Below are 144,179 nucleotides of genomic sequence, written 5' to 3'. Positions count from 1 at the left end.
ACAAACAAACAAACAAACAAAAAATACAAAGGTTAAATGGACACATGGAGATGGTGCAGTCTGATATTTATGTACGTGTCAGAATGTCATACCATTTCCCTGAACTTTTGCATGGAAGCATATTTTAGGGCTGTATCTACTACAGTCCATGACATGTACTACAATATTACATGACAGTAGTTTTTTCTGTTTAAAACAATGATAAACACGAACATGGCCTGCACCTACATTTTTATCTTAAATAACTGCATTTTCAGACAACAGTACTCACTTAAATAAACAAAGAGTGCAGTGCAGTATGTGCAGTATAGAGCCATCTGGTGCTGTTTGTCATCTCGTCTCATACTGGGGCTGATTCTCATCTCTACTGTCATCCTTGGTCATGTCCTTTTAGCTCTATCTCGCACTGTGAAATAAAATAAAACACAGATAAACTTATTAGACCCAGACAGCAGTACTATATACAAATTTAGTATCTTGAGGGAGGTTATCCTATAACTATTGCCAACATATTACTAAAATATAAAACAAATATATTACTATTATGCTGTACCTTGCTTTTCGTCAATATAAAGACATAGCTTCATCTCTCTCTGGTCTGCTCCCTTATCTCTGTTTGCATCTTGAGATTGTTTCTTTGGGCTCCTTCTGGATCTTTTTTATCATTTGGAGTCAAGGAGAATCTTGAATTGAAAAAAAACAACCCACAAATAAACCTTTCATTGATTCTGGGATAAATAATTGCATTTCCTCACAGGACAGTACTATACATTTCTGTGAACATAAAGTATCTTTGGAGCCATTTTACTTGTTCGAGTTACCCAGAGCTGTCCCTCATCTCTTCTCTCTTCATTACGTCCCCCATCTTTGTTTGCATACTTGGGTTCCTCTGGGGTCTTTTTTTGTCATTTGGGGTCTTGGAGTCACCCAAAGGAAGCACTGAAGAGCAACAACAAAAAGACAGATTCACTTGTCATTATCTGAGATAAATAACTATTTTCTCAGACAGCGGCACTCTACACTTATGTATTCTTCAATGTCCAATAAAAAGACTTTGCTTACCTCATCACTTCCTGGGTTGTTCATCATGTTTTCTCTTCTTGGCCTGCGTTCATTCATCTCTGCTTTCATCTGCAGAGTTTTCTTTTTCCAAGGGGCAACTTTTCTTCATCTCCTGCCTCATCAAGGTTCTGTTCCCTCATCTTCATTTGACTTGGGGGCTCTCTCTCATCTGTTTGGTCATCCTGGGGCTGTCCGCCATCTTATGTTTCCTACTGAGGCCTTTTCATCCAAAGACAGCACTGAAAAACAATCACAGAGAAAACAAACAACCAGAAAGAATCCTATGCAAAATTTATCTCCTCCTGTTCTAGGTCAACAGCATAAAAGTAAAAAAGTATAAATTCTCTAGCTGTCAAACTCAACTTTTCATATTCTATATTAAACACTGGCCAGTTCTGCCTCTCAGTGAAACAATCAGGTCAAATGCTGCCCTGAGAAGGTGACGCTCTTACATGTTGACTCCAGGTAGATTCCACCATGAGGAGGATTAATCTTACTTAATGCATTTGTACTTTTTGGCCTTTGTTTCTTCCTGGTAGTCAGGAGAGTTACAGGGAGGCCGTAATGCCACTGCTACTTCCATTAGTACTTTTTCTCTTTGTTTTCCCCAGGTTGTACCACTTCACTGGGTTCCTTGTCACTGTCACATCACATCACTTCACGTGTACATCACATCACTTCACGTCATGTCACATCACTTCACGTCACGTCACTTCACGTCACATCACTTCACATCACATCACTTCACGTCACATCACATCACTTCACGTCACGTCACGTCACTTCACGTCACATCACATCAAGTCACTTCATGTCACTTCACGTCACGTCACATCACATCACGTCACGTCACGTCATGTCACTTCACGGCACATCACTTCACATCACATCACGTCACGTCACATCACATCACGTCACGTCACGTCACGTCACGTCACGTCACTTCACTTCACATCACATCAAGTCACTTCATGTCACTTCATGTCACGTCACTTCACGTCACATCACTTCACGTCACATCACTTCACGTCACATCACATCACTTCACGTCATGTCACATCACTTCACGTCACTTCACGTCACATCACTTCACGTCACATCACTTCACGTCACATCACTTCACATCACATCACTTCACGTCACATCACATCACTTCACGTCATGTCACTTCACTTCACATCACATCACGTCACGTCACGTCACGTCACTTCACGTCACATCACATCAAGTCACTTCATGTCACTTCACGTCACGTCACATCACATCACATCACGTCACGTCACGTCATGTCACTTCACGGCACATCACTTCACATCACATCACTTCACGTCACATCACGTCACGTCACGTCACGTCACGTCACGTCACGTCACGTCACATCACATCACGTCACGTCACGTCACTTCACATCACATCACTTCACGTCACATCACATCACTTCACGTCATGTCACTTCACGTCACATCACATCACTTCACGTCACGTCACTTCACGTCACATCACATCAAGTCACTTCATGTCACATCACTTCACGTCACGTCACTTCACGTCACATCACTTCACTTAATGCATTTGTACTTTTTGGCCTTTGTTTCTTCCTGGTAGTCAGGAGAGTTACAGGGAGGCCGTAATGCCACTGCTACTTCCATTAGTACTTTTTCTCTTTGTTTTCCCCAGGTTGTACCACTTCACTGGGTTCCTTGTCACTGTCACATCACATCACTTCACGTCATGTCACATCACTTCACGTCATGTCACATCACTTCACGTCACGTCACTTCACGTCACATCACTTCACATCACATCACTTCACGTCACATCACATCACTTCAGGTCACATCACATCACTTCACGTCATGTCACTTCACGTCACATCACATCACTTCACTTCACGTCACATCACATCAAGTCACTTCATGTCACTTCACGTCACGTCACATCACTTCACTTCACGTCACGTCATGTCACTTCACGGCACATCACTTCATGTCACATCACATCACGTCACGTCACGTCACTTCACGGCACGTCACATCACTTCACGTCACTTTACTTCACATCACGTCACATCACATCAAATCACGTCACTTCACGTTACTTCACATTACATCACTTCACGTCACATCACATCAAGTCACCTCATGTCACTTCACAGCACTTCACGTCACAACACGTCACAACACGTAAAGTAAAAGAAACTCAAGTTCAAATTCATTTTTAAAATTAACGTTTAAAAGCTCGCTTTGCTGGAGGGGCACCCTCCGGTTGTCCAGCAGCTCTCTTGCGTCCTGTGTTGCCACGCTGCCTGTTTCTCTCCTTAAGAATGGCCTTCAGGTTCTTCACCCACTTTGGCTGGGGGCCAGTGCTGATCAGGCGGGTGCTGGTGCCTGCCGGACGTCTCACAGGGGGACAAGATTTACCAGGTTGACTGGGTGCCTCCGTCCTCAGGGGGGAGTTTGCTGTCGGCAGCTTTCTCAGGATGATCTTATTTGCATCATCAAGCACCACACAAGTCCAGAGTTCACCCTCTGGCACTGGAGGACGCTGGCTAGAGGAAGAGCTGGGGGAGAATCTAGGAGGGCTATGCATACTTGAGTAAAGTAAATGTTGTACAAAGTACAACACTTGAGTAAATGTCCTTTGTTATTCCACCAACGTTTCTGTGTTTCAAGACCGAGGAACAGGTAAAGATTGCTTTAAAACACAAATTCTATTAGTTTATATTTGTTTTATTGTATTTTATTCAAACTTTTCCCCAATCTTGAGAGGAACAAAAACTATATTGTCAAGTCAAATAATGTCTGTACTGATTTGTTGAAAATATTATAAGATTTAGATGGTTAGTCAAAAATGTTCTGCTGAAGAAAAAATCTCCTGTAAAGGAGCCGTATAAATATGCTTATATAGCCTTAAATCATGAAAGGTTATGGATTTTTATTTCTCTTTTGAGTTGGAGATTAACCTTGGTCTAAAATATAAGCGTGAAAAGGGCTGTGTGCTTATTTTTTGCAATAGGTTACTTTATTAAGCCTTTTTAAAAACTTTTTATTATTGGCATTCAAACCTGCTGTAAACCATGCATGGGGTCTGTAGTTAAATTTGGTCAAACGTCAGTCAAATGTGATTAATTTACCCAGATATTAACACACTGTATACTCGGGCTAGCAAAGCATCAGTGAATTTTAGGGATTCTGAACGTCTCGACGGTGAAATACACAGCAAAACAATATGGACTTTAAAAATAATAAATCTCACATCCTCCAAGCTGAAACAAGTTTGCTGCTTGTCAGTTGTTAGTCAGTCGATGTCAGAGTGAAAAAAGTCGTCGATAGAGGTCGTCTTTTTCAAGAAATCGTCGAGTGAAAACTTTGAAAATCACAGCGTGTACTCTTGGCTGTCTCTGAGTTTGTTTATGTTCGAATGATGATCAGCTGCAAATGTTCAATATATACACGTCATACTGTATGCACACGTCATCATATCGCTGTCCTAACCTCCATTTCACCACAATTAAAAATTGGCTTCAATCTTCATAATTAGTCTTTAGTAACAGGTGTTTATTGATGTGTCTGTATGTTCAGGTTTTATAGGCTGCTTGCAACGTACGACATATAACTTATATCAACTAAATTGAAAGTTAATTAACACTGTAACCGTCTCTTACCGCCGTTTTATCTACATTTCGGTATCTCTATCTATTTTGAGATAATATATTATTATCATTAATATTCAACTGATTAATGTCCTTAAAATAATTTTTCCACGTATTTTAGCCTTTTGATGCTATGTGCTGTTTATAGCTATTTTCTCTGAAATGGCTTCACAAAGGTATTTCAAAATGTCTATTTGCTCATAGGTGTCATGATGTGGTCACTCACCTGTAATCCTTATAGAGTGTTAATGGATGTACATTTGAAATGCAAAGAGACATTGGAAATTCCACAGAAATGTCAAATTTAGGACTTGGTGATCTATAGACATCTTAGAGAACAGTATCAGACTAGAGAGAATCACAGTTGATGTGTGGGCTCCAAACAGCTCGCACTAACAATTCGGAGGCACTCAGTGGCACATACATCTTGAGGAAATAAGAATTGAAAGAACAGCAAATATCCTCTCATTTTCATACTCAAAACATTTCTGTTTATGGTGATAACTGAATCCTAAACAAAAACTAAATGCCTCTTTATGCTGCAAGATAGCTAGTTTCATAAAAAAACAAAATACCCATATAATGCAATAGGATGTACGTGAAGTATTTAGAGAACACTCACTTTCAAAAATACAAATATCCTATCAAAATACCATGCTAACAACCACAATTAAGTTTATAAATGTTACAGATTTGTACAGTGAAGTACAAAGCTCACAGAAGTAAACTTAATGGAAGACCTATGGAAACCTACCATGTGCTGAGTTTATTTGCTCTCCAGGTGTGCTTTAAAGGGAACGCTGCATCTTTGTGTTTCTGTCTTTATATGTAGACATTAATGCATCAGTATTTTCAGTTTTCTCTATTTCCATCAGATGTGTAAAACAAAACACAACACCCACAAACACAAGGAATACAAATGCATGACTGGTTGACATCTTTCTTTTAATTCAATTCTTCTCGTTTCAACAGCGTCTTTGGTTTTCTAAATGCTTTGTTGCAACACTTATGACAACAGATGTCAAACTTTCTTGTTTTTCTCCCAAAATAAGCTACATTTAGCAAATACTCCCACTATATTCATTGCTAAGTGCATGACCTTTATTTCTAGCTTAAAGTCCACTTAGGTGCACATGTCAAATTATACACAAACTTCAGGTTTCTCATATTTTACATCAACAAATAAACAGGGGTAGGACAGGGACCAGTCTTACAAGAAACTGTTCATCCACAAACTGTACAATAACACAAAATCAACAATGTGTGGTTAGAAAACACAATTCAGAGGATGTCAATTTAGAATTAAAAATGTGGACTTACACGGGAATGTGAAGGGGAACACCGTAACATTTCTAAGTTCTTATGGCATCCCTGTAAGATACAAATATTGAATAGGCTGAAGTAGACAACAAGAATACCAGACAGATCTTTATACTTGTGTTGTGCTCTTCGAAACATGTTACGTCATTAAAACAAGGCATCTTGAGATCAGAGATTCAAATTAAGATTGGAAGATCAATGCAACAGGGAGATCAATGAAAAAAATGCACATTATAAACTTAACAAAAAACAGTTTAAAAAAAGAATAATTACAAAAATGTTTAACAAACAAACAAACAAAAACATATTCCTTGTCTGTATAGATTTTTTTTATGTGAAATGGGGAGTGAAAGAGGAGCTGACAATGATATGTTTTGTACATTTCATATGAGAGCATGTTTTTTTTTAGGTTCACTGTGTACACACAGTCCCACATTTTAATTATGAGACTGACATTTCATGTGCAGCATGTGCATGGTGCTTGTGTGTGCTGCACAGATACAGATAAACAGAGTGACACACGGAGGTTACCGAGTTCTGCGACGGACACACATGTTTGGCCTGCGTGTGGCCACAAAGCCGTGTTTGCAGTAGCACTTGAACGAGCCGGCGGTGTTCACACAGCGAGCGTTCTTGCATGGACTATTACGATGTCCCGGCTCTGCACACTCATCAATGTCTGAAAAAAAATAACACAAGCACTTATCAATGAGGGTAAAACAGGAAATAATAATGCTATAAGTAACTGACGAAATAAGGACAGTATTTTTGTAAAACTAGCAAGTACAAACCTATACAGCGGGTGGGTGAGTGGTCCAGTCTAAAGCCTGGGTTACATTCACACATGGTGCCCAGGTAGGAGCGGACACAGCGGCCATTCGCACAGCTGCATTCATCTGAATCCTCCTCTGAACTGTCACCTTTTACAGTCACATAGACAGGGGAAGAAAAGAGAAAATGTGGGACAGAAGGAGATAAGAAAGTGAGGGTTGGCTGGGAGTAAATAGATCTGTGTGTCTGCCAAATGATTGTATATTGACAAAGATGGGGTTTGGTTTTACCCGGGTTATAGTTAGCAAAAGCTGGCAGGAAATCCTGCTCCCCATCGGACTCAGTCTCCAGGTGCATTTCGCACAGACGAGTGAACATCTCTGAATACAAAGAAGAAACATCTTTATAGCTCAAAAGGAAGGACAAATGGCAGTCGGTAGTCATGGAGAACAGCTGGGTGTGCAGTTTGCTCACCCGAGTTTCTCGGTGGACAGGTGTTACACTCGGGTCCCCAGCCTCGACCGTAGTGACAGCAGCACTCTGAGTAGGTCACCACCATACCGTTCCTGGGCTCGCTGCAGATCAAGCCCTCGTCAACCTGCAGGAAGCACACATCCTTGTGGGCTGCAGTGCGATCTAGGTAAAAAAAAGGTGAAAAAACAGATGTGTAATGTTAACGACTGTTTAACACTTAACAGTAGAGGGGGATTTTTAAAAATGATTGAGTCAGTAACTGTTAAATTCACAGATTTTTTTGTATTTGCATTGTAGTGCAAGTACAGGAAGTCATATTCAGACCTCTGTGATTAATACAAGGTTTACACATACATTATGAAAGCCAGAAGAAAATGTCTGCACAGAAAAATAAGATACACATATACATGCACAAAAATACATAAGATATACACATATTAGGGAAGTCATTACATCATTTCACATTGCTTGTAACACCCACAATCTACTGTAGATGATGGAGTCACTCTCTTGTTGGAGTATGTCAATATTTTATATGTATTACATGTAGTAAGTCATCGAACCCACTTTCATAACTTATAAAAATAGTTATGGATTAGAGTAAAACAGTGAGTATAGTGTAAGTGCAGAAAGTGTATCATCCATCCTCTATACATGCTTATTCTTGTTCAGGGTATTGGGGGTTAAGATCCCAGCATGCATTTCATCCCTTCAGTTCTGGTCTATTTAGCCTACAATAGCAAGCCATAATACAGGATTTCTTTTATTTTTCAGCTTGCTATGTACTTACACACAGTATATTCATCCTGTAAGTAGCACACAGAGCAAAAGAAAACCCACTAACCAGATTGTTTATATATGTTTTGAGACTGGGTCATCAATTAATTAATTTACACGTTTAACTATATGAATCTACAGGCTGATGTGAAAGTTACCAACTCATATAAGAACCGATATAACACCTACAAACAAGAGCCAATATTAAGTTGCCATCATACTTTAAATCATTGCCTTATACAAGAGTACTGTTACTGTATACTGTAGTACATGTAGGTACTGTATGTGTATATCTGGCTATAAGTACTTAGCTGCTAATAACAATTATTATGGTGATTTAAAGTAAACTAAAATATGGGCCAGTTAACTTACCTTTCTACTGGTCTCTCATGCACTGTGCTTAGTAATAAAACATGCGCTCCCCACAGTGTTTTCTGGTTGAATAAAGAATAAAGGTGGCTGCATGTGTTGCACTGATGCTCAAGTTATTCTCACAGTTTTTGGGACAGAGCAAACCGCTTTGTTAATGCTTGATTGCTTGTGGATCAACATGCTTCACTTGTCTTCTTGATTTGTGAGTATGATAGCAGCACAGTGCTGAATGTCATTTTCTGTCTATCTTCTGGCTACAGTGCTGAATATCACCACTGACAAAAGTGTGTTATCTTACCAGCTTAGTGCTGTAGCATTAATTACAGAAATTAAAAAAATTTCTTTTCAAGAAATGGCTGTAAAAATGATCAGCAGAACATAACTGTGCTGTGGATTATATTGTATATCTCACTTGCCAAATTGTCACTAATGAGCTCAAGCCATTGTTTACTGAATGAGCAGTTTTCAAATACTGGGTGTATCCTTTCTCTACCAGCCCAAATCAGTCTCTCACACTGAACATACTCTGATTTGTGTGCACAAATATTGGATATGTATTTTAGTAACTATGCAAAGTGGTATCTCTCCAAGAAAGGGAAAGTGTCTCTATAAAATGGGGAACTGAACATAAAGTCAGTAGAGGCCACAAATTGGGCCTCATACTGGGAGGAATTACAAAGAGCAACATGAGTGGCAGATGTCGAGGTAAGCCAAAACTCATTTTAATCGGTCAGGCTCAGGCGAGCTGACGCTGATTTTACCCACCGTCATAGACGCACTGTTTTAGCGCTGCACTGAAGGTGAGGGGATGGTCGCAAAAACAGTGAAAGGAGCCGGGCGTGTTCTCACACCTCCCATTCTTACAGTACGAGGGATCCTGGCACTCATTCACATCTGCAAAGGGCACCACAGACACTGGTTACAGTATGAACATCTGCTTGGGGCCAGCTCTTCTTGACAAGTGGTGGACACAATAACAAAGAAACTTGTGCAATTTAATGCAATTTGGTACAATAGTCCCGCAATAAATACAACAGCAGTCATTGTAGGAATATTGTGCTGGTTTGGATTATAATGTACAGCAGTTACTGTTATTGTGTACACCCCCTGTATGTCCCATTTGCTTTCTGTTGACGTTTCTACCCTTAAAGTTGCATGCAAGTTATTTCCTTCACCTGTAATGCTAAAAATAAATTGAACTTCAGTCATGCATAGCACTGCAGTTGGTCTCTAGTTAACATGCAACCACACTGCACTATCTGCAATAACGCTGCAGGGTAAAACAGGAAGCTTAGTTGCAGGAACACATCAACTGAGGATTTTTTTTATCTGCCAAGAAGTTTGCAGGCAGTTTGCAGAGACAATGAATGATGCCATGTCGGCCAATGTGTGCTGTGATGTGGAACACAGCATGTATGTTATATGGTTTGGACATTGAGCAGACTTGAGCTTTTTTTGTTGTTTGGCCTGTATTGTTGTTGTGGCTTCAATATGCTGCAGTGAATGGAGAATGATTGCACAGATTAACCAACATTCTCATCCTCCTCAACCTCACAGTTTCTTTTGACACCATCAAACACACCATTCGTCTCTCCTGCCTCAAGTCCTCCCTCAACATCACCGATACTGCCCTCTCCTGGCCAAAGTCTTATCTCACAGAAAGAAAACAGTAAAACAGCATGAACAACTGCACCTCCTCCACCGCTCCTCTGTCCCAAAGTGTCCCTCAAAGTTCAGTGCTCGGTCCTCTCTTGTTCATCCTCTACATGCTCCCCCTTGTCACTGCAACTCATTTCACCCTAACCAACCGCCTCAGTGAAATTCAATCATGGGTGCAAGCCAGCTTTCTTAAATTAAACTGCAGTACATTTGACATGGTCATCATTGGTCCCAAATCCCTCATCAAAACCACTCACAACTTCTGCCTCACCAGATTACTCCACTCTGTCTCTCTCCCCACACATCCACAACCTTGGAGTCATTTTCGACAGTAACTCTTCTGAACAGCACGCTAATTTCATTACCAATGCTGCCTTTTTCCACCCAAAAAACATAGCTCATCTCCGTCCATCAATCCTTTTCTGCTGCTGAGACTTTGATTAATGGTTTCATCACATCCAGACTCGACTACTGCAACAGCATTCTTTACACGGTACACCGTTCAAAGTCCCAAATAAACACCAGCACAGCAGCACTCTACTGCTCGCCTGATAACTCACTCCTGTTATTTTGTCCTGAAGAACCTCCACTGGCTCCCTGTTACTTCTTTTAACTCACAAAGCTCTCCATGACCAGGCCCCACTCATACCTCACCAACCTTTTCCACCGTTCTTCTGGCGCCAACCTCTTTGTCTCCATCATCTAGGACCAAGCACCAAACCTGGGGTGACAGGGCTTTCTCCATATCTCCCTCTGGAACTCTATCGCCAAACACATCTGTGACTGCGCCAATGTGTGTGTGTTCAAGAAGTTACTCTAAACTAACCTTTTTAGAACTGCTTTTAATGTGATTAATGTCCTTTGCTACCTTGTGCTTTTTGTGTTTTTTTAGGGTCTTTTTAACTCATTGTGTAAAGATTCTTGGAGTATCTTGAAGAGTTCTCTATAAATCAAATGTATTATTATTATTATAAACAAAATATTTCCTCAAATTAACAGATTAATGGCATGTATTCAAGTTAGCTTTAAGCTCATGAGTGTTTATCCACCTATCCAATTTCTAGTCATTTATCCATGTCAGGGTTGTAGTTTACCTTGCAAGGCAGCTGGATTTGCGATATCACAACATCATGACGAGATCATGCAAGAATATGTCTTGTCAGGCTTCAAGTTATGCACTTGTGTCTGAACCACCAGTGGTTTGGACCAATCAGTGTCCTATGAGGATTCTTGCATGATCTTGTGAATCTAGCTGCATTGCAGGGTAAGAGATGGTTCAGCCAATCACCTGCCAAGTATTTTTTGAAAATGCCTCCTTTTCCAAACAGTTTCCAAGGACCACGTCTCAGATGGTTCTGTGTAAACCATCTGGTGCATCAGGTTAGGTTGTAGTGGCAACAGGGAGAATGGAGCCATCCATCCATCCATCCAGAACCACAGTCTCAAACTTGGAATAACAGATTTTCCAACTATACACACTGGCAAGTTGGTCATAGCATGGCCATTAACCTTCATAGCCTCTTAATATCCCGCCTCACTGCATTTGTTTCTACTAGTACTGCAGCTGCAGCCTTCCTTTCTTTAAACAGGGTGCAATTTAACTTCATGTCTCCAACGTCTGCCCACAATGAGGAAAAAGTTTGTTCCAGGTTTAAGACAGACTTCTACACCAGATGTTGTCAGCAAACCCTGACCCCATGATTGGGTCAACCTGGGCTGTCTGGTATTCAATGTGGCTCAATACCACATGGTGATCAGTTGACAGCCCGGACTGCTAATCATCCTTACAACCACAACATTGGCTTTAGGTTTTATGAAACAACTACAACAACAACTATAACAAAAACTACTCCTTTTTTACAAAATGGTGTAACCAAATGGCCAACAACACCTCACCACATGGGTTCAGAATGGTACATCTTTCCTCCATATCACACCTGTCAAGGTACCCCAGTATGTGACTGCCAACAACAGTATAAAAGTTTGCACTTATGTAGGCATGCATACATGAATATGTAAAAACTACAGTCAGTTTTCCCCTCTGCAGCATGTAGTGGCATTGAGGCGACTGTCTCATCCACCAGAAGAAACCAAGCTGTGCAGCAGCCATCTCCACTCTCATCCTGTACAATTGGTAAGGAGAGCGACCAGCCCTATCAATAAATGTAACTACAGAGCCAATGTTTTGTGCAGATGTTATATGTCATTGGTGACTTTCAACTCCATGTACCACTCTGTTGTAACAAAGTGAACAAAGAGTTAAACAAAGTGACCACTTCAAAAATCCAGGAGTCATTTGTAGATGTGAATATAGACATCTCCTTGAGAAATTAATTTTTTTTTTTTCAGTGTTTGCAACTGATGCACCAGCAACACAGGCAGCAATTACAGTAAAAAACAGTTACAAAGGAAACTACTATTAGCAGAATATGCAAGATTGAAGTTGGGGGTACGAATGGGATATTTAAATGCTATTATTTCATTTCAGTATTTCTACATGTTTATTAAAGCTACAATCTAATTGTGTAACTATTTTTACTATCACATGTGCAAAAAATACACGGGTACATTTGGATATGTATTTTATATCTATATTTGCCTGTTGACTATCCATAACCAAGATTCCTTAAAAGGCATGTTAACAATTTGTTTACTTTAGACAGCACAAAATCTTAGAGGAAAAAGTAGGAAATGCAGTACTCATAAGATTATGTTACTGCAATGCACAGACAATTATGCTCACCAGCCAATCAGATCCAGAAAACATGAGCACAGTGAGAAATGTGTGGATTAGCTTAAGATGACTCTAAAATATCATCCAACCATCACTGGGTGTAAAAATACATGGAGTACTTCTAAGGTTGTTCCTCTGTAACGTAGGCATACACCCTTAGTAATGTCAATTACAGACTCAAAGTGATACTGTAAGATCACAAAAACCCTCAACTACTTAAAAAGTGATTAAAAAACATGATTTGTTTGTAATATACAAACTGATTCAGCATGCTCACATATTTTTTCTAAATTTTCAATGATGATTACAGAACATTATGAACATAATGTTTGATATGTCTGCTCAATATAACAATGTCAATGCTTCATGCCTGTCTAATTAAGGTGGTCAATACCTTGAAAGTCTGATGCCTATTCTTGTCTTGGTTTGGAGCGATGACTCCTACAAAAAGGTTAGTAGATTCCTTCACCCTCTTTGTGCAACTTGGCACTGAAACCAGATTTGTCTCCCATATACTGACACCCACAAGTGCAGAAAGCCAATATCGTTGTTTCTTTTTTTAGATTTTTTTTTCCCAGAGTAAACTGCTGTTGTCCACCACTGCCTTGTTGCTCTTCATAATCTTCTCACTGCAGAAGATCTGTACTCACCAGCCTGCTCCTCAGGAGTCACACAACTGTTACGGTCGATAGCTAGGGTCCAGGGTGGGGAGCAGATGCAGTAGTAAGACCCCGGAGTGTCCACACAGTGGCCATTCTTACAGTTGGCTGGGTCCTCACACTCATTCACATCTGCACAACAAAAAGGTGAAGTGACCACTCCAGATAACTCTTCAGGCAACTGGATAAACAGAGTAAGCTCTCAAGGGTCATTGTGAGAAGATACTTGTTTACTTACCTGCTACTGTTGCTATCACACACTTCTTCTTGTTGGAGTCTGAAGTCCAGGGACGGTTACAGTTGCAGTAGAAGGACCCTTCTGTGTTGACGCACTGACCATTAGTGCACAGAGACTCGTCGTGGCATTCGTTCACATCTGAGGGAGAACATCAAACAGAAATCTGTTATGAACCACCAACAAAACTGTTCTGCCTTCAAAAACGAAAATAATGCTTTTGTGAGCATGAGATGATTTTAAGTGGCCACTTTGTGGTGTTTATCTAAGCGCTTACCAATGCACTCGAGAAGGTTGCTATCATAGTAGAAGCCCTGTTGACAATAGCACTCGTAGCCCGGCAGCGTGTTCTCACAGCGACCCTTCTTACAGATTTCATCAGCAAACAAAGAACACTCGTCAATATCTGCGGACAAGAGAGGAAAATCTCTTCTCAGTCACAGACTCACAGCTAGATGAGGTTAGGAGGGTGGGGGGGGGGGGCATGTAATGAGAATGGTGTTCCAATCTTACAAGTGACTACAGCCACAAGCATTAGGAACTGACAACATATTTGGACAAGGATAAGCAAAAGGTATTAAACTCAGCTACTACGAATATTATCACAGAATGGACATTTTGGTGGAAATGGTAAGAATATTGTAGCTCTGATGTGTGTTACTATGGTGACCCAAGTTGCATAATATCTACCGTGGTAGGCAGGCAGGCTATAAATGAGTCCTTCTTCATAGTAGAGACCTTGCCCGCTTGGACACAGGAAGTGGAACTCGGCTGAGTGGAGAAGACAAGAAAGAGTTTAATAAACAGTACATAAGATGTAGATACAGAATATGACATGACAGTACACAGTATTATCTGGATAACTATTTAATATTGTCCAACCCCTTGTTAGTAAAATACCACCAAAAAACTGTAGATCCTGATTGGATATGAGTTTACTTCCTGTGCTGTGAATGTACCTGATTGGGAGACAGGACAGGGGTAGATCTCACAGTGATCTCCCCAACCAACTCCAATGGAGCAGCAGCACTCCTGCTTGGTGACGTTTGTGGCCAGGACACTGTCGCAGAACACAGTGTCATCCAGGTTCAGGTAGCACTCCTTCTTCTCATCTGTCAGCACTCGAACTGCTGCAGGAGCAAACATGATGAGGATTCAGTGTATGTTCCAATGACAGGACAGGACCTCAAATGAGCTATCCAAGCAGGATTTACATGTCATTTTAATGCGTTAAAGTGTGTGACTTGGGTTCATATGGAATATAGTTTTTTAATTTATGGCAAATTATTATAATTTCTCAGCTTTCAGGCCCTCGGATTTGGTTTTGGTTTGAACTAAGCTGTTTTGGGCTCGGGACAGGAAGGGATCAAATGTTCAGGCCTGGTTAAAGCTCTGGGATGAATGTGGGTCTAGAGTAAAGCAGAAGGAATCAGCGCAGGCTTACCCTCACAGCTGTGTTTGTCCTCTGAGAGGACATAACCGTGATTGCAGACACACACATATGAGCCCGGTCTGTTCTCACAAGAGCCGTAGGGCTGGCAGAGACTTCTGTCTGCGGCACATTCGTCTATGTCTGAAAGTGAAATCACAGAGGCTGCTCTAAGTATTTGTTTCAATCCAAACACCAGCTGAGTTGCAAACAAATGGTTTTTCTTTTTTCAGCAACTTTCAATGTTTTTCAGCATAAAGTAAGAAAACATTCTGTCATTAATATATCTGTTAGAGTAGTTATAGTGTCCACTTTACGCTTAAATCCCACAAAACAATGCAAAACAATGATGCAAACGAATGATTCATAAGTGTCCAAAATATCAATTAACTGCTTACTAGAGTAAAACTATTGAGGATTTATCATGTAGGAAAGAGTGAATGAGCTAACGAGAGAGTGATTTCAAGCTCAGGTTTTATTAAATTTACTGTAAGACAAGACAACAGTAACATCATCTCTTAAAAGAGATAATACATTAAAGGTACATGTGGTTAACAATAAGGTTAAAGATAAGGGTAGAAATAAAGACACTGTAAATAAAACAAACTAGCTTTACACTCCAATTTAACTGATGGCATATGTGTTAGCATTAGTTACAAATAACTCATTACAAGCAAAATGAAAGACAGCATCCTGTTTTCTGATAAAGGTCTGACCTGAAGGGTTTGAGGAGACTTACCTTGGCATCTCCTGCCTCCGACCAGTGTGTAGCCCTTCGGGCACTCACAGTGGTATGAGCCCATATTGTTAATACAGCGGCCCCTTTGACAGTTTAATGGTCTCTCACACTCATTGATATCTGAGGGGAAGGAAATAAAAACATTGATGAAATGTGAATCATGTGGCTGAGCAAGAAAAGGTGCATAATTTTAGAAATCTATTCCTGAAATGGTCAACACCAAACTGAACTCAGTCACACTTTATTTGATTAGCTTTCCCAGACTACAATGTTCCAAACAAGTCTGATGACTTTCAGGTGATAAGTAATTTCATATTGATTCCCTATGAACATTTAACACAATTAAAATACATGGTTTTTGTAATGTTGAATAATTCATGCCTTCACAGTGGCTGCCTTCCTGAGTGCGCTGGTATCCCGGGTAGCACTGACACTTGAAGGAGCCTTCTGTATTGATGCAGTGGCCGTAGGCACAGAGCCTGACATCTTCACACTCATCAATGTCTGTTTGGGAGAAGGAAAAACATGCAATCTGTGTGAATCTGCAAACCACCCGCCCTTTAATGATAACAAGTTCCTCATACATATGGCTATTAAATGACTCTACTGCATTATAAAAAATAAAAAATAAAAAATAACTTAATGTAAAGGTGAAATCTGTGTTACTAACCACTGCAGCCTTTGCTGTCTGCAGATGGGAGGAAGCCCTCATTGCACAGGCAGCGGTAAGTACCAGGGAGGTTCTCACAGCGCCCATTAGGACAGATGCCGGGCTTCTGACACTCATTAATGTCTGGTGAAACACAGAGACAGAAAAGAGGAAGAGTTAAATTACAATGATGCAATCACATACACTCTTGCTGAAAACTGATGTTCAACTGCACAATTGTTCTTTTTAAATTTTACACAAACATAAAATACATGTACAGTGTTTACACAAAACAAATAACATATATAACTCACATTACCAACACAAACATAACTATACAAATTACAACAGACATACCATATATATATACCTGTACATGTACACCTGTATGTGTCAAGTACTATGTGTAATTGTAATACAAACACAAATAACTTACAGCAATACAGCAATTCAAGTTAAATACTTCATTCTATAGCAGGAGCTAAATGAAAAAGCCAGATAATATTAAGTTATGATATCATAGAATTATCATAACTCAGTAGTTTTTGGTATTGTCAGGATCTCAAATTTATTTATGCCTGAGCTTTTTGCTCTACCTTTCATAATTATCTTCCATCTCACTGTTTGAGAAATAATGGGGAGGGTGCTCAGAACGAGCTTTCTTGGAGTATCAAATACGTAAACTTTGCCAAGCAACACAACAGTGCTCAATAACATATTTTGATCATCTTGACAACCCCAAATAATACTGAGAGGGTATAAAGGTAAAATGATTGCTTGTTGAGATAACCAATTTGCTACCTGCTGCCAAAAGGATTCAACAACTGGACAATACCATGATAGATATCCTCCTCCTCATCACCACAAAATCTACAAATGTTGTCTTCGGTTATTCTTCATATCTTAAGCAGGTAATATCTTACAGAATTTTTCTAACTGTAAATGAATAAATAAGTAGAGCAAGATGACCAGTAAATAAACTTAAAAACTCTAACCAAGGGAGAGGAGTATCAAAGACATTTTTCCAATATGTTTGAAAATGATACAGATGAGAAGTTATATTCTCAAAGGACATGAAGAAATGATACATATCAGAGTTGATTTTACATTTCACCAACAATTTCTAATTTCTAATGCAAGGACGACAAACACCCAAATTATCCTGAGACTTTTTGATCATAGTTCTCCATAATGAGGGGATTGTGGATAACAGCTGCATATAACAATGCCTTGTACATATATAGCCCCATATTTTGAAATTCTTAGGTAAGAAAACTGCACAATTGTTTTGAAAGGTTGATTTTAACAGGGCCTTTTTATTATCATTATAGTACAGACGCACAATACCGAAATTTGGCTAATCCCAATACTAACATATGTTACATTATTGCAGTACCACTACGTTACAGTCTGTGTCTTCTTTCCACCAGCGATGTCTACATATTATCATACTGTAACTGTGATGTGTTGTCAAGATACTGTTGACTAAAAACTGCTTTAGTACCTGACTTATGACTTTAAAACTACAATATTTCCAAATATCTTTACCCATTGAAAAAGTAGAGTACAAATTATTCAAAAGTAGTAAACATGTAGCGTGTAATATTTATCTTGACATAACATTTTTCAAACATGTTTGCCTTTGCTTTCCTTCTATGGTAAAGAAGCAAAGCAAAGGTCTACTACTACTACTTTTTAAGAAGTTATACCCAATCATCTTGAATTTTACTAATCAATATATTTACATTTTCTGTAATCTTTTGATGCTAAGTGAATGTAGGTGAATGACTGCTCACTGTGGGAACCACATGACTGCAAATACCCTCAATTGAATGGAAATTTGCTCTCAGGAGCATCTTTTTCTGACTTTTTAGCATGATAATAACGCCCTCCAGTGGGCAGCAGCCCATCAGAACACATTGACAGAAAGAAAAATGTATCAGTGATTTATCAATGAATTAACAAGTGATGACTTTTGCTGCACAGCAGAATTTCACTCACCATAGCAGATGCCAGCACGGGCCTCGTGACCAGGCAAGCAAGGAACGCACTCATAGGAGCCTGGTAGGTTCTCACACTGCTCATTGGGGCAAGTGTCGGGATTCAAACACTCGTTTATGTCTGGAATAAGTGAGAGGAAGTTTTATATGCTCATAATATTTAGATTTGGATTCACATGCAGAGCACGGGCGAAAGCATATCATAGTGACACACACATATAATAAGTGTTTTGTCAGAGGAAAGCCTGTTCAATAATATCCATGTTATAATAATCAGTCTCTTTGTACCTTCACAGGCTGGATGACGGTGTGACTTGCTCCTAAAGCCGCTGTGACATTCACATTTATAGGAACCGGGCAAGTTCACACACTGGCCTCCAGAACCACAGATGTCTTGCTTAGCACACTCATTGAAGTCTGCAGAACAGAGAGGTTAAGAGCTGATGCAGAATCTGATTCCTTACAGAATAAAACACTTTAACGTGGGAATACCTCGGTTTAACTTACCTACACACTTGAGTCTACCATGCTGCACCATGTGTTTATAACCTGAGCGACAATGGCATTTGTAGCTTCCTTCTACGTTAACGCAATAGCCTCTGCCATGGCCGCAAGGTTCTGACTCACACTCATTATCGTCTGGACAACAAGAGTGAAGAGAAGGAAAAGTACAACAACTACGTATGTTGAAAACAGAGTTAAATATTACAGACAACAGAGAGCTCAGAGGGCACAGTACTATGATTCCAGGGAGTGGTTTTCATCACCTACACTTAGATGATGTCTTTATTGACAATCATATGTGTCACGTATTAGATCAACTAACTATTACTTACTGTAAGAACAGACCCATTCACATCTATGACAGAAACTATAAAACTACAAAAAACATTTAAATTGCTGTAAGAAAGCAGAATATTTGTGCGTGACTTCAAGAAAACTATGAAACTTAAAAACAATTAAAAATGTTATTAACTGTTATTTTTTGGATGCCGACATGACTTTTCAACATTTTTAACCACTCAAATTAAGGGGGTTAGAGAAACTTATTAGCTAATTGCAATGACTCATGACAATTATCATTTGAGCAACAGCACCTTTTATTATGTATCTACTTTCACATTTTACTTAATGAACCCAAATCTTCCAAATAAAATGCTCTTTAAATAAAATGTGTATCTTTTCAGAGCTAAACATGAATTAAAAAATAGGAAACACTTGCTTTAAAAGCATAATCAAAGCTTTAATATTGCACACAATCACATTTAAGTCATTGTAAAAACCAAAATACTAATTGTAATTATCAATTATCACCAATTAAAATTGCAATTATCCTTCTAGTGACAGTTTAAAAAATTTGAACCAGGTCAAGATCATATAAAAATGAGAAACAGCCAGCTGTGTTCTGGGACTAAGATTAGATGAATTGATAACTTTTTTCATCTATTATTCTTGTCATTCTTCTATTTTTGATTCAGAATGCAACCAACACAATAATGAGAGAATAATTAGATCCAAGAGCCAAAGTTACTATTTTTAATGTCGATCTTAAGGCAGCACCCATACATTAACATTAACTAGCGGACAGGATGAGAGGTAGTGTTTAAAAATTATGGACAGTTACCATTTTGGGGGCCATCATTTGAGCTCTAACTAGTAGCCTCTTTTAAGCCATGTGATGCTACGACTACTCATAAAGTCTTTATCCTTTCTACCAATTCTATGTCTGTGAGGGGGAAAGTTAGCTTGAAACATAGAAATTATAAACAAATAAAACATAATCTCCAAGAACCAGAGTGTCTTGTGTTTTTTGCCAGGGGACATGCATGCATAAAAAACTTGAGAAATTGTCCCATTCCTGCACCGTCTCTACCATTGTCTCTTACCCTCACAGATGTTCTTCTGCGGGTTGAGATGGTAGCCAGGGTGACAGTGACAGATGTGACCGTTCAGGCTGTTCACACACTCTCCGTGACCACAAATGTTCCTGTTTAGCCTACATTCATCTGTCTCTGCTTCAGGGAGGGAACACACAACATTCAGCATCTTATATATACATGCATATATATATATAGATACATAGATGTATGTGTGTGTATATCATTATTATTATTTCATATATGTATATATATAGCTGATAACATTCATGCTGTACCTCAAATCCTTGGGCTTTGGCCATGTTCACATTATTCTAGTTTTTAAACTCCCTCAGACTTTTTCACATCAAAGCCAATGACAGGTGTCAGGTGTACAGTCAGTAACTGTACTGAATTTCTTAAGGAGGATTTTGTAACTCTTTGTAAGTTCAAAATCATAAACAAAAAACGGGGGACCAGAATCAGAATAAGAAAGCAGTAAAAGCAGAAAAGATTGTAGTAGTGTAATTCTGTTCAGTGCTTATCATTGATTTCTCTGAGGGAATGTTTTTTCTTTTTATGGAAATACAGCGTGTATCACTCTGCACAAATTGCAGTTACAGCAACACTTTATTCCCATAAAACACAAAGAATGTGAACATCACCTGAAGGCTGGTTCATGCTCCATGGTTGAATGCACGCAACATGCAAAGTATCCAAAAGCATCAGTTGAACATTAAAGAAGCATGCGTCTCAATAAGCTCAAAGAAGTCTTATGCATTCTGTCATAAATTAAGTTTATTACATGGAGAAAGTCAACATGTCATTTGTGAGTGATGGACCCAAAGCTCACCACAACATCTTCTCTTACTGGGGAATGTGGAGAGCTGGATTTTTCAGCTTTGAGGTGTATGAAGCATGAACCAGCCTTTGAAGGAGTAACTCTAGAATAGATGTTTTATAGTCAGTTTGAGGTTTGCAGGGAACTCACGCAGCACTTTTGTCTGTGTTTCGAGGCGGGCATTGTCGGTCATTCTGATGATTGGTGGAGGGGTGGGTTTAACAACTGTGGATCCAACAGAGGAGAAATTAAGCGGACAAACTAAAAGAGGGATCATGACATGTTGAACATTAGCTCTGATATTTTTGAGTAAGCTGGTCTGTCAGTCATTGTTGCAGTGAGCAGCAAGAATGAAACTTTCCCCGCTTTATGACAGCTAAGGTACACAATATACAGTACCAGTAGCTAATACATTTTGACTTGTGTTCCAACATGTTCCATCACCGGAGTAATGGAGTATGAATCTGACTGATGAGGTTGGAGGTGAGTTTACCAGGCACACGAGGACTGTGGGTGCTGGTGGGAGACTGCTGCGCAGCGGTTGTTGTCTCTGGTGGCCTCTCCTGGTTGAAAGAGACTGTCAGCACTTCCAACAGCTAAAAATATCACTATTATCAAAGTATAATAACAGAAATAATGTCTTACCGGCCACTTTATTTCTGAAAGCAGAACAGATAGACAGGTATTAAAAGTGTGAATTAACATTATCCATGTAAGGACTAACAAGTAAAAATGTTAGATAGTGGTGTGAACAGTATTTGGGGACTCACCGTCTTTGTCAAGCTTGCGGGGGAAGACATATGAAGGGAAGGACAAAGTCTCTCTTATATTTTGGAGAATGTAGCCTTTCCCAGCAGGACAGATCTTACTGAAGGCAGCTGAGCACCACATGGAGAAAGAGGAGAGCATCCTATTGTTACTTTATTTCACATTTTGAGCACATTCACTATAAAAACCTCGTAATGACTAACAATGAGATGCACACGAACATTGCTAATTATAGCAATACTCAATATCTTTATTTTTCAAAGGTTAAAATATAATACAAACTGTACTGCTATGAAACCATCAACCTGAACATTAACTGAATCTACTACAAAATCATATATCTTTATATTTCCAGTTTCCAAGCTTAACACAGCGTTATCAGACAAGAGGAGTGAGCAACTCTTCTCATGAGCAATATATGCACTTGAGCTGCATAATGACCTCGAATAATCACCATAATATATGAAACTTAAAGAGTATTCTGACCAAAATTAATTAAGATGATCAGTGTGTTAATCTACATAACTTTACATGTTAAAGCAGATAGGGCGGGAAATAAACCTTAAAATATAAATATATGCAGTTAAGTCTGGTCATTTACTCTACAGGGTAAACCTGCGGTGAAATTATGAGGCTTAGATCATAAGTTCTTGAGTACCTGTGTTCATAAAATGTGTTCACATGCAGACAGATGTCAACATGACAACATCTTGTAACATATCATATCATGAACAAGTTGTTATTAGGTCATTTTCTCAGCAACTAACTCCTCTCTGCCTCCGTCCACTCACCTGTGCCCACCTGAGGACATTTTTCACAGTTACGGCCCCAGGCTTTGCCCACCGTGCAGCAGCACACCTCCTGAGTGAGGGGGGTGGGCAGCGCGTGCTCACAGCCCCTGGCCTCAGACACCATCAGGAAGCACTGAGCCTGCTCAGCTGGAGACTCTGACACAGGAGACAACAGGGTTTTATTTGGGATCTCGCTGAGACAGATGAGGGCAGCAAGATTTTTCAAATGGTGAGAATCACATTATGGAAATTTCATGTCATTCAAGTGGGTTTTCAGTGATCTCTTACTCACCGACACATCGATTCCTTTCCAGCACCAAACCGGGCTTGCATGAACATTTGAAGCTGCCCAGTGTGTTCAGACAGTCTCCGTTCTGACAGACACCCTGCATGGAGCACTCATTGATATCTTCAAGGTCAGGAAGCATGGTATAAAAATGAAAAATGTTATGTTGTTGATACACTGTAAGAGATATTATGTATTCACACGCAAGTGATATGCTTCATCACATGGGAACTGTAGTTTTAGTAAGCACATAAAAACTGACAGAAATGACCCTGAAACTGAGCTGTGAGCAATGACTTCTCCAGGCTATCAGCTACGCCTGGCCTGCGTTACCTTGACAGTGAGTGCTGTTGAATCTTTTATAGCCCTGTGGACAGGTGGAGCCATAGTCCTCCACAATGGTCTGCTTGACTGATGCATCTGAGGAAGGAGAGGACACGGCAGTGCACAGAGGGAAAGGTGAGAAAAATGTGAGCGTAAAGAGCGGAGTGAGAAGGGCCGCAGGCGGATGATGAAAACTGATGTAAAACTGTAGGATTTAGTCTCTAAAAAGTGGAGAATCCCCAACACCACCTTTTTCAGGACATTTCTGGAAACGATTAAGATTAAAAACTGTCAAGAATCTTTAGATGTTCATCCATTATCTTTGAGCACTAATATGTGTTTCATGAATCCATTGTACTGGTGATAGCTAATAATAATGCGCTGTTGCACTATATGTATGATTCTGTATGGGTACAGAAAATGGATTGATAGCACTGATAGCGCTGCCAGAGGTAAGGCCTCAGTATGCTTTAAACAAGCAACAGCAAGTGAAATCCCCTCTCCAACAGTGGATACAGGGAAGAATTGCAATTTTTGTAACTTTACGAAACAGACAATCTCATGCTAATTTTATGCAGCCATTGTCTAAGTGTGCATGAGTGTAAAAGTAAGCAGAGTTTAATTTTGATTCTCTCCCAAGTTGTTTTTTTTCATTCTTCATACAACTACTTCCTTCAATTTTCACATCTACAATGAGTGCAACACTATGAATGCCCCAAAGGACAGAAAGACAAAAGTGTGCGCTGTTTATTGGAATTCCTATTTATTGTGCACAAAATAAAGACAGAATTCTTGGAGAGGGATCATGGAAGCTGTGGGATGCAGCCAGAATGAGGCTATGATGCAAACTTTTGTCCTCAACTTTCAGCGTCACCATTCAGAACAGGCATAAATACTTTATCCTTTAGACATGTGCCTACTGAGGCCCGTAGAGGTTCTTTTATTGCTGGAAAATGACCTTGTTGTAAAGTAGAGGAATATTTTGACATTTTTGGAAAAACACTTATTCGCTTTCTTGACAAAAGCTAGATGAGAAAAGCACTAATGCATGGATTAGCTTAGTTTAGCATTGAAGACTGGTAGTAGGGGGAAACAGTCAGTTAGCCTGACTCTGTCAAAAGTTAGAAAACACACCTACTAATTAACTAATTAACACATTGTAAAACAACAAGTTGTGGTTTTTGGCAAGAAAGCAAACAAGCATATAAGCCAAAAACTCAAACTATTCCTTTAAAATGTGCATCAGTATTAGTCTAAATTTAAAATAACATATTAAGCTTCACTCCATGCAGTCACGTTATAGAGTCAGTGCTGTATTTTGGACGATGACGCTGTCAGCTGCTGTTGGAACCAGCAAACATTTTGGCCAGATTTTATGCATAAACTGGACAAACTACTTCAAGATTTTCTTTTCTTCTTTCTCTGCTTTTCTTTTCCTTTTCTAATGACATTTTTTATGAGACCTTTGATGAAGTGTAGCTTGTTAAAGACTGTATTGAACAACTCTTTCATGAGGTTTTAACTCATAACAATGCATTACTCTTGTTCTTATTCTTATCCTAAATGAGCCTTGAACCTCCAAAACAGAAGAATGTTCGACTTTTGATGTAGTTTTATTTGAGAGCTTTTGGAAGACTGCATTAAAATAAACATTTTGAAAGCACAATTAAAAGAAGGGCAAGATCACGTTCACTTACTTTTGCCATTTATATTTTTTTAAAAAAGGGAGAGGGTTATAAATGGATATGAAAGTAACAAAACAGACAGTGCTCCGGGCAGGAGTCCAGTTATCTAAAGACTAACCAGACGTACAGTATCAGGTTTTGTCAAAGACTGCATTGTCTGACTCAGAACTGAGAGCTGGAATAATAGCAGAGTGGAAAAACGTGAGTAGCCAAGATTTTCTTGAAATTCAATCTTCAGCAATGTGATGACAGTCCTGCACTGGGCAGGCCCATAGGAACACGCTTAAGTAGAGGGTTATTTTCCACATTCTCCTCTTCTGTCTCACTGTCTGTGTGTAATTCCCCTAATTTCTTCCGTTTTCTCCTTCCCAACTTTTCACACACTCCCTAACCGACCTTACCACTAACTTTCATTTATACACTCACGTTTTTATAGAGGTATGAAGTGATGGGTTTAATCCAGGGCCTTGATTTCATAAGGTGGAAGGTATAAATTGCTGGGAATGCTTGACATTTTTGGCTCAATAAACAATAATTTATTCCCAGGAACACACAAGATGCAGATTGGATAATAATCTACCATGGATTACTTTAAGAAAACAATTTGTTGCACTTTCACATTTGAATATAAACACTAGAAAAGAGTAAACAAATGATGCTTCTAAAAAAAAGTGAATTAGAGCTGCTTGAAAATGTAGTAAGACAAAATTTTAAAGCAGAAGAGACTTCTTGAAGTGCGCAGTAACTCACTTGGCAGTTTGGGGCACTGATAACATTTGTTTTGCCCCCACGAATTCCCCACACTTCCACAGCAATCCTCCTGATTGGTCAGAACAGGAAGCGGGGTGCTGTTGCACTACAACAGTGACACAGAGAAATGATATCAGAGGAATTTTCAGGCTCAGCGTCCATCATTGCATCATATAATAAAACTCACAGCTTGTTTGGGTGTGGTCTCCTGGAAGCAGCGCCCCTTCGGTTTGTGTCTCGCGGGGGTCGGGCGCGTCCCCGTCTTGTGAGGAGGCTTGACATCTGATTGGTCGATAGGTTGAATGACGACAGAGGTGTCTGGCGTGTGGTGAACACGTACATTAATCTGCACTGAAAACAGAGGAAAAGGTAGACGTCGGGGGAATGAAATGCATCATAAAATATATTCTCCCCATCACTCAAAACCAAGTGAGACATGCTGAAGTTCTGGCGTGGCGAATGATAGATACCTTCTGATGAGTGGTGCCCTACTTGTGTCAAAGGTAGGGTGAAAACTGAGTGCGTTTGCGTCAGCTGGGTATGCCCTGACTGTTCCGTTAGTTTCAGGCCGTCTGGCTTCAAAGATACGGGGTAGACGGGCTGCTTGTTGCCTCGCGCTGCCTGAGCTTGCTGCGTTTGCTGGAGTGGAAACTGGCAGAGGCGACCAGTGAAGCCGGGTGGGCACAGGCAGTGCTTCCTTGAGCTGCATACTCCTCCATTCATACACGTCAGGGGACACACAACTGCGGAAACAGACAGGAGGAGAGTTGTCATACCGGGAGACGGGCAGAGACTCCGACAGGTCAACAGTTCATAGCTATGAATCACATCAGGAAAAGCAAAACATGCATGCAATAATAAATTTGGGGAGGTTTATTCATAAGTTTGGTGAGACTGGAATTGCTGATCGTGGATCAGTTTACTTCAGAGACAGACTGAGGTTTATATGATGACAGTGTAATGCTGGTGTATGTTAACTATTACTTGATTAAATCTATTTCGGGTCGTGGGTGAGTAACAGCGTGGGGACAACAGTCGGACCACAGAATACTGACTACAAACCTGATACATCACTTCACTGTATCACTCCGCCTAATCTAAACTATCCTAAACACTACAAACAAGCTGTACAGTGTGATATAGTTCCTATTTTACATGAAAATATAAAGAGATTTATTATATTTATTCAAATCATGTAAACTATCCAACCAAAACTGAAATAAGATAAGATTCAAAACAAAAAAAAAGCTTGGCGCATGAGCAGGGCCACGTAAAAAAATCATTTTGAACGCTACCACTATAAAAATCACATCAGCTTGACGGACTAACAGTTGGCTCCAGCCAGTCAGCTGCAGTGTATGAGCAGGGAAGCAGGTAAAGTCATTGATCTGTTTAACAGCTTTATTCTGACACATGGGAAAGATCTTGAAATCTGTGGGAAACCTGCTGGCTGCAGCGGGGTTCATGGTATTCACTGGAGTTTCATTGAGTCTCCCATTGTGTTTATTTTAAGTCCAGTTGTTTTTGAAATTCCCACAATAGGACAATCAGAGGAAAAGAGAGAGAGAATGAGCAGGGCTGTGTTGAAGACTGCAAGCAGATAATGAATCCAGAGAGAGATTTGAGAGAAACCGAACAACGAATACTACCAGTATGACTACGTTGACAGCTGATGAAGTAATAGATACAAGTTCAGCCAGGCCACATGTCTAATATTTTTTGGCCTGGGTATCATTCAGTATAATTATACTTATAATACTTTATATGTATTGTATGATATGTAACTTTGCCCAGTATATTTGGCGCTGAAATCCAGAAATCAACATTTTAAAACCACACAAGAACTTTGCCTACACAAAATAAAGCATAAATTATATCAGTGAACATCTGATTAAAGCTGAAAAGATTAGTCGATTAATTGATTGGGGGAAAATTAATCTGCGACAATTTTGATTGATTTTGATTAATTAATTGTTCAATTTCTTTTTTATGCAAAAATGCCAAAAACTTCACTAGTTCTGGCCTCTTACGATATGTGAATATGTGAAGGTTTTCTTGTTCTATGACAGTAAATTGAATATCTTTGGGTTTTGGACTGCCAGTCAGACAAAACAAGTAATTTGATCAAATTTTTAAACTGTGTGCTATGGTCACATATCAATTTAATACTCAGCTCTGTTGTTTTCCAAATTGCATTATTACTATCAGTTTATTCAATATCCTTCCTTTTTTTACTCTAGTTACAGTCAACTTTAATCCAGTTAATACAATGATCTCTTTCACCATGGTTTCACTCTTCACTTTGTTTCTCTCCTTCTTTGTGGCAGCTTCCAATCTAATCATAACGTTCTTGTCAAACACTTACAGTGTACGCCTTTTACTCCCAACATTGTATTGCTGCCTTTCAGTGTGTTCATCTTACTCCTACCCAAGGCCTTTGGCTGGAAAAACATTGGTGTGTCTCTTTAAGTCCATCATCTCTCCAACATAAACTCTGTGTCATCCCCCAGTTGTTATAATGTTGAAAGCAGTCTTGAGGTTTAGTCCAAACGTATCATAAAAACACTTTTTATAGTAATGGCAGGTATTTTTTACCACCAGGAAATAACTATTGGCAATTTAACAACAAAATACGTAAGTGTTCTCTAAACAAAAGATGTGTTTTGGAAAGAAATAGCTGAAAATTTTTCTTTTTCATACTGATGCATTTATTATTCTTGAATATAATGCGTCACAGACCAGCCTTGTCGGTAAACACAAGCATGCTCTGTACCGCTAACGGTCATCTGTGACTATAAAAGTTCAAATGGTTACTTTTTGTTGCCATTTGGAGCAGCCAAAAATGTGGCATTGACCAGTTGAGGTGCAACAAAGCCTGAAATCCTTTTAGACCCACAAAAACCTAACCTAAACGTAAAATCCAGGAAGAGAGGAGAGGAGAGGAGAGGAGAGGAGAGAAGAGGAAAGGAGAGGAGAGGAGAAGAAAGGAGAGGACAGGAGCAGAGAGGACAGGAGAGGAGAGGAGGGGAGAGGAAAGGAGAGGAGAAGAAAGGAGAGGAGAGGAGAGGAGAGGAGAGGAGGCCTCTTTGTGCTGCTGAGCCAAGTGTACACACATGGAAGTAATTAGGTGTGGACTGCCAGGGAGTCTGGGCTGTGGCGTAATTATGGGACTAGATCACTTTAAACACAGCATGGACATCCTCACATAGTGAAAGTCAGGCAGAAAAATTAAAGGACCTCAATGAAACAGTCAACTATTTGGGTAAAAATGTTCAATCTGAAACAAGATAGATATTTCAGAAGCAGCCTTGCACGTCCTAACTCTATGTGACGGAGGTCTTAAACCACTATAACTGGGTGCAGGCAGCAACACGCAGAATCAAGCTGGTAAGCTCAGGCAATGCAGGAAGTAGTAGGTGAGCAGCACTGACTGAAGACAGCCAGCTCTACTCTGTCAGACTTCCTCTAACACAAGAGCTTCAATTTCCATGGTTCAGATTTTGTCTCAGTACTGGATTTAGACTGAGAGGAAACTGGGAAAGATGCGGGGGTTGAAAATTAGGATTGCAGACACAAAAACACAGGAAAAGAACGTCTTTCCAAACAGGATTACACAATCTAAACCCACAGAGACTTCAGAGACGAGTCAGGGAATGTCTGGGCTGAGACCCTGTCTGCCTGGGAAGGTGTCTGAATGAGCCCGGGTAGCACAGTCAGGGTCAATGACACACCAATGACACACAGGGAGGTGGGGGAATCATATTCCAGATTTTGAGTAATATTTTTTGGGTGGGGAAAGGGGTGGGGGTCATGTGAATGAAACCATTTGATGTTGTGAAAGGAGCCCAATTTGGTGTCGTGCAACAGAAAGTAACATCTGCAACTGGTATTGACAGCGTTATTACTATCTTGTGGGAGGATGTTTTGGCATAAAGTACAACTTGTACTGTGCTGTGCTGTCAAGAATCAAATTATGCTGATTTTAAATGTAGCTTTTTTATTCAAAGGCAGCCCAGACTGGAGTGATGTGAACAGGGAAACTGGAAGTGCTGTTTCACTGCTTATCATCACAGTGCTGTTTACTATGGTGCATGATAACCTTGCTGGCTTGCAAACAGGAAGTCACACAAAAAAGAAGAGTGTTTATGCAGTCACTGAATTATGTTTGAAATGTTGTCTCTTGATGAAAAAAATAGATACTGAAATGAGGGATGGAGTTCAGTTTAGGGGGGAATTTGATGTTGGAAAGGTGCCTTGTGTGTATATTTTGTTTATAAAAGCCACAGCAGGTCAAACTGCTGAATTCCATAGCTGATATGATGTTGAACAGCTCATTTGTTAAGGAAACTAACCATCATGTTGGGGTTGGCATATTTCCTTACTTTTCAGGCGAGCCGCTGCAAAGACATCCAATAATTCAATTAACTAGGCTCAGTTTTGAGTTAGTCTGACAATGTGTAAATAGAAAAATAGTACAATTTCTCCAACGTGAACTTACATTTTGATCATAGTTGAGACAAAAAAGGGCATTTTTAGCTGCAGTGATGGTTCATCACACCTCCACACAACACCAGATTAGAGCTCTAAACAACAGGTGCTATTACAACTGCACTTCACGCTTATATTATACCAATTACTGGATTCTGTTTAAATTAGCTGTCTTGTGTCTGTTTGTCTTCAGAGCTGCAGGATGTATTTGTATGTTATAACATAACAGTGACTCTTCTCCTTCACATCTACCTCCTTTAGTTAAATTCGAGTCATTCTGGCGATGCAAGGGCTAATGCTTTCTGCAGATCTTGTATGCGAATGGGTGTGTTCGTCCGTGTGTGCGTGTATGCGCTATTAACTGGAGGGTGTACGTCTCTCCTGGAGAAATGCTGTGGTTTGGCGACTGCACCACGTTACATACTGAAAAGAGCACCAAGCTTTAAAGTTGAGATCATAACAAGGATTTCATTTTCCAGCGGACTTTCCCTTTAAATCATCACCTTGGAGTTCATTAGCAGAATTTATGATCCGCAATCAGTCATTCGACTCTCCTCGCCAGTTAGCTTTGTGTCTCAGAGGCAGCCGCCCTCTGTTTGTACCACACCTTTGTCTTTATGGATCTAACACATTCCTAAGACTAGAGGTGGTGTGTTATTAAAAATCAAACGCACCTAAGAGTTATTTGGTGGTCTGAATGAATGTGAGGCATGAGGCTGGCTGGCTGAATGGTGAGGGGGCGGGACTTGTGAATATAAAGCAGTTATGCTGTTATGAACCTTATTTTCCACATGGCCTTGTCAAAGAAAATGGAAGCAGTTAAGAACAATCCAAAATCCCATTTAAAGATGACTAATCTTGCATCTAGATCTGCACAAAGTCTTGATTCAATAACTTAATTGAATGTAAACTGTACTGTACTCCCATTACATATATAACCATGCCATATATAGCTTCAGTTAAGCTAAGAAAACAGTCAAAGTTGACTTTATCCTTTGCTGTCATGGCTTTGAGACCTAATTTAATATTGAAAGTCAGCTTGCAGGTACTGTATGTGCCAAGACAGTCAGAAAACATATAATTTTCCCATGGAGCGCTCACTCCAACCAGAGGAGCGAACTGAACTAAAGAAAGAAAAGAGACGGAGCGATGGGAAAAAAAGTCTTTGTCTTCAAGCTCTTCTCGTCACAGTGCTTGATGTGACATATGAGTGAGAGCTCGTTCTTCATAATGTCATGATTCACTCCGCAGAAGAGAAAGACAGATCTCTGCACAGCATGAGACGATAAAGGGTGGGGGCAGGGGGTTAAAATATCATTGGAAATATCATGTATCTGGGAAAGAGGAGAGATGTAAACTCCAGAGAATAAAAAGTAGTGTGATTTTTTGTGATTACAAGATGCTTTTAAGGAAAAACATACTGTACATTCCTCAACTACTAAGTAAGCACACTGAGTGTAACTAACAGGACATACTCAAGAAAGAAACCATGTATGTCCATGGGGACACAGATGTACATTTTTCATATTTTCACTAAATTACAGGTAATAACTGGTGGAACAATTGTACTAGTCTGTACTTTTTTTGCAAACTGAACAGAAAATGCCTTTACACAGACACGTGGAAAGAAAGAAAGAAAGAAAGAAAGAAAGACAAAGAAAGGAAAGTCTGCCCTCCGAGTGCCCTGTGACCACCCACCCACTCACTGCTGTCTGTCTGGAGATGACGCATCGTCAGCCCCCTCCCTCCACAGCGTGCTTTCAGCCGCAGCCGCACCCTCCCAGCACAAAAACAACAAATTACGGCCCAACAAACCACAGTTCAAAAGCTCCCCAGTTCAATGAACTGGAAGCTACTGCAGACATCATCTCCAACCCTAACATTGGTTGGAGTTTACCCAGTCTGCAAGAATCAGACACCGAACTCATTGATGATGCCAACTGAGTCACTTTCTCTATGATTCAGTCACGACTCACGACCCAGTCTGAATCAACCCACTCAGAAGTTTAAAAATGGATGCTGGTCGCTTTTTGGTCAACGTGCGATCATTCCCATGGTCATGACGACTAACACAGATACAGAAATACACATTGTGTTACCTCTGTCAGTCGTGTTTCCACTGGTGGAGTTTTCTTTTTGCTGATACATTGCAGATGTGGACTGTCTTATTGCTTAACACTATACAACTCACACTCACAGTATCAATGAACAAATGACTTCAAATTAAATGTAGAAACAATCATATTTTAGTATATGTTCAAACATATTTACTCCCAAACATCATTATCTGATACAGATAACATACTGTATATCTAAGCAATTACTGCCAAATACAAAGAAACTAGACCAACATACTGTGCATGCCTACTTAAGTTCTTAAAGCACAGATAAGGATAAACTAAAAGCACAAAAACAGGATTGGACATTGAACACATACCAATACTTAAAGGGCCTTCTGAATTTTTATCTAAAGCTGTTTTAAGTGATTTTTTAACTACTAGGTTATAGCTAACCTGTGTACATGTACATAACAGACACAGCGTAACATGGCCTTCCCACTGGAAAAAAACAGCCTGGCACATAAAACTGCTGTACGGATTAAACAAACAAGATATAATATGTTAATTAGTGAGCTTTAGAGGTGGTGAAAGTTGGATTTTGTTAATTTTGGACGGAGTTAGGCTAGCTGTTTGCCCCTGTTTTCAGTCTTCACACTAAGCTAAGCTAAGCTAACAAGCTGTTTGCTGTAGTCTTATATATAACAGATAGATATGAGAGTAGTATTAATCTTCTGATGACACTCTCTGCCAGAAAGTAAACAAGCCTATTTCCCAAAATGTTGGACTATTCCTAGAACCTTTCAGTTCTGGTATGGTCTACACCATACCAGAACACCACACCTATTTTTGGTGGAAAATTAAGATAAACTTGATGTTCCTGAGCTTGTTTGTTGGATTTGGCTACAAAATAGGTCGTTTGACCTTGTACAGAACGACACACTGGAGCGTTTTCTAATCTGGCGCCCCTATTGGCAGTACTCGATGACGACGAGGATGACATCATTGGTCTGTGCTTTCTAAAATCTTCACAAAACACTGTTAAAAAATAATTATGTTTCATGATGTGACAACGCTATGGTTAAGACCTGGTTAGGTTTAAGCACAAAATGAAAGAAAAAATCTTTAGGGAAAGATCATGTTTTAAGGGTTATGGGTTAAAATAATCACTTGTTAAGATTAGAGAAAGATGTCATATGGGTTAAAGGCAATACTTCCTTAAAGTGAAGCGAACTTCATCATCATGGCTACAATAATAACCACAGGGTTAAGGCTAGGGGACAATCATACATTTTTCGAAAAACCGTCTCCACTCTTGGGAATGTGACACTTGTGGTTAGGAAAACGGGAAACAAACAACTCCTGTGGCAAAGTCCACTGTTGGGTCAACGCCTCCATCGACTTCTCCTCCTCTGAGTGAGGAAATTTGTCGACATACGGTATCTGGGTCATAATTACAACACCAACTAGATGGCATCTGTCACTCAAACGTAACTATGTGACGTTTTTGGGCGACTGATATGAACAACATCTCCTGTGTCATTTTTCTTGGGAGGACAGGGTACATTAGAACGGTGAGACGTGTCCAGCCTTGAAAGCTGAGACATTGAGCTACAACTTGCTAAAACCTGCAAAGATCAACAGTTTCAAGTATTAATTCTCAGTGGGTTCGGCACTTGGAGTGATCCTTTTACATTACACTTCTTTTGTATTCCTCTAACATGTTGGTTAACAGAATATGCTTATTTTTAATCTTTAACAGAGTGGTATTTTTGTACTATCTGACAGCATTTTCCGTGACCTGAGAGAACTTTGACTAAACACAGGGCCCCAAAAACGGTAAACACAGTTGCCGCTTGAGTAACTGTTTAAAAGAGAATAGGGGAATGGCTTTCATCATATGACGTGCTTCCCTTTACCATGAGCTCCAAAGCAGGAAACCGCATCCCCAAATACGCCTACCATCGACTGGCACTATGAGACCACATACCACAAGGAGTGAAAAAGTGCGACGTATGAAGTGGGTCAGTCTCCTGCAGCTGAGCCAGACATTGGGAGTAAATGACATAATCACTGCCTTTTGAAAACACAAACCTGCGTACGCATTCCTCCTCCCCCTGCAGACTTCTCTAGGCACCGTCCACCCCCACAAACTCTGAGCGACCTCGGCCTCTGCTATCCAAACAATAGTGCTGCCCTTTTCCAGAGTCGACCACTGTCACCAAAGGCGTTCATTAACTATCACAGTCATTCTAAAATAACAGTTTGCTAATCCTACAGAAACTGGACGATGACGACAAGCGGAATAATCCTAAGAAACTGAAGCAGCCGTCAGCAGGACGGACTAAGATCAAGAAGATTAGGACAGTAAGAAGGTCTGCAATTATCCAAATTTAAATCAAACTCTGCCTTGCACTGTGATTTTCAAATGTCATGGAAATATGCGGAGTGGTTTCTATAGTTCTTTGGTGGGCATAAATCCAGCATTGCCCTGTCACTCCCTGCTGGCAGAGATGTTTGTGGAAAGGGAGCCAGAGAATCAGACAGCATCTTGGCACAGATATGGATGATGTCATATAATGACTGTCTAAAAGGCTCGGCTATGGGGACAGGAGGGCAGGCAGGTAGAGGAGTGCTGACAGTGCTCTGCTGAGATTATGTCAGATACCTGCCCTGCGGGAGACTCAGCATTCAGCACTGGAACGTGTGGCAGGTAATGTTATAGGCTGCACAGTCTCGGGCCATGGCAGCAGCGCTGGCAGAGGCCGTGTTATTCTGTTTACCCTGGATAATCGCTGCAGCTACAGGGTCTTGCACGGTGTGGGTGCAGTCCCTAGCGCTCGCATTCCTCTGAGCGGCTTTAAATAACTGCTCCGTTTCTCCCCCTCGCTAAGCAAATGGGAGGAGAGTGTTAAAGATGGCAAAGAAGGCTGTTTGTTTGAGCTGGGTTCAGTACACTGCTCTTGAACACCAAACACACTTAGGCACACACACGCATGCAAATATACACACTGTTCCCTTGTGACGTTCCAAAAAGCACCTCTAATTGCTGCTTTGTTTTCCAAACATACTGTAATTTACTGCAGTGCTTTTTTATAACATGTACAGCTGAATTGGCTTCTTTTTTTTTTTTTTTTGCAACAAGTGATGACATGGAGCAGTCTGATTTCATGGGAAACTCCGGCTAAGATCATTTGGATTTTCAGTCTGAATGAATGTTGTGGAACAATCCTGACAAATGTAAACACAGAAAGAAGTGAATGCGGATTTAACCCTTTAAAAACCACCACCAATCTTTTTGTTGTGGTCCTCCCTAAATTACAGTACAACAAACAGACTGTTTTTGGTTTTAGACCCTTGCAAATAATTTGGAATTAAAACTTTAATAGATTTAACATACTGTTTGGTAAGGTAAGAAGACAGCATGTACTTTAAGGTTTCAGTTGTAAACTCTGCTGTGGGAGGGATTTTTAAAATGTATTTATTGATTGATTTAGTTAGTTAATGACCAAAACCATAAGAGTCTCATCTATCGACGCATATATTACATGTTCATATTCATGCTTCTTTTCATAACACTAGCAGTCTAGTAAAAGGTTAATGAGTATGGCAGACCCCAAATAACACCGTGTATTATTTTCCCACCATGCATAAATAGACAGGGAGGGGTGACAGAATGTGCATCCAAAAATATTAAAACAGCCTTGACAGAGGGGGTTGTTGATCTGCCTGCAAACACACGTGATAAATGCACCCTTCATCAAAGGCAAGAAGCTCTAACAAGCTGCAAATTAATGTGGGTGAGACTCGCTTCCACATGAGTGTTTGAGTTTGAGATGCTCGGGAGCTGTGCCCAGCTTCACCTCTGTGTTCAGTCCAACCTGTGGCAAAAATCCGGAGTGCGGCAGGTTTTTGGTTGGCTCTGTCAGACCGCCTTTTCAAAAGTTTGGCACGGGAGAAAGAGGAGTGTGTGAGGAAGAGCAGAGGGCTTTGAAAGGTAAAATAAACTCACCTCCTAAATAGAAAGAAAGCGAAACCAGCTCCGTCTACTAAATTTGACAGACTTGTCTTCATTTTCAGGCTCCCATGGACCTCTGACCCATGCCAAGAGGAAAACCAAAACAAACCGCATGGCTACTACTGTCACTTCACTCTAAATACAGAACCACATGGGAAATCCAGAAATAGCCATATCCACTCCTCATGATGCCCATTTTCGGGGAGACAAGCTCAGAGTGGGATATGATTAAGACCACCTCCTGTGCAACATGAGGCCCTGTGGTCTTAGTTATTCCAGAAAAAGACAAGAATCTAGAGCAGCCTGGACGTCTGGAGCCCTGATACCGAGGAGATGCTGCTGAGGTGCAGAGGCGAGACAAGGCTCAGAGGGGCTGTCTGGGAGCCGAGCAGCAGCTGTCAGTGAGGCTGATAGATGGGATGCCTCTGTGATAGCAATGGCAAAAAAAAACACTTGGACCAATTCTTGTAGGAAAAACCACACATCAATCAGAACAATCACAGCATGCGTACAGATCATGAGTTTTTATGTAACCACCTGATTTATAAAGGTTTTCTTTGAGGACTGCTGAAAATGTAAGTCCTCCTTTCACAAGTGGACAAAGTGTGAGACAGATGCACACACGTAAACAAGAATGCCAAGGTGTCTCGCAGCAAATAAAGCACCTTTTCTACTTCTCCCTATAATTTACAGTCCTGTATTACATTGCAAACAATACAACAGCACATTGTTTGACGTTTTACCTCATGATTTTATTTTATTTTTTCAAAATAAACTCCCATTTCAATTTCGATTCTTGCAACAAATTTCAAAAAAAGTTAGGGCAGTAAAGCATTTACCACTTTGTTATGTTGTGATTCCTTTTCACAACACTTAAAAGACATTTAGGGACAGTGATGAAGCGTTTCAGGTGTAATTTTGTCCCATTCTTCCTGTAAACAAGCCTTAAGGTGTGCAACAGTACAGGGTCTTTGTTGTGGCATGTTTGCTTTACAAAATGTGCCACACATTCTCTAGTGGGGACAGGCCAGTCCAGCACCCGCACCCTCTTCTTCCACAGCCATGCTTTTGTAATGTGTGCAGAATGTGGTTCTGCATTGTCTTGTTGAAATATGCATGGGCGTCCCTGGAAAAGATGTTGTCTCGAAGGCAGCATATGTTGCTCCAAAGTCTCTATGTGCTTTTCAGCATTAATGGCGCCATCGCAGAAGTGTAAGTTACCTTTGCCAAGGGCACTGACGCAATCCCATACCGTGACAGACCCTGGCTTTTGGACTTGTTGCTGGTAATAGTCTGGATGGTCCTTTTCTTCTTTGGTCTGGAGCAAATGGAGTCCATTTCTTCCAAAAAAGACCTGAAATACTGATTTGTCTGACCAAAATGCATGTTTCCACTGTGTGATGGTCCATCTCAGATGCTCAGAGAAGTCGACGACACTGCTGGACACAGTTAATATAAGGCTTCCTTTTGGCACAGTAAAGTTTTAACTGGCATTTGTGGATGTCACTACATATTGTAGTGCTTGACAAAGGTTTGCCAAAGTAATCCTGAGCCCATGTGGTTATATGGCTTATAGATGAATGACAGTTCTTGATGAAGTGCCGTCTGAGGAAACGGAGATCACTGTTATTCAGCTTAACCTTGCGCCCTTGCTCTTTATGCACTGAAATTCCTCCCAATTCCTTGAATCTTTTAGTTATGTTATGCACCATAGAGGATGAAATATCCGAATCCCTTCCTATCTTTTTTGGAGGAACATTGTTTTTAAACATTTCAATGATTTTCTCATGCATTTGTTGGCAAACTGGTGATCGTCGGCCCATCTTTGCTCCTAAAGGACTTGGCCTTTCTTGGATGCTGGTTTTGTACCGAATCATGATTACAATCACCTGTTGACATCACCTGTTTCAAATCACATCATCAAATCATTATTTTACCTCATATCAAACCCTAAATTGCCCCCATCCAAACTTTTTTTTGAATATGTTGCAGGCCTGAATGGCAGGAATGGATGTGTATTTACAAATAAAATGAAGTTGGCCAGACAAAACACAAAACATCTTGTGTTCAAACTGTCTGCAATGAAACAAAGTCAAAGTAAATTTAGAAATCACTGCTTTCTTTTTTTATTTGCATTTTCCATACCATCCCAACTTTTTCCAAGTTGGGTTTGTAATTACAAAGACAGCCCTTCATTTGAGAAACACAGTTTCTCCTCTCCTCTGCCAGTAAACACGTTCAGGTTCAAGAGAGATATGGACAAGAGCATGTAATGGGATCAGCATGCAAAGGTTCATTCGAGGTTTATGATGTACAAATCCATCTTGCAACCGTTGTCACAAGCAATTCCCTCTTCACCCTTTTATCTCTCCTGACTCTTTCTAAATGGTGTGCTATATAATACATTTGACAGGGGGAATTCAACAGCAATGAATAGAACAAGATGCACTCATACTTTTATTCCTCACATAAACAATAACGATGCCTCCGCTTTGGCCCCTGCGGAGCCCGATGACGACTTACATGGATACGATGTGGAAACCAAGAAAAGCGAATATGTTGCTGCAGACGTCAACTTTTCTCTGCCTGCCAACACGCATGGGAGGCTTTCAAGTTTCCGTGCTTTCATCAGTTTTAGGAAGTGTATGATGAAATATAGATCTATTAATGACATGTGGATACCCTGGAAACATATGACCAGTGCATATCTGGCAAACTTTACCTTCATTCCAGGGAAATCATCCCATGCGGGTTAAATATGTCGAGTAAGTGTTCGCCTGTTCATAATAAAGAATTTTAATCTGATAAGTATGTATTATATGAATTGCAGTGTATGCTAGAGCTCAGAGAACATGTGTGATATAATGACTACATACAGGGGCTGCTGTGATGTACACTGTATATTAAATAGACCAGTGCTAACGCTAACTGCTACTTACTAAACCATAACAGATGTTGTATGATGTGTATGTGTGTATGACAATGTGTTCAGTATTACAGCTCAGCAGTTCTCTCAAACAGGACTAACAGGAGAAAAGAGCTGCCTGTCATTTAGGTGATTTGTCCTCATGTACAGCAGGTAATCCAGACTGAGACGATCTGCTTTGTCTGAACATCTGGGTGGTCGTCTGGCTGTCTTTCCCCGGCTGGGACAGCATAATCACACACTGCTCAGATTTATTGCTTGATTGAAATTTAGATAATGGATGTTTATGAACAAATGTTTTTTTAACAAAGGGAAGTTTATGCCTGTAATCAAATGACTCGACTCCAGTATACAGCTGGATGAACTGGCAGGAAATTAATCAATGATTATTTTTGTGACTGATATATTGTTTAAAGCTGCTCTTATCAATATGTATATTAGCAATGGATCAAATGACAGCATGTAATGTGAAAGGCGCTGCTCGTAGTGACAACCCCGCAAAAAATTATCACCTCAGCTTTAGGCAGCTCGTTTTAGCTTCTTTCAGCTCATTGTTTTGGTTTTACGGCTCACAACTTTACTGTTTTTATTCACTCAATGCTCTCATCAGCATCGTTTTCAGCCACGCAGCTGTTTAAAGCAAAAAAGCTCTAAAACGCAACCGTATGCTACATGTCCAGCATGCTTACAGTCATCAGGTGGACAGAAACATGATTCCAAATGAACGCTAATGTTGCTCTCTATCTGCTCGATGTGTAAATAAGCAACTGTTTACTACCTCATTTATGAGGTAATAATATGTCAATGTCAATGTTTACAGCTTGTTGTGCTGCCCCCAAGTGGACAAAAAAATATTTAATACAGGTTTTATTTGTCAAGTAGAAACTTAAAATACCTGCTGGTTACACGTGTTAAATGTGAGACTTGCTTGCTTTTCTCTGTTTAATATTGCTGTAAATGGAGTGCTTTGGGTTTTTGGACAGCTGATCAGAAAAAGTAAGCTATGTCAAAACATCTCCTTGGAAGCACAAACCTCCTGCCAACGCTGACTCGCTCTCCAGCTGTTTAATCCAGGGATATCATTCGTCTAACTTAAATTCAAGGCTACGTTTATTTCTGATCCTGCGAGCATTACTTTAGGACTTAAAGTCAGCATTTTGACAAAATGACAACACGTCAAGTCACAAAATTACAACATGTCAAGTCAAAATCGCATAGACCAGTATACCATGTAATAGCCACATCCCAGTTTGAGTTTGTCATTCCCATGTTTTCTTTCACTTTATCGTGTCAATCTGCCAACTGAAGGTAAAAAATATTGAAATTCTCTCTCTAGTACTTTTAAAGTTATGGCCATAAAACGATATTCATCTGTTGGCAGGAATCCTGGATCCAGATCACCACTAAAACCTGACTGTTTCTTGGTCCTCAATCTGTCTGTCCACCGAATTTCAGCCAATTACTTTACTGACTGTGGAAATCTTTGTACATACCGAAGCAAACGTGCTGGAAGGTATTTCTGCACTCACTGAGAGAAACTACATATTCTTTAGGAGAAAAAGTTTGCTCAGTGCTGGCCTTTGCCTCACTGTGCTGACGTCACAACCGCACAAATATGGAAAAGTCTTCATATTGTTGCTGCTATAGCCATGGCCGTTTTAACACGGGAGAGAGAAATTTCCACTTGTCCAAACCACATTCCAGCCCTCACACAGAACAACACACATCTCCTCTGCAAGCTGAAGCCAAACCCTCTATATCTTCTGCAACAAAAACTCATGCAACTCAACGAGGATCTTCTTTCAGATACTTTGACTGTGAAATCCACGAGACAGGTGACTGTAGAGCAGTTTCACTATCCAGACCAAATGTGAAGAAGCATGAGGTATTCCAGGAATTTAAAATGTCTCTCTTGAATTATTTGACACAGAAGCTCCAAAACGTGACGCATCACAAGAAAATCAGGGGGAGAAAAAGTGAGGACTGGTGTCCGGCCAACTCTCTGACTCTGCAGCACTACATGGTGACAAGGAGGATTCATAGCCTGACTTCTTCCACATGCACCCAAAAAAACAAAACAAAAAAAAAACAACAGCTGGACAGGCTACATCTGTGTGAACACCTACAATTTTTCTGCACTGAAAAACTGTGGGGAAACTGTAAGAAGCGACTAGTAGCTTGTTTGTGATTAATACATACTGACTTCTTCATCGGCTTCCTACAGCCACAGATGAATATGAGGGATTTCTTAAGAACTATTTGTCATTTAGTAATGTTGCATCTAAGTTATATTTAAAGTTAAAGTACTTTGAGGAATATTTGATTTGAAAAAAGCTTAATTTCTTGCACATTATGCTGGCTCTATGCTGTTATCTGTCACTCCTTACTTTACACTTGTACTAGTTAATTAAGAATATGGGATTTATTTTCATCCACATTAGATTACTTTGATGAAACAGAAACAGACAAAGTGACTGATAATTAACATCTGCCGATGCACAGAGACAAATGACTTGGACCATGTTTATCATTAATGGCACAACATCACTGTCCACCACAGATGTTAAATAAGCTCCTTCATCTGTTTTGAACTCATCTTATCATAATTTAGCATTTTAAACAATCAATCATGTAATTTTTTCTCGCTGATTATCTTATTCTCTACACAGAGCGAGCGAGACAAAAGAGCACCAGTGAAATCCAGTTCTGGGCTGGAGGCTGACGTAGACTGTGAGGCTCCATGTCTCACCACAGCTGATCTGATACAGTGCAGAAAGGCTCCACTCATGCCAACCAGACACTGGAGTCAAGGGGGAAAGTATAGATCTAAGAGTACATTTATATGCTATGTAATGAGCCATGCCTCAGTAATTAAAGCGTAATATGGGAACATTTTCCAGCGATGTAGTGGAGGGTAAACCCATCTCAACTCATCTTACCCACTTATTTATTTGCAAAGTTTTTACTCATTTGTCATGAATCTACTGATATTCATGGTGAATATCAGTAGCTGGTAACAAACTGCGGCCACGTATAAAGAAGATAAGGCCATTTCAATGAGTCTGATAAACAGTACCAGTCAAAAGTTTTTGGACACACTTTCTCATTCAAGTGAATGGGAGGGTTTTGTTTATATTGTTTATGGTTTGGCTTATGATAACCACATGCGGGGCGTCATTGTTTTGCTGTTCAAACAAAGGTAAAGGTAACAAAGTACATTTACTCGTGTACTGTTCTCATGTAGCATTTAGTGTGTATTTTTACTCTTCTTAATTATCTAATTTTAAGACACTTTTTACTTTACACCACCATACTACAGAGAGAAAATGTTTACTGAACTACACTTATCTGACAGCGGTAGTTACTTTTTTTTATTATAGATTTTACTGTAATGCCTGAACCAGCTTCAACTTTAACCAGTCTGCATTATAAGTACTTTTGCTTTTGATAGTGAAGCACAATTTGATGCTAAAGTAAGATTTTTAAAAGCAGGATTTTTTTCCTGTTATTGCCCTCAAGTTGCCACTTTTCCTTCGCTAAATTAAACAGGCTAGTTAATCTTAATACTTTTTCCACCACTGCCTCTTGTTGTGTAATAACATTAACAGTGGGGCTTTGTTATATTATCCAAATTAACCATTTTATGGAGTTTCCTAGTGATAGTTCACCTTTTTTTGTCTAAATGAGCCATTAAAAGTAGTTATTCTTCCAGGATAATGTCTGGCAGCTTAGACATTATCATGCAGTGCAATGTGGAAAAACAACTAAACCCACGGTCATAGTGAGGTGTCTGAAGGTCACCTGATTATCTTAATATTTCACTTTTTTTCCACATTATGAGACACCTCCACAAACTGTGCATTTATAAATAACCCAACAGACCTCCCCCCGACTTCTTCATGGGTTTGATAGAGGAAAACCCACGAACCCAGAGGTCAGATTATTAGTTAATCTCAGCAGCCTCATTATAAACCCCTTATAAACAAACTGCATTGTTCCAGCAGCCGGTCACTCACCGACCCTGAAGCCCTGTCCTATGAGCGTGTCGGCCCCCTGTCCGTTCTCCGCTATCAGCGTGGTGTTGTTGCCCTGCTCGCAGGTATCCTGACACTGGCCCTTCAGGCAGATCCGCTTGCAGATGAGAGGAGCGATGACCACCTTGAAGCGCTCCCGTGTGGAGGAGCGCTCCGTGCACCACACCAGCCTGTGGACGCTCAGCCAGATGACAAGCAGATGGGAGATCAGAGAGGGCATCCTGGCATCCTTCACTGCCCTCCACAGACACCCGGGGACATTAAACCAGAAGCTGAGGCGTTCAGCTCCAGCTCAAACGCGCCTGCTTTGTTAACCGAGGCAGATTTTTGACGTCTCATACGGTGGAGAAAAAATAGCGCGTCCTCCCTCCTGTTTTCTCCTTGAGGAAAAAAAAAAAAATCACTTCCCTCGCGTAGTACCCAAGTGATCCATCTGCAAAACCGAAACGTTTGGCATCTTTGGAAAGTTTCTTGCTGCCCTCGTTGCTGTTGTTTCAAAAAAAAAAAGTTCCTCTCGCTTTTGTCGCTCTTCCTTCTTCTCGCCTGTTGCTTTCTGTGAGTTGGAGAGAGTGCGTAGCTATGTGGGTTTGGGAGAGAAAGAAGGGAGGAGAGGAGAAGGGGTGAGCCAACCCTCTCTGGAGAAACCTGGCTGCAGGCCAGGCAGGCGGTGCAGCAGCAAAGCTGAAAGTGGTTTCCTTGTTGGTTATTTCTCCTAACACCCCCTCCTCTCCTCTTCTCCTCTCCTCCTCTCTCCTCTGCTCTGCTGCCCCCGCACAGACCCCACTCTGCAAATCATAGCTGCACAGCTGTGCGTGTCACTCTGGAAATAAAAAAAAAACAACAAAAAAAACTCATGTAATATATTGCTGTATACACCTTTGTGTTTGGGAGTTGTGTGACAGTGTGAGCATGTGGCTGAGCTGTGGACAACAAACCCTGCTGTTAATGGCTGTGCCCTTTGACCTGCATCTTCTCTGCACAAATAGAAAATGTATTCTCTTTTTGCCTGTTTGTTCAGTGCATTGTTGAAGCTCCAGTGATTATTACATCTCAATAAAAAAAGGTCTTCCAAAGTGTTAAGACATCTCCTGATATTACAAAGTATGTGAGTCATCACAGTCAGACAGAGGTCAGCAGTGGTAGTTAAACTTGTAATGATTCAGCTAGTTGTCCACAGATGGCTATTCACATGAAGAGATGTTAGAGACAGACAGGAAAATGTAATCAGTGGAAATACGTACACTATGTGACATTTGCAGTAAAGTTATATATTCGTCTCTATGTCTGCAGATTTCACACTCTGATGTGTGATGATAATTAGTTTGGTCCTTTTCAACGTGTCTCAGTAATTAACAGTGTGATATTTTTTCTGTATTTTGCCACTTGTACAAGTGGCAACAACTACAAAAACATCTCAATTAAAACATTATAGTTTTACACTCACAGTAAAAGTAAAGAAGTATAAGCAGTAAAACTGACATACAAATCCAAAGTATTATCTTTCATTCTGAAGAAAGGTTTATTATTAATATGTTTTATTGCTGTTGGTGATCTAAATACTCTCTCTATATATAAACTGTTGGCTGGTTTAAACTCCTGCAATCCAACACAAGCCTCCTATGTGTTTGTCATGTTATTTTGAAGAGCAGTTGGACAACAATTGCAGGAGCCAAAGTTTAGAATTAGTTTTTGTTGTTCTCACTCATCCTTGTGTACCAGCCGAATAAGCTATTGTTAAAATATATGTTTGTTATGATATAAAAGGTCTCGATGTTTTAATGTAAGTATTGAGTTTAATCAGAAATGCGTCATTTAATTTGACTCATTCCTTTCATTACAGTACTTCATGCACCCTGGCAACCAAGTACTTCCAATTTATTTTAACTAGTTCGTGCATGGTGGAATTTAGTTTGCTATCCTGCAAACTCACTGGACTCTTACAATAAATGTGTGTATTGTTTCATCATACAAGGACTGGTGGAAAATATGAAGGCTACAGCTGCACACATGGGAGCCAGTTTGCCTCGATAACAATCATCAGATACATTTAATGGAGTAAAAGGTACAAAATGTCCTTCTGAAAGTTGTATAACAATAAATAATGTGCAGTAACGAGTGTAATAAAGTAAAGAAAATGATTCAGTGACAGAAAATGAAAATGCTATGAGCGCCTTAAGAACAATACATGAGTAAATGACTTCCATACGTGCCCTGCCTGCAGTCCTGGTTGTGCTTTTTCAACTGCAACAAATTACAGTTTGATATCTTTGCAATCAGCGCATGTGACCAAATAATACCCAAACTTACTGCTGAGCACTCTGAATAAACCATATTGAGGTTAGGTAGTAAATGTGACACCACACACAGTCGGGAGTCTCTTCACCAAAACCTTGTGTCTTTCCAGTCACATGTTGAACTAACTGCTGGTGTAGCTGCTAAAAAACGAACCGCCTCACTGTGAAGAAGAGCCGGCCAGTGTTTGGGGGTCACATAGGCAAAAGTGAGAAAGAGACAAAGACAAAGGGAGAGAGAGAGAGAGAGAGAGAGTTGAGTCACTTCCTCTCCGAAAAGTGAGAGTGTTTGCTTTCAGTCGCTGAGGAAATGACTGCATGGGCCTGCAGAGAGTTCACAGGCCGCTCTCACATTTCTCTCTGCCTGCACTCCTCGCCATCACAGCATCATCGGCTGCCAAGACACACACACAGAATGCAAATAACATCGTAGGTCACACATAAACCATCCCCGAGTATCAGTATTAGTACAATATTATTGTTTAGGTTTTTTTTTTTTTACTTCCCTCCCGAAAACTGAAATGGTGGCTTTACTCACCGCACGAGACTATAATGACAAACAGAAGCGAGAAATAAACAGCTGTATTTCACAACCTAAAGATAAAAACAGATGTTGACAGACAGAAGGAACTCTGTGTATCTGAGGATGAGTGTGATTTATTTGTAGTATCAATACCACAATGTAAAAATACTCCATCACAAGTGAAATTCTTGCATATATAGTTTTACTTCAAAAGTAAGAATACTAGTTCTTATTACGCTGGCAGAATGGCCTCTGTCAGTGCCATATTATTATATTATTATATTATTGGATCATTATTACAGATGTGTCTGGCTGAGGCTGAGCAATCTGAACTGCTTTATATACTGTTACTACTATAGTGGTTTTCTGTATAACACATACGCATCTACATTTTTAAAATCCTAATCTGCAAAGAAACTCTAACTGTCAGATGAATGCAGTGTAGTGTGCTTTCACTCTGAAATACAGTGGAATAGAAGTATAAAGTACTTCAGAGTAGCAGGTGAAGTGGATTTTGCAGTAGTATTTCCTTTTCCATCTCTCTCTCTCTCTCTCTCTGTCGTTAAAATAGCCGTTGTTAAGATGCTCGTCTCTCACTGACCGGTGAAGTTCCCTTGCTGCTGGTTTTAATGAATCACAGCCTCAGCTCTGTGTGAACTTCCACTGATGCATTCAGGATAACATTGTGTTTAAGTGCCTTCCACAGCACTTGCTTCAACTTGATGTCATAACCCCCATTTGTGGTCTGTTTTGTTCAAACAAGTTTGCATCCTTTCACAAGTGAGTCTTTCAGTGGCGTCGTCAGGGAAAAAAAAAAACTGGATGTAGCCGATTTTCCCTGTTCGTCTTTACTGGAGTATTTCCATTTTATGATACTTCTACTTCACTACATTTTTGAGAGAAATATTGTACTTTTTGCTCTACCACATTTATAGCGCCATTTTGCATAATGATGCATAATGCTGGACTTTTAGTTGTAATGGAGTATTTCTATACTGTGGTTGTATTTATACTCGAAGTCCCCCTCCTCTCAAAAATATGTTTTCCTTCTTGTTCCTTCCGTTGGATGTTTGAGCTTCACTGTGCAGAATGATGTTTGTGCAGAGTTTGAAACCAAAAGACTGTTTTCACATTCAGCTACTGAAAGTGGAAAGTTTCTCTCTGCTCACCTCAAATCTGAGTTTAAGAGGTATACGCTTTGAGCATGACTTATGACATCACAACTAGTTTGGGAGCTAATCATGCTCCACAAATTATTATTCAAAGCAGAGCAATTTCATATGTCTTAAAACATGTCTGGAGGGGATCTTTAAGAAGATCTCAATACTTCTTACACCAGTGGACATATACTATAGACAGCAAGAAAATCCCAGTACAGTAACACACACACACACATACACACATACACACACACACACACACACACACACACACACACACACACACACACACATACATATCAGACCATGGTCACTTTTGGGGACATTTCATAGACTTAGATTCATTTACTGAAGACTCACCCTAACCTTAACCATCACCACTGACCCAAAAATCAGCTTTTTTTTGGGGGGGGGGGGCACGGCTTTTGTCCTAAATTTAAAATTTGTCTCCAAAAGTAGCCTATGACTGACCGCACACACACACACACAGAAATAATTAACCCACATACCTCATAACAGCAGTCTCCACCTTTTATCATGCTGAAAATATCAAGGACCTCCTCGTCTTTGGTCACCAGTTAGTACTCCTCAGTTTGTCATTGTCTCATCTGTCTTCTTCTCTTTTTAAATGTCATGTTAATCAACTTGATTTAAATTTAAAGTTAATCATGTGACAAGTTAAAAAGTCTCTCTGTACAGCAAAGAGGAAGCTTAAACTGTCCCATTATGACTGTGCAAAACAACACTGATGTGTTTGTCCAGCAGTAAATTTATGCAGAGGAATTTGATGTGTGACTTTATTCAGGCTCCATCAGCAGGCTTGTCATTTTTACATTTTTAGATAAACAAAAATGTGGTTTATCATATTCCAATCAGATTATCAACATGAAATAAAGGAATGTTTTGTATTTCTGTTCCTGTTTATCTACTATCTACTAACTACTATCACCAAAGCATCACTCAAATATCTGTTTTCTGGCTCATCTCAAGGTGATCTCAAGATGAATCTGCGGGCTCATGAGATCATCAACAAGTTAAAAAAAGAATAAACACATTTTTCTACTCCATAAAAATTTTGTTTGGACATTTACGTGCTCAGAGCTCATAGAAATATGTGACCTTTTCGTTGGTGCAAATTGTTATAAAGGGCGCACATGGAAAAAATGTTATGAACCACTGTAACACAGTATATTAACTATGGTTATTTCAGCATAACTATATATCAGTGATCCCAGTACCATTTAGATGTATTCTTTTAGTTTTGTATAGCTGTGATAAAAGCTTATCCAGCTCATTGGATTATGATGTTTATATAAGACATCTTGAACGGTATTTGAGATACAGTTTACAGTATTTCATGTGGACGTACTGTGATGAGGATATAATGACATGAAGTCATGACACTGCTGTATTTATACACCAGGTGCATTGATGGGATCCTTCATTAAATCAAGTGTATTCAGTGTTGTTGCTCATGAACCAACACATATCTTTGAGCTGTGAAAGTACTTCATTTGTAACCTAAATGTGTCTGATTTTTCTTAAAGTAGGTCAGGAGGTCATTTATTCTACGCTGTGCTGGACATAAAAGAAATTGCAAAAAATGGGGGGAAAAAAAGTCTTCAACACTAGAGGAACAAATGTGTTTTTATGATATATGGTGAATGAATTCAGATAAATGGAGCTCTAGTGAAAGTTCAGTCAGGAAGACTATCTTTTGCATGCATAGGCCTGTAGTTATATTTCTCATTTTATCCTGCCATTCACATCTTTCACGCATGCTCACTCATAATTTCCCATGCTGTCATTGTCTGGGGTTGTCAATTCAGCTATCAGCTGTTCACATCAGCTGTTCACATCTGTCCAATAGCACAGCTACACACCACCGTTGTTAGCCTATCATTTTGCTGCTGTCTTTTAAAATATGTTTCTCTCTCTCTGCCTTTAGTGCATTCATGCTGCTGTTATGCACGCTCCTCCACCTCCCCATCACCACTTAGTCTTCAGAGATTTATCAGCTTCGCCTCTTCATCAGCCTCATCAGAAGTCATCAGCCACCACCACCAGTGTCTGGACTCCATGGGAGGATTTATTATGCAGCTGTTCAGGGCTGATGCCCCTCAATTAAAAATCTCCTTGTGCCAAAGACTTTCAAGACTTAATTACCACCACATCATCTGTTATAATAAACAATTATCTTTATGTCATTCACTGCGTCTCTCCTGATTGAAATACAGAAGTTGGAGATGAAAGGTACTTTAATTTAAATAAAATCAGAAAATTGTGGTTTATCCGCAAAAACTAAAGCGTGACACAAAACTTTCTGGTGTTATGGATGGATGAAATGCCGCTATACATTCCGTTACATCTCACCTGTTGAGCTTCTGTAATTATAACAAAGACCACCTAAAATAGCAGTTTGTGTGTATGAACGCAGCTGTCGTTACACAGCATTGAGAGAAGAGTAAGGTTGTTATTTGGGACCTGTCTCTGGGCGTGTCCACAGCACCTACAGTGCACTATCAGTTCGGCGTTCCCGTGGTTTTCCTTGTCTCCTACCACGATACAAATGAAACGAATCAACACGAAACTGAAGCAACACGGACACCACAATCTCAAACCGTTGATCTAGATTATTTTACTGCCGTCATAATTTAATTCTGGTCTCAAAAAAGCTCTTAATCATCTGGATGTTTATGGCTTAAAGCAAACAAAACTGTAACTACATTAGACATTGAAGTAACCTCTTAATCGTAAATATTCAATAAACAAACACAGAAAAAAGAAGTAGAAACAAGGCCCTTTAATATAGTAACATTTACAGTAGGATGAATGCAATGTGGGGGGGGTATATTTTGAACACAGAAGCATAAAAAAGTAATTAATTTCACATTTAACACCGACTTTGAAAGAAGAATGCCATCTTAGTTGAAACCTACATGCAAAGGCCCCCCTCGTATGTGATACAAAAAACAATAAATATGATCATCTGGGGTAAGACTACCTTGGCAAGTTGTTTTCTGGGTATACAGTGACAAATATTTAACATTTTGAGCTCCTTTCCAAATGACTTACACTCGTAAATGTACATAGAATAGTTACATGGAGACCATTATAATAGTATACATAGAAAAATGGACACGAGACCTACAGTATAGCTCAGAAGGCTGAGAAGATTAATGCTCTGCTGTTTACCCTGATGCATCAGTCGTGTCACATCGGATCATTCAGGAACAACATGAGGAAGAAATTTAATAAGATTATATATATTTACATTGTATGTTAGCATACTCATGTTTTTAAAGCACATTACTTTTTTTTTTTTTTTTTTTTTCTTTTCTTTAAATGGCATTGTTGCACATGAACTTTTCCACAAATGTTAACCCTTATTAAACCGGATAAAATGGCTAAAACTACATTCTTATTTACAGAAACAGACAGGGTGGGAAAGGGATCATTGCTGCCAGCAGAAGAACAGATATGCACATGCAAGCACCGAAGTCTGTCCGCTAGTAATTGCTAGTAACTGGCTGGTAACAACGACACAAGTCCAGAAAAAAAAAGGCTTTCTAGACAAACAGTAGCAGCTTGAACGAAAATAAAAATGGAATGCTAAGATGTGGTCCAGAAGATAGAGACGATAATACGACTAAGGAGATACTAAAACTGGATTTAAGCTGCTGATCTGGGTGCATGTTGATGTCATCTGACTCTGTTTCGGTGAACAAATAAGTGCGTGTACTGATTCGAAAGTTGCTGACTGATGACTTCAGCTTGACAAGACGACATCTTCGCTGTGTAACTGAAAAGAAGAGGAGAGAGGGAGAGGGAGAGAGAGAGAGAGAGAGAGAGAGAGAGAGAGAGAGAGAGAGAGGACAGGACAGAAGCGAGGATCTGCTGACTGAAGCGTAAAAACTGGTTCATGCTTCATGAAGACACACATGACAGCGTAAATGTACTCAGAAATTATATTTTAGCGTTTTGGTTCTTCATTAGTATTGTAAGAGATCCTTCTATGTAAATGCATCCACTTGAGTGTGACAATCACTGGAAAAAACTATCTAATTTTTCAATTAAATCAACTTAATTGATTAGGTTAAGAAACCAGGTGACTATAAGTAAACTGACAAATTCTTTTTTTTTTTTTTTTTTTAATGACTGCCTATCGTGTAGCGCTGTTAACACCTCCAAACAGGATTAGCAGACAATATAAGACCCGTAACACACGGACGAATACTGAGGTAGAGTTGGGAGATTTATCAATATAATAACAATATCATGATAGGAGCCGGGTATTGTCAGGTTATTATCGCCATATTTTAAACTTTCCTGGTCTTAGGGAGCATTAAAGGGCAGGTACATTATTCTGTAGCTTCACATTAGTGTTGCATATGTATTCAAATCAGAAAATTCTAACGTTGGTTGAAATACGTATGCTTTAGTGTCAAAATGCTATTTTCTCAAGCCCTTCTAAAAAGTTTGTCCCCATGTGACCTGACGTAGGTTTCTGTGTTATGACGTTACATATAAACCGATATGCCCACCTGATCAGCAGCGACAGCACATCAGAGCAGAATCCGATGTGACTCGCGGGTGTTATTCATCCCGAAGCTCAGGCTCTGCTCCCTCCTACCTACCTACTCTCCAGCTGTCTGTCCCTCCATTTGTAAACATCTCACACACTCAGATTCAGCGCTGCAATGTCGTTTGTAGTATATCTGGACAATTTTTAATGCTCTAACTTACAGCGGACTATGTGTGTGGTGGTGGTGGTGGTGGTAGTGGTGGTGGGTGGGGCGGTGGGGCGGTGGGGCCTCAGCGCTCTAAGCCACGTCACTGCTTTTTGCTAACGGCTGGGTGGGTGTTTCCATTTGTAAAACCAGGAAAAGAACGCAGGTGGAGTCGCTCTTTAAAGTGAAAGTGATCCAATTTTTTGTTTTGTATGTCTGCCTGCCTGCACAGGAAGCATGAACCAGCCCTAAATGGATACATTTCTATCAATCTGAGCAGCTTAGTGTTGGCAAAAAGCACGTCTAATTAGTAACAATTCAAAACATGTCTAATGTGTGCAACTTAAAGAGAATCGTGACCCGAATCGTAACACTTTGTCCCGACTAAAAATCCAGAAGGGAATTACCTTGAAAGGCAGCAGCAGCAGCGCCTCAGTTGATGAATAAGAGTGCTCAAAGCACTTGTACATTTTTTTAAAGTGTGTTCATTTCTGCCATGAATTTCCCAAATTATTGCCGGGAAGCTGATGAACTAGAAACATCCTGTGCCAAGAACAACCTGTGCGCTACTGCTGCTGCTTGATGAAGGTCCGGATAAGAAAATAGTCGCCGTTGAAGAATGTACAGTGTGTATTTTAAAAGTTATTTTTACATCTAAATATGTAAAACATGAAAATGCCAGAACCAGACGAAAAAACTCCCCAGGCTCGGGTTATATGTAGCCGGACTCTTCACTTCAACGGCATGGAACAGAGATGATCCATCATGTTTACTAACTACACAAACATTTCATTTTCTTCACCTGTAGTATATATTTCTGGTAAGAACACCGACAGACAGTTACCCCTTTAACCATCCTTACACACAGTCCACAACTGAGCTGTCATCCTCCTCTGCCCCCCACTCCCCAAACCTCATCTGCGGGGACGGAGCCGCTGGATGAAGGTTGTTAATGTCATCCATGGCGTCTGGGTCCGTGTCATCACTGGCACCGATTCCCATGTGACCGCCTTCCTCCCGGTGCGTGCGGATGTGCTTCCGCAGTGCCGCGGGCTCCTTGAAGCTGCGGTTGCAGAAGGGGCAGCAGCACGGTCTCTCTCCGGTGTGGATGAGCTGGTGGTGTTTGAGGTGCTGCAGGCGGCTCAGGCGCTTCCCGCAGATGGCGCACACGTATGGTTTCTCCCCCGTGTGTGTGCGTCGGTGTTTGCGCAAACCGTCCAAGTGGCGGAAGCAGTTTCCACACTCAGAACAAGAGTACGGTTTCTCACCCGTGTGTATGCGCAGGTGGGTCTTAAGAGCGCCCGACTCACGGAAACGGCGGCCACAGACCGCGCACGGGTATGGCTTCTCTCCGGTGTGGATGCGAATGTGCTTCTTCAGGCTGGAGATCAGGCGGAAGGTCTTTCCGCACTCCAAGCAGTGGTGGGGCCGATCTCCAGAGGGCTCCCCTACTGGGTCTGAGGCAGAAGGTCCTGCCGAGTCCTCCACTCGGCCTGGTGAAACGCTGTCCCCTCTCCCGGCTCCAGAAGTCCTAACCAACGATTTTTGTCCATCAAGTCCGCCCTGTTGCAAGGCACTGGTGCATTCTCGCACGGGTCTTTGGTGACGCAGAGGGTGAGTAAAGGAACGCTGGGAACCTCCGTCCCCTCCGACTTGAACGTAGCCGAGGTCACCCACGCTGTGGGACGATCCCTCTGCATCTCTATTGTCATTTCGCATCCCAGGCTCCTTCCTGCCGGACTGACCGGAGCCTGAAGCTGGTCCTTGCTCCTCTTTAATCTCAAACCTGGATGCTCCACCTGGTCCCTGAGACGACCTCTCATCTACAGACAAACCAAAACATGCAGAGATGTCAACAAACACAGAGGTGAATACAGGTGTCCATTAATTCATGAATTAATTAATTTTGTCCGACTCACAGTCAAAGAATAAACAGCACATTTTATATTTACCTGGTCTGCTGGTATCGGAGCACATATGAGAGGTGTTGGATGCAAAGGAGTCCAGAGCGTGGTTAGTCACTGAGCCATCTGGTTGGATTGAAAGCTGGCACATTTTGTAATCATCTCTTGGCTCAAACCCATGAAGTGATTCATCCACAGATCCACCGAGACCCAAGTCAACACCTGCTCCGTTCACATTTCGAGGGTTCTGGTGGTCCCTGTCCAAGCCTGCAGTCATTGAAGCCATGGAAGACAGCGATGGGGCAAAGACTGACTGACTAATGGTCTGAGGGCCTGTGTATGAAACCTGCAGCTGGTCTATGAGCTTCTGGGCGCTACACAGGCACTCCTGCAAAGTCTTCAACTCCCTCTCGGACACTTCAAGGCGCACTTTGAGTCTTTCATTCTCCTCTTCCTTGTGCAGCAGCTCTTGCTGTGTCTCATTGAGCACCAGCACCACTTCGCCCAGGAGGGTATCGACCGCGGCGGACATGGCAGTCTGGATAGTCGGTGCGAGACGGGATTTCAGGGACGTTACCGTCACGCCTCCGTGCGAAGCTCCGTATCCAGCCTTGTCTGCTTTCCGCTCGTAACACGACTCCGGTCCGGGCCTGTCGGGGATGTTGATGATACTCTGTTTACGGTTTCCACTGTGGACTGAGCCGCTGTTCGCCGGAGATGAGTCCATGCTGCCAGTGTAGCCTGTCCTCCTGGAAGTCATGACGTTTGCAGGCTTTAATGTGATGTTTAGAAAGCAGCAGCAGCAAAAAAAAAAAAAAAAATTAAAAAAAAAATTCAAGCGAAGCGGATCAATTACTTAATTTATGCAGCCAGTCAAGCGTCGCCAGTTACATCTGCACACATTAGCTGTTTATCTGGCGTCGCTGACAAAAACAATTGCAGTGAACTCTTGAGAGTCTTCGCAGGGCCTGGATCCGCTCGCTAACATTAGCCTGCAAGCTTTTAAAAACTCACGATCGATCGAGGACGTGTTCTTCCGGACGAGGTGATCCCTGCTGCAGGAAGGTGCTGATGCTCTTTTACTGCGTTGGTCAAGTCTGTAAGTTATTGCTTAAAGACTTTAATACCATGCATCCTCTGCAGCGACTCACCCATCTCCAGCTCTTACCTGCAGCACTGCACTGTTACTGTAATGTACACTGAGGCCTGTCGCACACTGATGATGTCAGGAGGCAGCTTGGTGAAGTGGGTTTAATTTTCCCTGGATCTTGACTTGAAGGGAGTTTCATTGGCAACACTACAAACACATTTCAAAGAAGCCGTAGAGTTGAGCAACTTTTAAATCCTGCATTGAGAGTAGATTTTCCACTTTCTGTCTAAAAATGATCAGCTCAGATACACTACTATGTGTAAGAATGTAAAGATATATCCTGTATGCACATGTTCGACATTTTCATCTCCGGCAGGCACGATTAGGTGAAATGGACAAATCCATTCATTCATTCTTCTAATAATCATTGTTGTGCAATCAGTTGTCTCCAGTCTAGGGGCTGTTATTTTCTTTTCATTAAGTCAGAGATAGAAGAAGTATTCATATCCTTTACTCAAGTGAAAGAGGCTACCACACTCTAAGAATAGCTTACTCAGATGAAAATGTTACTCAAGTAAAAGTGCATAAGTATTTTTATCTACATATTGGTCCACTATGTTTATCAAAACTAAAGGTATTGGAAAAATGGCCCTGTGAGTGCTATACTATTAAATATTAGGTTATCAATACTGATGAATTGATGTAGAAGTAGCTCATGTGTATGAAGCTCATTTAAACTCTGTATATAGGCCTACTGTTGGATAGTTTATACCACTGTGTCATATTCATAAGCTGATCATAGCCTATATGTTTTGTGTGTTTTGTAAAGTAAGTAGTGAGCTGTCAAATTAATGTAGTGCAGTAAAAAGTACAGAACTTCCCTTTGAAATGTAGACATAATGGAGTAGATGTTAGTAGCATGAAATGGAAATACTAAAGTACAAGTAGCCAACTATAAAATTGTACTCAAGTGTAGTGTTTAAGTAAATGCACTTATAGTTCAACAACTGATTAGGCCACTTCTGTTTTGTAACCTGTAATGATTCTAGTTTTGCAGCATATTTATGTTTGTTGCATGTTTAAACTAAAATGATCACATTATCTTTCCTAAAGAGACAGGAGTTCCGTCCATGTATGAGTGTAATATGCATCATCAATCTCCAAGGGTTAATCAGCCTGCAAGTTACTACTGAGGGTGAAATGTGCCCCATTGTGCAGCCGTGCAGCAGCCATTTGAGGGGGAAAGGCTGAAGTTTGCCTTGTTAAATCTAAAATTATACATCCAGGGTTCAAATTCCAAAATACCCGCAGGTCACCGACCTCTCGGTAGGTTATACAATATGAAACTAGTGTAGGAAACAACTGTTTATCCCACAGCAGTATGCTGCGAGCTGTAAATGCAAGCTATTTTAATTTTGGAAACTGACTAAACGTATCATGAACTATCTGATGCCCCGCAGACAAGCCGCTCCCAGTGCAATAATCCATCATGAAAACTAATTAATTCCACCAACACACCCAGTTATGACACTGAAAAAAGACAGACTCAGTCTGACTCTTCGCTTAAATAATATCACACCCATATCTAATGTTTCTAACCTCTGGAGGAGTCTGTTGCTTCTTATTATATTGACTGTAGGAGGCAGTGTCGGCTGCTTTAATAATGGACGATACTGAGGACATGTAATAAGTCAGAGAACTGGAATGACTCTAAACATTTTAAGACTGAGCACCTGACCTTGTTTTATTTAAATTTATGGGTTTGTTCATTGCTTTATTATTGTTTTTTTTTTCAAGATGAATTGTCAGTTGGGGATGTTTTACCACTTATTTCTGTCATTACAGTATTATTGAAAATATGTGTTGCAGTGCCTCATTCCTGTGTGCATTAAACAACAAGTGAGCTGGATATAAAGACAAAATGAGATTTAAAAACAATAAAGAAACTATTTAGGTTTCTAAACTCTATATTTAACACTTGGTTTTGCCTGCTAGTAAACATCCAGGGAGTCAGTGGGCCACACCAACTCAAATAAGGAAACCAGTAAAAGAAAAAAGCATTATGTGACTACTTTTTACTTTTTAGACACTTTTCCATAGGCTGTAGAAAAATCACAACTAATGATTTTTCTTTAGTCACTCACATCACTTTGACCATACTGGGTGTTGTGTGACCTTGTAGTATTCATGTGGACTGCTTTCATGTCTAAAATTAGAATAATTTATTCTTTTTAGTTTCATTTCCGATTATGAAAGCAGACAAATCACAGCCAGCTGCAGCGGTTGGAGGAAAAACTGATGTGGCCTGTGGCACAGACAGGGAGTACATTATAAGATTATGTAACATACCATCTAACAGCAACCATCTGCGTGAATTTGTGTCACATCCACAGTCACATCAGAAATATTTCTTACTTGGTTACTTCACCACCGTCTGTAACTAACTCATATTTCCTGTCACACCATCTTCATTCCTAGAAACTTTAAAAAAAAATAAATAAAAAAAAGTTTGTGTCACAGTCTCTTTGGGTAAAGAAAAAAATATTACGAAATGAGACAAAAATAGATACTGAATGTTTTTCAGTGATTCACATATAACATATAAACACAATACATAAACACACCCACCCACACACACACACACACACACATTCGTTGATGTAAATATATACGTCTCCTTCACACTTACACACCCACACTCTTTCCTGTATGTACTTTTTCCCTAAACATATTCGCTCACCCACAGAAACATGCACACACAAGACAGAAAGATAAACACTAAATGATAAAAGATGGTAAATAATTAATACCAGGGGGAAAGTAGATATTCATGATGTTGTGTCTGTCAAGATATTGGTTCCTGCTGAATTACAAGACAGACAGGAACAATATCTTTTCATACTGTAGCAGGAATGTGATGCATACAGTATGTTAAAAAATCTGAATTGATGTTATCGACTGAGCTAAATTTACCATTATGATTAAATTTCTTTGGTACAGCACAGTGTGAGCCAATTGCGGTCACTTTGTATAATCAGAGTAAACCGCTTTCATCATGTAAAGTTGCTTTTCCACACGTCACCTCAACAAAATGCCCCTTTCTTCCCTGGATATGGATAACTCCCAGTGGTGTTATCTCGTCATGTTTGGTGATACATAGAAATACCACTACTTATTTGTATTCATACCGTTTTTTAAAGAAAAGTACCAGTCTGTGTCAGTCCGTGTACATGTCCAGTCAGGTTTGTTTCCGGCCTCTGGTTAACAGCTGCACAACAGTTTCAGTCTCTTTCAGCTCTGGTATTACAGCAGTGTTTCAGGCTAAGTCACATAATTTATTTAGGTGGGAGGTTATGGGGGTTAACAAGATGGGATAGTCTGTCTGGAGCCACTTCCATATGTCATGGATGACAAATTCTAATGAATCTTACACAAGAATCCTGGAAACTATTCAATTCCTCACAGCCCTAAAAAGAAAACAAGAGATCATTAACAAGTGAGACATGCTCTGAAAAACCTGAACATTCCAAAGAGATGTAACAGGAATTCACGTGGTTCACTTTATCTGAAATTACCGTAGTCAACAGTGATGTAAGTAATAGCAGACTATAGTGATACGACTAATAGCATGCACACTCACTCAGTAAAGCATTTAACAAGAAGGGAGGTGGAGCTGGTGCACAAGGGTCGTGAGTGAGGGAGAAGGGGGGGATTGTGGGAGGGCAGAAAGAAGGAGGTGATTGTTTGGTAGAAGGAAAATATATAAAGGGGGGAAAGAGACAGAGAGGGAGCAAGTGGAGGGAAGACAAGGAGAGAAAGAAGAAGCTGATCCACGTTCCGATAAGGATTAAAAACTTTTGCAAGCAACAGGTAAGTTCATTTCTTTAACACATTTTCACTCTTCACACAGGCGTGTAGAACTGAGCCGTGCCAAAAAAAAGAGCACAAAGTACATTAGTATTCATGGAGGGCTCCTGCTCTGTTTTCTATTCAGTTGAACACAAACTTATCTGAGGAGATTTTTTTGAATGGGCTTCATTGTTATAGCGGTATGCATATCCACCGCAGAGTACACTTCAGGTATGTCTGTGTGGATTTTTGTGGAAATGGCAAAAAGCAGCTTTCCTGTAACTGGATCTAGCTGACAAGGGCTGCGCTGTATCTTGGGTGTGTAGCCATTTGGACCTGTTGCGCAATACCGCCTGGAATGCCAAATTAGTGTGAAGTGTTTCCCAAGCTTGACAAATGTGGTCTATTTCACACACAGAAACAGTTTACACTTTTGATTTTGTAAGATCTGAATCTAGGCTCACATAAGCCATTTGTTAGTACTTTCCTCTGCATCAGGGGAGAGATAACTGTCTGTCTTCATTCAGGCTCTTTTTAAAAGACACTGACTCTCTCAATGTACATACTGCTGGAAGCCCAAGGGTCTAATATTTTTCAGTCCAATGCAAAAAACACATTTTCTAAAACACTGATGGAATTTTACTTTCTATGATTTCCAGACTGCACAATGGCTGCCCTCAGGGACCTTCCTCTTCCCCTGGTGATCATTTGCCTGGTTTTCATCAGAGGTTACGCTCCCCTGCCTACAACCTCCGAAGTCACGGGGACCAATCCCATAACACCTCTCAGAGCAAGTGGGTTTACAAGCGAGGCCCGTGCGCTCCCCCCAACTGATTACTATGACGATGACACGGACCGCCCTGCTGTACCCGAGACACCGTTTACAAATGGAGGGACCAGAAAGCGATGTGACTACAATCCCTGTCTTGAGAATCAGACCCCCTGTACCGACCTAGCAGCCTCCACCGGCTGCTTGTGTCCAGGGTTTACTTTGTATACTGAGATTCCAGAGGCCCCTGACCTGAAAACAGTGTCCTGGAATGGGTCAGAGGTTGTCGTTCATTGGTGTGCGCCTCTCTCATATGTCACAGCTTATCTTGTGACAGTAGGGGAGCAAGAGAGCAGGCGGTTTCGTGAGGACCAAAGGAGAGGAGCAGTGGGTGACATAGACCACATAGCAGAAGTGTGTGTGGTCGCAGTGAATGATGCTGGAAGAAGTAAGCCGTCCTGTACGATGTACCATCCCAGAGACCACAGTCTGCCTCTGAAAGCAGGACTCATCGGGGGAGCTCTGGGCTTCCTGCTGCTCCTCTTGCTGGCCGTCCTGCTCTGGAGGCACAAGAGGCAAAGGAAACAGGAGGCCAGCATGCCTATGCACTACATCCCTGAGACTCAGTGAACAGAAACACTGGACGCTCTTTGGTTTTGTTACAGTCCATTCACTGTGACTACATTATAACGTCTAATTTTCCACACAAACATGTTTTCTGAAAATGCTTGAGGCAACTGGATTTATCATCTCACGTAAGGCTGGTTATGTTCAGTGCATAACAAACAGAGACCATCTGAAACCCCCATCCCCCTCCCTCCCCGAGATAGCGTGTTCAAAGAAATTTCAACAGCATGATTTGGAAATCAGATGCAGAAAAATATTGCATTCATCAGCGTTGTTTTCCAAGAATGAAACCCAGATGACAAGTAATAAGCATGCAAACATGCTGCAAGACAGCTGATGTGAATTTGGTCTTTTTTTTTTTTTTTTTTTTGTTTTGCATTTCAAATGTTTGCTGTTTGTTTGGAGCTCTGAAATATGAATCAGCTATCAGGACTTCAAGAAATGTGCCAGTGAGTTAAAATATTTATGGAGTAACTTTTTGCTACTGCTTTCCAAATCATTTGTAACTAATGGGACATAACATGCAAAACTACCTGTATAGTTCTTTAAGTATTTATTTATTGTTTAATGTTAGAGATGTTCTGTCATACATGGCTAAAAGGAACTAATCAAAATCAGCTCATACAAAACTTTTAATAGTATAAAATACAATGAAAATAAAAATAGATTCATAACAGGCCATGTGATGCCACACAGAGGGGTGGCAGAAGGCAAGAAAGTGGTTACAGAAGTTTAAATGAAATGGTATGATTTGCAAAGTAGTAGCTGTGGCTATGTGAAAACATACTGTATATGGAAAAAATGTGTATTTTATGGTTGTGTTAAGATGCGTTAAATCTCTCCGTGAGAGTTCCTTGTTTTTTGTGTTTAATTAAAGAGTGACTGGATCGTGTAAAGTTTCAGGGTCTTAAAGTAAATGCTATTATGTGCTGTATTATGTAGTCTACTGTATTTATGAACATAGATTGGTTGTGGCCTTTAATCCTGTACATGTTAAAGGTTTGATTCTTTGACGTGTCCTTAAATATAAGTTTAAGAGTGAAACACAAAAAGTCAGGCAGACTGGAGCTACTGTATATGTACGTATGTTCAAACATTGCTATTAAAACTGCTGCACCCATATGTCAAAACGTGTAATTATTAAAAGCTTTTAGATGGGTGTGCCTTTCCATCTATTTCATTGTCGGAAGTTATGTCAGTGTGGGTGAGCCCGAGTGTTAGGAGCTGTTTTTCCAGCTGTCATACAACAGCCTCTTCAGCGGATATGGATTTTGTGAGGCTCGTCTCATTCCAGCTGAGACTTCCAGTTATTCAGCACTGGGTTTGGTGAGAAGCTTCGGGCTTTTTTTTTATTTTTTATTTTTTGCCATGATGAGAGAGAGAAGAAAGTCCAATATTTAAATCCTCCCAGTTTATCTCATGTTCAAGCAAGCCTCCATCTGCATGTCTCGCAGCCATGTTATAATTCCTTTTTGCTCTTCCTGCTGCCACAGAGTTGTTCCACCGCTCCTGGCGTCTTTTTTTTTTTTTATTCCAACTACACTGCACAACTTACATTACAGAGAGCTGTATGGAAGACATCTAACATCTGTAATTTGCAGACACAACAGACAGCTCATTTCAGTCACTGAAATAGCCTCAAGATGTTGCTTTTATGACATATTCAGCCTGAGTGCAGTCGCCCTGAAACTGGTAGAGAAATCTTGACATGAATGGGCCACTGTGAGAGAAAACATGAAAACATCAGCGTACAGTATCATGTGGTGGTAACATCCTGTTTTAAACAGCCAGACCAAGATGTACTTTAACCCAATCCACGAAAGGTTTAATGAAAACCACAACCACTGACAGAGCAGTGACTGTACCAAAACAACCCAACATGCACTTATAGAGGAGTGCGTACATCAGATGCTGTGGTTCTCCTTTTCTGAATAAAAACTTATTCTTACGAAACCTTGAATGTATGTGGATGTTCATGAGGAAATAAAAATTTACGCATTACGCAAAGTGAAAAAGTTCTCAATGAGCAAGCTGGTAACAAGACATACAGATAAGAGGAAAATGAGGAAGCTGAGTGCGCTTTGCCTCTGAAGCTGCCCTTCGGGTTGAAATGTGTCTGAGCTCTTTCATGATAAGAATGCAGAGCATAGAAATGTATAACCTCAATATACTGTGAGACAGAAAAGTCGCATGACTGTAAAGAAAATTTCAAAGAGACTTCTCTCATCAGTATGACATTTTCTAATCTCAAAATGTAACCTAGCCCATTTAATTACATATAAATAACTATGATACAGACTATAACTGGAACAAAATGTTTTTTAAAAAAGAGGAAAAATAGCTGATAATTAATGGACATACAGCACACAAGATACACAGACTATTACATGATCTGCTTGATTTTTATCTGTGTATTTTGTTCTTCTAATGAATGAGTCTCCTGATGGTTTCCAAAATTCAATTTCAAATTCCATATGTCAACATCTTCTGGGAAGGCAGCACGTCACTCCCGACAGTTTGATAGTTCTTTGGAAGACCATCTGGAGGAAGCACAGATGTGAGGTGCAGAATGCGGAAAAAGTCCTGAAAAGCGTAGGAAATTTTCTGTTCTTGTGAATTGTTTTTCATTTCCCACATCCTAAGTGAACGACTAAGCAAATTAACGGTCCTGATGAATCTCGGTTATGAGGCTGTTTTATTGGTGATGAAGCAGGCGAGGTTTGCAACAAGGTCAGCAGCGGGGACATGTGAGTAACAGGACACTTCTTACCCGGGACAAGTCGTGGTGAATCACTACTATCTCATTCAGTAAGCACTTTTCTATTTAAGAGATCATGAACGTACACTCACCAGCCACCTTATTAGGTGCATCCGTGCAATCTCATGCAATCCAATACAGCAGCTCTGCCATAAAATCTACATTTCCAAAGCTTATTCACTTTTTGTTGACATAATCAGAAAGGTGATAATTCTACTTTATAGAGAGAGATGTTCTACTCGTTAACATACATGAAGGGGGCAAAATATGTACCTACACTTTACTTAATAAAGCGGCCGGTGAGTGTATATAAAACAGTAAATCAACTGATTTTGGCTTTGGGATTTCACATGAAAATACCTTCTTTGTTCCTGTAAGTATCACCGAGTTCTCTGGTAATCTGTTACTGCGTGATTCACAATGATGACAGTATTTCTGCTCAAGTTGACTGTTAAACAGAAGACAAAACAGATAACGATCCCAATGAATCTCATATATCCGAGTTTTTTTTTTTGGTGAAGCAAGTGAGTGTTGCAACAAAGTCAGCAGTCGGGACATGTATGTAACAGTACACTTCACAGCCAAGTCATGTTGAATCACTACTATCTCATTCAGTAAGCATTGAGTGACTTATGATACTTTTTTTAGCAAACAGTTTGTGTACATAAATCAATGACACAGCTGAATTTAGGCTATGGAATTTTCCAGGAAAACACTTTGTTTGTGTCTGTACCTACCCCCGAGTTCACTGTTAATCTGTTGCTATGACTGCATGATTCACAACAACATGAGTGTATGTTTGTGTCAGTGTGAGTATTGTGAGGTCTATGAACTGATGAATGATGGTTTTTTTTGTATTTATGAAGTTTAGGATTCTACTCGCAGGTGTTGCATCATGGCTAATGATGATTAAATAGACAAGAGTTGGAAAATGACTCTCCTAATCAGCTTTAGTAAATATGAAAATGTCAGTCATGACATTAAGGGGTCATTAAGTAATCTAGGATTTTTATCAGAGTCAATTAGCACCCAAGACTATTTTCACAACGGAAACAAGCAAGAGTGAGTGTTTTTTTTAGAGCAGATATCCAACAGGAACATGCAGTGAACCTCACAGTTTACAGGCCTCTCTGAGGTGCCTTAAGGCTGGTGGGGCGAAAGTCACCTTATTGCCCTCTGCTGGTCACATTCAGACCTGAGAGAAGGAGGTCTGACTGCACTTAAGGGCAGAAAAGGACATTAGCTAACATAACATTATAAATATATCCACAAATCTGGGTCACATTAGTCTCAATGCCAATTAGAAGCCTTTGTCAGAAACGTGAGGTTTTGAAGCAACGAGGGACAAAACAGCATCAAAGTCACCTGCACTCAAATGTTGCAGGTGCACCTGTCAGAAGTCCTGCAACATTTGTGTTGGGTGAAGTATTTAGATTCTTTACTGAAGGAAGAGTACACTAGTAGTATCAGTAAAATGTATGTCAAGTATTAAAAGTACATGTAATAACTTTGCAGAATGGCCAGTGTTCAGTGGTTGGTGTTATATTATTATTTTACTGATGTCAGCAACATTTTAAGGTTGTAGCTTACTTAAACTATTTTTTTTATAAACTTTTTAAAATCATTTAAATCTATTTTATGACATGTAATGAGTAGATTTGGTATGCAATTAAATATCTGAATCTGCAATATCTACAGTATAATATTCCACTCTGAAATGCGGTGACGTATACAGTAATATGAAATGGAAATATGAAGGTACGAGTATACATATGTGGATAAATGTATCACTGTATTTAATACACTAAACACAGACTTAAATGATAAAAAGGGAAATCTGTTGAAGTTGAAGCTAACCTTCAGTGATATGATGGATAAACTGTCCACAATTTAAATAGAGTGGAAAAAAAGCTAATTAGCAGCCTAATTTGACTCTCCTTTGTTGCAGCGTTTACCAAAATTAAATTAATTCTTCATTAAGTGTTTACATTATTTTGTCTACCCCCTGTGCTGGATATAATATTACATTTAATAAAGAGTGATTATTATTATTTTTTTTTTAAAAAACATCTCTCTTTACAGAGAGTATTTCATGGCAGCAGCTTGTAGCCGAGGCTTTAAGCGGCTTTACTGCAATGAAAGTAATTGCAGGTTATAATATTATGTTCATCTCATAACATCATGCTGGTACCTATTCAAAACCATCATTCATTTTCATGCAATTAATTATTCATGAAATTAATTTGCATTTTGCGCTGGGAAAAATGAATGTTATATTTTTTTCTTTCTTATTAGTAATCCACCAGCAGGGGCAATAATGGCTGCTTTCTCTGCCCGCTGCGGTCAGCTTTCACAGGGCATAAAACGCTCAATGTAGGTCAGCCATCCATCACTGCCCATTACTGGAACTAGACTGACCTCTACATGCAGGGCCGGTAAACATACTGAACACATGAACACATACTAGTTTTATTCCACTTCTTTAGTCCTCTAAGCTTTTTACAGATGTTACAGAGAAGATAAAGAAAAACAAAGCTCTCTTTGCTGAATGAGTGAGGTGCAGTTTAGTGTTAAAACCAGCTTTTCACAGAGGGACTCCGGGGTATTCAGTGGCCTCCGTTGGAGTAAACTCTGGGTCTAAGTGGGTGGTTTACCAACTGATCCCCCCTGCAGACGTCTCATCCTGTTTACTGTTATGTCTCGGAGTGTGTGTCTGTCTTGGCTCAGACCGCCAACTCTGTACATAAAAAGATTAACATCCGTCTCCTTGCGTAACTCTGATGTCACAGGAAGGATGATCAGGGTTTATGTAAATGTAGCATGTTTGATCATGTTTCTTCTGTGTTTGTGTGTGTCATGTTTTATCAACCAGACATCTTTCTGAACAGGTCCGGTGTGAGTCAGAGATACTTTTATTTGTTTCCAGATAGACCACTAGAGGACATTATTGCAAAGAGCACTGTAGAAATCAAAGCCACCTTTGGCATGCACTCACTGATAATGGAGTGGAAATGGAAATTAATTGCTCTAACAGGGATGAAAAAGGAGCTGAGCCTCGCTTCTCCATTGCAGGGGGGGGGGAAGTAAGAGTGTTTTTATTTGAGGAAGCAGCTAAATGTTTGCTTTCTGTAACTGCCCCCCCCTCACCCCCCCGGATTTCTCTCAACAGGCAGGTCAGCGCTCTCCTCTCAACTCCCCAGGATAGCTCTGCAAGAGCGTTTCATAAAGTGTTTTTTTTTTCCCATTTCCTTGTATGAAGGAGCTGGGGTAACCATGGCAACCTGGCATTATAGGCTACAGGACAGAGCTGAGGAGGTTGAAACTGAGCTCTGCGTGGAGAGGAGAGTTATCAATCACTTTGGCATCAAGCATTGTCACACACACACACACAAACAAAGACATGCTTCAGGAATCTTGACATTTCCCTTTCCATCTAAAACCAGAAAAATCCACCGAGTTTCCGATGGATCTGGATGCATGAAACACCGTCCCCGTACCACTGATACACACGTGACATTAAGGGGTAGATGTCAAAGATTTCAAAACCATGAATGCCAGTTTTGTCAGATTATAATTTATAATCATATTTCAGTCACACTAAAGAGCCCTCTGGAATCATCTAGGCCTAGTAGGAAGCTCCTTTAGGAGGCTAGATTAAGAAAACAGGACAAGAACAAAAATCAGAGATTAGATTTCCTAATCTGTGTTTCCTTTCTTTTTATCTTTATATGTTTGTTACAATTACACAACTAACTGAAAAACATCTGTGATCTCTGTGGATATTTACAGGCATTCAAGGAAGACATAAAAAATAATGATGTTTGACTTTTGTAACATCAAATGAGTTTGTTTACATGTGTATTAGTATGCTGGTTAACTATGTGTTGAACCATATCCTAGTTGGTAGAGAAATGAGCGGCTGAGATGTTGAGGAATCACATGACACAACTGGACACAGATGATCAGAAACCTGGACGCTGTTAGAATCATTTATAAAGGGAGGCGAGTAACCAGGTTCCTCATGTTCCATGTAAACGTCAGATCCAGAATCAGACTCAAAACCAGGATAGTCTTGTTGCATGTAAACAACACTCAGTTATTACAGGAATTAAGAGCAAAAATGTTTATCTGTTCCACATGTAGATGTATTTCAGAGTCACAAAAAAGGGCAACATTTCATCATTAGGATGGAGAATTATAAATATATTATTATTAATATATTGACATAGTATGCTCAATAACATATTACAATAATCATGATTTGCAAGTACTTGATTTAAGAATATGTTATTTCATGAGAATGCTAATTATTTGTTCACATTTTAAGGTAGACTTTTCAAATCTTAAGTGTCCGATTTAACTTTATGTTACAACTTGTATCTTATAAATGTTGATATGTACATAAATGACTGAAAGAGACAAATATCAATCCAAGCCTACTTTCGAATTAACACAATATTCTACTTCTTTAGGCTCATTTTCCTGCATGTTATCTTGATGAACTTCATACATTTGTAGAATCAGCATGTATGCTTTTAATGTGTGACCCTTGATTTTGTTTTGTTTGAGTTTTTAAAAGGCTTCAGCCGACAGCTCAGGTGCTGTCAGCTGAATCTCTTAACAGAGTAGAAAACCTGCAGGGACACGAAGCCGGAGCTGTATTTAACCCGCTGAGGTTAAGTCGTTTTCCCAGAGCGGCTGAACTGTTCCAGTTCCTCGCTCTCTCTCCGCCGGTCTGCAAGAAGTGGCTCATAATGCACTTTTTAAAAGAACATATTCTTTGAAGCCTCAAAGGAGTATTGTCACAGTTTAAAGCTCTCAGTGTGCGAGCTACATCGTTATGTCTGTATGTCCCCCATTTATATTCTTTACCTGCTTTTTTTTCCTCCCTTTTCATTGTCAAGGGGGGCACTGGAGCATATCCCAGCATACACTGGGTTGAAGCTAGGGAGACACCTCGGAGACAGGCTGCCATCAGTCCATCTATGAGTCTCCAATCCACACTGAGCTGCGAGCTGATGGAAAATGCACACTGGACACAGAGAAGTCCAAAAACTGAACACGATAACAACTTTGAATTGGGATTTTTTTTAAATACAAGATACAGAAAGGAAGTTTTATGCAATTTTTAAATACAACACACACACACATGCAATTTGCACGCAGAATACCTTTAGACATGAGATGTAACAGAGGCATAAAGTGAAATCTAGGGCTGATGCATGTCCAGATGTTGAACAAAAGTAAATCTCAATTACCCCTCCCACCTCTGCTATAGTAATAATAAAAAAACCACCACAGCCGGAGCAGGAACAAGCACCGGAACAAGAGATGAATCAGGGACAGATTATTCAGGACACGGTCACGGGGGGATAGAGAGCTCGAGAGGAGAGGAAGAACTTGACCTTCTCTGAATATTCATGAAAGACAAGAGAGAGAGAGAGAAGAGAGAAATAAAGAGAGACCTGAAACCTTTGTGGATTCTAATAACTGGAGGCAGCTTTTGATTCAGTGCAAAAACAAATATATGTAGCAGGACTAACATCAGGATGCCTTGGCTGTCTGCCAGCCAGCCGGTAGGATCAATAGCCATTAACACCATCACGCATGCAGTCAGAGGACAGCAGGGATCTGTGGCTCTGCAGAGTATTTCATCATGATGGGAGGCGGGTTGGAGCTTTCGTTCCTCCTCGTGTGTTTTCACCGCTGCTGAGAGCGGCGATGCTTTCTGACTGACAATGTCATCAGTGTGCTGTGTATGTAAACACATCCAGCAGCCGGCCCTGGAGAATCTAGGTCATTTTCTGGCTGGGATGAGATGAAGAGCCGTCTGGAGACATGCCGAGCCGCAAATGTGTGCTGCGTTCATGTGTCAGAAGCCAGGCCGTAATCCACACACACACACACACACACACAAACACCTCTTATCTGCTTCATGAATCAAGTGAACATGCCTCCAGTGGTGATGAAATCCTCATAGAAACACAGGTAGTGAAGCAGAGGGGAGGAGGAGGAGGAGGAGGAGGAGGGAGTGGTGAACGCTTGTAATTTCTTGCTCCAGTTCTCTTTGCTTTAGCACTGGGGACACATTGTTCATTAAAAATCCAAGCCCTTAGACTTCAGGAAACACAAAGCTCTGTGTCATGCAATATTGACATTGGCTTGCATAAACACCAGGAAACAATGCAACCATGTGGCAGGAATTACACACTAGATCTAGAACATCATGTGCTGCAGAGACTGTAGATATGTTGAGGCTGATTTTTTTTTTTTTTTTTTTTTTGAGAGTGTGTCATTTTAAATCTGTCCTGAAAGTGCTCTGCAATCTGATTCAGACACAGTCAAAAAAGATTTCTTTTGAGGGGCATTAAGTGTCAAATCCATTTAAAAATCATTTATTGCTTTTTAAAAATATATCAGAGAACAGCAGAGTGCTAAAGTAAAGACTGTCTGGTTTGGCTGATGAAAGGAAAATCAGTTGAGAGACAGGTCAAATAACTAGACAGGAATACTTCATCACACTGATGCAAAAATCATATAAAAACCCACAAATGCCACAGAATAAACATTATGGCAAAATCTGACTGCTGACACATTTACATCAACCTAAGGTATATATTATCATATCACCCATCTTCAATGAGGCATTTTATTGAGCTTATATCATGTCACACCTCTTGGTAACATAGGGTATGTAGCCACGAATCTTGGCTAATGTAAGAAAAACTAAATTCGGAGCACTTTAAAGTGATGAAGTCCATTGAGGGACTCCATTAGCAGCCTTTCAGAGACTTTTTTAAGCAAAAGTTATCAAACTCTTCATAATAAACTATACAGAAATGAAGGCGGGCATTTTCAGTCATAACATGGAGCACTGCTCTGTATCGCCTTCATATCCTACTTCTCCAGGTGTTCAGATTTATCTACAGCGTCACTCCATCTTCTCTCCTGACTCTCACTAATGCCTTCAGATCCAGGTGATACAGAGGGTACAGGTTTATCGGTGTGTGATGTATTTTCGGCGAAACGGCCGGGGAAAGAGGACGATAAATTCCTTGCCTTTTGCCACCCTCTGTCATGTATGCCAGCGGCTCAGCCTGTCACAGTTCTTTCTCTCCTGTTCACTCAGTTCATTCTGTGATTTTCCATTCATTAAAGGATTACAAACTCGAATGATGCAAACCGTTCCGTCAAAATCTCACAAAAAAGCTATTAATAGCTCAAAACAATGTGATAAAGCATGAAAAATAACTAAAAACAACCAGACTTGCCTGTAAAAAAAAACAAAAAAAAAAACTGCATGAGACAAGTTGCTCTCTGGCCAAGAGGGTAAGACCAGAAATTACAGTTATAAAAACAGGAATTTAACACTTAAGAGCTCAAAAAGTTAGAAATATAAAGGCAATGCACCAAAACAAAACGGCATGTCCTTTAAGATAACCTCTTATAACAGCAGCTGAGATTCTGTTGCTATGAGCACGACAGGAACATGCATTAACATTCAAAATCAGTGGCACCACTACAGCACCTAATAAATGAGATATAATGAGAATATAATGAGGATCTAAGGCTCCAGACCAAACTCACCTGGTGATTACACACACCTTTTGTTCCTGGTAACAGCATGAACCAAACGTCTCGGACACCATATGCTGCTATTAAGGCTTTAATCGGCCAGGAGCAGGTGGGCAGATTGCGGGTGACATTACCGTCTGTCATGACGCCAGGAGGAGAGGCGACAGAGGTAGAAGTGCCAGTTTCCAGTTAACACTGGTCAGCAGCATAATGTTTACATCACTAGCAGCAGGTTTTCTGTAGCGGACATGTCTACTTATTTCACTTTTCCTGACAGTAATGAGGCCAGATTAAGAATTTTACTCTAAATGTTTATGTCCAACCATGTAATATAATCTGTTAATAACAGGTAAGCAAAGTGACCGTTCCCTACAGACAAGTTGATTCATCTTACACTTCACCTCTGCAGCTCATTTATTACAGTGAGATTTACAAAACAAAGATAAATGAAGCCAACTTCTCTCTCACAGCAGATTAAGGACCACACATCTTGTACTGGAGACAAAGGGTTTCACTCCGATCATCCACCATGACCGCCTAATCCAATTAGCTTAACTACTGTATGTACAGTAAATCCACACCAACCAGTCTACTATCCATCCATCGTAAACGTAGAAACGTATCACAATAAAATTAAGGCGACATTAAGATAAACCACACAAGGCTTTACGTGACTTAACTTCGACTTTTCGAAGGCCTCTGAGGATCGTCCTGAGTCTGCTGCAGTCAGTAATGACGACAACATTTCATTACTTTCAAAATCATGTTTATTAAATTTAGAAAACACCATTTTGTTAACAGTTTCTTAGCAATAGCAGGAAAGAACTGAAACTGTAAGAGAGACGTTGATGGGGCCTGGGCCAACCCCTGAGTTAAAAACCAGCTGTGTTTTTGGGGCTCGTCTGTCCCTACGCTTCTGCTCTCCCGGGGTGGGGGGGGGGGGTCACCTGCATCTAACATGGCATAGACTAGAAGAGAGAGTCAGTGTGGTAGTCTCAAGGTAGAACGACTAAAGAAACGAGACATAAGAAAAAACTTTGTCGACATCAGGTAGAAAAGTTGATTTGCAAAGTCACTTTTCAAGTCAAGGTATTTCCTGCCAAAATATACCGAGTATGCAACATAAACGTGTAATTAGGTTGCCAAACCGTATCGGTATGTAGGTTTAATCACTTAGGGAAGGGGTTTCTGCACAGCTTTAGGGGAGGTGGGTTTGGGGGATACTTGGGGATGCAGTACAGATGTTGTCCAAAGAGGAAGTGCAAACAATGTCTAGAAGGTGTGTTTGTTGAGGGGGTTGGGTGGTTGGGGCGGGGGTTATGGGGGTATGAGCAAAACGGGGCTCCCCCCCTTTACTCATCAAGGTGCTGAGAGGGGCGACTCTCTGGAGGGCGAGCCCGAGATATCCTCAGGGGGGAAAACTGTGAGTGTGCACGCTCGGATGCCGCCCAGCGACTCGGGTAAGTCAAACACTTTGTGCCATTCGTCTTTCTCGGGGTCGTACTTCTGTACTATTTCCACCATGCACCGATTGTTCCATGAGTACCCGCCCACCACATAGATCTTATTCTCAAACACGGCCACACCCACGTCGCTCTGGCCGCGCAACATGGCGGCGATAGGTGTCCACAAGTCGAGGGCGGGGGAGTAGTATTCGCAGCTCAGCACGTCGTCGTAGTCGCTGGTGCCCCGGAAGTGATTTCCCCCGATCACGTAGAGGCGGTCGCCCACCGTGCACATGCAGTGGAGGCCGCGCACTGTGGTCATGGGTGCTTTCTGAGTCCATTTATCCGCATCTGGGTCAAAGCACATCAGCTCTTTCTGAAAAGTGTCATGAGTGATTCCCCCTGCAGCAAGAAAAAAAAAAAAAAAAAAGGAAAAAAGAGAGAGAGCGCTAATTAGCCTTGACACTGATCATTTGGAGGAGGAAAACAGCTTTGTAGACTTGTCAATCACAACGATCAGTGACTGATTAAACCGTGTCAACCTACATTTTCATGTATGTAGGCCATGTAGAGCCCAAATCCACAACACTGGAAGCGGTCACATTTGCTTCAGTAGCATTATAAAGACAGAATCAGGATAAAGTCTGTACATCTTTGTATCCTCATTTCTCAAAGCTTGAATCAAACTCGGCAAACGATAAACAGGGTAAACCATAATTTTACAAGCTAGAGCGACATCAATATTCGTTCTTTTCTATAATGTGAAATAATACTGATGATGATCACTCACTACAAAGATGAACACCATTACAAAGTGCTCATGCACATACGCACAAACAGACTGTAGATGCCGGGACACAAAAAGCTGAGGGAAAGTGGGGAGGAAAAAAAAAAAAAAAAAAAAAAAAAACAGGACATGTCTACAGGGAAGGCTTAAAATAAAGAGGAACACAATCCCAGCATGCATTTGGGTGGAAGCAAGCCCATCCCTCCCCCCCCTAGGCAGAGTGACTAGGAGCAAATGCAGTGAAGATTTGCAGCGCATGCCGAATACAGGCTGAATCCCTCTTTTGCTGCTGCCCAGTGATCGTGCGCTCGGTTTATTGTTGAGGCCTAAGCTGTCTATTCAGCTGCCATGACTCAGATCTGTGATGCTGCACCTCCTTTAACTGATCACATCCAAAGATAGGCTGACTATCCATTTTCTTTATCCAAGTAGACCACGGGGCAAATCTGCTATTAAAACACTGACAAGCAAACAGTGCTGGAGTCGACGTAAAGTCCTTATAATTCCTCTCAAGAGGCCCTGCTGCTATTGGATTCAGATCAAGGGCTCTGGCCTTTCCCTGTCTGATCAGTATCCCAGGATCCTAATGTCTAATAAGTGCCATTAGTGAGACACTCAGAGAGATTGGTTAAAAGCTTTTGCCCTTCATAGACAGCACAAGAGAGACTGACTGGGTTATTGTTTGTATTTTCCGCTGCGTATGCCCACGGTTTACCATATAAACACATTCCCCCCGTTCAGCCTGAGTCCCCTTGTAAAGCCAGTGACCTGCTTGGTTGACTGGAATCAGTGCCGGCACAAGTGGGACCCAAAGAGAAGATGGAGAGCAGACACAGAGGTGAGGCAGAAAAAAAAGCGGGGCTCAGCAGATTCTAAAAATACCCCACAATGATTAAGAGTGTCCAGACTTAAGCTCTGGTATAAATATATATCAACTTCTAACAATCTGTGCTCGTCTCAGAACAAAAAAAACCCCCAAAACAATAAAATCCCTCAAGGATGCACATCACTAAAGAAAAAAAAACAGGTTACAGTTAGAAGTAATTTGTTTTTCCATAGTAAAGCTAGGAACATATGGATCAACATTAACATATGGTGAGCTCTGTATTCTTAAGCAAGTTAAAATCGTTTCAGTTAAAACTCACAGTGCTTTTCATTTATAGGCCCCATTCAGTTAAGAAATATTCATTAACCTGCAATTCTCCACTGAGCATGACGTCACTCCTGAAGTCAAATTGTCAGGTTTATTTTGACAGACCTTTTGACATTTCAGTCTGGAAAATGAGATATGTGAGATCTTGCAATTGAACGGACTGCATCATTTGCAAAAGCAGCAGTTATGTCAATACCTACGATATTTCAAAAATGATCAAGTGTGGAAAATGCTTGCAGACATTACAGGTCAAAACCCTTTTCAGCATAAAATAATTTAATTAAGAACCGCTGTCATGAGCCCATTTTAAATGGCCTTGGCAAATCAGCTTAATTGCAAAAATGTTGACGTGCAACTTCCACCTTTCCACCCAAAGTGAGCTTACTCCCAGGCTGTATCACTCCCAACACTGATGAAATTCTCTGCAAATAACCCGTAACTTATAACTCAAAAAAAAAAAATATCACAACGAAAAAGCTGAATTTAAAATTTAAAATTTTACAAAAAATAATTGCAAAATAAGAACAAAAACATTGGTCTATGAAGCTTCAGTGATTGCAACAGCTAAGCCTAAATTACTCAGAGATCACTGTGCTCTTTTCGTAGAGGACCCTGTAAATAACTGAAAAAATGGTTTGAATCGTAAGACCACAGGATCTTCACACAGATCTTAATCTCTCAGATAAGACTGCAGTCCGGAGGCGGTGTGGCTGGCTCTGCGCTGGTTCAGTAGTCATGTCTGAACTCTGCCACACCACTTGAGCTGTGATGGTCTGTGGGCTGAGTGCATTTGTCAGGTTCATCCGGCTGACAGAATACCTTCAGACAGCTCAGCAGCGCAGCCGGAGAATGTGACCTGATCTGCTGTGACAGACGGACACAGAACTGCACTTCAGCATGGGTCACCTTGCACGGCAGGACTGTAAATGCCCCCCCCTCCTCCCCTCAAGACCAGGGGTGCTACAGGGGCCTTGGTGAAACAAAATCCCTCTAATTTGGTCATGCTCGTTTACCTGCATCTTTTGTATTAAAAGCACGACAATCTCCCGGCTCGTCCAACAGTGTAATGTGCACCCATTATGATCTGCTTGGCTATCGGTTGTGTTATGACCCGTATTCACAGAACTGCTTAACCAGCTCTATCCTGTTACACAAAAAAAAACGCTCGTTTCTGCACACACGTAGTTTCAGCCGCTGCAGGTGCAAAGCATGACATCGTGTCACAGTTCGGCCAGCTGGTACAATGGTGATATCTGCCAGGCTGTTGGCCGGCTATTGAGTGCATCACTGCAACATGAAACCCAACAAAAAAGGAAACCATTAGAATATCATAAGGGTGAGCAATAAATACTGTGCGCTGCAGAGTGCAGCCTGAGGCAAAAATGACTGAAAAGCAGCTGGCTACCAGCAGATAAGCTCAGCCCGTGACTACTCTGTTATTCATCATTTCAGTTTATTTATTTTAAAAAGTGTAAATGTGGCTTTCATCGACGCTCCACTATAATATTAGGCTTGCCAAATCATGTGCAGCATTTCTTGTTTTTGCCAAGTGCAATATTAACTAATTAGAAACATGTTTTAAATTTTTTTTGTTAATATAAACAATGATAATAATTATGTATGCAGGGTTTTTTTTTCCTGTATTGCCTGTTTCCAGCAGAGTTGGCTCATATGAAGTGAAATTAAAAGGGCTACATGCACTGTTAACTTTTTCACATGCATGCACACAGTGACAATTCTTCCTGCAGCACTCCAATTATATTTTAAAAAAAAGGGACAAATCTTTAGCATGAGATCAAAAAAAAAAAAAAAACAAGCAAATGCTTTTTAAAAACAGTTGTGCAAATGACTGTAAGGAGCTGAAAACATAAAAAAACATGAAAGATAACTGAAACGGTAGGTAGTGTGTTTTGCAGGAATAATGAGATTTGTGGATTAGAAAATTAAATTCACTGGTTGTTTGCACAGTCATTAAAATCAGAGAGTGCATCAAATAAAATGGGGTGTAGGCAGGTCAGCATCTTAGATTGAAATTAAGCTTAATACTTTGCTTAATAGGTTTTCAATATTTTATTTTTAGTTGCCAGAAGCCTTCAGACTGGTAAGTACGGCATGTGACTAATGCAAAGACGTTAATGTATGTTCATTCACCAAGGCTAAAGACACATCCCAAATACCAATATACCATCTCTTTAAATAGTCCATAGACACTCGTGTGCATGGGTTGACATTCTGACATTGTTACTTGTGATTGCTCCACTAGTCCACAGATTTTTATTTAAACCAGTTTCACTAGTTACATTTTTAAAATGAATGAAATGATCTGTATAAAGCACAATAACCGCTGACACTTTGTAAATGTGTTTAGAGATAATTTGGTCGTCATGTAACTGTTATTCAGTGATGCTATTCAGTGTATGGATGACAATAAACTCCCTCTTTCCCTTTAGTTCTTTTACTTCCCTACTACTGAGATGCCAAAAAATATACAGAAAAAAACCTACGCTGCTGGAAACCTTTTATGAACAATGTTTATGCTCATGTGTTGTGTTGTACAACGATGACGGTACCCACGGCCAGGAGGGATTAACACAGGCTCTTCTGTGTTACACCTCCTACACAGGCTTCAGTCCTCTACTTTGCTCCATCTCTCCCAATTTCCCATCCACCCCCCCCCCCCCCCCCCCCCCCCTCCCCCACCCCCTTCCTTTGTAGCATCGCTCTGGATTTGTCACACTAAGAAACTAGGGCTCATCTCCATAACGCGGGATTTGTTTTCAATCCTATGAAGTGAAGAAGTACTGAAATGACACTTAAAGAGCAAGTACTGACGGTCCAAAGGTCCAACCTCAGTGTCCACCCTATGCCCTAAACACTGACCCCCCCACAGACTTGAACTAAATTCACCTGCGTGCTCAGCATAGTTGAGTCAGTGTGCGAGGGCTCTGAATGATGATTGATTTGTAGAAGTGCTAAAAAGCACTCTTACTGAATCTCTGACAAGTATCTAACAAATCAAACTGGCACATCTGCGCCACACTTTATCTAACCAAATGCAGCAGGAGCTTATTTTAGCAACATCAAGTCGAATTTTATGATGCAGCAAGTTATACAAATACGTGCATTTGTATCTTGACATTTTTTCAGTTTCAATATTTCCACTGAACGTGATCAAAACACAGCAACACTGTTCTCTCAATGACTCATGGCATTACGCGCTGATAAATGCAGCGGAGCTTGGCGGAAAGGTATCAGACGAGGTAACTTCTGAATACATTTTATAGCCTTGAATGTTATTAGGTATAATCAGCTGTTTGCCGCCATGAAATGCGTGAGAAGAAAGGAAATATCTAATTGGAAATCACAACGCAATTATGACTGCCAGACATGAAATCTATTTTTAAACTGCCTACACGTTCGTACGCTGTTACAGAGGCTCTCAAAAACATAACCCTCTTTATTTGGGCCAATTAAAAATGAACTTACTTACCTGAAATATACATATAACCGCCATACACTGTCCCAGCATGGCCATAATGTGGCTCATTCATTTTTGCAACATATGTCCATTCATTTGTCCTTGGGTTGTAGCACTCCACAGTAGCTTGAAGAAAAAGATGAGGGGAGAAAAAAAGAACATATTAGTAGAAAGTAGGTCAAGACACAACTAAGGAGGACAAACAGCAGCAAATGAGGCCTTGGAGGGTCTCGGCGTGGGAGCTAAAACACTGATTTAAATACCGAGTACACATCTCCACAACCCCACCAGCACTGACTGCACAGGAAACAGCGAAACCATCCTCAGGGGCTTGAAGATAAAGCATCTTACGATCTTACAATCTCCCGAAGTCTGGAATAGAGACACTGGGATACAAGAAGGATGCTTAAAAGGTGAGTAATTGGTGACTTGGCGACCCCTTAACAAGCAGCCAGAGTCCATCAATTTGTGGGCTCCGTGTCTGCTTGGGAAAGGATTGTGATTGGGCGGAAGCCTAGGCGTCGAGAACTTTACCTCGATGTAGATGAAATCCTCGATAATTAGAGATAACAGCAAGAGTTTGTGCTTTGCGCTTTTTAGCATCTGTATCAGACACTGTGGTGGAGGAGCACAAGTGTAGATTTTACCACAGCATCACGGGGGCATAGATAAGTTGCGTTCTTGTTATCTTCTAATACGAGGAAAGTCATATAAGAGGATAAGGAGGACTGCATTTTTTGGTTGAATGTCACAAACAAGGGTGGAGATAAAGCACAAAATATGTAACCAATGGAAAAAAAAAGTTGTTGGTGATAAACAGTGACTAAAGACAATAAGGAGTCTCAGCTGAACTCCAGGGATGAAACTGTGAAGCTTTTAAAAAGGCTTTGGTTAAATCAATGACTTGAAAATAAATGATGAAAAATAATCATACTGGTTCCAAAATACAGCAGTAATATCTGAGGACCACAAATGACTCTGAGCCATCCCTGGGCAAGGCTGCAGAAAAATCTCAGCGGGAAAAATGAGTGAATATCTCACTCTGCTTGCTCAACAACTACCATCAAAGTGACCTTGAGCAGTGCACGTAATCCTGCAGCCGCTCAGTGAAATAAGTACAAACATATCAGAAAACAACAGCTGTACTGAGCAGATATAAACTGCAGAGCAGGGTTAGAAACTGAAATGCGAATGATCTCTAAATGCTGCTGATTTACCTACAGAGACCAGAGACCAATATCCTTCCATTGAACAAGTACACAGATTTAAACTGAACAACAGCTTATTTACTATCTGTGGTCACCTATAAAGGCTTCATTCATACAGAATGAACTTCTCTCCGTGCAGGTTAGTGGTCAAACTGGTAGCTGTTGACATCCTGTAATAGTTGCTATGCAGCATACAGTATTTCTCTGACATGGTTTTCTTAAAAGTGGTCCCCAACATGGCATCAGAACCCTGAAAAACAGACTGTAAATGATCTGTGGAGTCTGACTGGTCCCAATAATCTCAGAGGATTAAAAGGATAGGAAAAAAAGAACATCTTTATTACCAAATTCAGTTCACTTAAGATATTTCTTTGTTTGAAAAGGCTGCAAATGACCTAGAGATCCTTTCTGACACGAACATTTTGCTTCTGTACAGCAGGTCATAAAAAGAGCCTATTCGAGCCTAAAACACCATTAAAACTGAACGCTTTCTGTTTTTTTCTCTCATTGGCGTGACTGTGAGTTATACAATGTTGAAATGAATCTCTGAAACTACTGTAAAATAGAATGATTTGTCTGACAAACCTGTTTTGCACACAAACTACCCCGCCCGAAAATATATTTTTTTTGTTGTGTTATTTTAAAAACAGGAGCAGCACAGTAGTAGGCGTATTGGGCGTTAAGATGGTAAGCCGCCTACTGTAAATACCCGTTTCACTTTGTTAAGCTTTTCTTTTACAATCCGTCCATTTCAGACAAACAACAAAACCACACCCTGTGACACTGCCAAGATTCAACAAATGTACTGCAGGGGCCGGGCACATCTAGAAAAACATCAGGGCTGAACCACATGCAGTGAAAGGGCAGTGAAACGTAAAGCAGAAAAAGGCAGTTGTGTGGACAGGCAGTGAACTGGGGCCGTGTTCTTTGGTCTAATTATAACCCAGAAGAGAAGACTGCTCGCACAGTGGCTGCCCTCTGTCCGCTGCAGTTACAGAGCTTAATTTAAGTATTGGGTGGCACCTCGCTGTGGTCGACAGTTACGGCTGCTGAGATTCCAGATTGGTTACTCAGCATCAACAATAAAACTACAGTGAACTGATATATGTTGTGTTATGTAAGGTTGAATTGTGAATCAAAATAAAATAAAAAAAAAATAAAAAATGTTTTGACTACAAACAGCAGATTACTGAGTCAAGATGCATTGATATGACCTCTTTACAATTACAGAGAATACAAGTGACAAATCATCTTGCATCTTAATCCTCTCTGGCATTACAGTTCATGTCCCGGCTTCAGCTGCGTCTCAGGATTTACAGTTCAGCGTTATCTGATACAGCGTTGCAACAAACACATCCATTGTACACTTTAATCTTTAGATATTTGTTGAGACTGTATCAGAAACGTTTTGCTTCCAGTCTACAGTAAGTTCTTAAGAATACAGGTTGTGGTTTTGTTGTATTGAATTGCAATATATTGCAAAGTGAAAGAACATTGAAAGGCCTCACAATATTACCAACCCATCAAAATGTTGCCAAAATACAGCTTATAAAAAATGAATCAATCGTAGTGATGGAACAGAAAGTCTGTGACACAATGACAACTAACACTGAACATTCAGCTTTACAGAGGAAATACTGCATATGTTGAAATGTCATTAGATTGTAGAGGTGTTCGTGATAATATGCACATCGTCTAAATTTGATTAAATTACACACATTATGTAAAGCGACATGTTGACACAGCAAATAATGTGTAGGCACAACACTTGATTACCAACATTAGTATATCTTATTTAAACTGCACATTCTTTCTCCTACTACTCCTTGATATTTAAGTGTATAAACTCATACAATATTAATTAAAGGCTTCTGCTGTTGCAAGAGAGATAAAACAAACAAGCAGGGAAATAAACTCACCGAGCTCCCCGGCAGCATTCCTTCCACCGACAGCATAGAGGTGTCCCTTGAGTGCACTGAGGTGGAAGAAGGTACGTTTCTCATTAAGGCATGCCACCTGGATCCATTTGTTGTAGCGAGGGTCGTACCGGAACACGGTGTCCACTGCTGTCTTGCCTTTGGTGTCATAGTTGCTTTGGCCTCCCACAACGTAGAGGAAGTTGCCGATGACTGCAATACCGTGCTGGTAGCGAGGTGCATCCATAGGTGCCAGCGCCTTCCACTCATGAGCCTTCTCATCAAACAGACGCAGCTCCTTACTAACAACTAGCTGCTGCCGCAGAACACCACCCAGCGTGACCAGGTGGGCACTGTCTGAGCGGATGGCTGTCCGTTCTGACTGCATAACTGGCTGCATGTAGGGCATCATTTGGTAGTTGCTAGCTTCCAGGAGGAGGTTGACACAGGTGTTGTCGGTGCGCATAAAGTCCACTGTCTGCACGTGATTGATGAGCTCCTGGGGGTTCATGAGGGGAAAGCGAATGTTCTTCATGAGTTTTGGGGCATAGTCCATACGACCGTCTTCGTAGCGTAGCCAGCGGCACGCAGCCTTGAACAGGTCCAACTCAGTGCAGTGTTTCAAGCTGTTGCTGGACAGTACAAAAGCCAACCTTTCAAATGGTAGCTTGACAAACTCTCCCGTGCCCAGCAGTGAGGGGAAGTTCTTCAGGATGAAGTTGTTGACATATTTGTCCACCTCTGTGAGGTTATATGTGTTGGCAATGCGCCCCACCTCTACACAGTTGTCGAGTGAAACCTGCAAGGAAGCAGAAATAAAAATCTTGGAAAGCTGAAACAAAGATGAAGACACATCTGAGGACATGAAAAACTGGAGTTTCCAAACTTATATGCACAAACTGGTACAAAATGATTTTGAATTACAAAATATCAGTGATTTAACACTGAGCGATGCTGCAGTCAGAGACAAATTAACATCCAGTCTACACCTGTAACACAGAACATAAGCCGTTTACAAGAGGATTTGCTGCTTTTCTCTGTTTTATCACTTAATGTAATACCTTTTGTTTTTCAGACTGCTGGCAAGAGAAATAAGAAATAAGCAATAAGCAATGCTAAGACTTCAATATGGGCTCCAGCAATTTGTGATGAGCATAGGCAATTATTTACAAAAAAAAAAATCAATAATGAAAGTAATCATTAGTTGCAGCCCTAATGTGCACTCTAATTATTAACACAAAGTATTTTTTGTTAGGTTTTATATACATACACACACACACACACACACACACACACACACACACACACACACACACACACACAAGATAAAGTTAAATATATATTCAAAACTTAAAACAAGCACATACCTTCTGAACATGCCAAAATCAATATACATCATTATGGGCAATTCTTTCTATTTTGTACACATTTTCTATATAAAAAGGACATTTTTATACACACTGACTGCTGCTTTTTTCAATTGGTGCATTTCAAACTATTTACCTGCTGCCCTTTTCACAAATCAAATATTAAGTTAGTTGAATAATACACCAAAAACTGTTGTTTTTACTTAGTAGCAAAGTTGTCAAGACCAACTGTTAATTCTGCCTGGCAACTGGTCCTAAAACTGTCCAACTTAACCTCACCCTCTTCTTCACTGCCTGACACTTGTCTTTGTTGCTGTCAGTCACTGATAACTGCTCAGTTTCTACGTCTTGATCGGACAAGAATCAAATTAAGATTTGATGAGAAATTATAATACAATATTTCTTCTCATTATTGCAGACACAAAAAGAACAGAGATACACCGACACACAAACAATAGCCCACACAAAATCCTTTGTGAAATGTACTTTTATGCATGTGCCTCCTCCTCTAACCCACAGACACTCTTACAGGACTTCTAGAGAAGTTTAAATTCAAAATATTTTGGTAAAAAATATTTAATTAAACCTCAGCATTTATTCAAAATTATGTTTGGCTGAAATCACAAGATACTAGGATTTCAGCGACTTAACACATGTTCATTAGTGTCTCTGTTATGAGATAAAATTGAAAACAACAGCTAATTTACAACTCGTGAAGTAGATTGTGATGATGGTGTGATGTGCAGTTGTGGCTTGTGTGTCTGCTTCCTTACCCCAGATATGAGAAAGACCTTGCAGAAGTCCAGTACAGGAAGGATTTGTAAGAAGCTGGCTGCTTCAAGTGTGTCTTGCAGGTTCTCCATGTTGAGTGACAACTTGGCTGTGTAGATGAAGTCGATGATCTTCTTTAGGCCTATTCGGTTAACTCCATGAAGCTTGATACACATTAAATCCTGTTCTTTCATTCCACCTGCATCAGGAGAGAGAAGAGAATAAGAAAGAAAAGGAGATGCTTACACATGGTGCAACTTATACATAATCCTATTTGACTGACAGGTCTGTGAACAGCTGCATCTATTTGATTTTTCAGAATAACGCTTATATAACAGATAAGCTGAAATTTAAAAAAAAAAACAAAAACAAAAATGCATCACTTCATTTTGATGCATATGCCTTTTTGCGTAAATGGAAATGAAATGTATTCAGTGTCAAAGGACTACTGTTTACAGACAGGATTGAAGGTCTTAGGGAGAAACCTTTGCTCAGCATTTAAGCTCACACAGCTCCCTCGTCACTACTAAGCTACCCCTCACTCTACACTAAGTACAGTTTCTCCCTCATGCTACTTCAACAAGCTCTTCTATTCTCATTGCAGAACCTTCTTCATCTTAATCATATACTTTAAATGCCAAAACTCCAAACTTACTTCCATTACTGTCACAAAATGAGACCCAAAATTACCCTGACGGCTGCTCCTTTGGTTGCTCATTTATGTAATGCGTGTATGTAATATAAATGACTTAAGCCCTAAATTAATGATAAAAAGCTCTAGTCATGAGAAATTAAAACTTCATTTAAAGAGGCGACATATTAATACAAAACTAAGAGGGTGAACATGGTAAACGTTACACCTGCTAAACATTAGCACGTTCGCATTGTCAGTGTGAGAATGCTGACGTTAGCATTTAGCCTGCTAGCATAGCTGTAGATTCTGGTCTTGTTACAGTTAATCTGCTCCTCCTTAAAATACCCTTCACACAATATTTAAAAGTACTCAAGGTTCCTTCTTCCTCTGCATACAGTGCACCAAGGACAAGATACAGGCTAATAATTCACATTTACATTCATTACAAGTATAAATGACCACGAACATGGATGCATAACAATGACATGGTCAGGTTAGTAGTATAACATTGAAACCTTCATGAATTATAGATCCACACACAATACAGGGGGGATGTAGGCACAAGGTCATTCTGAGTGAATTCTCAGGTGGCAAAAATAACAGTGACATAACTGGGACCATGTTATAGCGTGGAAATGCTCATGAATAAAACATGTTTTACAATAGGGTACAGTGCAGGAAGAAGGAAGATAAAAAGCAATCAAATGAATGAATCATAGCGACAGGAAGCACATGAAATACACATCAGCCTAACTGGAACCAGTAAAATGGTTAATGTTCTGGTCAGCGTGAGGCTATGTTGACCCACCTGTGAACATGGCTTTGAAATAGTCGGAGGAGGAGGCCATCATGGCACGGTGTACGGGGAAAGCTTCGTCGCCATCCCCAGCCACCAGCGTGACGTCACATAACAAACCCTCTATCCTCAGCTGGTCGAATCCCTACAAAGAGGAGAAAAGTGAGAGATGCATGTGAGAGATGATGTCAGTGAGTTACGTCAAGAAGACCTAAAGTATGCAGTGGTTTTACTGCAGAGAAGTGGACCTCGGTTTAGACTGCATAATTACTCTAACTCTCATCAATAAGGACACAGACGAAAACATAAACAAATCTATCTCAGCCAACGTTTTTTCTTCCATGTTTCAGAGTAGATCAATCAAAATACCTCTCAGCCACAGCCTGTCAGACATGAGCTCATGGACCCAAAAGGGTACGTGACGGCCCTCTGGTCTAACTTAAGCCGTCCTGCTGATCGTGGTCTGCTTGTTTTCTTGACTGTCTTTGCATGTTAACTGCCAACTCTGGCTCACAATTATGTATTTGAAGCTACAGCTACATGATATTGTCTCTGTGTAGGCATACATAGGCAGCATGGAGGAATTAACTACACTACACACAGATAAATTCACTGCTGGGTTTGGTCTGGGAAACTGTTAATATTTAAAACAAATAATCCCATCCTTATCCTTAAAAAAATACACTTATTGGTGACTTGAAAGGCTGTACTGATTATTTACATGTAGTCCACTATAGTGACTCTTTGGAGAGTCATATTTTGCACATGTTCACCGTTTAATCTGCTGCATACCTGAGGCTGTCCACACATGTGTGCTCTCAAACATCGTCACACCGTATTCTTCACACATGGTTTCACTTACCTACACACCTGACCTCACTGACTACCACTTCTACTGCTTTTTGCATTTTACTTCATTTTTGGAAAAAAAAAGAAGAAGAAAAAAGTTAAGTTAAATTCATGACAGGCAGCACTAATGGGGTGAAAAGCAGAAAACATAAAGTACACATTGATAACATACTACTGCAACTCAACAACCTCAGTAATCATCAGCGGCGAGTTTTTATGGGGGGGTTGCTTCCAAATGCATCAGCTAACTGAGACTAGCTGAGTCTACTAACTACTGTAACTGTGTGATACAGGGTGTGAGATAAGATAGCCGAGAAAAAAATCATTATTTTGCCCTGACACCAATACATTAATGAGCGGCAAAAGCAGCCAGCAGCCATTCATTTTCAATGAGAGCTGGTGATGAAGGGCAGCCATTGCTGTGGCAACAGCGAACAGCACAATGCCAGCAGCCAATACAATAACTTCACGTTGAGCTTGGCGCAGATCGGTGGTGACATGCTTGAAAAGTCAGCAAATGCTGATTGGAAATTCATGCAGTAATACAGTATCTTACTTTGTACTTAAACTTGAAATCCATAAATCCATTTACGTTATTGATTTCTGATGCTGAGTCACACTGTTTTGCTGTGTATTTATCTTATTGCAGAATTTTTAATTGATTATCAATAGTTTCTCTTCCTGCTTGTCCTTGGTGCCATCATCTTTATGATGTTTATTCAGTTCTCTGCTACATGAGAGCTCTTTTCTTTGTCTTTCTTTTTTGTAAGCATGGTAAGCATTAGAAAGATGAGCTATGAAGTGTGGCCACACTTCTATGAGAGGGTAGTTTAAGTTCTATGTCAATATAATGCCATGTGCTTCAACTGCATACAATAAAGTAGGTCAACTTCAAGAACTCATTCAGGTATATTAAAGCTTTTCTGTACATTCTTGATCAGCAATAGATCATAATATTCATGTTTTGCTCACTCAAAAACCACACAGAGATATTAAATTGTATCCAGCAATTCATACCAAAGGGCTCTTTAATGTAGTTATAGGTCAAGCTGCCAAATACCACTGTGACAGATGATAAGGAGCTCAAAAAGACAAACTGACGGTCTTATAAATGCTTCCGAGAGCCTGGCAGGAGAGTGTGTGAGTATATAACTATACTATGATCTAAATTATATTCAAAAAGTATTTTTCCAAAATAAGTGTTGGAAAAGGGGCGAGGTCGTCTTATAATCAGGGTTAGGAACCAATTATTTCATAACATCTGAGGTTTAATATTTACCACCATGGTTTGAATGCCTTCGCTAATTTGTGTGGTAAGGAAAAAAAATCAATACCGCGGCAGCTCTATGTGGACAATTTCTAAGAAGGGGTGAAACTGCAAGTTCAGTAACAGTAAACGTTCCTGTTTCTAGTCTTGGGGTAAGCACAGATTAACTCGGAAAGGGCTTCATTTCATTTCAAAATTGATGCTAAAGAAATCTGAATCACTGTCTCACCAGCCCGCAAGCAGCAACATTTTACAGTCAGAGCTACAGTACACAGTCTACATGTCTTACAGGATCTCTAAAGGAAAAGGAAGGAAAAATGTGAACATCAGTCGAGTGTACGTTCACATATTTGTAAGACATTTACATTACGTGTGCGAACTCTCACCTGAAGAACCACTGAGCTGTGTGTGTTGCTTGTGAAAAACCGCGTGTTTCCAGTCTTTGATGCCTGCAGGTGAGCAGAGATGCCCATATCACCATAGCCCAGAGCAACTTTCATGTGAGCGTCGTCGTCCTCCACGAGGGATCTATTAGGAAAAAGGAAAGAAAGTTTTTACTTCAGAAAAGGGTAACAAAAAAAAAAAAACATGTGTTTCCGTCTAATTTTAGGGAAAGTAGGACAGAGAAGTTTTCAAAGTGACACTACTTAAGGACACGTTGGGTGGTGGTAGCCTAATTGTTACAGAAAAATGTGACTGGAAGGTTCTGAAACGGCGGACCAGGTGGGAAAATTGTGGCGAGGGAAGTGAACAAGGTTGGTGGCTCCACCCTCCTCAAAGTACCTCAGCCTGCTCTACTCTGGCCACTCAGTGGTCTTAAATGTGACGAGATGCTTCCACATTTGATTTTGTGTACCATTGTAAAGCTAAATCTACCCTGAGAAAAAAGCTCATGATCAATTAACTTTAGCTAGACATCTTTCTCCATAACATCAGTGCTGACTCTTATCAGTCATATTTTCATTAAGAATTCAAATTTCTAGGTAATAAATAGTGAAATACCCAAGTCAAACACTGAATTAATCTACGGTAAACACAGTCAAACAGTGCTTTATATTAGCAGTTATGTGGTGACATGTGTATACATATTATACAAATGCCTAAAAAGAGGTATAAACAACTTATTATTGTGTTGTGAAATCACACTGTGAAAATAATCTTTTATTTACAGCGAAATGATGATCAAACTGAATTCCTTAGTTGTATAAATAGGCGAGCTACAAGCAACACACACATGCTCAGTATTCAATCCACTGTCTGCCACAACACCAGTAATAGCTAAGAACGTCAGTGTGTCCATTCAACTGTTTAGTCCAAAGCAAGATATGTCAACAACTGGTCAGGGTGTACTGAAATCTGCCATGGATATTTATGGTCCTAAGAAGATGACCATTACCAGTGATTCCAGTAACTCCCTGACCTTTCTTCTGGTCAAAAACTATTTGCTGGATTGACATAATATTTGTTGTGGATATTCATTGTACTCAGTGAACGATTCATGGTATTTTAATGACACCCTGCCCATTAATTTAGTGCCACGATTGACTATTTCCACATGTACAAGAGATATCAAAATCTAACACATTCATGCTCCTTAGCTGATGAACCCTTTCTATTTTGAAGATTTGCTGAGCATCCTCATACCCCTCCAAAAAGATAGGCAGTTACGATTTTGATTTTTGATTTTCCATCCAACACTTCTGTACTGTGAGTTGTAATGAATAAAGTGGCTTCTAGGGGCCATAAGCATGACTTCAGGACACAGGACATAAAAAGGTGCATCACAGAAAAACATCACTGAACAAAAGCATTTTTAAAAATGAGTAAAAAAGGTGAAAAATTGTTTTGTTTAACCTATGTGATTTTGAAAAATTCCTACACTTAGCAACTTCAGACATACCTGAAGAAGGTCGTTGACACTGAAACGTTGTATATATTAAAGTATTTTTATTGAGCAAGTGAACACAGTGTGTGGGTGTCCCTTCTGTTTTTTTTTTTTACTACGCTTAGGAACTGCAAGTAACCTTTGTGTAGAGGCTTGCTGGTAAACAGGCCATTATGTGATCTTTTAACATGTAGTGACACTGTGTTGTGGTTCAGGCAGGACACCGATGGGTGTGAAAGCTTTCTCCTTCAGTGAACTGCACAGTTATGTGATGCATCGTCTCTCTCTGAGTTAAATGAGGGCATGAAATGAAACAACTGGGCTGCACAGCATTAAAAAAGATTATTAGACTTTTAGAAACACAGTACTGTGACCATGAAATATGTAACCACAAAACATGTACAGACATTATATTTCTCTTTTTTTAAGCACTTGGGGAGAAAAACTATTTAGGAGACTTAACACTGCTAATGATGAATGAGGTAAGAAAAGACTTTTTTGAAATATGTAATTGATTTTAGGGCTGTAGTTGGTCGATATGCTCTCGTCCGACTAAATTCTCATTGGTCGAATAATCTCCGTGTTATTTTCATAAGGAGAAAAGTGCTACATCAATAGCTTTCCAGGAGTAATCCATTATTTCCTGCGGCGGGAGGGACAGATTAACAAATTACCTGTGAAAACGGTGTATTCAAAACACCCCCGTTGTTTTCACAACTTTGAACTCGCCCAACCTAATGGAGACTGCTGGGTATAACTGTACTCAACGTTTACTGAACGTTTACTGAATCTGTGTTTCTCCATAATGACACAACGAGAACCCCCACCAGGCCAAAAAAAATATTTTTTAATATTTGAAATTGATAGCGTTTGGGAGTCTCTGTGCAGCGCTGTTCCGGTATGTGAGTCAACCTCTGTCGTTGCCTGGGAAACTATTAGTACCGTAGCTCCGTTAAAGAGTATGTTTGCGTAGCAAGTGGGAAAGAGCGAGGGGCAGAGAAGTGATGGTGGATGCGAGCGGGGCAGAGGGAAGGGTTAACGATAAGTTGTCAGTCTGGCAGTAAATGTACAGTACAGACTACAGTGTGTCAGTTAATAAATGCTAAAAAGTCACGTCTGTTGTTTCCCCAAATGCTGGAAAAGTGAAGGGGGTTAGCTCCATAGTTAGCAACAATGGGTTAGCCTAACCTGAAGGCACAAAACAGAAATACAGAACAGAGAAATGTGTGGCTGCCGAGTTTACTGTGCACTCTATCCCGTTACATCCCCCGCGACTAATCAATTAGTTGAAGATTATGTACGATTTTAGTCGACCAAGATTTTCTTTGGTTGACTACAGCCCTAATTGATTTATAATCCAAGGATTCTACACGATAACAGAACCCTGTCTGGATTCTTTAACAGCCTTAAATTAAGGAGCATTTTGTTATTTTAGCGTTTTTCATAATCTGTAGAGTCCAGTTCTTTATGATATCCTTGTCCTACAAGTCTAACAAAAATGTGTAAAAAAAATTATACTAAAACTAGACCTCAACTTGTGATGTAACTCGGTGTAAAATTCTTAACTGATCCACACAGAATGAACGTGGAAAGATGGTAAGTGTGACTCAGAGACCCAAAGGAAATACTCTTGGGATACGGGGACATTTTGTGCTGACAAAACTGACATTAGAGAGTGAGGCTCATTTGGGTAAATTGTACAGTTTTTGGATAAACAAGAATCAGCTGAGCATTTGTCATCTGCTATCAAACAGCAAAACTGTCTCTAAAAGGTTATAAAATAAACAGTGTGGATGGCACTGCTTACACTTGGATGTCAAACTCCTGTGTACTTCCTTTTGAACATGATTATATTAAAAAGAAAAACGGTGGTGTGAAGAGTGTCATTTGAAGAAAAAAAAAAAACAGCTATGAAACAACCCCTTCTCTTTAAGGAAAGTAAGAATAGTTAAGTAAGCTGATGAAGATAATGTAACACCAAAAGAAATGACTTGTGACTGATAATAATGGGAGTGTAAAAAAAAACCCCCGAAAAAAACCCCCCACAATGCCCTATAAAGATCTGCATTTCACGCACTGAATGAAAACGGGGCTTAAAATATTACAGCTATTCTCTGTGCAATAAATAGAGATGACAGAATAGTCAATGAATGTGGCATCTGAGAGTTTAAAGATGTTCATTTTCAGATGAAGATTGGCCTGGTTTTGATAAAATATTCTTTTACAAAAATGTCTGGCTCAGCATAGCAGTAAATGTGTGTCTTCAAACAGGCCTATGAGCAGGCAGCGCTTGTCAGATGTAGAAGACTAATGGTTTTTGGGTGGACTATTTATATAATGAAGCAATTCTAAGGCTTTGTGTAAATGAAGACTTGATTTTTTTTTTGGGGGGGGGGGGGGGGGGGGGGTTTACCATTTGCAAAAAGTGTCCCGAGTGCTTTGAGGGGATATTATTCAGCATTTTGGAATAAAGCAAAGCTTCTACAGGCTATTAAAATGTTTGGCACGCTACTGTCAGAGCAATACAGATCTTCCTCATGTTTGAAATGAACTCGTTCATTAATGTGGCAGATTTAGGCCGACAGCCTGATATTCAAAACTTATTTCACTTTAACTGAAAACAATCCTCTCTTCCAATGACAGTGACACAGAAATAGAACAAAGGACAAGATGTGCACATTTAATATTCTTTTCAGCTGCAGGATTAAGGACATACATACCAACAATAACCAACTCAAAATGTCTTTAATGTTTAGAAGCTCACAAAAACAACAACAACAACAAAATTAAATCAAGACTTACTATTTGAATGTAAAGCTTTAATTTGCATTTCCATATTAGGGTCTATAGCTGCCGGTGTCATGCTTTTGTTTGTGAGGGAAAAGAGCAAATGAGGTATAAACATCCAAAACTTTTGCTTTACTTTTGTTTATGAACAGAGAATGGAGGTGAAATGCCTACTACCATTTTTTCTTGGGTCTTGTGATGTATAAATTATAATAATATATAAAAAGTCCTCCTTTTAATATTTATCTTTAAAGCAACTGTTGCACAGTGACTGATTACAGACTGATTGGAAATGCTGGGAGTTGTTCTCTATGCAGAGGTATGAAAACATACAAACAGTAAGAACATCATACTGGAAATACAAAAAAAACTACATTTATTTGAAAAGTTGTGAGTCACAATTATCACATAAGGTCACTCGGAAGTGCATGATAATCACCTCACATGTAATCTAGTTAGAAAACTCATTGAGGTTCAGCAACAGAGAGCAATTTGACATATTTAGTCTTACTGAAAGAAAAAGTTACATTATCTGGGGAACGGTGGGATGAAAACTTTCCTTTTTTTTCACCTCAAAGAAATTTCACTTCAGGGCTCTGATACTCCGAGCCGACCTCAAAGCTGACAAAGGCTGACTGATCAAACGCTTTGTGTCACCTCACGTCGTCACATCTTTGCACTCGAACGCACCGCGGAGACTTCAGCCGGCTACAGTCGACTGCCCTCTTTCTTCAAGACTTTAGCGATTAGACCAAAAGACATTTGGGGTACATGATGGATAAACATTAAGAGAAGGTCAGATCGAATCTAATTGTCATTCCTTTCACATGCTGTACAAGAGGTAGGAAGAACAATGAGGATTCATCAACGACAAAGACAAAATACACAAAAACATGGAGGTTTCTGCTACCACAAGAGGTAAGGGAAACTAGGTGCAACTCTATGATCTAAGCTACACATGTTTAAGGTCTACTACAAACTGATTTTGATAATTAATACTTAGATATAGGATTATTTTTAAAATGAAGGATGGGATCAGTAATAAGGAACATTTTACAGGGAGACGATGATGAACAACTAGTAGGAATCTGTGAACATCATCGCCGCTAAACGCTGAGAGATGGTTTAAACAGTGGTCACAATCACACTGACACACAGCACAGGCGATGTACTGGTACATTTACCCCATCAGGTGGTAAGTCGGACAGGCAGCGAGGAGAGAGTGGGTTGTCCAAACCACAAAGGAGTGTTGGTGGCTGCCGGAACGAAACAAAGAAGACAAACAGCTACAGCATCCCACATACTGTAAAAAGTTCTGCTCTTCCCAAAGACACCAGAGAACAGAGACTGAAGCTCTGGCTACATCTGTAACCAGTGAGTGTTTGAAGATTATTATGAATAAAGCATTAATGCTGCTCAGCACTGACCAATGCAAAAAAAACAAAAAACCCATCTATTTAAAACTGGAGAATATTTCACAAACTATTAGCCTGCCAAATGCCTGCTACTGATGCCAATCATGTGTTTATTTAAGGTCTGTTGTGTTTGTATCATGTTTCTGTTCTGACATAATGTTTAAAAAGATTCACACATTTCACCGTTTAATTTGACATATGACACTATCACAGTTCAACACAACAAAATAGTGACTGATGATGGGTCTTGTGTTTCAAAGACTTATGTGTTTACGTTTCAAAATGATTGTGACACTAATCTTCATAAAAAATATACACAAGAGTTTGAAATTAGAGCTGCAACAAACATTTTCATTATCGATTAATCTGTTGATTATTTTCTCGATTAATCGTTTAGTACATAAAAATGTCCGAAAATGGTGAAAAATGTTGATAACTGTTTCCAAAAGCTCAAGGTGATGTCCTAAAATATCTTGTTTTGTCCCGACCAACAGCCAACCACCCAAAGATATTCAGTTTATTGTTATAGAAACCAGGAAATATTCACATTAAAGAAGCAGGAATCAAAGAATTTGGACACTTTCTTCTTTAAAAAATGACTCAAAATGAGTAAACGATTATCAAAATAGTTTTTAATTGATCTAATAGTTGGTAGCTAATCGATTAATTGTTGCAGCTCTAGTTTGGTCTTTTAAAATGTCAGAAATTTGAAATTAAAAAGAGTTTTGCCTGTCACATTCATTGTAGTTTCTCAGCAGTGTATGAAATATCAAAGCTGTGCATTTCAAGATGAGCTGACAAACAGGAGAACAAACCGACAGTGCTACATTGTTCAAACTTTTAACAAAATGAAGATTAACTAAATATATAAAACCTCACATCAGACAATGTATTATGATACATAATCATAATCTCCTAGAGAATAATCAGTATGTCAGAAGCCTAAAATGAGGGGCAATTAAAATGACCATAACAAGCTTCCAGTTTAATCAATTTTTTTCCAAGTTATAAATTATAGATGAAGATAAAAGCTCTTTATCTTTGGGTTTAATAAAAAAAAAAGACTAATCCTTGATCTTATGATTATACGTAATATCTCAGATTCCCAGTGTAATATTTACAATCTGGAAGCATCTCTGATCCCCAATCACATTAGCAGTTGGCTGCCAAATTCATAGCAACAATTAAATTACAGAAGAAGCATTGCTCATATGTATAGTTATGGTGTAGAAGACTGTTTTTGTTTTAAGAGGGTATGCTAGCATAAATATGCACATATACTATGAAAAAACAAGACCTGTTGCTCTCACAGCCTGGGAAAATACATTTTTAACAACAATGAAAAGGACAAGTAACAGGAATGCTATGATATGGATGAGCAGCAAAGTTTAGTTTAGGTTTTGAACACAGCTAGGAGAAAGAAGGGGGTCGAAGGAAAAAGTATGAAGCAGAGGGGAAAGTCAGAGGAACAAGAGTGTCAGTCTATCCAGTCCCTTTATGTCAGTGGAAAGCTTAAAAAACATCTTTCCACCAGTGACAGTTCAGGAAGCTAAAGTCAACTTGGCCTTTTTTTTCTCCCCTGGGATGACAGTGGAAGGGTCTTAAAAGATTTATGAGTATAGCTTTGCTGTCTTGTCATGCTTAGCCATGCATTGATAGAAATCTCATTAATCTCATCTATTTCAGGTTCTGCATGTCTGACAGACAATGTCATGGTTTGTAAAGCAAAACACCTAAGACTACCTCTACAAACATAACTCCGTCCCATTGACAAAAAGATCACAAGACTCCTACGGTCTGGCTGGTGTTCTCAGCACACACACACACACACACTGGCAGCTGAATCCAAACCACTCACACACACACACACAAAAAAAACTTCAACACCATGAAAAAAAAAAACTTCTTATCAAGCAGTTGGTGCTCAAGTATCGTCTATAGGAATGCAGAAACCCCAAAATAGTGTAAATGGCTGTGCAAATGAAGGACGTCTGGTAATACCATCACTGCCTGGTATGAAATCACGATCCAGATTCTCCTCATCTGTGGTTCTGTGATGGTGGAATTAGCTACGCAGCTCCATATGGTCTGTTGACTCCCTCGGTGCTTTCAAGAAACGCCTTCTGTGAACACTTCAACACTTGAGCCCCTTTAACCTTGTAGCACTTTGTCGATTGTTGCACTACTTTCTTGTTATTTATGGTATTTCTTATGCACCTGTCTACTTTAAACTGTTTCTTACTTTATTATAAAAATTTTAAAAATACTTCTGTCACTGTCCTGTAATGCTTGATTGTCTTTCCTCGCTTGTAAGTCGCTTTGGATAAAAGCCTCTGCCAAATGACAAAATATAAATGTTAATGTCATACATTTCATTTTCATAAAACAGTGTTAAATTGATTGATTCAATTCTATTGCAATTTTTGAGGACATACTTTGTGGTATTGATGTATTTGATTTCAATAAATTGAACAGTAGTAAATTTAGTATTGTTTAAAATTACATTAAGTTTTTCATTAGTACATTTTAGAAACACCTTCCAACATAATGCAACACATGACATCAGTACCACAAACCAAGACCACAGCCTCAAAAATCACTATAGCAACGTTGCAACAACAACAACAACACAGTAGTGTCTCAGTTAGTCTGACTCATAGGATGTAGACTGCGGGTATAAGCCTGCCATTAGCCGACTATTTCAGTCGGCATTCTCCTCCCCTTCTGCTATCTGCATGTTACTGTCGCTACGTGAAACAACAACAACAACAACAACAACAACCTCCAAGTTAGCAACCTACACGCTGAAAATAGCGAGTTATGTTTGTCTTTTTTATCAGTAAAAGTCGTATAAAATAGTCAACGTACGTCAATGCCACGGCTAAATCAAGTCTCCCCCGCCCCTGACACTATTTTGCAAGGACGCTGTATCCTGAGCTAAGCGCCACCTAAGACGACTCTGATTGATTTAAAGACATACAAACAAGCCAGGGCATTTTTTCCCCCCTATATCACAACTGATAGTGGGTGCAGAGATGTGAGATTATGTCTCAATAGCCTTACATACAGAAGCCCTGTTTGTAAATGTACATGTAAAGTATCGCCTGGATTTCTAATATTGCAAAATATCTTGTTATTCTCAATTAGTAGCATTATAAACACTTACATGGCCTTATGACTATTCAATGGGTTATAACATACTAGTATATGTACATTTTGTTCAAGCTTCTCTACCTTTCCTGCAGCAACAGCATATTTCCTCCTTCAACTTAACTGAAAAATCCACAACTGAGAGGGAAAAAAAAAAAGTAATTTCTCTGTTTCAGAGAACTGTGTGAAGCCCTTGTTTCCCTTTCACCACACACAGCAGGGCAAAGAAAAGGCAGCACTTGTACAGTCTTAAAATTCTTCTCTCATACGTCTCTATCTCCATCAAACAGACTTTAATGCATAAAAATGTGACAATGTAGCCGGTGGATGGATCGCAATATGAAAATGTGAAAATGTTCATCATTGTAATGAATACGGCCATTTTTAATCCATCAAAATTGCACAAATGAGCCACAATCTATTCAGTGGAGATATTCTTTTTCATCCATTCATAGAGTTACAGTAAAAAAAAAAGGAAGCTATCACTTTTAGACTATTTCAAACATCTGTGTCCCATGTGTCTCACAAATGTTGTTTGCTTTGCCCATTCTGATGAAAATTGGCACTTTCCTTAATTAATGTTCTGCCTTCACCGACTGAACGGATAGCTGCAATTCACTATTCACAGACTCAACAGTTTCTCTTTTATAATGCTGGAAATCACACGTGAAATTCAGATTTAAAAAATGGAAACTGTAGGTTTTAATTGAACTGTTGTGGGAAACTCAAAATACTGATTACAGGATTTGTAAAAGCGCAACAAAGAAAAATGTCCTTGAGTTTCAACAATTAGTCGATTAATTGAGTAGTCAAATGACAGCAAATGAATCACCATCTATTTTTATAATCAATTAATAATCAATTGCTTTGTGTCATTTTTTAAGAAAATTCCAGCATCTCATATGTGAATATTTTCTGATTTCTTTTGTCCTCCATGATAGTTAACTGAGTTGTGGACTGTTGGACTGGACAGAAAAATACATTTTAGGTTGCAACAACTATTCTATTAATTAAGAAAATAATATTTTGATAATGAAAATAATCCTTAGTTGCAGCTCTAAAATATCCACAAAATGATATATGCAAAATGTGAAAATAACCATACAGGGTGTCACTAATTGTACACTGACAGATATGTGAATGTGTGTTGTTCTGTGTAGTGATGATGTTGCTTGACTGAGTTGCACTCGACTACAGTCCCCCTCACATTTTCCTCAGGTGAAACTGCAAAAGAAACTGTTCAGCATTAGCCCCGCTGCTATTTCCAAACTATTTCCAGCTCACTCTGTCTAGAACAAACTAGTCATAATCTCCAGATAATCACTCCAATCACTGCTAATAATCTTCAAAGATAATTGGTAGAATATCTACTTTGTGGCCATGGTGCGCTATAATCAGTCTGTAATTGCACTTCATAATCAAAGAGCACTTCAAGGTCAAGGCTTTTACATCAAAAAGAGCTGCAGGATTTATGAGTGTCTAAAATTAATACGGTTTCAACCTGCACCACAAGTAGTTCAGCCAAAAAAAGCTTCATAACGTGTTTTGCGTGTGGGTGGAGCAGACAATCTGTCAACATGTACCAAATGCTAAATCAACCTGAAGGATGCTGTGAGAAGAAACACGACCCAGCTGACTGTGTCTACACCAAAAAGGACAAAATACAGCCGGAATAATACTTTAAGAACACTTTTTAGAAATAGCAATAAAATAGGCTGAACTGAACTGTCACTGCAGATCTGGGAAATTATTCAGCATTTGTAGGCTAAGCAGGGGTCGCGTGACTGAAGCCTGGACAAAGAGGCAAGAGATGTGTCAAAGCAAGAGGGAATAAGAGATGTCAGCATCATTTTTGCCTGGACTCAAATGAGCAGAGAGGCATAAAAAAAAAAATATCTGTCATCATCTAACCAGGGATGAATGAGTAATTGCAGATCCTTTCACAATCCTGTAAGTCAGCCCTTCTGAACTTTATTTATATTTTTAATTAATCAGATTCTCATGCGCTACACCTTCCATCACGTGTGGCGGTTACAGCTGCTGAATTCACAATATGCAGCTACGGCGAGTAAGCAGAACAAAAGGTACTGGGGAGGGAGCTCTGACGGGAGTGAGTGACAGAAAAACCTCTTTGAAAAAGCAAAGCAACAAGGCGAGTAAAGTGGCTCCTGATCCTCTGATAGGGTCGGGATTAAGAATTTTCTACTAGATAGGAGTTTCGGGAACCTTCGCTGTAGACTGGATACAGATATGCTTTCCGACTCAGTCTTTAAATCTGCAATAACAGATTTTTTTTTTTTTTTTTCCACCATGTGTCCCCTCAAGGCTCGACAGTAACCTTTGTCCATGTTTGTCTGCGTTTGTCTTTATTTTTCTGGATTCTGAAGAGTCTTTTCTGACCCCGATGTGATCCGTCTGATGGGGGAATTCAATCAATTCTCAAACAAAAACTGGTCAAATGTGTTTGTGTTACTCCACCCGACTTTATCTCAGTTCAGCTTTGAGTATACGTGTGTGGGAGTATGTGTGATGAGAACAGACATGACTGTTTCACCTGATGCTCTTCCAGCCAGACTGCCTGCGCCTCCCCTCTGGCCTTTCAATGAAAATAAAAGCTCCCTGGATGGTAGTTGCATTTTATTCAAAATGGACACAAGTCAGCAAGAACTTAATGTACATTCCAAAGAGCAGGTAAATTAAAAGCTCCTCCACATTTCTTTTTTTTTCCTTCTCCAGAAGCAGAGTGCATGAGCATTTGTATTGTGTGTGTGTGTGTATGAATATGAATATCAAAACCATGACACGACAATACTGGCCTCATTTAAAAAACAGTGGCAGATGTTGCACTCAGGAATAGGGCATTCAATATCTTGTGGGTCTCAGGCAAACAATTAAGCAAGTTAATGATCGTATGTTGTTTCACATCACTGTGATCATCTTGCCGGGCCTTTAGAGAGCATATTAATCATTCACTGGTAATCTCCTTTAAGTGCAGTCTGCTGCAGCTGATTCTCCACCTTCCACACACACACACACACACACACACACAATAAGGCACAAATAAACAATACATCAATATGTTCTGACAGTAGCCCTAAAACACACATCCTGTATATTTAATATGTGCTGTTATCTATGCATAATGTGTGAATTTATGATCTAACTGTATTTGCAGTAATTTCAACATCTCTCTGCTGGAATATCATCTCTGTCTGTGTTCAATTAACACATAAAGCACAGGGTGATACATCTCACACATCACTGTTGAGAATAACTTCACTGTTTTTATGTATTTTCAACCCATGCAAAGGTGTATTTTTTTTAAAGTGGAAGTTGACACTGAAAGTGAAAGTATGATGTACGTTTGATATCAGCTGTCAATCATCTGTGTTTTGATTATTTTAGAACAAATAAATGTACAGTAGGTTGGTAATGAAGTAGGTTTCAAAGAAGCAATGTAAACTAATGGGCCGTTTGCCTCAGAGACTGCAAAAATCATCTCGTACTGTAGCAGTAGCACATGGGATTCAGCGACAGCCGAAGGATTTGACAGCCACATGAGAAATGTGAAGCATCTACATTTGCAAAAAAAAAAAAAAATCTGTGCAACAGACTTTCAAAGCTTTCATTTTACCTACTCTATGCAATCTGTATGGAGTTGATTTTGGTCACACTGGCTCGAACTAAAGTCTCAACACTTACTACACTAAAAATATTTCTAAAGACTGGGTGGCTTTGAGTAAAACCATTATACAAGCAGCCAACATGTTTAGAGAAGGCTGTGTTTTGAAAACCGCATTTCATTCAAACAAAAACAACATAAAACAGTGACAGATAGGTTGCACTTAGACTTGGATATGTTGTGCTAAACAAACATATGAAGGTCAATAGATGTGATTTCTAATTTATATTTTCTTCGAAGGATTATTTCTCTTTGGTTTTTTTTTTTCCTTAATGTTGACGACGAGTGACAGGGAACATGGGGTGAGAGAAAAGGGGGATGACATGTGCTAAAGGTCCCTAACTGGAATCAAACAAGCGTTGCCGCAGTTGAGGCTGCTGGCTCACCATGACGCCTCCAAGAGATGATTACTAAAGACAGCAGTCACACATGTTAAGTGCTTAGTACTGAACGACTGTAAGATGAGGGATGACATTCATTCATTTCAAGGACTTTTTGTGGACTGAAAGATAAACCCCAATGAATTCTTACTGAACTGAAGATTATTCCACGGGCCATACTGGCAGTGAACGTAACCATTCCTTGCTAGCATGAAATCTGCACCACATGCAGTTCACCAGTCTATATATAGATTAGGGCGGTTTCAAAACAGGCATGCATACATGTGCAAACACATATTAATTCTTTATACATCATGATATTCCAAAACTCTCTCTCCCACGTACTCAGTCATTCTGCTGCTGTGGACACATATATAAAGATTAACCTATCAGCATGCAAAGTTAAAAATGCCTCTAAAGCCAAAGGGACATAGGCTCCACTCAAAGGACCTATAAACAGTGACTTTTCCCTGACCACAGAGCAACCTATAATTGGGGGCCCAATATCAGCCTGCCTGAAAACACAGCTTACAATATACACGTTTCAAAATAGCAAGTGGTCTGGTGGGGTAGAGCCACACTAGGCGGAGTAAGGTGGAGCCTCCAGACTTGAATCTGTTTCACTCGTCAGTGTGTGCACTATCTCCTAAAAAGACACGCAAGCGCCTCAGCCACTTAAGCACACTTGATGCACTCTCGTCCTTGTGCTTTCAATGGGAGAGTTGTCACAGTCATCAGAGAGACATGTTGACATACCGGTGTCATCCTCCTCTTGCCTTTGAGCAATGTTAAATGTTGAAAATAAAGTAAATACCATGCCTACACAATGAAAACTGTCTCTGACTTGGTATTTCCAGGACTCACTATATAGTGACTTCTGACAAATTTACACAGAATGTTTTCTTTGAAGAAATAATATACCTATACCATAATATCTGTACAAGATTAAAAATCCTAAAAAGAGGAAATAATGAAATAGAAGTGAGAACATCACACAACAGCACACAGCTGGTCTATGACTATTAGTATACAAGTAGAAATTCAAAATTATACTATATAAATCCTTGCTGTCTTGCTACAGATGTAGTACAGGGACTCTGAATAAGTGATAAAAACATGACAGAACTACAACAAAGCATTAATAATACTTAACAACAAATAACTATTGGAAATATTTACAAGTGAGAAATACATTTTTTGCATTGGTGGTCCCACTTTTTAGTTAGCTTGCCTTGCGCTGCTTTATTTTAAAAGGAGCTTTATCACACAGATATACACAGAAATCTCAGTTCACTCTTCGCAAACCATATATTTTTGTTCAATCTAAAGTTAAAACTCATTTTACAGCTCATATGCCACAGTGTAAGCAATGAAACTAAAACAGGTAAAAAGTGAAGAGGGGGCCAGTTTGATCTTCAGTATAAATCTGGGTGGGGATGTAAAAAGCTAGTGTTTACACCTCAATCGCCAAACCACTGAGGCGCCCTTGAGCAAGGTCCTTAACCCCAAACTGCTCCAGTGGAGCAGCTCAGTGGCCAACATAAGACTGTTGCTGTACTGGGCTGCTTCCAGGTGTGATTATGTGGTACTATGTGTGTGTTTGAAGCAGGATGTTCCAGCTAAACTACCATGGTCAAATAAAGACTGAAAACACAATTACCAAGTCAATAGTGTCAATACTGAAGCACTCGTGTCCTTTTGTAAAGACCTTGCAAAGTGACACCATTTAGTCAACACTTCTGTAATGTTTAACGCTTTAGGAAGGTAAGGGCTATAAAAAAAATGTACAGATATATCTTGTGCATTTAGAATTAGCCATGTTGCAGTTGTCACCCGTCTCACTTATGACATTTAAAGGGAAAGATGCAAAAACAGAGGTGAGGAGCACAGATTTCTCTTCCTGTGATGCAGTAATTTTCAAAAATAAATGTTTCTTTAAACTAACAAATTTAAGCTCTTAAGCTCATAAGTAAAGCTGCATGATAACTGGAAACTGCATAAATCCAATTTTGTAAAAATCCTTCCAAGTATAAGCCTATGTTAGCCTATGAAATTACCAGCTAGCCTAGCTTGCCTTTAAAACTGTGATTTCTTTTTCCAAGATTTTGGTTCTCGCTCTCTGTAGGCCAGAGCCATGTTACTGTTCAAAAGTCGAACAAGACACTTGTCCATTGCAGGAGAGCTCAGGAAAAAGGGCAGAGGAGAGAGGATGGCGAGAGGCTGTGTGAAGCACTTCCATTCTACCCTTCCCCCCTCCTGAACAGTAGCAGATGACAATAGCTTCTAAACCAGGGCACGCCAGACATCCTGACAAAGGCAGGCTCCTCCCAAGCTGCTGAGTCCCCGTTACCAAATAAACATAGCCACAGGCAGAGGGCAAGAGTTGGGGATGTGGTGCTTGCCATGTCCAGACAAGCGGCAAAATGAGTCCTTCTGCCCAAGAGCACAGCATTCTGCCAGTGAACCATAAAACGCATGCTGGACAAGGCAAATCTCCTGACACGGTACAACACTCAATTGCAGTCTGACTAATTAGTGCTGCAACAAAAAATAATGCTGTCAAATATTTACAATGATTTACAAATCTCCAAAACTGAAAAGCAAAACAAATCCATTTCCATATATATTACCACAATGGCATAATGTGAAAGCTATTTTGCTCTTACTCACATGTAGGCAGGCGAAAGCGGTGAGGACCTGGATGTCTTAAGAACTGGCACTGGGAATTTCCAGCTGACAGGAGAACCGCTTTTCCATTTTAACGGCATGTTGTTGTCACCAGAATGGTGCCAGAGCAATACCAACAGCAAAGACCATTTCCATGAAAAGGTTTCCAATGCAGTCTTCCATCCCACTCTGCCCACACCATTTAAGGGGGGAGGGAGAGCAGCAGCGGCAGCAACAGCAGCAACAGAAATACACTGGTACAGGCAGTGCGGGCTACAGTCAGGGTTGTGACTTTAGCGGCAGCACTGAGAAGCCAATAGATTGCATCCACCACGACTACTTGCCCTGCTGCATTCACGGTTGTCTCGTGGTAGGAGGGGGAAGAAGCCCTGCCTTCCCATCACCCTTTCAGGGTTTGCAAATAGCCCAGTAGCTAAGCAACAGTGCCACCTTGTTAAAGCAGTTGTGATTACAGTTCTGGGCTTTCTATGGAAAGAAGTGGAGGGATGATAAAGGGGAAGGAGAAAGAGAACAAACTGTTATGATATTAATACAATTCATTTTCTTTGGACCAAATAAATCTGCTATCCTCTAGGGACCAATGTGTGATTTTGAGGAAGCCAAAAATTCAATTTAAGTCAGTGGTAATGCTGAACTAAGATAAACCAGATAAAACTGGAAGTATTTTACTATCCACAGATGCCAAATTATGATTTAAGGGATGAAGTGTGGGTTTTAAGGTTATCAATATGTCTCGAAAACAACAGCAGCACCATAGACTGTTGGAAAACTTGTTGTTGTCAAATCCAACAGATTCAAAATATGTATTATCTTATCACCATATGTGTTGTCATCATGACATTACAAATTTTGGGACTTGCTACAAAGGCAAATTAACTGATAATCTGGAAAACATGCTCACAAATTCCTCTACACAAGATATAGGCCACTAGGGGTGTCGCTAATTATTCAAAATTTGAACATTCATTCAAATGTGGGAAAAAATTGAATATTCGAACTGTAATGACACGTTCGAATTCAAAATTTACAGTTTATAAGCGTAACAGACCATCTGAAGTAGTTTGCCTTGTGGTCCAGAAGAGGGCACTCCAAAAAAGCAATTCAGGAGACGAAAGCTCTCTCTGCAGACGGTAACCCATTGCTTTGGTGGAGAGACAAAGGAGATACAACTCTCAAAGCTGGCTCATAAATAACTGTGTATACCAGGAACCTCTGTACGCTCTGAGCGGTTGTTCTTGTCAGCGGGTAATATTGTAAATAAAAAGAGAGTCGCGCTTGATCCCGATCAAGTTGATAGACTTGTGTTTCTGGCTAGTAATATTTAAGTCGGGCCGTTTGGCTTGCCTATCACTTCTATGTTTTACCTCACTTGCTACATTTTTAGTTCAAAGCTATCTTAAATCTCTCCTGTTGTCTGTGATTTGACATGATACGTTAATACAGCTGTTGAAAAAAAGTTAACATTCAATTGCTGGAAGAATGTGATGTTAGGCTAGTGTCAAGTTATAAAATTAAATGAAAATATAGTTGTTGTCATTCATTGTTAAAGTTAAACTGCATGTATTACACATTACATAGTACTGAATGGGGGAGGACGCGCATTCAAATTCATTCGATTGAATTGCATGTCATTTCAAATTCGTTCAAACTTGATCTGTGGAATAAGTGACAGCCCTACATGCCATACATTATTTCTAGACACTTTGTACACTGGCTAAATAAAACAGACAGGGTGATAAATGAGCATTATTCTGGAGCATTCAGGGCTGGAGCCGGCCATAATGCGGTCAATGTAAAGCAATAAAAGGTGGACCAACACAGTTCAGCAAACACCTTGTATACTTAATGACTATTGCAAACTGCTAGGAAGTGCCAATACCAATTTCCCAAACTTCACACTCTTAAGCTGTACAATACATGTTTATACAACTAAATTTAGCAGCTTTTTAAATCTCAGAGCCAGGGTGGGAAATGAACTTTTTAAAAATGTGAACGTCTTCCAGCCACTGACAGATAAATGTTCAAAGTCACCAGCCACTCAATAGTAAATCATTATTTTGCGTCTTAAATCTACCAGCCACTTTCATATTTTACCAGCATTTGGCTGGCGGCTGGTGATGATTTCCCACCCTTGAGACAGCTGGGACTAATAGGCATAAATTTAGACCAGATACCTCTTTTTACAGACAGGAGCGTCACTGATTAGTCACTAACCCACAAAACATGTCCACATCTAGATTTGGACCAAGTTGTACTAAACATGGAATTAGCTCCGTCTCTTGCGGTTAACTAACATTTCCTGCAGCTGCTTCACAGTAGAAACCTTCCAGCAATCCAGAGGTATAGTCGATTCTCATTTTAAAAACCTTTTTCAAAAGCTTGTCTCGTGGATAATGTTATATTTTGTTATCTGGCCTACACACAATAGCAAAGAAAATAAATGCTGATGTTACCTCCGCCTACCTACAATCTCTCTAGTACATTCATGTAAAGGAAAGTATCAACAAATCATTACTGATTCTGCAGTAATGATTTGTTTAAAAAAAAAAAAAAATGGAAAAGGGTTTTAGCAGATGAGAGGATGCAACACTACCTAATGTGGGAACTGGAAAAGGAGTGAAAAATATCACATCTTACTGGAAACAGAAGTTGTCATGCAAATTTATCAAATCAGTTAGACATGTTGGATTATTGTGCAAGAGATTAAGAAACCGCAACTTCTGATGCAATTATTAATTTTACTGAAAATGCAAGTTCATCTATTATAAAAGTGAAGCTTTAAACCATATAAAAGCCCCAACTAGTAACTAATAAACAACACTCTTTCTGCTGCAACTGTCAGAGTTCACATCGTGGTTCCAGCACATGAAACCGATTATTACATTAAAAATCAGATCATCTACACTTAACAAGATGTATACAGGGGCAGATTCAGTCGTATCCTGTGTCCTGGTGATTAATTCACACAAAATATCGGTATCAGTATGAATAAAATGAGAGGCACTGGCACCCACAATAACACACATTGATACACACAAGTGCATATGCCAAGCAAAATATCAAAAACTGCTTTGAGAAAGAACACAGGTTCACAGGAGTTCAGAGTACAAGTCTTCTTTTTCCAAGTTATTTTATCTACTAATCAGGCCAGCAAAATAATTGGTTCACCCCAAACTCCGCTATCTGAACTGAACACCCGCTCAGTGTTCAGGAAAGCCACTCTGATCAAGCCAGACCCCTCTCACCCCCCTCCACCAATCCTTCCAGTTACTGCCATCAGGTCGACGCTACAGAGGCCCACTGGCCTGGAAAAACATCTACAAAAAATCTTTTATTCCCTCTGCAATCATCACCCTAAACAAACTAAAACAGGCACTGCACTCTGTCCTGTTTAATTTTGTTCTCTGTTAATTGTAGTTTTAACTGTATGTGTGTGTTTTAAATGTGCTTTAAATGTGTATTGTTGAGCCTTGTCAGGAAAATTTCTGTTACTTTGTGAGAGACAATATTATTATTATTATTATTAATATTATTATTATTAGGGCTGTAGTCAACCAAAGAAAATCTTGGTCGACTAAAATCTTACATATTCTTCAACTAATCGATTAGTCACGCGCGGGGGGGCGGGGATGTAACGGGATAGAGTGCACTGTAAACTCAGCAGCCACACATTTCTCCGTTCTGTATTTCTCTGTTTTGTGTCTTCAGGTTATGCTAACCCATTGTTGCTAACTTTGGAGCTAACCCCCGTTATTTCAGCCGCAGGAAATAATGGATTACTCCTGGAAAGCTATTGATGTAGCACTTTTCTCCTTATGAAAATAACACGGAGATTATTTGACCAATGAGAATTTAGTCAGACGAGAGCATATCGACCAACTAATCGACCAGTCGACCAGCAGACTACAGCCCTAATTATTATTATTATTATTATTCCCACCAATTCACCATCATTGTTTTATTTACAGATTTTTTATAATTTCCACCTTTTTCTTCAAATCTCAACTACACTGCATGTAGTGAACATGTACAGTGTTTGTGGCCTTCACAAGCGTTGTGAATGGAAACCACTTCTTTTACGCTCAAGTCACTGTGGGAACTATGCGTGACTCGTTAAGTCGAGTCTGTAGGCAATAACTTTCAAATCTGCGGAGTTCGTTAACAAAGCTCCTGAGGAAGCCTGATTCCTTTACATTGTAGCCATGACACTTTACCCGTCTTCTACCGCCGGCAGCTCCATCCACATAACAACCTTGTCTTCACACTTTCTGGCCTCGGCCATTCTCCCTCCCAGCTTATACTGTAAATGGCGGAATGACCTTGCCGCCACAGCAAGGGCGGCAGTCATTCTCTCTCTTCTTTCAAAGCCTGAAAGCTCAGCGATACACCTGTTATCCTCAGTTCCACTGCTTCACTCTCTTCCAAAAATCGCTACCCCCCTCCCATCTGGATTACAAAAAGGAAAAAGGAAGCTATTTCACACTGGCTTTTACACTTTCACCACTCTATATAGTGCACAGAAATATTTGTGACTTTGGAAAGCCACTGTAACCTAAACCTTTGTTCATGTAATGTTTAATTAATAAATCATTGATGATGAAAAATTGTTAATAAATGTAAAGATGTCTATTTCTAATAATATCTGTAGTAGCTGTGCAATAATCACATCCCAAACCTTTATAGTGAATGCAGTAGACACTACTCAGTACCCAATGGAGAAATAACTGATGCTTTCCTTTTCTTTCACTATTTAAAATAGCTAACAGGTTATTCTGAGAAGTGTCTGTTATTGACAGCTTGGGTTGTGGATAGACAGCCTGCACTCTGCCTCCACCTGCATTAATTACAGTACTTCATACTAAAAATTGTGCTCATCCAAATCTGCCCATTCATTTGGTGTTGTGTCTCATCCACCTCCGCACAGTCACAACCACAGTTGTTGATTCTCCTTTTAATCATGACCAGAACTGTGGTCATGATTAAAAGGAGAATCTTTTGCCAACAGATTGGTCCACACAGGAAGAAACTAACAGGCAAGCTGCTTTCTCCAGTATTTCAAAGTGCAGGTCTAATTCCAAGATGTGTCTGTACGGTATGAAGCCAACTGGTAATGTCTACGGTAAGAAATAAAAAAGATGAATTCAGTAAAAGTCTGTAAATATGTAATTTGAGATTTTATCTACACTCATTACATTTTCCAGCAGGCTAGGCTTCAACAGGCTGGCATCTGTGTCTTCAACTACATAGCTGGATGCAAGGCATAATGTCTATCTCAATACCCCTTTGGTTGTCGTCGCTCATGCAGATCTGGACCACAACTGTATTATACAAAATGCTGCTGAACCAGGTTTTTGATTTTCAGGTTAAAAAAAACTAAGTCACTGCAGTCTACACTAGTGTCTGTTTACACTAGAAATGTATCCCACATAACATAAGATGTTCCTAATGTGAAATACTCACACATGATAACAAAGTCCAGAAAAACTTTGCCAAATCTGTCACCCCATCTGTAATTCTCTCTCATACTGGCAGTCATAGGTTGAGTATTAGCTAAAGCTATCCAGCGGTGAGGCTACAAAAGCTCAGAACTTATACATATATCCCTTTAATGCCTTGATTGGGTCAAAATGAGTTGAGTTGTCTAAACACAAGCAGCTGCACAAGAATTTTACCTAAATAATACAGTTTATAACTGTCAGAATTATTATTTAAAATCAGAAACTGTCTGAATAAGTACAGAAGTGCAGAAATCTGAGCAAGCATTTGACGCCAGCTCTTGATTTCTGGTCAGTACCAACATAGTATTGTGGTTTTACACCCAGCCTAGTCCTTCCACTAGAAATTTTCAACCAACAAGCATCTTGGCTGGTAAAACAGCTAGCTGGTACAACATGCTAAGTACTGTCTTAACCAGACAGACTAAAGAAAGTAGATGCTGAAATATGAGGATATGGACAAAACTGGCTACTCCAGAGCAGTTAAAAAGATTATCTAAAATTTCTTAAAGTACTAAACACTTGAGCAAAAATAAAGTAACAAAAAATACAAAACTCCCAAAAAGGTGCACAGTGCAATGAATTTGAGATAGTTAAGATTTGGTGCTCAGACACAGACAAGCAAAGATGACTGAGGAATTAAATTTGGTAGCCATATGTGTTTATGCTATTCACGGACTTTGTGTTATTTGCTCATATATTGCTCTGCTGGAACTTGAAAACAAAGTACATTGTCCACATTTTTTGTTTTGCAAAGTGTTTGTTGCTATAGAGCTCCCACATTAGGTCACGTCAAGTCACGTTAGGTCATTTGACTGGTAAAGACAGGGTCAGCTCAGAAGAGATTTGCTTGTTGGCCAGCAACAACACTGGACCCAGTGGAAAACACCTATTTCAGTCCTCATACACCAGGGGCTGCAACAATACTGCTTGAGTGACAGACAATCTATACAGGCACTTCAGGCATGGAAGGCTGCCACAAGTGCATTAATGTATCAGAAACACTGTGAAACCTTTCAAGTCGCGACACTCTGATGAGACGTTTGGCACGTACTTCTATAGCAGTGTTTCCCCATTCTGGTCCTTGAATACCTAAACCCTACCGCTTTTCTTTCTTACAATCTAATCAGGGATTACCTGATTAACACATCTGAATCCAAGTGGATGCTTTTTCCTAGATGGTATGACAGATATATAGCGAGACCGAAGTCCTTAACAGGCCAGGACTAATACCAGAACTGATAACTGTGTTCTCAAGACAACTGACAGTGTTAACAGCTCCTCACTTTTAGTCAAGGTTTGTGAGCTAAAAAATGAATTGTATCCAATAAAAGTGACACATCCATACACATATTCACAGTGGCGCCTGAAATAATGGAATATGACATATTGCACATTACCTGTCATGCAATCCGATGGGCATCGTCTCCCCTCTGTGCACAGGGTGCTCCATACCCTCGCCAAAACCACACCTCTGAAACAGGAACAGGGTGTTTTCAACATTTGTAATAAGTCTTTCTTCCAAAAATTAAATCTCAGCCAAGAAATAAAAAAATAAAATAAACAAAGCTGTTATACAGAGACTAGTTTGGTTTCAAAACTTTTTAGTCAGTTTTATTATACATCAGCACCTTTTTTCTCTAAATTTTACAGTCTACACTCCATTTTGGATACATGTATTTATTGCCTTATGACGACTAGATCCTCTTTTATAAATTAATCATGCATGTAAAACAAACTTGTTATTGTACTACAGATCACACGTAACAATGCCCTCCAGTTACACAGCTTTTAAATACACATTGAAATATTTATTTGGTGCATGCAACAAAATGGAAATACCAATTATAATTTAACCTGAATAAGTTTCAAAATTGTCTCAAAGCTTCATAATGACCTTAGACTTCAGTAATTATCTAAAGTTCATCCTGAAAAGAAACCTTTTAGTGTTTGACAACACAGTTTATGACTCAAGATTTCTTCTTAACAAGCAGTGACCATGTTACAAAGAAATGTTAATATATTTACATTCATGTTAATTTTATAAGTAAAAGAAGATCCTACATAAGTTGATGTCAATGTAAATGGGCGTTTCTTGACCCTCATCCCCTTCTGAAATATGCCAGCTGCATCACATCTCTAACTTGTTGCTTTACACAGAACTGGGCTAATTGAAGCTAAAAATATCTGTCGTGTGTGTTGCTTGACAGAACAATCCTCTTCGTATGTTGAAATTCAGCTCACATTATGAACAAAAAAAGGCGTACAAACATCAATCTCTGTTTTTTTTTTTTAAAGAGTAGCAACTGGCACACACGCCCATTTAAGTTTCACTACTAGTTACTTCTTGACTCCTGCTGTTATAGTAACACGTTAAAGTGACATGACTGTAGTGACATAAAGCTGATGGGAGTTGACAGTTTGCCTCTGCATAGCGATGTACGGTGAGACCTCAGACACGAAGTCGAGAGAGGTTACTCATATTAAAGCTATGTAAGTGTGACACATGTAGGGAGAAAACAGCGAGGTAGCTGACTCGCTTGCTAGCAGAAGCTTAAGGGTATCACCGTTTACCGTGTCAGCGTTTATTAGCCGGGATAAACAGTGTATTGTCACAAGATGCAACGCTGTCTTATCGGAGCTTTGCTCATTTTCTGGCCATGTTGTCTGAACACTGTCGTAACATCTCCAGCGGGAACAAGCTAAGGCTAACTAGCTAAGCTAACCCATTAACGTTAACATTGGCTAGCTTGAAATACAACAGGACTATCAACTCTGTGGCTACCAAGTTGGTTGCCGTTAACCACCGCCCGCTAGCTACGTTAGCTTAACTAACAGCAGCGTAAACGACCGGAGTCTTAACGTGAGTTAGTTGGGTTAGTTATTACTTAGTCTGGTTGGTTGGTTGGCTTGTCTCGACCAATAAATGACTGTGACTGACTGTCAACCTGCTATTTGTTGTGTACAATATACTATATATGATATTTCAATCATTGTATGTATCTTAAATACACTCTGTAAACTTTTAAATAACAGATTCCATACCTTCAACAACGAGATAACGTTAACTAGCGTCCTTGTTTTCCTTCCCAAGCCCTCAAATCCACTTATCCCCCTGGATCCTCCTTCTTTGTTTTATCCAATACACTTGTCGCTTAGTGGGAGAGCTGGAGCATCCAAACTTTTCATTGGTGGAAGAGTATGGCAATCTTTTCTCATTGGCTCAAAACTTCCGTTACTAAATAAAGTGGTTCTAAAGAGGAGTCCTCCCATGGAGCATTTGTAGCCCGTAACAAATGTCTGTATTGCTTAACCATTAATTATAGAGAGTAAGAGTGCTGGACAAGAATGAACTGAACTTACAGGGAACGAAACTCGTTTTAAAATCACTGCAACAAGGACGCACACAGCGTTTTTGGTACAACCCTAGTGTTATGCATGTGGTAATTCTCACAATAGCAGGTGCACTCAGTTTTTGGGTGAAATATTTGGGTGATTAGATGAGGTAATTGGAGGCTATACTTGTTCAAACATGAAGATGCAGTGGGTGTGACCTCTGGCTACACTGCACAGCTTTAACCAAGGAAATTTGTTATATCTCTTTTTGCATAAGACCGGTAACGCTCTTTCCTTTCTTCTTGCTATTAACAGAGCAAGAGCAGACAAATTGTTTGCACACTAAATAGTATACTATAATGAGAGAAAAAAATGTACATATATATGGATATATATGTTAAAGTTACGGTTAGTGTTAGGGTAAGTCTCCGGGAAATGAATGTAAGTCTATGTAATGTGACCTAGGTAAATGTATGTGTGTGTGCGGTGAGATGTGAGAATTGAAGTGCGAGAAAGCCGCGGCCTATATACTGCCATAAAGCTGGGGGACAGGAGACGTGTGTGTGTGTGTGTGTGTGTGTGTGTGTGTGTGTGTGTGTGTGTGTGTGTGTGTGTGCGCGCGCGCGTCTCTGTGTGTGTGAATTTTATTCAAGTCAATACGCTGTCTTGGCATGACACATAATTTTAATATTATTCACAATATTATTATACTATTATTGTAGGATTTTTTTTGTTTTGTTTTGTGTCATTTTTGTTATTCGCGATGGTTTGGTAAAATTTACTATGTATTTCTCTGCATAAACAATCTATAATTATAACCTGGTCAAATTTGACCCATAACACAACAGATCATTTTTAATAGGCATTTTAAAAAAAAGAAAATGATCAAAAAGTGTTTTATTGTATTCAGTAGGTCATTGTAGAGGATGTAATGAAGCCTGGTTTTGAACAGAAAAACTTAAAAGTATGTTTCACACATTTAAACTTGAAAACAGGTCAAATTTGACTGAAACAAAATAGGAGGGTTAAAGGGCTACCTTTCAGATTGTCTTGTAACATATGGCAAACATTAACAAACAGTTTTGTTTTGGGTTACAGAAATAATGTTTATTATAATATTCATATATTTTATAGTGGCAAATTTGTCCATTTAAATGTTATTTAATACTGAAGAAGTTTCAAGATCCTCAGACCTTTGACGCCCATTAAATCCCAGCATATTGTTATTGTTATTAATTTATAAGTTCACTTTTTTATACACACAAGATAGATCAAGAGACAACCCTATGCATTACCAATGAGAACAACTTTAAAACCTTCCAAAGTGACTTGTTTATTGTTCATTACCAAAGCCTATCCCTCGAAAAGCAACCCTATGATGGGGAACACAAATGTTAGCACCATTCAAACATGGCTGTGGATGAAAGTTATTATTTTTCCAATCAATATTTGATCCATGCATAATAACATTAACATGCAACAACAGTCTTCTATTACAATATGACCAGAACGTGAATGTGTGCATTCATTAAAATGCACAGAGGCTCTTTCCACAATCACTCCACTGCGACCGCCACCTTTTTATCCTCTCAAATCATCAGTTAAATTGCACACTTGTTATTAATCATCTGATGCATTGATCTGGAACAAAGAGTGCTTTGATTAAATAAAGAAACAGATTTCAAATTCAATGCTCGTGTTGATGCACTGTTGGCTGTTTTAAAGGGTTTCTAGTGCCTGCCTATGTTGTGTGAATGAGTGGGACCTGCAGCTGCTAATTTATGCGCATGTTTTACCAATCCATTATCGCCTTATGAGTTTCACTGGCAGTTACGTAGGAATCCAACTGTCATACAGAACCATATAATATATGTTTCTGGTATTTCTATTCACATTTTCAGCTTTGTTGTCCTTGTTTTGATTCCATGTCTATGTGTATCTCCTGAATTTTGTTGTGAGTACATTGAGAGCCACAAGAAACCGGAGTCGAATTTGTATATTCTTGTATTTATAGAAACATACTTAGCAGATAAAGCTGATTCTGATTCTGATAATTAAAGTGTATGATTTAAGATTCCCAGTGTAAGCTGTGGAATCAGTTATTTCTGTATATTTTTCCATTTTTTCTAATTGTTTTGATGATTACTGTGAGTGAGCCTCATGTTACAAGGGTATAAGTCACGGGAAGAAGCAGAGGCTTGTAGTGATAGAGGAGTGGCTGAATATTGTTACCGGGTTTTTCTAAATTCTCAAATATCTATATCGGTATCTGCCTCAAAAACTCAAAAACCCATTATGAGTCAAGCTCTCGACCAGGGCTGCAACTAAAGATTATTCGTTTTTATCGTTTCAATATGCAAGCACACAGTCCACCCCCACTACACAGAAATGTAAATTACTGTCCCTTTCTTACACTGTTATGTTTGTGTTTGTGTATGTGTTTATGTTTACTGTTTAATGTTCATGTTTATTGCTTTTTCTGTTGACATCTGGATCAAATTGAATTCCTTGTACTTGCTTCTTAGCGAATAAATCTGATTTCTGATTCTGAACAGTCCACAACCCAAAGATATTCAGTTTACTGTTTACTAAAGAAACCAAAAAATATTCACATTTGAGAAGCTGAAATCAGATAATTTGGACATTTTTTCTTTAAAAAACTGATTTAAAAACAATGAATCGATTATCAAAATAGTTTTCAACTATTTCAATAGTTGACAACTAATCAATTAATCAGCTAATCATTGCAACTCTACTCTAGACTACACTGATTTTAGTGATTAGCTTTGCATCCTTCTGTCAGATGTTGACAAATAAATCAACTGTGTTGTCAGCACCAGCTTTTCCAATCTTTTTTCCATTGTTGGCCCTCAACTATGGAACAGTTTGCCTCTCGTTATTACTCACCCTCAATTAATATCTTTTAATACCTGTCTTAAGACCCATCTCTTTTCCTCAGCCTTTAAATTGTCATCAAGACATGAATGGTCATTCTCTCTATTACTTATTTGGTCCTCTGTGCAATGCTGTTGTTGTCTTTAGGATTTCAATCCCATTTTTAATTATTTTATTCTACACTTTTATTAATTTTCTCATTGATCCTCATAACAATGTCTGTGTTTTCCTGTGTATATTTCTGAAGATTGTTGTGTTGTTATTCTGTGTAAGTACACTGAGAGCCACTAAACTGTGGTCAAATTCCTTGTATGCGTAAACATACATGGCTAATAAAAATTATTCTGATTCATTTGATTGTATTTCTCAGTCTCTTTAAAGCACTTTGGTCAACTTTTGTTGTTTTTAAATGTGCTCTATGAATAAATTGACTTGACTTTGAGAAATACTGTAGCTAGTGTAAAAATAATAAAAATAACCTTTATTTATTCAACACCTTTCAAAACAGTCTTACAAAGTGCTTCACAAATAGTCCAAAATAATACAACCCCCAGCCCCCAGGACAGAATAAACACAAAAAACAACAACAAAAAAACAGTCAAACATCATCAACAATAAAAGATGATCAATTTAATGCAGAAAAGCAAGTTTATAAAAAATTGTATTTAATAGCAATTTAAAGGTCAAGAGTTCTCATTGATCAGAGACTGTTTTCGTTTAATCAATAGGAAAAGAGCTTATGTGACTGTCAACCAATTCGATTCATCAGCGCCTTTCCCTGCAAACCTGGCATAAAAACGATTAAAGCGATCAGGAGGCAGCAACTACATCCTCAACCAGCCTTAATGGTATATTTTCATTATCTTCACACTTAGGAAACATGGTATGAATTTTAAGATGTCTCATGAATTGATTAATCAGGTTTAAAGTTTTGACAATATGCTGTAGTGCATATCAATGCTAGCTTTCAATTTATTGAATTGGAATTGAACAGTTAGGTTAGCATTAACTGTCAAAATTTTACCTTCAATACCTTCAACTGTTTCATGGGGCAATAAATCAAGTTTCATATTGCATTTAATGATAAATTAGTAAATTAAGCGTGGCTTGACTGGGTTTCTTGTGTTTTATGTGTTCATAATTAATGGAAAGACCCAGCATAATTAGAGTTTTAGCGAGTGGCCAGTTTTGAGATGCTGTCTATAGCCGTTGAAAACATGGTGGACCTCGAAAATCCTCAACTGCTCTCATCAGATGGCGGGAGTGACGTAAGTAACGTTTCTTGTGTTGTCACTTCTTAGTTTAAAACAATTGGAGGTAACTAACTACTTTTGTATACTGTAGAATATGGTTATAAAGATGGCTCAATTATATTAATAAAATAGATAAATAAATATATAAATGATTGACAATTAAATAATTAAGTGATGAAATAATAAGAAATTGAATTAATTGATATCAAATGAAAAATATAAATATCTTTCCCTGAACTGAATGAAATATATGGCCAAATAAACGCCTACTGGGAGCTTTACTGCTTTGAACATGGGATCCAGCCTGATGGGCAGATGCACAGTGACAAAACCATTGGAGAGAGGAGATGATTCCTTTAACAACGTCTTCAGTGAGACTGGAGCTGGAAGGCATGTCCCCTGAGCTGTTTTTGTGGACCTGGAGCCCATAGATACTTGATTTTGGTTAGTCAAACCCTTGAATAATATCTGATCGAACCTGTATCATCAGATGAGGTGCGAACTTGGACCTACTGCCAGCTCTTCCACCCTGAGCAGTTGATCACCGGCAAGGAGGATGCAGCTAACAACTACACCCGAGGAAACTACACCATTGGCATCATTGATCATTGACCTGGTGCTGGACAGGATCCACAAACTAGTGGGTAAATTCAGAGCAAAAGGAGTTTCTTCCCAATGAGACTGAGAACTTGGGGCAACCATTAATTCCAAATAACTGATGTATCAAGAACGTGACAACAGTACATAGTGTATATGCCTTGTATCGTCTCAGACTCACATTATGCAGTTTACCTTTGCGCCACCAGATGGCACATTATCCATGACTACTAATAAAACCTCTAACCATTTTAAGTCAGATCCTATTGGTGTAAAGAGTCAGTTTATTTTCTCAGTTCTAGTGATATCAAACCATGCAGATAGTTTCGGTTTAAGTTGTCCAGATTTTTAGATCTGATATCCCTGACATCTCTTTGCAGAAACTGTGTTCCTGTTAGGGCTGGATTATGCTAGAAAAGAACTGGTTCATGCGATGTGCTGTCCGACCATGTTGTAAATAAAATGTGTTCATAGTTGTTCTGAACTGCCACACTTGAAGGTTGATTTAAAACCCAGCCATCATGGAGAAGGGGGAAACTCAGTGTTGCTAAATGTAGGGTTAACAGCGCACATTTTCAGACAGTCTCTCCTAGAAGACATTCTTAGTGTTTTACACTGTGGACACTGACAAAAATAGCTGTGTAAAGAACAAAAAAAGAGAGCTTGAGAGAGATGTTCAAACCATGCTTACTTCATCATAAATCAATTGGTCCCCACCCTACTTCCTTTTGTAGGTTTCAATCATCTAAATTACATTACTATGTTTCTCATATTTGATAAATGTCTGTTCCTCTGTCCTCAGGCTAACCAGTGCACTGGCCTTCAGGGTTTCCTGTTCTTCCACAGCTTCAGAGGTGGTACCAGCTCTGGTTTTACCTCCCTGCTGATGTGTGCCTTCATGCTGTCGTAGGAACCTGGATATTAAGTGTCCTACCTACACCAACCTGAACAGGTTGATGAGTCAGATTGTGTCCTCCATCACTGCTTCTCTTTGTTTCGATGGTGCCCTTAGCGTTGATCTTGCGGAGTTCCAGACCAACCTGGTGCCATATCCCCATATCCACTTCCCTCTGGTGAGAAGGCTTACCATGAGCAATTAACAGTGACAGAAATTACCAACGCCTACTTTTAAGACCAAGCGCAACATCCATTTTGTGGACTGGTGCCCTACTAGTTTCAAGGTTGGTATCAACTACCAGCTGCCCACTGTAGTTTCTGGTGGAGACCTGGCCACAGTCCAGAGGGCTGTATGCATGCTGAGCAACACCACTGCTATTGCAGAGTCCTGGGCTCGACTTGACCACAAGTTTGACCTGATGTACGCCAAGTGTTCCTTTGTTCACTGGTATGTAGGGAGGGTATAAAGGAGGGAGAGTCTAATGAGGCCAGAGAGGACATGCAGCTCTGGAGAAGGATTATGAGGAGGTTGGACTTTACTCTGTTGAGGGTGAGGGAGAGGAGGAGGGTGAGGAGGTTTAAAAAGCAATAACAGCACTGCTTAAACAGAAATCAATTGATTTCAGTATGTTCCTAAATACATTCAAATTAAATGTATTAAAATATCTGTTTGGCTGTAGGTTATGATATGCAAAAATCTCTCACAAAATCATTGCCTTCCTTTGCTCCTATCGAAGGGGTTGTCAGACAAGCACAGGAGGAAGCAGGGAAGGAGGATGACAGAGTGAGCAGGACAGTGAGTCACTTGTTGATATAATTCTGCATTATACAGGTACTGCTCCTCTTTGAACAGGTCTTAGGCTGACAAATCTTGGCAAAACCCGGGACAGTAATGCTATTGTTGAGAACTGGTTTCGCACTACAAAAACAGTCATCTTTACATCGAAATTACACAGAAGAGCAGGAGATTTTCTGCATCTACAGCATGAGTTTGTTGTTGACAGATTAAAGGGAATGATATTCGTGACAAAACAAGTGCCTCCAATGAAAACAAACTCTAAAGACGCACGGAAACCTGAGGGCCCAGAGACACTTCCCCTATCACAAGAGGAGACATGGAGGAAACGCAATATAACTCAAAAGAGAAAATCAAAGTACTTCAGCTCCCCTCCTCCAGCGAAAAAGTTTCAAGTACTTCTGACAGAAAAAGGAGTGAGGAGGTTTAAAAAGCAATAACAGCACTGCTTAAACAGAAATCAGTTGATTTCAGTATGTTCCTAAATACATTCAAATGAAATGTTGCAATATTAAAATATCCTTTTGGCTGAAGGTCATGACATGCAAGAATCTCTCACAAAATCATTGCCTTTCTTTGCTCCTATTGAAGGGGTTGTCAGACAAGCACAGGAGAAAGCAGGGAAGGAGGATGAAGGAGCGAGCAGGACAGTGAGTCACTTGTTGATATAATTCTGCATTATACAGATACTGCTCCTCTTTGAACAGGTCTTAGGCTGACAAATCTTGGCAAAACTTGGGACAGTAATGCTATTGTTGAGAACTGGTTTCGCACTACAAAAACAGTCATCTTAACATCGAAATTACACAGAAGAGCAGGAGATTTTCTGCAGCTACAGCATGAGTTTGTTGTTGGCAGCCTAAAGGGAATGACATTCGTGACAAAACAGGTGCCTCCAATGCAAGAAAACTCCAAAGACACATAGAAACCTGAGGGCCACTTCGCCTATCACAAGAGGAGACATGGAGACATGGAGGAAGCAAAGTATAACTCGAAAGAGAAAATCAAAGTACTTCAGCTCCCCTCCTCCAGCGAAAAACATTCAACTACTTGTGACAGAAGTAGAAGAAGGAGTGAGGAGGTTTAAAAAGCCATAAGAGCACTGCTTAAAAAGAAATCAGTTGACTTCAGTATGTTCGAGAGTATGTTCAAATGAAATGTTGTTGTATTGAAATATCTGTTTGGCTGTTTTCTAAATAAAAAGCTGTATTCTAAAGTTCCTGTGACATGTGAAGCTGTGTCTGTTCATTTTTCTGTTGGTCTTGAAGAGGGGGGTGCAAGTGTTACCACTGGCATTGAAATATAATATTTTAATCTGATAATGCCTGAAATGAAAAGCTGATATGCCTTTATATTGAGAGTCCGTTCTGCTATTTTGGTTAATTTTACTCAAGGCATTTACAGTATGTACCATGTTTCTAAATAGTCCAGGCATTAAACAAAGTTAGACCTTATTTCTAAGATCTGTAGTGTTTATGATTTATGGTACATGATGATAGATTTTTGCCTTGTTTTAATGTAACTTGACAACATGGCAAGGAGACTTGGAGACAGGATCTCGAGGACTCTCGAATATTCTGTCCAGACACTGCCAGAAAACCCTAAAATTATGAAATCATAAATTCTTTTTGTTTCCTTCTCCTAGCTGCTAAATTAGTCTCAAATTACCAATGTCACAGTTATTTTGCTGTGGCTGTGACAAACCCCACTTTAAACTCTTAATTTCAGGACCAACATGGTGCTGCTGACACTGTTCCACCACTATACTAGTGATCATATTTCTATTTTTACGCTCAACAAACATCACCTTCATTTGAACAACGAACCAAAGACACAGTCCAAAAATAAATGAGTAGAAATTGTTGGTAAATGAGACAGTTATTGTGCCTGCAAATGGAAAGTGGAAACTTCTAATTCGCTTAAACAATCATGAATTTGCCCAGTTCTCTTCCTTTAGCTGCCCTCTCTATGGTATACACAATCCCAGTGACAGTAATACAGTACATGTACAGTACTATGTGTTATCTATCACATTATTGAACATCTAGAGTCCATCAGCTTGTTCTGAACTGTGAGTGACTGAGTATTATGCAAAATGTGCATGTGGCCCAGGACTTTATCATGGCTTAAGTCTATACATAGTGTGAGGAGATGTTGTTCAGTGTTGTATCAGAAAAATAATGCCATCTTTGTACCACTACATGCCAGACATGATGTATTCTACAGACAAAACTTATGGAAGTAACAAATACGTGTGTTTTAAATTACTATTATTTATTCACTATCTGTAAATAACGTATTTAACAAAGAAGTGAAGTGTGTTTGTTTGCAGGGTTGGTGTCAGGCAGCTGGTTTCATGCAAAATATCTACATTGAGGGTGAGGAATGGTTGCATGTGCAGAAACACACTTATGGGATCTGGCCAGTAAAACCAGTTTAGAACAGTTTAATGGCTGTTGCTGGAGGCCAAGGGGATGGCCAACAATCTCTATAAAGACCTCTGGTTGGTCTCTACCAACTCAGCATCCTATGACACATGTCAGCCTATCCCTGGTTTTTCTCTTGACTGCCATTCTTACATAAGTCCAGTAGAGGGCAGTAAAGTGACAACATGAGCAGTGTAGTAGAAGAAGAAGGCTCCTGTGCCCCGCCCTTTGACTCACCTCGTTTAGATGTATTTTTCTACTGGTTTGTTTATGACGCGGCTCGCTGACTCCGTTAGGCTGACAGCTGACCAAGTGTTTGTCGTTGTAAAGACGCGCTTTTTGGTGTCTGCTTTCATGGAAGATACTTTTCTGTGAGCCAGATATCTTTAAAAGAGCGCAGAAAGCTAGTTAGCAGCAGTGAGTGTTGGCCAGTCATACGACCAGATAACGTTTGTTAGCCTAGCAGTAGGTTTAGCTTACTGTAACGTTATGGCGTGACAGGAAAAATGGTTGTTTGACGACGCCTGGGCCAAGCCTTTTTTTGATTATAACACTAATATCGAAAAGGCAGGAAATAGAGAGACGGACGCATGTGTCTAACACCTAACTCATTCGCGGGTTAGGCTTTTAGACAGCTGCCTGGCGTCTAACTTAGACTAGCTAGCGAGCTAAATTAACGTTAGCATGGCGTCAGATACAAGTGACACCGAGGAATTCTATGATGCTTCCGAGGACGTTAATTTTTCTCCATCTCCAAAAGTGTAAGGAAACACATGTTTATAATATTACGTTAGATATAAGAGACTAATGCAACACGCTTTTCTGCTCCTCAGCCATAAGTTTTAAGTATCTAGCCAACTTAGAAAAAGCTAAATGTGCAGAGTGCTCATTCTTACAGACAGCGAGCTGCTTCAAAGACAAGTCTAGAATCAGCTGCTAATTACTGTCCAATCAATTTAGTATATTTTAACATTTTAAAGTTGTTGTATAGTGTCATACTTTGATTCTCTAGCTGTTTAATGTTAGTACAGGGAGGGTCTAGCCTACCACACAAGTCACATGATGTTATTCCTGAGATCAGTAGGATAAGGTTTGTTTGCAGGAACAGGTTTCCTTTTGAAAGCTGCAACAAATATGCAAATCAGCAGTTTCCATTCTATAATATTGTTTGTTATAACACCAAAATGATCTTAATGACTGTCATTATGGGAGCTTGGAGTTTTGGATTGTGGGTACAATGACTAACTGGAACAAACATCGCCATGTTTTGAAAATAATGTTAGGAAATACTACTATCATAGATTGATTAAAGACAATTTCACCAATAACAGGCTGTTACTGCCTAGTGGCTTTGTTATTTTCCCTCATTCACTATGACAAGTGGCGACTAGAGAGTTTATATATATATAATGTGGAGGCTACTCTGCAAATATCCATTTAGTACACTCACTCTATTTAACATGCATGGTATAAATCATATTAGTAAATGGACGACATTCGTGGACATTTTGGCAGGATTTAGTTGCATTTCTTTATTATTGATTGAAGTTATATGAAACAACATTAAGCACACAGAATCAAAGACCATTGTTGACTGTATCTTGCGTTCAGACTTCATTTGGTAGCAACCACAATCTGAAAGTTTTGTGTAATTACATAACGTCTGAAAATCAGTATTTCACATTTGGATTAAAAAAAACATTTTAAACACTCACTGAACAACTGCCCAAGAGGACAGTTAAAATAATTGTACATTTGATTTAAAATTAAATTTGTTCTAGGGTGTTATATTTTAGACATTGACTTTCATTACATTTTTGAGCTGTGTCCTTTTGTGTTTTTTTAGGTCACCCTCAAAGTCTCTCATTCCTTCGCCTCAGGTATGTTTATCTAAAGTCAGGCACTGTTGAAACAAAGCAGTATCTGCTGACTTGCTTGTAGAATGATTATTCCTACTTGAGTTTGAATGTTACCAGGGCTTGAAAATTAAGTAGAGGTACTTAATACATGGCTTGGGATTTAAATTAAATTGTATTATGTTTAAATCCTTTGGATTTTTTTATTGAATCTAATGAGGTAGTTTGTTACTTGTTTGTTTGGCAGATAGATTACATCATTTGTTAGTATTTGTTATTTAGTTTTGGTACTTTGCTCTTTACTAGTTAAAAAAAGGCTTGGACCATAATGAATCTGGGTATTTCACCAAATTCAGATAACAATGGCCCTTTGAACTCACCTCTTCTAATACAGTATGCAGTTCTTTAATCTGTAATCTCACATTAAGTGTTATTGACCATCCAGAGGTGACTTCAGTGTTTATAGTAGTTCTCCTTAAAGTTTCACCTGTGTTAAGAGACCTCAAGGTAATGTGTTGTTATTGTGTGTGAAAACATTGAAATAGCCTGTTAATTGATAAGTCACTGACTGCAGATATTCAACCCTTTACTATGATGACAAGATTCCAACAGTGGTTAGCCTGTGCTTCCTTCCTGACAGCTAGGAATATGGAAATGACATGGAAATTAATCGTCTGTCATTGTTGCTCAGCCTTTGCTTCCCACACAGACGTCTACAACTGAAATTTAAATAACATTTTCTCATGAGAGAGATAAATTGCAAATATGAACTGCTCTTTAACATTAACACAATACTGGAACTGACATTTAAATGGACCCAGCAGTGAAACCTTGCTTGCTGACAGACCAGCATTAGCCTCAAGCCCTTCAAAATTTGCTGAAAACATTGGTTTTGCTGCAAAAGGAAATTGCATCATGGAGAAGTGCTTCATGCATAGATAATTTCAGTGCTAAGACCCTGGAATTTACTTAAGAGTCAGTCACAGAGTTTACTCTCATGGCAAGCAGTGTGTCTCAAATGTGAAATGTCAATTTTAAAGAAGCGTACCGGTGCTCTATAAATAGGTTTCCCTCTGTCTGCATGTGTTTCAAGGGTTATTGCTTGCCTGCCTCGATATAAATTAAGTTTTATGTGCCTTTTGTAATTTCCTATGTGTATCTATTATAGGTAAACAGTATTTTTTATTGTTTTTGGTACAGCTTTCACAGAGATCAGTAAATGCTGCACAAGATGTGAGCTGTGGAGTGGCCACATCTGAGACTCAGCAAGATGATTCCCTACAGGTGTGGTTTTCTCTGTTATTGCTCAGTATCCCACAGATGATGACTCTGATAAAATGGAAAGAGAAAAAGATTTTTCTATCATAATCTCATATTTTTATGTTGTATAAGAAAAGCAAAAGCAAAAATGTAATGTGGGTCTTATAGATGTGAGGGGCCAAATCGAGCCAACAGCTATTTTAGTATGTTTTAGAAATTGCATAGAGTGCTTCCTTTGCTGCACCACTATGAGGTTAAATTTGTGTCATAATTGAATCATGTAACACCTGCCCACATGAGACCTTTGTGCCAGAACTGAAACTGAAAAATTCTGAACTGAAACTGTTCAGCAGCGAAACTGAAAAATCAAACACAGAAAAAGCAGTGAAAAAAGTGACCACAAAAGTGAAATCCCGGTCAGTGACAGAAAAGTGAGAATATTGTAATCAAATATTTCATTCTTGTATATTGTCATCTTACGTTTTGCATTTGAGGTCATTTTTTTGCTACAAGTTGATTCTTGGGAGATTTTGTTCAGTTATTATGACACAAGTGTAATCCCATATACCACCCAGCTTTTTACATAGGTATCATTCTAACTGTGAGCTTTTGTTCTGTGTTAACTGCTGTAAAAACAAAGGAAGACAAGGTACATCTGGAGACAATAACATGTTTATGTTGTAGTTAAGCTGGACATGGGATTTGCATTGTAGTCACTCCATTGTAAATGACCTTACTGATCTTTTCTCTTCCTCATAGATCATTGATAGCATCATTGAGGAGAGTCAAAAGGGAAATGTTGGTGAGGTGGCTCAGCTGTTAGATCAGCTTCATGTTGATGTAAGAGTGGAGCCGGAGCCAAAGGAAGAGAATAATGCTCAGGAAGTTCCCGTGGAGCTAGCAGCGCCAGCTGTTGAACCTCAGCTTGTTGAGAGGCCAGAGGAACAACCGGAAAGTGCAGCAGCAAACGGAGCATGCTCTATACCTGCCCCTGAACCCACCGATGTCCCAGGGCTATCAGTTGGAACACAAGAACGTGTTCAGCCCCCGGATATCACCAGCACCATAAGACAGGGTCAGCCTGATGGTGCACTTGTGGGTACAGAAGGGGAGCAGGAGCAGAGACCTGCAGACATCTTAGACCAGGTCCCTTTTACAGAAAGGCCAACTGACTCAGACTCATCTGGGCCTACCAAACCCCCACGGCAATTCACAGTGGAACCAGACATTGTAGCCAGCACCAAGAAGCCTCCTCCCTCACGACCGCCCCCTCCCAGCGGAGGTCCTCCACCAAGACCACCTCCACCGTCCTGGCAGAGTCTACCTTCCAAGAAGTCTCAGGAGTGTCTGAGGCCAAGTGGACTTGAAGGTAGGAAAAACAGTACACAGTTTGCACTAAAGTTGATAAGCGTTCAATTGATCTGAAGAGTGTTTTGAAATGTTGAGCTTGACCTTGAAGACATCACTGCATTAGTAACTGTTTTAAAGGATCTGACAGTGCTGTAAAGTACAGTCTTTAGAGAAATATCCTTTTCCAAGTCCTTGTTTTGTGAGCATAATTCACCAAGTTTTGCTTGGCAAGAACGACAGTGAGTGACACTAAGTGTGAATAGTGTTTCAGGTAATGATGCATGATTTGAACCACAAAAATAGTTTATGGACAGAAAGAACCCAGGCTAAGACTTCTTCTCAGCTAAGAGTAAATATCTGCCACACATCGACCCCAACACTCACTGCTCAGATGTAAGGGGAGATGAACGATGCTGATCACTACTAGAAAAGTATTTGCAAATTATGCTGTCATTTCACTTCCCTTATATTAAACAACTTTTAATTAAATAGACGGATTTAATAACCCTAAAACAAGGGAAAATGGTTTAAGTGCTCAATGCCACCAGTAAACTGTAGGAATTTCCACAAATGTGTGTTTGAAAGAAACAATGTCAAACCACTGCACACAAACAAAGCAGAGAGATTTTTTTTCAGATGAAGTGTTGTGTTTGTCCAGTGTCTGCAGTCAGTGGTGATGCTCTAGAGCCCTCAGGCCTCGTGTCTCCTAGCAGCACAGTGAGGAGTCTAACCAAAGAGCTGCAGCATTCCTTGGATCTGGCCAGTGCCACCAGTGGGGACAAGGTGGTGACAGCACAGGTCAGTGAGGCTGCAGACCTTTTTGGTGCTCATGCAAAGCTGTTTAAAAATTAAACTTCATATGGTTTAGAAGTGTTCTTAAATGTGCTATTCATTTTTATTTTGCATCATTGCTTGTTTTTTTTTTTTTTTTTTTTTTAGGAGAATGAGGACGAACAGGCCTCATCTCAGAGTGGAGGACAAACTCCAGGCCCTCAGCGTCCACGCTCCAACTCTGGTAGAGAATTGACAGATGACGTAAGAGTCCCTATTTTTTGACTCCAACGATAACCTAATCTCTTGCACATTCCTTACACCCTCTATATACCAAATGCACACTTGTCTGTTATCATAAAACAGGAAATCCTGGCCAGTGTAATGATTAAGAATCTGGACACTGGGGAAGAGATCCCTCTAATCCAGGCAGAAGAGAAACTTCCTGCCGGGATTAACCCCCTCACTCTGCACATCATGAGGAGGACCAAGGAGTACATCACGTAAGCACAAAATGTGTTTTTCTGTATTAACAATATTGTTAAATGTGATTGGCGATATATCTTCTCACTGTTCTATACATTTGCCATTTTTTGAGAAACCTGTTAATTGCAATACCGAATATGACTCACACAATGAAAATTAGATGAAAATGAAAGTAATCTACACAAGTCAGCTTCAAGTCAGAGTAATTGAATTTCACATCCACTGACCGTGTTCTCAGATCAGCAGGAACAAAAAGAGAGAAGAGCAGCTGTTAGTCATTTCAGTCAGTGAGACTATTGGCATTTTGGAGAAATGGCCTGTTTTGTGAGCACTGCTTACTCACATATTGTGGCAGCGTCATGTTTCATAAAAGATTATGGCTTCCGTGAGTTCTACAGGGCTCTCGCATGCTCATGCAGCACAAGTATATTATTTGTTTTGATTAGTGAAATATCAAAGTTAATGGGAGAAAAAAATATCTCATGTTGCAAATTGCAGCATGCATGTTGCAAGTTTTGTGAAATGGGCCCTGGTTCACAGTAAAAATCCCAAAATAAGGGGATTACAACATACTGCACAAAACTGATAGTCAAAGGTGGAGAGAAACATACTCAATCAGACACTCGAGCTTCCACTCCATCTGGCAAGAAAAAGCTTTTTTCCTGGAAAGGGAGGAGGCTTGTTGCTGTGGGCTGCAAGAACACTGTTGGCAGTGTTCCTCTCTTTGGAGAGTTTGCACACTATAAAACATTTTGCCACTGTGAAGTGCTTATTTAAGGCTAATCATGAAAAAACAAATGGTACATTTTCTAGGGGAAGTTGATCTGTTAATTTTTTTCCTCTCAGGAATGATGCTGCACAGTCAGATGATGATGACAAGTCTCAGACTCCGCTTGCAGACACAGATGGAGGAAAACTGAAACAGAAAACGTAAGGATTCCTGACTTCTTGTAAACTGTCGCTGGAACTGCGTGTCTTCCCCCTCACACCACATGATCTTATAAAGAATCTAATAATTAATCGTTCCTAATTACTCACCAGAACGCAGTTTAAAAAATTCCTGGGCAAGTCTGTGAAGAAGGCCAAACATCTCGCTGAAGAATATGGAGAGAAGGCAGTCAACAAAGTGAAAAGTGTACGTGATGAAGGTAAAAGAACACAGTAATTTTAAGTTTTTAAACTACTTAAAATATATTAGAAGGTGAAATTCCTGATAGCATAGTTAATAAGATTTATTATAGACATCCAACTTGCATAAGATGTTTCACCCTTCCAAGTGAAAGCTAATGTTTATGAAATTTTCAGTTTTTTGTAATCTCAGTTGTGCTTTTTTTTTGTGTGGGGCCCAGTTTTCCATACAGATCAGGATGATCCATCATCAAGTGATGATGAAGGGATGCCTTACACCAGGCCTGCCAAGTTCAAGGCAGCACACAGCTTCAAGGGTCCCTTTGACTTTGATCAGATTAAGGTTGTGCAGGACCTGAGTGGAGAGCACATGGTAAGAGAATCTGTTTTTTTTGTTTTGTTTTGTTTTTTTCCTTTTGGTTAATGTTTAAAAGAAGACGTACCAACGAATGCTGTTGAGAGTGTGCGTGTCTTGTCCTCAGGGGGCCGTTTGGACGATGAAGTTCTCTCACTGTGGGAGGCTGCTGGCAACCGCGGGTCAGGATAATGTGGTTCGCATCTGGGTCTTGAAGACTGCCTTTGACTACTTCAATAACATGAGATTAAAGTACAACACTGAAGGTAACCTCATCAGCGTGTCAGATCTTTTGTTGTGTGACGATTGATTATTTTAATTAAGTCATTTTGCTCTGGCTTCTCCAGGTCGAGTTTCGCCTTCTCCGTCTCAAGAAAGTTTATGCTCCTCTAAATCTGACACTGATGCTGCGGTGAGTGAAATTAAGAATGCTCTGATTGGTGGGTCGTCTGCTTTCACAGTTGCTTTTAATAGTGTTAGTAGTGCAAGTATTGGAATGCTGTATATTTTATAGACTTGATACTAAATGTTTTCCCTAACAGACTGTATGTACCCTTATTGTAGGCAAGTTGTGCTCCAGAGGACCCAGATACAGAGGACAGGAATGCCCCTTTCCGTCAAGTCCCCTTCTGCAAGTACAAAGGTCATACAGCTGATCTGTTGGACTTGTCCTGGTCAAAGGTGATGTCTCACTGCCCTCTCTTTATCCTTTTATCCTTCCTCTGCACACATTTTAAATGCTCTCAGCACTGTTTTTATCTGTTGTCTCACTTAATCAATTTTTGTGTCAATCTAGAACTTTTTCCTGCTCTCCTCTTCCATGGATAAAACAGTCAGATTATGGCACATATCCAGGAGAGAGTGTCTCTGCTGCTTTCAGCACATTGATTTTGTCACGGCCATCGCTTTCCATCCCAGAGTAAGTTGAGTCACCTTGCATTACTTCTCTTGGCACAAAGCATCCATCTACTTATTTTGGCTCCCAGACTGTATTGATAGTAACATTTCTTGTTTCTTGTCTTCCAGGATGACAGATACTTTCTAAGCGGCTCTCTGGATGGAAAGCTACGGCTCTGGAACATTCCGGACAAGAAGGTGGCACTTTGGAACGAGGTGGATGGCCAAACACGCCTCATCACTGCTGCCAACTTCTGCCAAAATGGGAAATATGCAGTAATTGGCACCTATGATGGCCGATGCATCTTCTATGACACAGAGGTAATACTCAAATGAAGGACTAGAGAACAGAATAGACTTAAACGCATTCTGTGTTATCAGGTTGCTGTAAAAGTTTTGTAGACGTCATTTCAATGACGGTGTTTTTCTGTTTCTTACATTTCACAGCGTCTGAAATACCACACCCAAATACACGTGAGGTCCACCAGAGGCAGGAACAAAGTTGGACGAAAAATCACTGGTATTGAACCTTTACCTGGAGAGAATAAGGTAACATCTGATCTACACTATAAATACAACTAGGCATGTCAGTCAGACAGACAGCGACTAAATTCTCTCTTTTTTCCCTTCCATAGATTTTGGTGACCTCAAATGATTCCCGCATCCGCCTTTACGACCTGAGGGACTTGTCTCTATCCATGAAATACAAGGGTTACGTCAACAGCAGCAGCCAGATCAAGGCGAGCTTCAGGTGAGGATGGTTGCCTTTCATGAGGTTTTGGCTTAAGCATTTTTTAGAAGCATTTGTAACCACTGAGTAATAAACCTGTCTCCATGAACCGCACTTAGAAGTTAGTGTTATTGCCTTTTTGCTGCCTCTAGACTGCCTCTCATAAACTGCCCAGCCCCCATTAAGCACACTTAGTCTACACCTTTCACTCATAAAGACGGATTAATCATGCAACTATCTTCTTACAGCCATGACTACTCCTTCATAGTCAGTGGCTCGGAGGATAAGTACGTGTACATCTGGAGCACTTACCACGACTTGAGTAAATTCACATCTGTACGACGGGACCGCAATGACTTCTGGGAAGGGATTAAAGGTAACTGTGCTGTGTGTTGAATGACAAACAGCATTTTAGCTTAACTACCTGTCTAATTAATTTGTTTCCCTTGATTTAACTGTCACTAAAGCACTCCTTATCTTTCAGCACACAATGCAGTGGTCACCTCAGCCATTTTTGCGCCCCACCCAGGCCTCATTGTTCCACAAGAGACAGGGGTAGAGAAACCAGAAGCAGAGTGCAAGAGCCTGGACTCCACAGACTCTGAAACAATACCCTCAGGTACATTTGTTTGAATTCATTCATGGATAAATATGGAAACATCAAGTAACTGTCATTTCAATGCTAAACAATCGAATTGTCCATTGCAGGTGCCCTAAAGACAGATCACACAGAGGTTCTACTCTCTGCTGACTTCACTGGAGCCATCAAGGTTTTCATCAACGTAAAAAAGTACTGAGCACCTCAGAGGTTGTCATCTCATCTCATTCAGGCCTGTCTGTCGGACATCAGTCCTAAAGATGAAGGACATTCAGTCAGGGGCCATCTAATCTCACCTGACTACCTAATGGTTATTGCTTTGAGACAAAGAGCTGTTTGCAGCTTTTTCGGGAGAACAGGGACCCTAAAATGGAAGATGAGGGAATAGATGGAAGACATGGACTGTACAAAGCAGACAGGGTGCGATTCCCTGTCATATTTCTATTTTTTATCTTTAATACCAAGCGACTGTGAATGGCTTGGCATTCATAGGAACCGGAAATGCCGAGTGTATGCGGACACTAAAACTGTTCGGATTTGTGTAAATTTACAGCTGTATGGTCAAACCTCATATAGTTAGAAAGCTACTTGTAATAGTATGAGCACCTTACTAGTTTCTTTTGCTCCCACATATCAGAAGTTAAGTCCTCAGAAGTGCAAGACACTGTCCTAACTGTAAGTCACAAATTTTATTGTGTCTTGTGTGTTAAGAGATGTAACCATTTGTCTGGAAAACAAGGTGATTTGAAATGTCATTTACCAATTATTTGTGCCTATAAAATCTAGATTCATTTTCTAAATTCTTCAACTTCTCAAGATTTCCTCTAAAATATGAAACATTTCAGCTGATGACAGCAAACTGACGGTACAGGAAATCTGTATATGGTTACTAATGATTAGGGCTGGGTATCTTAACTTTTCTTTCAGATACAATACTGACTCTTCAGTACTTTTGATACATTTCTCTGATCAATGAAAGCACATTTCATTCTATAAAAGGACTGTAAATTTACTGTGTAACATTGCATACTTACTGCTTTTGTAAACAGAACCAAATGATGCTATATTAATTTCCTCAATAAAAATGAATGCTTGTTTATAACCTTCTTTAACCTTGAAAAAAAATCTGACAACAACTTAGTAGAGTAGCAGTTAAAGTATGTTGATACCTAGCCCTACCGATCATGTCCTCCACCTCTTGGAGAGAAACAAACTCATTTATCACCAACAGTGATTTATTTAGTGTCTGAGCTTTGCAGCAACATTTCTGTTATCATTTTAAAAACAAACATTAAAACAAAAATATATATAATTAGTTACAGTGTTCAAACTTTATCATACAAAAGAGTGCTGAATCCTGCCTGGATACTTAAAGTTGGGACCAAGAAAACAAAGCACTGTAGGACAGAGAGGTGCAGTGTGTAACCCATGGACAGCTGCAGGCTAATGCAGCACAGTAATGGATGACAAGATCCAGGGTTGAGAGTCAGTGTTTACTCTTCTTTGTCTTCTTGTGAGAGCGATGCGGTGACCGTGACCTGGACTTCCGTGCCTTCCGGTCTGGAGATGGTGATCGGGACCGTTTGGACCATTTGGGAGACTTTGTCCTGTTGAATGGGTAGAACATACGACAACAGATTGACTTTGAGAATAACAATCAGGATCAATACACTTGCAGACTACAAAAACATCTCATGGCACTTGCTTTAAAGGAGAGATGCTCCTCGACTGTCGCGTCTGCTCATCAGAATCTCTACTCTGTCCTCGTCTTCGTTCCCCGTCCTCACTTCTTTTGCTCCTCTCTTTGTCCTTTCTGTCATCCTTTGACCTGTCTTTAGATTTCGATGTTGATCTCTCTTTCTTTTCTTCATCTTTTTCAAACTCCTGTGGTAGACAATAAAACATTCCAATGGACTGAGATGCAATACGCCGCTCGTTCATGCTTATTAGCCTGCAGGTTCTCCACAAGAGGGAGCTATTTGTTCATCGTCAGACCAGCTCTACACAACCTGTTCCACCTACAGTAATAGTAAAATAACAACAACAGGACTTCAGAGCTGCATATGTAGACATATCAATGTTAGGACCTACAGGCAAAGAACGTAGGTGTTGTTACTGAGTGTTTGGGCTGAAGTTTTTTTTATTTTTGATAGATGCTGTTTTCACTGTGTGGCCAAAAATATTACTGTCAAAAATGCAGCATCCTACGATAATTAATTTTAGTGAAACCACTATTTTAGCACCGTGCAGGTGTCCCCTCTAACCTACAAACCCCTCTGGGGTTTTTTTTTTTTTTTTGGACCAAATTCTCCAAACTAACAATGAGGAAAGAACACACTGATACCTGGAGCAGTGTCACCTGTGTCCTCTGTGCTTCGGTTAACAAAACGTCAATTTTGCATATTCAAAATGTAAAATACAAACACACACACAGCTGCTGTAGGTGCCGCAGATTGGATGGAGTCTGCCAGTCTGAAACTGCTACCCCTGTGACTCTGCAGCTGCATATCAGCTGGGTCTGGTTCAGGGTGCTTTGCATCAGTTTCGCTTTTTTACTGTGCCAAATGACTACTGTCATAGACTGATTTTGATGTACTAATGAGAAGCACTTTTGTAAATGTTGCTCCCATACAGTTTGTGATTAAAGAAATATTTCTCCTACAGATCAGTGGTGGCTGCATTCTTGCTTTAGAGACTCCTCACTGCAGAATACATAGTGGGAAAACTGTGAATAACAACTGCTGTAATAACTCAGGGTAAAAGAAAACATGCAGAACCCACCTTCTGTAACAGTTTGTTCCTGTAGTGTGCCACCTGTTGTTGTATACTCATCCCAGACTTCCTCTGCCTCTTTCCAGATTCCAGCTCATCTTGCAGCTTCATAACCTTCACCTGTGTCAGAGACATCTGATAAGTTTTGCATATTTGTTTTCAAATGGTTGAAGCTACCATAGGAATTTACATTTGACGCCATAGTTGGCGTCAAATCTAAATTGGTGTATGGTGATTGGGATATGCAAATACACTTGTGGCTCTAACTGTTCTATTTAAGACCTGGCGATAACATGATTTAAAATAATTAAAAATCACAAAATTACATTTCAAAAATGGATGGGTTAACCAGTTAACCATAGTTTTTGTAAAAGCAAACACTTTTCAGAAAATCTACCGCACATAAAGATGTTTTTAAAAAATGTGCACGTACCTCCAGCTCTCTTAACCTTTTCCTTTTGCTCTCTGACATTTGAAAACTTCTGAGGGAGCTCTGGAAATCTGCACTGTCGTATTTGGACGAACTGCAGGAGTCATCACTGCTGTCACTCTCTGAGTCCTCGTCTCCATCCTGTGAGTTGACACTGTCGCCAGGAGGGAGAAGAGAACTATGAATTCTATGACTTTTCATACAATTTGACAGTTAAAGTCTACTGGGTATGCTTTTCACATTCCTTACCTTACATTCACTTCATCTTCACTGTCTGGCTCCACCACAGTGTCCCACTTAGACTCAGTTTTGGCTGAGAGAGAAAGGAGAAAGATGACCAAGATTAGAGGTGGCAGAGTGTTATGAGGAAGGCATTGTAAACTGTATAGTGCTGCAACAATTTATTATTTTCAATTAATCACTTGGTCTATAAAATGCCTGAAAACAGTGAAAAATGTCTGGCTGTTTCCCAAAAACCCAAGTCCATAACCCAAAGTTATTTAGTTTACTGTCATAGATGTCTAAATAAACCCTAAAATATTCACATTTGAGAAGCTGGAATCAAAATTTGGGCATTTTTTCTTAAAAAAATGACTCAAAACGATTAATCGATTATCAAAATACTTAACTGAATGTCTAATATTTGCAGCTCTAAAGCTGTGTCACCTTGAGGAAATGTTGCAGTATCACCCGTCTTCTCCCACTTAGACAAAGGCACTCTGGAGAGAGGAACGTTGCTGTCATCCACTGAAGGGGAAAAAAAAAGACATCTGGGTCAGGGCATCAATTAAATGCTGAGTCACACCACTTGTATCTTACTGACTTTTCAAATTATGGTTTAAGTTTGCTATTTAACGATGTTGATAACTTCTATCAATTCTTTATCTGGATGTTCTATCCTCATGGAGATCAGAGTATTGATCTGAGACACTGCTAACGGGGACAGGAAACTGCAGACTTCTGGTTGAAAGATGTCCCTTTGACTCACAGGGCATTCCGTCAATGTCGTCAATGGCGGCTCCTAAAGGAACACCGTCTATGTCGTCAACAGGGACTCCATCCAGAGGGTCCCAACCCAAGGGGCAGCCATCGAGATTCTCCGCAGAAGCTCTGTCCAAAGGTAACCCATCTATAAGTGAGCTGTCCATTGGCGCACCATCGATATCAGAGGACACTTCCTACAAGAAGACAGGCAAGTGCAGATATGTTAGTGTCGTAGCATGCCTGAACGTCAACTTCTTCATGTTCAAATGATTTTTAACACAAACAGGTGTCCAATTCGTTAAAATGCCACTGGAAAAAAGGGAATTATGTCTGTAATAAGATGACATATATTCAGCTCGCCTCTGCTGCCTCTATTGACTCCTCCCCTGCTTTGGCAAAACCCAGGAAGATGTTTTGAAGGTGGATTAGATAAGGCTCCGGGTATATGGCCCAGTCCTCCCATGCTCTAAAACAACTCATGACCTTTTGCTGAGGAGATAAGACATGAAAATGTAAACATTTTGTTGTTGCTCTATTTTTTGGATGGGAAATATCCTTGAGTGAGGAAGTGATGAAAGACGTGTTTACCTTAAACTGCTCGGCCTGCAGCCTGGCTTGTATGTTTTTATGCGCTGCATTAAGATCTCCAAATATCTGTGTTAGCTTTGTTTCAAAACTGAGGAGAAAGACAAACAGACACTCAAATGGAGAATAAATAAAACATGGTAAAAGTGTTCAAGCTGAATTGAGGGATGGTGTCTTACTATTTACGATAATACGATGCACCAGCTACTTTGGCACACGAGTTGTGTAGGATGTCTGACACGAGGTACAATCTGGCAATCTACAGGAAGTGAATTATGAAGTGAGTGAATCACTCAATGCTTTACATAGACATAGTGTGAAACTTTATTAATATAAAGACTTACCTTCTTCTGCAGGGGCGTCTGTAGCAAGGAAAAAGACTCAGTGATGTGTGCCACTACTTCCTCTGCTGCATCTGCTCGCTCAAGACAGAACAGCATGGCGTTGGCAATATCTTCTCTGCTTGGAGTGAGCTCTTTAAGCAGTGTTTCCAGTCTCTGTCTGTGCCTGAATAGTGTTTACAGAAGAATAACAGGGGTTCTCGTTTAATTCATATAAAGTTACAAACACATATGTCACTATGTTAGAAAAACTTACTCGGCTCTGAGCTGCCCTTTCTTCACCTCCTCCTCAGGGGAAGCATCCTCCTCCACTTCTGCCCTCTCTTCGCCTCTCTGTGAGTAGTTGTTTAGGACAGGGGGTCTCCATATGGAGCCTCCCCGGAACATGCGAAAGTCGGTGGTCCTCCACTCCGTCAAGGACTCTCCCTGTGGTGGGGGTGAAGGCCAAGCGCATGGAAAATCACATAAGGTACACTACTGTTTCATTTTCATCTATCGTGAAAGAGTTAAATCAGTGTGACCTCAACAGTGCTCCCCCATTTAGTAAAGACATACCTGGAGGATAGAAAATAGTTTCCAGCGATAGTACACGTGATCTTGACTTTTGTTGTCAAAAAGGAACCTGAGACAGTAAAGAATGAACAAATGAATACAGTATGTACCCGTCAAGGTCACTTGCGAGACCAACACACAACCAGGTACAACAATACAGTACGTACCTGTAATCGGGGTTGTTTTTTTCCTTGTTCATTATTATGGCTTCAAACACGGGCCCTTCACGCACCACAAACTCTATCATTCTGTGAATGAGGAATAATAAATTCCTGCAGGGAAAGAGAGTATATTAGACCAGCGTTCGTGTCAAAACCCCTTAATGCACTCTTCTCTCTGTCTGTCAGTTACAGTGTGAGATCTCTTAATACCTCTTTGCACTGAACTAGTGGCCCGTACAAACTGCAGACTCACTGTTAGACTGAATGCAGCTGACTGTGTTAGGTTGGCCCTGGTCCAGATGAAGGCTGAGACTTGGCCTGTTTACTGTAACAGTGTCACTCCATGTCTGAGCGTTCACTGTTGAACATAATAAGGTGACAGGCTATAGCGGACAACACCTTATTCATGGGACAGACACTGTGACAGCATACTTAAATATTCCTGGTTCACTGTGCATGTGAAAGGGGTAAAAGGAGTCACACTGCAACAAGAGGCAAAATCCATTCATGAGCACTCAACAGTTGCAAAGCCCCAATCCAAAGTGTAAGTTTGGCTATTTTACCTTGTTTGATTGTTGAGAAGATTGAAACTACAGAACTCACAGATTTTCCAAATTTAAAGGCCAGTTTTTATTTAGGCTTTTAAAGACTTTTGTGATAACAGCCACCAATTGTAACACATTTTCTTCAGATGTGTTCAAATTCATTCAATAATTGGAACAATATATAATCCATGTATACTAAATCAGAATTTATAGTTGCAGTGAATTGGGGCTTCATGCCTGAAACCTCTCTCAACTACATTTCCATGCAGTGTTACTGATTAAGAGTCAGATCTGCCACTGCTGTTACATTTCTATATTCCTCACTACTCTAGCCCCAGGAACTACTTCTGACATCATCTGGCTTGGGTTAACATTACATCTATCTGCCTTCTAGCTGTATCGGTCTGCAGTGTCTCAGCCAACCCACGGGAAACCCTGGGTTCAAAGATGTTGGTATAAATCAATGGCTCTAACAGTAATATACAAAGTATTGCTATTCACTTTTCACAATCACACTGCCTTAATATTATGACGGAAACAGCATTAATATTCTGTATGTAAGCAAACAGGAGGGAGAAAATACATGTATCTACAATAGTAATAGTAACTGCATTCACTGTATGTAAATTAGAGACCATTTACATTCATTACATTGGCTTTTATGTTTGGTTATCATATTTCTTTAATGCAGTTACAGTTCTTAGGACTGGGACTTCCTGCCTGAATATCTTATCTGCATGGACACAAGAACAGTGCACCACAGCCTCCGTCCTATAACACTTGTGTTATAACAGCTGGTCAGTTGTAGTAAGAAGAGTGTGTGTACCTTTCGGTTGGGATAACCACTTTGACTACGGCTTCGGACAGAGTCTGTTTGTGAAGTCAAATCAAATAGTGAAAATATTAAAAAAGTGAGTATTTGTACAGATGAAACACTGCAGGATACATACAGCATAGAAAACGACGATAGCATTCATAGTCAGTGAAATGGGGGGAGGGAGGGGTGACACAGCTTACTCCAGCAAATGATCTTAAAATGCTAAACCATCTAAACTACTGAAGCTAATTCATCTAAAAGATTGAAGAGATTAAAATGTGCATTATCATTTTAAATACAAACTGTTCTGTTACTTTAATTTGTGCTTTGCCATACTCCTTCATTCTGTAATATGGCACTACACAGACAACGTGATGAATCAAGTGAATGAACAAACATGCAACATAATCAGTGATTCTCAGTTTTTTTTTTTTTACAATGACAGATGAAAAAATGACAGTTTTGCTTGTAGAACATGGATTAAAGCTGCCATGTGGAGTTTTCTGTCAACAAACAAAAGTTATGTGTATTTAGTTACTCACCAAAACGCATTGTGTATCTTTGAGGTCTGACAAATGTGTCCTATGGATTTCGTTCCTCATAAAACATTTGCACAGTTTTATTTGATTTAATTCAGAATTTTAAACCCTGCATTGTTTACATCTGTGTTAACTAGCTTGCTATCCTCTTCTTCACTGCCTTTGCTGGCACACTGCTGCATTTCTTAGCACATTACAGCCACCTGTAGATCAGTGGAATAGTGTGAAATCATAGATACACAGTAACAGTCAAAAGTTTGGACACACTTTCTCATTCAAGGGAATGGGAAGGTGTGTCCAAACTTGTGATTGGTACTGTATATACTTAGATATCACATCTGGGCTGTGGTAGCCTTATTATAAAAAGACAGGAAATACTTCTAAAATAATTACAAAACATAGGCTCAATTTTAATTCATTGCAGTAATATTAGCCTACCGTTACTTTGCATTAAACAGAAGTATTTTAGTATGAAAATCATCATTTTTTTCAACAAATTATTCTGTACTACACATAAATGTCTAGTATTTCGTCACAACGCAACCTCCTGGAAAACTGATTGATTGACAAATCAGTGAGTTATGATAACTGTAAGAATGGATAGACCTCTTCCCACAATATACTTGTATATACAGTATATCTATGTGTGGCAGGACTGTTTCATGTCCTCCACGTACACGTGTATGAACCCATTCAAAACTTCATCAGGACTACTAGAGGTCAGAAACTCCACAAGGTACCTTTAATTCTTGATTACAATTCCTGAATCAGTCTCAACCCTGCTGCAGTTTGAAATGATTGAACAAAAAGGCCAAATTCCACTGTGCACTTTTCTAAAAATATGAGTATATGGAAAACTTTCTCTAAAGGTTCTTTTACTGACTGTAATTCTTGCTCTTGTACACCAACTTCACCAGCCCAGAACACTCAACACCCATTACTTGTCACTAAAATATACAAGCATACAAAAAAATGGTCATGCAGACACTCCAGAGAACAGAGGCAATGTTACCTTGTCAAGCTCCCCCTTTGACATGCCCAGCGGCTTGGTGAAGTCATTGCGGAAGCGATCCCTTGGCTGAGCATTGAAAGGCAGACCAGATGGGGGTGGCGGTGTGGCCCTCACCCCCACCGGTGTGTAGAGAGGCTGAGGTGGAATGCGAGCTGGTTTACCCCATCCCAGCTTCATTTCAAACCCCATAATCACTTTACCTATGATACAAAACACAATCCCACAATCACAGTCAGTATGGAAGCATATAATAAGAGCAATTTATTAGATAAACCTGCTGCTGCAGCATGTAAATGGAGCCTGTAGAGTCAACTGTACCATCAAGTGCTGCCAAGGCTCTCTCTGCGTCTTTCCGTGTCATGAAAGCCACAAAGGCTCTGTTGGAAGTCCGGCAGCGCTCCTCGTCTGTTCGGGGCCACATTATCTTCACACTGGCCAGAGGACCATACTTACCAAACTCTTTGCAGAGCAACTCCTCGTTCATCTGAAAAATAATTAAAAAATGAACAGTGACTAAATGTACATCTATGCAGTGCTGAGCCAATCAAAGTCAATGTGCGACATTACCTTTGGGCTAATGCAGCTAATGTAGAGGTTAGTGGTGGTTGGCACTGTTAAGTCATCATATAATGCTGTAGGAAGAAACAGGATTGAGGTTAGCATGACTCAGAGTAGCCGTTTAGCAAAATTTTGAAGCCTTGAGGAGCAAGGCTGGGCAGTGATTGTCTTTTAAACTCTTCATCACCATTAAATTATCCAAAGGCATCTATAAACACTGAAACATTCATTTAAATGTGTTAAATTATGGTTTCTCCATGCAAGGAAAATGTAAATACTAGGCCTAATGAGGGATTAGGATGTAGTCCAGCTGATGATTCAAATATTTTACTGTGTTCAAACCTTCAGTAAAAAAACAGATGTTGAACAGGGACTCTTACTTGATCGTCCTGATAATGGTATGTCCACATCTCCATATCCTCCTCCTCCAACAGGGTCATTTTTCTTCCTTTTGTGTCTTTCCTCTCGCTCTTCTTGTATTCTGCATTTTTTTTTTCACACATTAAAAAAAAAAAAAAAAAAAAAAAGTTATCAAGAGCCTGAATTGAAACATGATATCAGGCACTTTTGCAAAAAATACTTACAGCTTAAGCTCCTCTTTGAAGAGTTCGAGGTTACTCTTCTTCTTTTCTTCTGTCTTTCTTTTAAAACTCTGTTAATCAAACAGGCTTCCATTGTAGTTATGCTTACGACTGACTGACTGTACATGTAATTCATAGAGTTTGCACATTTAAAGATGGTACTTTATAGTAAGTGTAAAAGGTAAGTTTGCATTTTTACTCAATTCAGTAATTTTGCCATCACACAAACATTATAGTACAAACTTACAGACTTTTTGCTTTCAGCAGACGATGCTGGTGAGACATGCTGGGACACGGGGACAAACTTTGACGCGGGTCGATACAGCTTATTTTTCTTGACCTCTGCTGCTTCCTCCTCTGCAAAAAGTATAGCAAACCCTTAACACCGACAATCCAACAACTGATGAGGAATGCTAACTATAATTCATGTGATAGTAATTTAAGACAGACTGGCCTCAGGTCAAGGAGCAACTGATATGAATTAGTTGAGTCTCAGTTCTATTGCTGTGTTTGCAGTTAAGACTTAAAGGACAGGGATGTCTTTCTGTGTAACACTAATTTTAAGATCTATTCAGTATTGGAAGAGATATTAAAGAGATAATAAAGGACTGCTGAGTACGGATCCCCTGAGTGGACGTATTTTATTAAACCATTCAAACAATATGGCCGCTGAAAAATTAAGATGGTGAACTATTTCACTGCTGAGCCAGCCTGATGTTCCCTAATACTTATTTTTAGATCTCCAAACACGTCCAGGTCACTCAGCTTAACATTATTGGAACTGACAACTCATAATTAATTTTTTGTCCAGACATTCCATGCCAAAAACGGGAGTGCAAAAGATGAAGTCTCAGCTGCTGACCTTTAGTTGCATTCACGATACCCCCACGGACAAAAGTTTTCACTCCGCTTTTCTCACTCGTCTCGAATGATGCCAAGAATTCCTCAAAAACTTCTGCTGCTTTTTCTTCCTCCTGGAAAGTCATGAAGAAACACATATACATGTTCAGTATATATTTTATCCCTTTGCTTTGTTCACTGTTGATCAAATTCAAAATTTTGAGATTGGTGAATACTATTATGCATTTATTTCAAACATATACTTTATTTGGAAAATGATGTATCCTCATTCTACAAAGTGCAGTTTTATAGTCCATCTTAGACTGCTAGATTCTTTAACTACAATGTAATTATTAAACAAATCCAAAAATAGCTAAAATCATATCCAAAAGTAGAACATCCAAAACCTTCTTACCTTCTTCTTAAGCTCTTCTTGTTCTTTTTTTGTTAGTGTTTTGATTGGAGTGACAGGTTTTCCCTTTCTGTCTGCCATGCTCAAACTGCAAAAAAAAAAAAAAAAGAGAAGGAAAGTTAAATGTCAAAATTTTAATTAGAATATAATTTACAATTAAATAATATCTTTTAAATGAATGACAAACAGTGACATCACTGTTCAATCTATGACATTATCCCCCCCTTTTCATTATTTTACCTCAAACAGCCTTATTATTATTCCATCAACACAATATGATCTAATCCTACAATGGCTGCCCTCATACCTTTAAACTGAACCTTTTTGCCAATTTGATGTTCAAATTACTGTAATCCTGTTACTCATATTCTACATCTTTGTCTCAAAAAAAGTCATCCTTTATGTAGGGTGCACAAACTGTACATCACTTTCAGGGTTGAGGGAGAACAATAAAGAATAGGGCACCTCCCTCCTCTTCTGAGGCACAGGGCAGGGCCCATACATAGGCAATACAGCACACATCTGTCACAGGGGTTTTCTACAAAGCAATCTTTACTTATTTGTAGAGCTGCAACAATTAGTTGATTACTCGATCAACAGAAAATTAATTGTTTTGAGTCATTTTTTCAAGAAAAAAAAAGCCCAAATTCTGTGGATCCAGCTTCTTAAATATGAATATTTTCTGGTTTCTTTAGTCTTCTTTGACAGTAAATTGATTATCTTTGGGTTGTGGACTGGTGGTCAGGACAAAACAAGACATTTTAGGTTGCACCTTGGGCTTTGGGAAACAATGATCGACATTTTTCGCCATTGACTGGCATTTAATAGAACAAATAACTAATTAATCGACAGATTAATCGATGAAGAAAATAATCGTTAGTTGCAGCCCTACTTATTTCCATCACTTTATGGCATCCCATTTTCATCCAGATGATACAGTATATCCAGGCAATGTGTGAAAGAATCAAACTGACAGTGTGAAACACAACAGATCAGCTCACAAGCTCAGTTTGGGTAGATAACTGGATGATCCAAAACACCAGCATATGTTATGAAATACTGTCACAAAAGTTCCCTTGTTGTTTGTCGAGATGTGGATGAATGAAAGCATCTGGTCTGAAAATGTGAAAACATTAGGGACTAACCAAACTCACATTTGAACACCACAAAGCAAAATCTGGTACTATTCATAGCTGGCATACACTGCAAACTGTTGAAACAGATGGAGCTGAACTGGTGATGGTAATAACTTCAAGTTAGCTAACTAACAGCCAAACAGATGAGCTCCAACACATAATGCAGCGCTTTTACCTTGATAATATCACTTGGAGAGTATCCTGAATTCCCTGCACTGCAAAGGTAACAAACAAACAGTTTTAGTCCCTGTCCAGCACAGATAGTGTTTAAAGGGCCTGCTGTTAACCTCAACTATCACCTCACTTTGCTAACATTAGCTAACATTAATGTTTAGCTTAGCTGACGGTCTATTGGTAAACTAACCCAGCATTAACCTTTAGCTGTTGAATACACATTTCTCCATCAAATATAATCCTGATAATCTCCCATAAAGATGCAAAAGGCTAACTAACATAGCTAACTATGGTTGTCATACAGTGAATTCAAGTCTCAGCTAGCTAACGTTTTCTTTTGCAACGCCACAAACAAAGCACCGACTGGCCGCACAGGAGAGCATTAAACCACACTGCATGCACACAGCTTCGTACCTTAGCCAAAGCTGTAACTTACAATGTGTGTAAGTGCTATTGCTTCAGCATTTTGGTTGCGACGACAACTGATTTCTATCACAACATCAGAAGCGATATATGCGACTGGAGCTCAGTGGGCAGCTTCTTCTTCTTCGTCTTCTTCGACGTTGGATTCGGCAGACTAGACGCTACAATAGCGAATTGCTGCCCTCTACAGTTTGTTATTGATGCTCCTTTTGCCAGTTATTTATATTTGTTATATAGTCCAATACTGTACAGAGTCTGTCTCTCTCTGGGCTCATACATATTCATGAAGGAGACATCCGCTTTCATGGAAATTTTGACTTTTTCTGTCGTAAAGTCTTCATACTGTCATAGCTGAATTAGTGCTCCCTTATATTCACATGTGTGTTGTGGTCACTTGGCTATGGTTTTCTTAAACGCAGCTATTATTACAGTTGACCTTTGAGGTTTAAATTGGTCTCGTGGTGGACGGAAAAACATGTGTGTAGGCTGCTTGACTCTTATATCCAGAAGCTTCTTTCAGGTCCTTACACCCTTAGAAATGTTCATATTTTAAGTGCAGAGTGGACTGAAGTGACTTTCACGGAAAAAGCAGCTGGAATTCTAAACAAACAAACCAAAGACGAGCCCTAAATGTTGCTTTTGTTCCTCAAATTACCCTCATCATCAATCATTTGACTGGTGACAGAAACAATCTAGTGGAAAATACCTCCTTATAATTCTTTCTTTAAACTATGCCACAAAATTATGGACTTTTCTACCAAGACATATAACAGAGGCCAACTTGGTAGCAATTTAAAACAAACAAACAAACAAATAAACAAAAAACAGGTACAAACATATTTGTACAACTTGGCACTCTGGCAGCTCCCTCCCTTACTGTAACCCATCCTCTGTTCTTAATTACCTTTTATTGTTTTACCTACATCTTATTCTTATTCTTATTAGCAGTATATTAATATTATTAATGTGATACAATAACAATTAATGTGACAAATGACAATATTAAAACTATTAGAGCTGCAAGAATTGGTCAATCAACAGAAAATTTGTCACTAACTCTTTTTTTTAAAGAAAAAATGCCCAAATTCTTTTGTTCCGGCTTCACAAATGTGAATATTTTCTGGCGTCTTTTGTTCTCTGTGATAGTAAACTGAATATATTTAGGGTGTGGACTGTTGCATCTTGGGCTTTGGGAAACGGCAATCAACATATTAACAATTTTCTGACATTTTATAGACCAAACAACTAATTGATTTGAGAAAATATTCAACAGAAAAATCAATAATGAAAATAATCATCAGTTGCAGCCCTAAAAACTATGATGCAGGAAATATTTTCAACATAAGCTTTGTAGTGATGAAATAAACTCATACAGAGAATTTTGAAAAATTTGGAAATAAAAATGCAGAATGAAGGTTATGTTCATCCCCATCATATCCAACCATGACTATATTAAAACATGAACAAAAATGAGCACACAGAGCACCATCTTAGAGAGCGTTTTGGCCGCAGAGAAAACTGTTTCAACCAATCAAATGTAAGTTAACGGAAGCAGCAGTGTTTTACTGTGGAGGTGTTCAGTGCTTGAGTTAAGGAACTGCCAGAGGTGTCTTTTAATTATCATAGGGATGAATGACCTGAGGGGCAGTTAACTGTGTCTACCAGAGATGCATATAATTTTGGAAACATGGGCTGGCTAGAGGAGCACAGGATGACTTGGTGCATTTGGACCAACCAAAGAACCATTTGGGCAGATGAGGGGTGTTTGGGTTGACCAGAGGGGCATTTAAGCTACTTTAGTGCTCCTCAGCTGTTGCTTTAGTGGAATAAATTAAATGTTCCTTTGTGACAAAGACATATCCTGCCCAAATGAAGCTGCTGTGGAAGTAATCACAGTGAAG

At 39.7% G+C, this 144,179-nt stretch overlaps 6 protein-coding genes, 1 long non-coding RNA gene and 1 pseudogene across 13 annotated transcripts in view; 3 read left to right on the top strand and 5 right to left on the bottom strand.

The window, feature by feature from the left end:
* LOC121910415 overlaps positions 1–1,775 on the bottom strand; it is a 1,944-nt gene extending 169 nt beyond the window's left edge. Inside the window, exons 1-4 of one of the 2 annotated variants that reach the window (XR_006099668.1) lie at positions 1,063–1,775; positions 809–939; positions 554–683; positions 272–406 (exon numbers count right to left, since the gene is read on the bottom strand). This is a non-coding gene — a long non-coding RNA (uncharacterized LOC121910415). The remainder of the gene's footprint in view (positions 1–271; positions 407–553; positions 684–808; positions 940–1,062) is intronic. The other variant, XR_006099667.1, reaches the window with a different exon arrangement.
* A 3,863-nt stretch (positions 1,776–5,638) lies between these two features.
* On the bottom strand, positions 5,639–44,240 carry ltbp3 (latent transforming growth factor beta binding protein 3). Of its 2 annotated transcripts, XM_042430586.1 has the most exons (29): positions 43,339–44,240; positions 26,304–26,576; positions 26,021–26,184; positions 25,834–25,939; positions 23,408–23,494; positions 23,081–23,197; positions 22,789–22,944; positions 22,000–22,107; positions 21,875–21,888; positions 21,723–21,792; positions 21,380–21,454; positions 20,419–20,547; positions 19,040–19,171; positions 18,821–18,949; positions 18,534–18,653; positions 16,554–16,676; positions 16,265–16,387; positions 15,884–16,003; positions 15,160–15,288; positions 14,675–14,845; positions 14,406–14,486; positions 13,993–14,121; positions 13,719–13,856; positions 13,472–13,612; positions 9,194–9,322; positions 7,280–7,441; positions 7,096–7,185; positions 6,826–6,954; positions 5,639–6,713 (listed from the first exon to the last, which is right to left on the bottom strand). In XM_042430586.1, exons 1-29 carry the CDS (start codon positions 43,574–43,576, stop codon positions 6,562–6,564), a joined length of 3,735 nt encoding a protein of 1,244 aa, XP_042286520.1. In that variant the 5' UTR covers positions 43,577–44,240; the 3' UTR covers positions 5,639–6,561. The 2 variants fall into 2 exon arrangements, with proteins under 2 accessions (XP_042286520.1, XP_042286521.1); XM_042430587.1 differs by lacking the exon at positions 9,194–9,322.
* Positions 44,241–50,118: 5,878 nt separating this feature from the next.
* si:ch1073-224n8.1 (zinc finger protein 16-like) lies at positions 50,119–55,180 on the bottom strand. Of its 2 annotated transcripts, none has more exons than XM_042432021.1 (3): positions 54,979–55,180; positions 54,013–54,736; positions 50,119–53,883 (listed from the first exon to the last, which is right to left on the bottom strand). In XM_042432021.1, the coding sequence occupies exons 2-3, from the start codon at positions 54,722–54,724 to the stop codon at positions 52,919–52,921; spliced, it is 1,677 nt and encodes a 558-aa protein (XP_042287955.1). In that variant the 5' UTR covers positions 54,725–54,736; positions 54,979–55,180; the 3' UTR covers positions 50,119–52,918. The 2 variants fall into 2 exon arrangements, with proteins under 2 accessions (XP_042287955.1, XP_042287956.1); XM_042432022.1 differs by having other exon boundaries at positions 54,013–54,713.
* Positions 55,181–57,669: 2,489 nt separating this feature from the next.
* On the top strand, positions 57,670–61,421 carry LOC121910293 (LRRN4 C-terminal-like protein). Its single transcript, XM_042431445.1, has 2 exons — positions 57,670–58,924; positions 59,563–61,421. Exon 2 carries the CDS (start codon positions 59,571–59,573, stop codon positions 60,300–60,302), a length of 732 nt encoding a protein of 243 aa, XP_042287379.1. The 5' UTR covers positions 57,670–58,924; positions 59,563–59,570; the 3' UTR covers positions 60,303–61,421.
* A 9,960-nt stretch (positions 61,422–71,381) lies between these two features.
* Positions 71,382–111,027, bottom strand: klhl13 (kelch-like family member 13). Its single transcript, XM_042430695.1, has 8 exons — positions 110,831–111,027; positions 109,186–109,259; positions 86,690–86,831; positions 84,200–84,332; positions 82,760–82,956; positions 80,623–81,418; positions 77,508–77,621; positions 71,382–72,479 (listed from the first exon to the last, which is right to left on the bottom strand). Exons 2-8 carry the CDS (start codon positions 109,236–109,238, stop codon positions 71,992–71,994), a joined length of 1,923 nt encoding a protein of 640 aa, XP_042286629.1. The 5' UTR covers positions 109,239–109,259; positions 110,831–111,027; the 3' UTR covers positions 71,382–71,991.
* A 4,206-nt stretch (positions 111,028–115,233) lies between these two features.
* Positions 115,234–117,345, top strand: LOC121910553 (annotated as a pseudogene).
* Positions 117,346–120,216: 2,871 nt separating this feature from the next.
* Positions 120,217–130,518, top strand: wdr44 (WD repeat domain 44). Its single transcript, XM_042430687.1, has 20 exons — positions 120,217–120,746; positions 121,832–121,865; positions 123,042–123,125; positions 123,861–124,470; positions 125,110–125,249; positions 125,391–125,486; positions 125,589–125,725; positions 126,555–126,638; positions 126,750–126,856; positions 127,058–127,209; positions 127,319–127,457; positions 127,539–127,603; positions 127,756–127,872; positions 127,988–128,110; positions 128,218–128,409; positions 128,536–128,637; positions 128,724–128,839; positions 129,067–129,194; positions 129,303–129,437; positions 129,527–130,518. Exons 1-20 carry the CDS (start codon positions 120,670–120,672, stop codon positions 129,613–129,615), a joined length of 2,727 nt encoding a protein of 908 aa, XP_042286621.1. The 5' UTR covers positions 120,217–120,669; the 3' UTR covers positions 129,616–130,518.
* Positions 130,519–130,633: 115 nt separating this feature from the next.
* On the bottom strand, positions 130,634–142,430 carry zgc:163098 (uncharacterized protein LOC100037380 homolog). 4 transcript variants are annotated; one of them, XM_042430688.1, is made up of 25 exons: positions 142,270–142,430; positions 141,857–141,896; positions 140,549–140,633; positions 140,156–140,267; positions 139,541–139,650; positions 139,297–139,364; positions 139,093–139,193; positions 138,722–138,786; positions 138,473–138,638; positions 138,155–138,354; positions 136,613–136,656; positions 135,248–135,352; positions 135,084–135,150; positions 134,785–134,954; positions 134,532–134,694; positions 134,367–134,446; positions 134,191–134,278; positions 133,963–134,091; positions 133,607–133,796; positions 133,285–133,365; positions 132,868–132,931; positions 132,622–132,772; positions 132,198–132,308; positions 131,122–131,300; positions 130,634–131,023 (listed from the first exon to the last, which is right to left on the bottom strand). In XM_042430688.1, the coding sequence occupies exons 3-25, from the start codon at positions 140,624–140,626 to the stop codon at positions 130,903–130,905; spliced, it is 2,643 nt and encodes an 880-aa protein (XP_042286622.1). In that variant the 5' UTR covers positions 140,627–140,633; positions 141,857–141,896; positions 142,270–142,430; the 3' UTR covers positions 130,634–130,902. The 4 variants fall into 4 exon arrangements, with proteins under 4 accessions (XP_042286622.1, XP_042286624.1, XP_042286623.1 ...); XM_042430690.1 differs by having other exon boundaries at positions 142,292–142,430; XM_042430689.1 differs by lacking the exon at positions 141,857–141,896.
* Positions 142,431–144,179: the final 1,749 nt, after the last annotated feature.

Source organism: Thunnus maccoyii, chromosome 13 (assembly GCF_910596095.1).
Source record: "Thunnus maccoyii chromosome 13, fThuMac1.1, whole genome shotgun sequence".
Taxonomy (NCBI): Eukaryota; Metazoa; Chordata; class Actinopteri; order Scombriformes; family Scombridae; genus Thunnus; species Thunnus maccoyii.
This window is presented reverse-complemented; position numbering and strand designations above follow the sequence as displayed.

Excerpts from the sequence above, each read along its gene's own strand:
- ltbp3 (XM_042430586.1), bottom strand. The coding sequence starts at position 43,576 with ATGCCCTCTCTGATCTCCCATCTGCTTGTCATCTGGCTGAGCGTCCAC. Across the intron at positions 15,289-15,883 it reads CGGAGGCAGGAGATGCCAAG|ACATAGACGAATGTGCCGCA; the intron begins GTAAGTCTCCTC and ends TTTCACTTTCAG. Across the intron at positions 7,186-7,279 it reads CTGTCCACCGAGAAACTCGG|AGATGTTCACTCGTCTGTGC; the intron begins GTGAGCAAACTG and ends CTTTGTATTCAG.
- si:ch1073-224n8.1 (XM_042432021.1), bottom strand. The coding sequence starts at position 54,724 with ATGACTTCCAGGAGGACAGGCTACACTGGCAGCATGGACTCATCTCCG. Across the intron at positions 53,884-54,012 it reads CTCCGATACCAGCAGACCAG|ATGAGAGGTCGTCTCAGGGA; the intron begins GTAAATATAAAA and ends GTTTGTCTGTAG.
- zgc:163098 (XM_042430688.1), bottom strand. The coding sequence starts at position 140,626 with ATGGCAGACAGAAAGGGAAAACCTGTCACTCCAATCAAAACACTAACA. Across the intron at positions 133,797-133,962 it reads AGTCAATAGAGGCAGCAGAG|GAAGTGTCCTCTGATATCGA; the intron begins GCGAGCTGAATA and ends GTCTTCTTGTAG. Across the intron at positions 131,301-132,197 it reads GGAACAAACTGTTACAGAAG|GAGTTTGAAAAAGATGAAGA; the intron begins GTGGGTTCTGCA and ends TGTCTACCACAG.
- klhl13 (XM_042430695.1), bottom strand. The coding sequence starts at position 109,238 with ATGGAGCACCCTGTGCACAGAGGGGAGACGATGCCCATCGGATTGCAT. Across the intron at positions 84,333-86,689 it reads ACAGCTCAGTGGTTCTTCAG|GGATTCGACCAGCTGAGGAT; the intron begins GTGAGAGTTCGC and ends TCCTCTTTGTAG. Across the intron at positions 81,419-82,759 it reads AGGTCTTTCTCATATCTGGG|GTTTCACTCGACAACTGTGT; the intron begins GTAAGGAAGCAG and ends GCTTCCTTGCAG.
- LOC121910293 (XM_042431445.1), top strand. The coding sequence starts at position 59,571 with ATGGCTGCCCTCAGGGACCTTCCTCTTCCCCTGGTGATCATTTGCCTG.
- wdr44 (XM_042430687.1), top strand. The coding sequence starts at position 120,670 with ATGGCGTCAGATACAAGTGACACCGAGGAATTCTATGATGCTTCCGAG. Across the intron at positions 121,866-123,041 it reads CTCTCATTCCTTCGCCTCAG|CTTTCACAGAGATCAGTAAA; the intron begins GTATGTTTATCT and ends TTTTTGGTACAG. Across the intron at positions 127,873-127,987 it reads TGGACTTGTCCTGGTCAAAG|AACTTTTTCCTGCTCTCCTC; the intron begins GTGATGTCTCAC and ends GTGTCAATCTAG.